Source organism: Alexandromys fortis, unplaced genomic scaffold (assembly GCF_014885135.2).
Source record: "Alexandromys fortis isolate MF-2015 unplaced genomic scaffold, M_Fortis_MF-2015_v1.1 scaffold_102, whole genome shotgun sequence".
NCBI lineage: Eukaryota > Metazoa > Chordata > Mammalia > Rodentia > Cricetidae > Alexandromys > Alexandromys fortis.
This window is the reverse complement of record NW_026067984.1, coordinates 402,710-546,888: the sequence shown is the minus strand read 5'-3', so window position 1 is coordinate 546,888 and position 144,179 is coordinate 402,710.

Sequence of the window (144,179 nt, the reverse complement as noted above, 5' to 3'; positions counted from 1 at the left end):
ATCTATTTCAGGTGATGGAGAAATCGTGCAGCCCATCCTAATTCACCACACATGTGCCTCAGCCTCCCTTCTGTCCTTGTCTCAATACCCCTAGTCTTACTCAGCTTTCTATAGCTGTGATAAAACACCACGACCAAAAGCAACTTAGGGAAGAAACGGTTTATTTTAGTCCACAAGTCCTGATCATTATGAAGGGTCGTTGGGGCAGAAACACAAGGCAGGACCTGAAGCAAAGCACAGTGCTGTGGGTCAGTGGTCTTCTACCCTGTAAAGATCTGTTGCTTGTATTGCTTTAATAAAATGCTGATTGGCCAGTAGCCAAGCAGAAGTATAGGTGGGGCGGCCAGAACAAGAGAATTCTGGGAAGAGAAAAGGTTCATTCTGCAGTTATCACCCAGAGACACAGAGAAAGCAAGATGAGAATGCCTCACTGATAAAAGGTACCAAGTCACATGGCTAACACAAATAAGAATTATGGGTTAAAAGACTGCTGTATGGCTATTTCTCAGAAAATGAGGAAACAACCTACCTCAAGACCCAGCAATACTCCTTTTGGGTATGTACCTAAAGGATGGTCAATCGTACCACAAGGACATGTGCTCAACTATGTTCATAGCAACATTGTTTGTTATAGCCAGAACCTGGAAACAACCCAAATACCCCTCTGCCAAAGAATGGATAAGGAAAATGTGGCACATTTACACAGTGGAGTATTACACAGCAAAAAAAGATAATGACATATTGAAATTGCGGGCAAATAGGTAGATCTAGAAAACATCATATTGAGTGAGGTAACCCAGACTCAGAAAGACAAATATCATATGTACTCACTCATAAGTGGCTTTTAGACATAAAGCAAAGAAAAATCAGCCTACAATTCAAAATCCCAGAGAACCTAGACAACAAAGACGACCCTAAGAGACGTACATGGATCTAATACACATGGGAAGTAGAAAAAGACAAGATTGGGAGCACGGGGACTATGGTAAGGGCAGAAGGGGAGGGGAGAGGAAGTGAGGGGAGCAGAGAAAAATATATAGCTCAGTAAAAATAATTTTCTTTAAAAAAGCCACTCTCCTCTGTGAAGCCCGGCTCTGGAGGCAGAGGTGTCAATACAGGTGATCAGCAGGCTGCTGCAGCATCCACAACAATCCACGATGAGAGCAGTGCAAGAGTAGAAACAGACTGTGACTGAGAAAGCATGGGATGAAACCGGACTCTCTGAACATGGCAGACAATGAAGGCTAATGAGAAGCCAAGGACAATGGCACTGGGTTTCGATCCTACTTCATGTTCTGGCTTTGTGGGAGCCTAGCCTGTTTGGATGCTCACCTTCCTGGACCTGGGTGGAGGGGGAAGGACCTTGGACTTCCCACAGGGCAGGGAATCCTGACTGCTCTTCAGACTCGAGAGGGAGGGGGAATGGAGTGGTGGGAGGGGAAGAGGAGTGGTAGGCAGGGAGGAGGCGGAAATTTTTTCAACCAAGAAAAAAAAATGAGTAGAAACAGGCCAGAGTCTGGAAACAGAGAACATGCTTTTCCCCAGAATTGCTAATGGGATTTGCTGATAAATTGACTAGATTAGCTATGGAGCACAAAATATGACTGGTAGGAGTAGTTTATATAATTTTTCCCTCATTTCTAATTCATATTTCTTCTAATGCTGTGTCATAGTTTCTAATTTTAGGGAAGAAAAATTTCTTTACAGGTAATTCAATTACACAGAGGAATGCTAAACCTATTGACATTTCCACGGGTGACTGATAGCTCCCAGTGTCAGATTAATCATGCCAGCATAGTTCAATCAGGTCTGCAGAAAAGTCTAGACTTAGCTCTGGCTTTGATTAGATATTGGATTTGTGACAATGAGTGTATGGACTAAGGAACAGTTTTCTTTTCTCTTTCTTTCTTCCACCCCTTTCCCACTAAGTGATTTCCCCAGGATCTAAGCACAACATAGAATCAGAAATAAGGAAAAAAAACTGAACTAGGATCAGTCACTGAAAAGGACAAAGGACTGTGGAATCATCCTTTGAAATGCACCTTACGCAGCAGCGTCATAGGTCAATGCAAGAACTTATCAGAGAGCTTTGTGTCACAACTCCCAACACTTACAGAGGCAAGGCCAGGACAATCTTGCATTCAAGATGGTCCTTGGCTGCTTAGCGAAACCATGTCTCAAAAGTAAATCAGAAGGAGAACTAGTGATTGAAGAGAAAGTGGGAAGTACTCTACAACACGTGGGCACAGGAGACCACTTCCTACGTATAACCCCAGCAGCACAGACAGTAAGGGCCTCATTGAATAAATGGGACCTACTGAGACTGAGAAGCTTCTGTAAAGCAAAGGACACTGTTGCTAAGACAGAAAGGCAACCCACTGACTGAGAGAAAATCTTCACCAACCCCGCAACTGACAAAGGTCTGATCTCCAAAATATATAAAGAACTCAAGAAACTAGACCGTAAAAGGCTAATCAACCCAATTATAAAATGGGGCACTGAGCTGAACAGAGATCTCTCAACAGAAGAAGTTCAAATGGCCAAAAGACACCTAAGGTCATGCTCAACTTCCTTAGCGATCAGGGAAATGCAAATCAAGACAACTTTAAGATACCATCTTACACCTGTCAGAATGGCTAAAATCAAAAACACCAATGATAGCCTTTGCTGGAGAGGTTGTGGAGAAAGGGGTACACTCATCCATTGCTGGTGGGAATGCAAACTTGTGCAACCACTCTGGAAAGCAGTGTGGAGGTTTCTCAGGAAATTTGGGATCAACCTACCCATGGACCCAGCAATACCACTCTTGGGAATATACCCAAGAGAGGCCTTATCACACAACAAAAGTATATGCTCTACTATGTTTATAGCAGCATTGTTTGTAATAGCCAGAACCTGGAAACAACCTAGATGCCCTTCAATTGAAGAATGGATGAAGAAAGTATGGAATATATACATATTAGAGTACTACTCAGCAGTAAAAAACAAGGACTTCTTGAAGTTTGCAGGCAAATGGATGGAAATAGAAAACACCATCCTGAGTGAGGTAAGCCAGACCCAAAAAGAGGAACATGGGATGTACTCACTCATATTTGGTTTCTAGCCATAAATAAAGGACATTGAGCCTATAATTCGGGTTCTTAGAGAAGCTAAATAAGAAGGAGAACCCAAAGAAAATCATATAGGCATCCTCCTGAATATTAACCTTCATCAGGCGATGAAAGGAGACAGAGACAGAGACCCACATTGGAGCACCGGACTGAAATCTCAAGGTCCAAATCAGGAGCAGAAGGAGAGAGAGCACAAGCAAGGAACTCAGGACCGCGAGGGGTGCACCCATACACTGAGACAATGGGGATGTTCTATCAGGAACTCACCAAGGCCAGCTGGCCTGGGTCTGAAAAAGCCTGGGTCAAAACTGGTCTCGCTGAACATAGCGGACAAGGAGGACTACTGAGACCTCAAGAACAATGGCAACGGGTTTTTGATTCTACTGGACCTATTGGTTTCGTGGGAGCCTAGGCAGTTTCGTGGATGCTCACCTTACTAGACCTGGATGGAGGTGGGTGGTCCTTGGACTTCCCACAGGGCAGAGAACCCTGAGTGCTCTTTGGGCTGACGAGGGAGGGGGACTTGGGTGGGGGAGGGGGAGGGAAATGGGAGGCGGCGGTGGGGAAGAGACAGAAATCTTTAATAAATAAATAAATAAATAAAAAGAAGGAGAACTAGCTGGAGTGCAAAGCAAGAAACAGAGGGACCTGATGCAAATGAGAGAGCAACGGATATGAGCGAGCACATATTCTGAAGATAAGCATTAGTGAAAGCCACACTAATTTTATAGATGTTATTTCCGAGGGCTTTGTGAGCAATGTAATAACTCTCAATCCATGAGAGGTAGAGAATGGACATCCACATACATAAACTTCCTCATGCAATTAAGGAGTCCATAGCTGCCCTGCAGCTATAGCGGTCATATTGAAAACTATGCAGTATTTTCCCAATATTTTGGCCTCGCCATCAAGCAACAGTCATACTTTATCTTTTTTCTCCTAACACATTTAAACTAACTCTGCCAGACCTTGCAAAATTAGAACATCAGAGACCTAAGTGAAAGTCACAAAATGATTGACACCACGATTTGACAATGATTCGTAGACCTCCAAATTCTCATTTTCTATGCGGCAAGGCGAGGAAAGGATGCTTTAACGATGCTAAACACTTGATTGGATTCTACCAAGAGACTGGGCGAGCATGGAAGGGATGTTGAATGCATCATTTTCCATGCATAGGTGCATCCGCTCAGTGAAATATGCTTACTTCAGAGTGGCAATGAACAAGAACATTTGAGGCAAGCTCAGGAAAGATCCATCAACTAACAATTTTAAGGAATAGGCTAAGGAATGAGATTCAGCTTTTCTGCACCACAGAATTCTGCAAGTAATCACTGGAGGCTTCGGGCTGTGGACCGTGAGTGCTGTAAGTCAGGGCTGTTTCTTCTCTGGTAAATTACATATTACCTATGAGCTATTTATTTATTTAGCTATTTCAGGCTGATTAAGATGCGCACTTTGTTGAGCTCTCTGGGCATAGGTACAAAATAATAATGGTTTGGTAAGCAGCATGCTCTGGAAACCTTGTGAGCAAGCAGATTCGGGTGAAACTGACACAGCTGAACTGGTAGCTGTCAGTGAAGTGTGGATTGACCTCCAAGGGTGTAAGTGTCACCTTCGCAAGAGCACTTTGTGAGCAGAGTGAGATCAGCAGCAATTATTTCTTTTGGAATTGCAGCCTGGGAGACAGCCACTTTCTCTGTCTGATTTCTAGACTGAAAACTACAATGCATGCTTCTTGGGAAGCCTTGAATCTCTAGAGCATTGGACTGGCGTGCTGTTCTCTGTGCTGTTGTGTATGTAGCAACCAGGGTAATAGGTCTGAGCTAACGCCAAGTGGTGAACTTCGTTGGCGTAAGACCTTAACATCAACAGAAGGTAACAAGGTAGTTAGTGACACATTATTTGCATTAAACTATGTATATGGTGGTTTAAAACATATAGTCTGGGCAATCACGAAGATCTATATATCTGTTCTGGGCTCTGCTGTGCCCAAATTTATGTTGGCTTGAGTATTGATTTCCTCATCTCAAAAATGGAGGACATAATAATATTCTGTTTCTAAGGGTGTTTAGAGGGTAAAACATGTTTCACAGCAAAGGAATTTGTAGATTCTGTCATGGTCAGGATGATCTCAGAATGGGACTCACGTTGACCCTCTTGCCTTGGGCCCATCTCATCAGGATACTCTACAGCCCAAGACAACCTCAAACTTATAATCCTCCTGCCCCAGCTACCCAAGTGCACAATCTACTTTTATAATTCAACCAAAATATTGTAGACATATTTCTCTGCTAGTATTTAAAGACTACTGCAGAGGGGGAAAGCTAAACATTATTCTATTATATGAAAGTATTATTTATTTACTCAATCTTTATTGCATGACATTCTGTCCATTTTCAATATTCTCCATTACACAATGCTCAGTGAGCATTTATATAGAACATTTGTTTACTTATCATTTGATTTTCTTGGGATTAAAAGATGAAAAATATTTTTCAGGAATAAATAGCCTGTACAACTTTATTGGAACTATAAAAAGTTCCTTAGCAATATTAAGTATGAAAACCTTCTCTTTTAAAATGCATGAACCACTCCATTTCCTATCCTTTTTCTCCCCAGAGCTATGCTAGTATTTTTTGCCATTAATTTTTAATTTACTTTGCTTGTGTGAAATGTATATGCATGTACACATATTTGTGCTAGTGTGTGTGTACGTGTGTGTATGTATTTAGGCTAGCAGTCTGTACTGGGTATCTTTCTCTGTTGTTCTTGAACCTTATTTTCTTCTGAGACTAAGTCTGTCTGATTGGCTATACTAGCTGGTCAATAATCCGGAGAAATCTCCCCAGCCCTGTTTTTAACTTTTTATTTTTTAAACTGAATTCATTGAGTGTCTAAAAATGTCCTCTATCATCACTGGAGTAGTGTCAAGAGTCAGGGGCATGCCTTTGCAGAATAATGCAACTGCTAAGTACTGCACAGTGTTTATTCTATGTGCAGCAGCAAAAAAAACAAACATTCTCCAGTTTTTAGACCATGGACAGAAATTGCGGTCTTTAAAATTTTTGTGACATGATACCTGGATTCAGCAAATGTTTGTTCTCTAAATCCATCATGTGCAAAATGTCTCGTGCCAGACAACTCATGACCTTGGCATTCATGAAAATATAATGTCTTATTCCAACATTTTCAAAGTGAAACCATCTCAGTAGGCTTACTTTCAAGGACTTTACTGAGGAGTGGAGGAAAACTTGAAGACTTGGTTATTCCTTCTAGACATGCTATGTAAAATGCATTTAGTTTGTCTGCCGCTCTACTTATCTAGAGACCTCATTATCTGGGAATACGCCGTGGCTCTCTCGCTTGAAGTCCTGAGGGAAATATTTTCACCCACCATAATATTAGCCTCTCAGTTTTGAAAGTGGAGAGCGAATCACAGATTTATCCTCTAGTCTTCAATTTGTAAAAAAGATAGTGCATAGATTAAATAGAAAAAAAAAGTAAGTGGGTAAAAAGCTCTTGTCCTTCTCCCCAGTGTGCTGAGGGCCACGTGAGGCGAAAGCTACTGTTGGGAGAGGTTGACATGCTCAAACTAGAGAAAAGTCTGTTCATTAAAAACACTCATATTCCAATAATTCTGGCTGTCAGAGGAGTACAGAGAATATAGGAAAATGGTCTAAAAGTGTCTGTGACAGTGATCGCTTGATGACATACAAGTGTCAGCACTCAATTAAGAAGCTATCTCAGTCATTACAGAATACGGCCATTTGTGGCACATGGCAGATCCCTGGGGATGTGATGGCAAGACGTGTTTATCCTCCTTCCTCCACTTCCTTTTCTTTCTTCCTTTGAATAAATCCGCAGTAGTCAGTTCATATCTTAAGCTTTATTTTTCTCTTTCCAAGTTTTGGGAGAACGATGAAAAAAAGTCCTCTTTTGTTTGAAGGAGAGGACTGGAATTTGGGGACTCTTTAATGAAACATTCAAGATTTAAAAAAAGCTAAAGAGGCATCTCCTTTGGCAATACGGCCACATCAGAACACAGATACTGTGTTCACCAAACGGCTCTTGTCACCTTGTGCTTCCCCACTGGGCTGTCTCATTTGGGTTCGAGCACTCCTGCTCCTCTATCTCCCAAGAGCACCTTGCATTCACCAGAACAGCAATAAATTAAGAAAGGGGGTTTTAAATAGTTAAAGACTTAAGGTTTTAAAGCAACATAGCCACTGGGAGGCTGTCAGGTTAGGAAGAAGGAACTTGTTAATGAGAAGAACGCATGCAGAGGAAAAGTAACTTGGTAGGTACAAGCAAAGCGCACAGGGGGAATAAAATTATCCATTTAAAGGGAAGGGGAGAGAACGAAGAGAAGGTGGAGTGGAAGAGGCACACTTGTTGGTTCTTGGAAATTAGGTTCTAGCGAGAGTAAGATCATTGCAATGTTAATGTGGTCCCAGGAGACACATTTCCTCTCTAATAAGATGGTGGAGATGCTTGCTCTTTCATTATCCCCTTATCTTCAGGGACATCCCAGTGCCCACCGCTCTTTATTGGTGTGTAAACTAGGATTTTGCAGGGAGACAGAACAAGAGCATACAGGCAGGAGACGCAACAGGGCTTATTAGGGAAACTGTTTCAAGCGTGTGGAGGCTAATTTCATAGCAAACTGTTCACTGGTGACCTTGGGATGTGGGTAATGTAGCTTGGCTAAAGTCGGAACCAGGGAAGCTCATGGTGTGACTTTCAGTCTGAGACCAGAGGTTTGAGGACCAAGGGGATTTCTGTATTAAGTTTCAGAGTTCAAGGCTTGAAAAGCCTGAATTTTTGACCTTCAAGGGAAACAGGGAAAGATTGCCTCTCAGTTGGGCATGGAGAAAGAGAGAGAGAGAATCATGTCAGAGGGAGGTATGGAGGTAGAGGGAGAAGGAGAGAGGCAGATGGGGGGGGGAGAGAGAGAGAGAGAGAGAGAGAGAGAGAGAGAGAGAGAGAGAGAGAAAGAGAGAGAGAGAGAGTTCCCAGTAGCTTTGTTCTCTTGTTCTCTTCTTCATGCTGCCAGCAAACCAGGTGTGTGATGCTCACAGCAACAGAATAGACCTTCTTCACTCTCAGCCTCACTGAAAGCAGAACTTCTCTTGTTCCTCCAGCTCATAGGTCTGTCTCCTCTGAGAAGTACCTCACAGACACAGACATGAGGCTATGTGAGTTCTCTCTGTGTTTCTCAGTAAAAACAAATGGACACCTGATAGTAATAAAAATACTGACGTGGGGTTTGCGGTCTTGTGGGAAATAATGAGAAATATACTGTAAAGTTATTTGTGTACAAATGCTTAGCAATTTGACATAGTTCCCGAGATAAACATTCATTGGTTGTTTCAGTTTGATAGTATTGCCATAATAAAATATAGGCTAAATAAGTCATAAGCAATATGCATTTGTTCGTTGCCATTCAGGAGGACAGCAAATTCAAGGCCATAGCTAGGAAGTTCAAGACTTGGCCTTGAGGAATTTGGTGTTGGTGAGCGTCTACTTCCTGGTTCTCAGACAGTATCTTTTTATCACCTCACATAATAGAAAGGGGAAGAAGGTTTTCTGGGGCCTGTTTCATAAGGCTTCATTCATGGGTGCTCTGCCTTCATGACTTAGTCATGGCTCAAAGGCGCCAAATGTCAAGCTGGGCAGTGGTGGCACACACTTTTAATCCAGTGTTTAGGGAGGTAGAGGCAGGCGGATCTCTGAGTTGAGGCCAGCCTGCTCTAGAACGTGAGTTCCAGTGAAGTCAGAGATACACAGAGAAACCCCATCTCAAAAACAAAAAACAAAAACAAAACAACAAAAAAAACCCCAAACCCAAACCAAACAAAACAAGGCACCAAATCTCATTGCATTAGGTTTGGCACGCACACATGCACACACAAACACCCTTAGAGGATGCAAACACTCTTGAAGGCGTAAGTCGCGAACAAGGCCACACCAGTTTGGAGTTATGATTAATAGGGTGTTATTTATTTAAAGGGGAAAACTTACAGATCACCGTCTCAGACAACAGCCATCTGCACAACCAGGAAGGGAGTATAGTCTCCAGCGGAGCAGGAAGAGAAGAGAGCGAGCAGAGGAAATAGCCGCTTTTTTAAAGGGAGAGAGGCCACGCCCCAATGGGCTGGTATCACAGCAGCTATTGGTTGGAGGGGCGGAAGGACCTCCCGCAACACACTTTCCCTACAGTACTCACGGAACTGTATAGCTCGTGTCTCACTCAGGAGAGCTGTAGACTCTGCAGTAAGTACTAAGCAGTTTATTTAGGAGTTGTCTGACCCACACCACCCAAATGCTCTACTCTCTTCGGAAGGGATGACTAATTCAATTCTGTCTGACAGAGCGCTGGAAGAGGTGTAACTCTGTGAACAGCCGTGGAACACAGCAAAGACACTGAGGTTTTAAAATCATTCTAGGAGATTAAGGAGGGATTTCAAGGCTTCGTAAGCAGCTCCTGTGTGGATGCCTTTCAGGTCTTCCTTTTTCCCCTACGACGGTTCAGCTGTGGGTACAGGTTCTCAATGAAGACCTGAAAATGTGTTTCTTAGTTTCACAACTACAACCTGCACCTGTGTCTTTTCCTTTTCCTCCACATTCTGATTTGGAGACATCTTGCTTGAAGGAGTATTCTATCATCCCTTGTTTTTGGACTCCCAGAGCTTGGGGTGTTTGTGGAGGGATGTGCCTTGGTGCCAATGGGTGATGAAGGTGTCTGTATGGACAAATGGAAGTCTTTTTCCTCATACTATAGGATTGTAATACACACACACACACACACACAGAGAGAGAGAGAGAGAGAGAGAGAGAGAGAGAGAGAGAGAGAGAGAGAGAGAGAGAGAGAGTTTAACGCTGTCAGCATGGTTGGCAGTTCTTTCTGATCCACACCGATGTTTCAGAGGCTGAGACAGCCAAGTACAGATGAGACACACTTGGACCCATCCCAGAACTGCTCCTTTGGAGTTGTTCCTTGTTTATTCCCACTTTGTGTATCCTACTGTAAGGTTTATGTCCTCCCTTCTCCTGGCATTCTGACTTCTAAGGGAAGTCCCTATCTAACTGGTTAAGAAACTACCTGCTAATCTTTCTTCAGATGTCCTGAGCCCAGGGCCTCTGAAAACCTTTACAATGCTCCTCTTTTTGTCTTTTGTTTGCAAACTGCTATGAGATTGAACTTGCCATGCATTTTAAGGAAACATAGTAACCAGCCCCAGGAAGCAGAGTCCCACTGGGTTCCAGATCTTCCATCACCCGCTTGGATCCTGTGTGCTCTTTGGATCTTCAAGTAGGAACTGCCCTAGACTTATTATGTTAACAGTTTCACTTCTGAATGAAGTTTTCATTCAAAACTCTGCAAGTGACTTACTCAAGTCTATGTGTAGATATTTTAATTTCCATGAAGGCTGATTTGCAAGGAGCACAGTTATTTGGATATCCTTGACCAAAGGAATGGCCCTGCTGTGGTGGGGAAGGTTGTCCACCTTGATGGATTGAGTGGCTTTCAGAAAGGCCTTCATGGAGCAGTAAGGGAAGAAGGGAACAGCTACCTAGCCAGTCAGCCAGGCAAACCAAGCCCAGGGCTCCATGGGGTGACAGATGTTGGTCAGACACCTTCAAACTCATCTCATTAATGTGATAGTTTGTCTGTTTCTGCTCTCGAGAAAAGACTCGCCTTTCAGAGGCTCTAGTGGTGATGATGATGATAACAGCAAATTTATAATAACACCAAGCTTCTCTCATGTTTCAAGACCCCTTCCTAGTACATCCTCATCTAGAAGTATGGGAGCTAACATATGCTTTTAATTATCTTACAGAGTCGACTACAAAGCTGCCAAGGTTCAACTTGCGTAAAGTCACAGATCTGCCACAATTCATTTGGGTCCAGTTTGCTTTAACATTTGTTTTTCATCAATGTAAGCTAGTACTGTGTGGCTCAGGCTTGTCTAAAACTTGCTGTGTAGTCCAGGCTGGCCCAGCGGTTGAGGGCCTCCTGTTTAAGCCTTCCAAGTGCTGGAGTTATAGGTGTGCGGTACCACACGGGGCCTTTGTTTGAGCTTTCTTTGAGGATCATTTTCTCCATGATGTATTTCTTTCCATATAAAGCTGATTGTTTACTGTAACAACTCACAATCATAAACTTTCATCAGAATATATCATTTCAAGTTTCCCGGAGAAACTCTGAATTCTATCCTCATGAGCTCCAGTCTTCGACAAAAACAATAGAGTAAAAACGTATTAAGATATAGCTAAGCATCTGAGCTTTTGTTTGAAAATAAGTCAGTGAATATATATGCGCATGTGGACTGTGAATATCTTTAGGCACTGCCTTTTCTCACTCTGGCAATTTGTTACCCCAAGGAGTGATTTATTGTTATTATTTTTCATGCATAGTCAAGCAGTTTCATTAAGTTTCCATATTTATTTCCTAGCCACATGGCTCTCCTCATAATCTCTTGATCATACTGTGAGCATTCCCGACTGCTGCCTGTGTGAAGGCCATTCCTCACAGTTATATTCTCCGCTCCTCTTTACTTCCTCAGAGTCTCTGAACATCCCAGCTCCTCTCAGCTTTCAGATCCCGCACTGGCTCCTCTTTTCCCCCTCCACACACCTCTGCTACTTAAAGGAACCCCTTTGCTACCTGTTTGCTATTTAGAGTATATGACCTTGTGCAGTTTATCTTTCCTTAAGCTTGGAAAGGAGTTTAAACATTTGTAAGAATAAGAATAAGAAAGGAGTTTAAACATTTGTAAGAATAAGAACATCTTTTTCTTAGAACTTTAGCATTTTTGTCTGCTTGTCTCTTCATAATCATGAGTATTTTCTGAAGCATTTGTGATTAAGTGGAAGACAAAGCCTCTAGGTGTGTTAGCAACTATTTTCTAAAAAAAATCCAATATTCATCTTGTCACCTTTTAAAAAATAAACTTGAAAATGCTAATTATTACCTTCTGCTATGGTTTTTGGTTTCTAGCACTTCCTTCTTATTCTTTTTAGCATCCTCTCTCTGCTTACTTTGCACAATCGTCCTTGCATGTTGTCCGTCTTTCCTGCTGGCTGCTCAGTGTGGTTTGAATGTGAAGTGTTTCCCACATACTCAGCATTTGAACATCCCCAGCTGGTGGTATGATTTGGGAAGGCTGAGATACCTTTAGGAGTTTGGAGCTTTACTGCAGGGAGTGGGCCATTTGGGAGTAGGCAATTGGGAGTAGGTCTTGATGGCTTATAGCACCTTCTACTTCCTGTTTGTTCTCTGCTTCCTGATTGTAGATACAATGTGACCAGCAGACTCCATCCCCTGTCACCATGTTTTCTCTGCCAGGATGAGCTGTGAGCAAAAATAAACCCTTGAGCTGTTTTCCTCAAGTAGTTGTGATAGCAAAAAGAAACATAATGAACGAGGTGCCTTAGCTTAGCATTAGAGTTATTTTTCAATTCTACATCTTATTTTTTTAATTTTAAGATTGTAACTTAATTACATTTCTCCCTTCCCTTTCCTCTCTCAAAACCCTCCCATATAGCCCTCCTTACACTTCTTCAAATTCATGACATCTTTTTTATTGTCAATTGCTATTTTATGTATATCTGTATTTGCATATATATATTTATCATATATATCCAAATATGACCTGTTGAAATGATTCAATGTTACTTGTATGCATGTTTTCAGGACTGACCATTTGGCACTGCACAATCAATTGGTTTGCTCTGCCCTGGGGAGGGCCACCCCTTTTGTTCCCAGTTTTCTTTAGTTGCCTGTAGATTCAGCTTTGGCCTTCTACTTCTGGGTTTCTGTGATTTTATGTAGTTACCTGTTTATTCAGCTTTCAGAATAACAACTCATCTTGCAACCTGAACTCTCTGATGCATCTACAAAGAGCAGTTTATTCAGTACTTCCTTGCCTGAAGATGGAAGACATAACTTCTCCATTCTGATGTGTGAGAGATGGCTACTGTCTAACACAAGCCCACTTTCACCTGTAGTCACAATTATGTCTTTTGTAGAATTTTAAAATAGACCCAGGACCCATTACAAAGTAGATCTGTGCTTTGTAATTTGTAGCCTTTAGCCTAGAACAATCCTTCAACATTCCTTATTCTTTGTTATTTTCTTTACAATGATGTTTAAAAAGCTTACGATACTTCTTTGGACAATATTTGTTAATTGGAGTTAGAACTTGCCCATTATTAACCCACCCTTCTTCTTTCCTTTGTGAGACATGGTCTTGATATCTAGCCCAGGCTGGACCCAACCTTGTAAGTCCTTTTAAAAGTATTATTATTTCTGTTGGAATTATTATTATGTATATATGTATATATGTGTGCCCACATGCCACAGCGTGCCTGTGGAAACAAGAAGACAATGTTTCAGAGTCAGTTCTTCCCTGCCACCATTTCATGGGGTCCAGGGATTAAACTCAGATTGCTCGACTTGTGCACGAAGCACCTTATCCGCTATGCCATCTTACCAGCTTCAACCTTGCAAGTCCTCCTGTCTCCACTCTTGATAGCTGCCATTATCAGCGTGTGTTATTGTAAAGTCCATTGTTTCCTATCATGTGTTAACGATGACATTCAGAATACTGGCTTGTTCTTTGAGAGTTAATATGGCTTATGTGATTTTTCTTGCTCCCCTCTGCTTATCATGCCTGGGAGGGTTTGCTATCCATTGCCCCACAGCTGGTGGTGAGCAATGATTAGTTTAGGTGGTATCTAGTAGTAGTGAGAGCTAGTTAGTTAAGGTAGGATCAATCAGGCATCTCCATTACACTGGTTCCTATTTTCTGTGTAGAAATGTTTTGCAGTTATGAAAATACTTTGTTCTTCATTGAATATGGCTCCAATAGGTTTTCCATATCCATTTCCGATATCAGTTGTAGTGGTAGCTGGCGGTGGATTTCTAGATTGTTCCTTCACTCTATGTCTGTCTATGCCAAGGAAGAGCATTTTTGCTCCCCTCAATCATATTGATTATATAAAGTCAGACGGTCTTAGAATTCGTTGCCATTACTTTTATTTTTAATTTTAATGTCCACATTTTCCTGGGTCTGACAGGTGGGAGCTACTGCTACCTGACTTCTATGGCTACATTAAGTAGCCATGATTTGGGGGCATATTTTCTTTCTGGCTCACCATAATGACCCAGGCTCCCGTTGAGTTTCCTGACTTTAGCTGTGGAATCAGTCACATCAGAGGAACTCTTATTGCTTCTGGTCAGTGGCAACATTTGAACCAAGATCAGGACTTACTTCTGTATTGTTCTGGTTTCAGACTTGTGTTTTAAGTTCTCTATTGATGGTTGTCAGTGTCTTTTTATAGTACTAATCATGGCAGCTGTCTTTCCTTAAACCCACTGGTTAAGAATAAGACCACTACCATGATTTTTGAGCCAAATTTGAAGCAAGCTTTAATTAAATATTGGTCAGGATGGTGGACTCTGGCTAGATCCATGGATTCACACAGAATGGTGCACATTTTGCAGAGGCTTATAAAGGCAAGCCCATAAGGATGCCATATTTCCCATTAGGTCCAATCAGGGACAAACATATCCTGATGTACTTCCTACCTATATACCTCCCGCCTACACGTGATCAAGTACATTCAACATACTTGGGTCAAACAAACTTGTTTAGGGTGAAACAAACAAGTTACATGTTACTTCACAAGGACCACAGCCCCCTCTGTCCTTGGGCAAGTGGCGCTCACAGGTCAACTTTAGTTCTTACACTCTCACACACTATTTGGGGGTTCTAGACCCAGAAGTGACCTGAGCTATTCCCTGCCCATAGTTACATGTCACCCATGAACAGAAGTGAGCTAAGATCAGTAACTGCTGGGAACTCCTTACAGAGGCAGATTTGGTTTAGAAGGAACGTGCTTTGGCTCCTCATTCACTCACCCATCACAGAGCACTTGCATCCTCTAAGGGATGCGTGCTAGTTGGTGAAGACAGCATCCCCACATTTAGGGGGAAAGGAAGCTTCTGCAGCTCAGCCGGTCATTTCACCGAGAGGTGGTTTCTTTCTGCAAAACCACCTCTGTTTCCCCTTGAAGATTCAAGAGTGTATTTAGGGGCTAAACGCACACACACACACACACACACACACACACACACACACTCACACACATATGCATGCATTTACACACAGGCACAAATGCAAGCACATGCAGAAGCACACACTTGACTCTCTCTGGCTAAGCCTGTTCTCCTTGGAGAAAAGAACAAAGACAAAGGCTGGAGGAGGTTAGCATTTCTTAACATTTCAAATTGTTATCTCCTTACACAAAAGTGAAAGGGAAAGGGTAAAGTCCTCACTGAAACCAAAGACAGCAACCATAAAGTCCTTATGCTATGAAAGCTAGGAAACTATTGGCCTTAGCACTTCACTGGTACTTTGTGACTAAGTAAGAGGGTGTCCAGGAGGATGCCAACAATCTGAGTAGTCTTCTAATCCTGCTCCTCTGTTTTCTTTGGGAGAAGAGCTTTCTCTAAATTATTTATGTATCGTTAAAAAAAAAGACTCAGGTAAGCCAGGTGTAAACCTTCTGAGTCGGAGAGAGCGGAATTGTGGAATTGAGGCTAGCCCACTGAGATTGACTGCGTCTTGAGACTAACCCAAACAAAAATACGTACTACAGTATGTTATTTCCCACAAAATATCGACCTTCCCGAGAACATAGTGAGTCCTCCTCCTAAATAGTGTAGTCTCAGGGATTGAAGTATGTATATGTGAATGAGTATAATCTTATTCACTTGATTATATTATTTTTTTTTTTAGGGCAGAATCCTTCTATTTTTCTATGCTCCTAATTTTTTGATGATAACATTGTTGAGGATTGAAGCTCAAGCCTTGACCATGGTAAGCAAAGCTCCACCAAGGGACTGCACCTGCAATGTGCATCCTAAATTCGTCCCTAAATCCACGGCTTTGAGTTCAGTGCCTGAAGCAAAAAATGTTCACAAATGTTTCATGAACGACTCCGCAGTCTTTGGTGTCTGTTCTCACATAATTTTGTAGGCCAGGCTCACACATGTAAAATGTCCACATTCCTATGTTTTTAAGAGAACTCGCCTGCCTCCCTCAAGAGGGAAAGTCTCAGTAGAGTGCACCCAGCTTCACACTCCGAACTTCCTGTAGTTAGAAGATACATAGGTCTGTGAGTTCCTTCAGAAGAAGAGAAATCTCTTCTCCTCCCAATTATTCCCAGTCAGATTGGAGCAGGGTTGCTTTTATGAATAAAAAGAAAGTTCTTTTTTGCGAATCTTTTAATGATCTTAACAAGTTCACCACATATTTTAGTGCCTTGTCTTGCATTTTTAAAGCTTCTTTTAATAGTGCACTTACAAACCCATTTTTGATTCAAGGTTTTCAAAAGACAGTTTGATTCACAGTTACAGTCTTTCTTCTTCTCGGGTCCCTGTGTCCGCACGCATGCAGTTTTATCAGGCTTCTAAAGGAAACCACGTATCTACCCATATCGCTTTTGCAGAGGCATCGCTGAACAGCTCCACTTATATTCGCTATGGTTGCTCAGAGTGACACACGGCTGCACTTCTTTGAAGTGCGGAATTACACTGAGCTGTCTTCATGCAGCCCGATCCAGAGTAATTACCGTCAACGTCTAGCTTCTACCTTCTAAGACTTGGAGGGTAACAGAGGATTCATGTGGGCAATAAATTGAGTGTGCAACCTTGTTCAAAGCCCCTCTTTCTTTCTTCGTTCCAAACTGGAAGTATGAAAACTTCAGCAGACGCTTATTATTTATATAAAAGAAGGCCACAGCATCTTACCAGAACCCTGCTTTCAAGAAATATGCTGAGATTGAAAAGCGTTTGAAGGCATCTAGACTGTTCTCAGTGACACAGAATTATTTGACATAATCTCTGCCTCTTACATACTTATTTGAGATGCGTTTGCCTACATGATTTAATATAGAAAAATCCTAAAATATGTGCGCATGAACTATAATAATCTCTTTTCCTTACGGTGAGTGTGAAGGGTAGATGATTTGGTGCTGAAGAGTCTTCCATTGCTTGCTCATTTCTCAGTATGTTTTTCGCATGGAGAAAATCTAGCTTGGTTATGTCTACTAATACTTACAGCTTGTGATGTCTTAAATTTTTTTGAAAAGGAACCAAAAAGATGACTTGGTGGTTAGAAGTACTTGCCACTCTTGCAGAGGACCTAGCTTTGGTTCCTAGGACCCACATAAGGTGACTCCCAACAGTCTGCGACCCCAGTTCCTTGGGATCCAGTGTCCTCTTCTGGCCTTCGAGGGCTCCTGCGTGCTTGTGGTGCACCCAAACACTTACTACGCACAGAGAAATAAATCTTTAAAGTTTTTGAGGAAAATCCAATGAGTTTTGAGGGCTTGAAAATACACATGAAATTTTCTTATTGAAAATATTAATTTCTCGACTTAAATTTCTCAATTATTTCTAAATGGGACCTTGCAGAACACTTTCTTTCAGCAAAAATTTGTTTCAGACAAGATCCTGAAAAGGATTAAATTGCTTCTCTAAAGAAGAATTTTAGGAATACTTATTAATGTTCAAAATATTAAATTGTTTACATTTTTAAAGATAAAAAGGCAGATGATGTATAAAAAAGACCACCAGGAATGATACTGTTATTATTCTGTGAGAGCTGTCAAGGGAGGAAAGTAATCAGTTGCATCCTACCCAGATGTAACCACTTGCAATAAAGTATGCCGCGGTGAAATCTTCACATGGGTTTTTCGGGTGGGGTGGGGGAGATACCATCTCTTCAAGATGACTTCTGAAATACTAGCATATGAGCAATAAGTTTGCATATAAGTACGGAGACTACATTCTGAAACACAAACTGCAGCCACTTTCATCGTGAGGGGAGTTAGAGGAACAAAGGTAGACAGGGAAGTGAGACAGGGCTCTCTAAGGTGGTGCTTGTATAAGCAGAGGCAGGGTATGCATCTACACAGGACCAACAGGGCTAAGGGAACCCAGGGGCCCTAGAAAACATCAACCCCAAGGCATAGTTAGTAGACTTCCGAACCCATTCCCATACTTGACTCGGGTTAACAAAGCTATTGCTTTTATTTTCTCTGCATTTATCACTCCTGTGTTTCCTGGACTTTCAGTTCTTTGAAAGGACATTTGGTGGTCTCCTAGGAAACCATCAGCACCCACGTTACAATTTTCAATATGTCTTACAAGCGAAAACAGTGTTAACTTTGAACTTACAAAAGAAAAGCATCATCTTGAAAAATACGTTAACTTTCAAAGTTTTTGGATTAAAATATATTTTATTTTAAACAATCTGTTTTTAGAAAGATGAAGGATGTCTATGTGTTCATTGACATGTATCTGGAACACATGGATGCTATATTTGGAATATGCAATGTCCTAGAAAGACCCGGACCCTGCTGTGCTATTTGGGCGTCCCTTCTCACAGGGGAACATGGTTGTAGGATAGGTTGCTGGGAAGGTACCCTGCAAGGGATGTTGTAGCTATAGCTCGTGCCTCACTCCCATTCACTGTTTAGCTGCCATGAGGTGGGCAGCCTCTACCACTCACCCCTGCCATCACCACCCATGCTGCCACAGGTAAGATAAAGAGATTCCTATTAAAGCACTTAGTGGTCAAAGGGTGCTAATACTTTAAAGCTGTTATTACATATTCAAAAACCTTCAAGCCAGAGATGGTGGTGTGTGCTCTGTAACCTGAAGCAGCAGGATAACAAGTTCAAGGTTATCTTGGGGTACATTGTGAGATGCTTGCCTAAAAATACTGTCCAGTAAATCCACGCAATATTATTATTTAATAATAATCAACTGCATTAATATGATGTTTACCCCATTGGCCTTTCAACTGATGTGCAGGGGACGGCCAGTTCCACACACTGCTTCAACACAGAATGGTATTGCTGTTGTAAAGAACTGTCAATCTGCTCCTTGTTTCTTTGTTTGTTTTACAAGGCAGGGTCTCACTGAGCTCACATGGGCCTCAAACTTGCTATGTACCCAAGGCTGGCCTTGAACTCTTGACGATACCCCCATCTCTGCCTCCCAGGTGCTGCCTCCATGCTCATTGGAAATCATTATTAATGTGGTGGCAATGGCAGCTTGCCTTTGTCATTGCTTCTTGTTTCCCTTCTTGTAGTTCTAGGATTCAAGTAGACGAGCCTCACCCAGGCTAGGCATATGCTTGGGCATTAAAGTCTATCTTTAGTGCAGCTTGCTTATATTTACCTCTTTTTGTTATGAAATGGAATACTTCTTATGTTTTCGGTATTTTGTGTGTGTGTGAATGTTCATGTATGTGTATGCATATGGAGGTCATAGGCTAACCTTGGATGTAATTACCTGAATGCTCTTCCTTGTTTTCTGAGAGGCTTGTGGATTGCGGACTCAGCTAGGTTGATTGGTCATTAAGTCCCTGGTGTCTGCCTGCCTTCAACTCCCTAGTTCTGGGATTATAAGCTTATGCACCTGGCTCTGTTTGTGATGTAGGTGCTGGGGCCAAACTCAGGTCCTCATGCTTGCAAGACAAGCACTTTATTGGCTGAGCTATTTCTCCTGCCCAGATCAACAACCTCCCTCTGAACATCTACTATAGTGACCATTAGAGGATGTGTGAACCGTGCATATGTTGTAGTTGAAAGAAACAGCTTTTACCTCAAAAGAAGGAATGACACGGTTCAATCTGGAGTCAGGAACATGAATGAGCATGGCTTGGGAAGATATATTAGGTCTCCCAAAGCACAGTGTTCCAGTGTGGATACAGTTTCATGACATTTTTATAGCAAACCAACAAGTATTTGTAGCTGGGTAGTGGTGGCATATGTCTTTAATCCTTGCACTCCGGAGGGAGTTTGAAGGCAGCTTGGTCTATGGAGTGGGTTCCAGGACAGCTAGGACTACACAGAGAAACCACGTCTCGAAAAAACAAAACAAAACAAAACAAGCAAATAAAAAATGGTAGGAAGATGTTTTCTCAGTTTCCCATTTGCTCCCCAATGGCTCTCTCCCTCCTCCTTCTGTATGCTATGAGGAAGTCAGGGCAAAAGATTTCCGTTTGAAAGGAAGGAAGGAAGGAAGAAAGAAAGGAAGAAAGAATAAAAGAAAGTTTTCTTTTTATTTTTCCAGGAAATATTTTTGGGGCTCTTATGCATATCCTCAGAAGTGTGGAGTAGTCAGCATTGGGCACTTTACTCACTCTCCTGGGGCAGGACAGAGCACTGTGGTGTCCTTATGTTTCAGAACACCTGCAAGCACCTTGACATGAAGTGAGGAAGGGAGCCTGGGAAGGATAGGTAGCCTTGAATTGCTTCCCTGGCTCTGTTTCTGTTTTCACAAGGTCTTCACTTGTTAGAGAAGGACAGTCACTTTTAATTCCTGTGAGTGTGCAGCTGTTGCCTGGGAGCTCTCAGGGCTACGGTCCCTGGGCTATGTCATCTTCGGCTCTTTTTCCACTCCAGATGAAAGCAGAAAGGGTAAGGGTGCCGCAGCTTTAGAGCTCCGTGTCTCTGGAGTGTCCTGTGAGCTCCACCACAATGACTTCAGGACATCCTCTTTCTCTTTGAACACGCAGTGCCCCCTTACTGAGACTACAGAAAATGGCCTCACTCTGAATATCACTCTACAATTTGACCAATTTCTGACGATATGAAAAATGTTTTCTAATATCAGATTTCAGTCAGGGCAAGCAGTAAATAATCTAATATCCTTGGCCATATCAGAAGCCTTCTCTTCCTCCTCTCCCATTCTCCCTTCAACCAGAGGAGTTTTTCAAGGGACTCCACACAAAATGGTAAGCTTTTGATCCCTGCCAAGCTATCTGAACAGAGTGAAAACAGATGCAGCCCACCCGAGATCTACAACTAGTCCCGGGAATAGGAAAAGAAAGGCAGCCTGCTCCCAACAGCAGGCAGCTGTGGGCACATTCATGGGAGCAACCGTAGATGCGTCTGACCTGATTTTGGGTCCTCACTTTTCGGCTGTGAGCCCACACTTGGGCTATAAATGGTAAAGGAGACAGGGAAGCAGCCTCCACTGTCACAGGACACTCAGCAATGAAAATGTTTCCAGGAACTTGCATGCCACGAGGGCAGTAGTCTATGCACCGCACGGCAATCTATTGAGGAGCGTCTGCCAGGGCAGCATGAAGTTCACAGCTTTCCGGACTCAGCTGTGAATGTGGCAACTCTACAGGCTGAGGAGAGGCCGAGCTTTCTCTGCGCAGTTACCACTGAATCATAAACAAACTCAGGTCCTTTCCACCAATTCCTGCCTGTTCGGCAAAGCAGCAAGCCGTAGAGTTCAGATGCTGGTTACCATGGGGTCACTGATATAACCACATTTTTAATTCTGTCATACACACAACCATGCTCCCCCCTCAAGTCAGATTTTTTTTTTTTGGTTAACCGTTTGCATTATGATCTCCCGTTTTAGTGTTGGGAACCAAAGCCAGAGCCTTGGACTTGACAGGCAAGCACTTCATCACTGAGATAAATTCCCCACATAGCAGTACAAGTTTTTAAAATTTATTTTCTGACTGAAGCCTAAAAATTGCACATATTTATGGAGCACCATGAAGTGTTTTGATAAGTGGATACATTGTGTAAAGTTTAAATCGGACTAGACACATCTCTCTCTCTCTTCAAATATTTATTTATCTTTTACTTACTGTGAAATAGTAGAAATGCGTTCTCTTAGCTTTTTGAAATACACTGTCCCTTATTGATATCTATGGCCACCCTTTGGGGAAGTCTTTTGTGTGCAACAGTGCACATTCTGGTTCCTGCGTGGAGCTTGGTCTGCCACGGCCAATCATTCTCCACCTCCCTAGCGGAACGAATTTGAAAAATGTTATATGCTGGACATCTGAATTTGGCAAAAAAAAAAAAGACTTGTACCTTTTTTGCAAGTCAAGTCCCCACAGCAAGGGATCCAAGACAAGGATGTGTGTCCTCTTTTCCACTGCCTTTAGCCAGAGCCTAGGACCTCCTGAAAGAAGCTTCTAAAATGAGAGATGTATCTGAGGCCATTGGTTGAAGAGGTCCCTAGCTGGGCACCAGGAGCTTTAGTGGGAATTTAGTCTTTTTCTAGACAACTTTAGGGTCTTGCATGGGTCTGAAAGTTAATCTGAGCATCAGCAAGAGCAAGGCAAGTGAGTATGAGTTTGTCGTAAGCCTGGTGTACAGCTCTGTTGTTAAGCATTGAAGCCCCATGGGTGAGGCCCCCGGTTCAAATTCTAGCACTGCATTATAAAGACCTCACAAATATGTTTAATCAGATGTGTGTGCTTATAAAATAATATTCTAGCTTATTATTGTACGAATACATTGTGTGTGTGTTTGTGCATGTGTGTGCGTGTGTGCGTGTGTGTATGTGTAGGTCATAGGACAATTTTGTGTAGTCAGTTCCCTTCTTCCATGGGGTCCTTGAGCTTGAACGCAGGTTGCCAGCTTATGTGGCAAGTGGCTTTCCCCACCGAGACATCTCACTGGCCTGGATGCTCGAGTTGATGTACGTGTATAAGTGTAGGTTTGATGGAGAGTGCGTAGTTTGGAGGGAACGTGATTGCATGAGACTATGAACTAGTGTCTGTAAGTGGGAATTTGGCTCTTGACTGCTCTCCTGCGTCCTGCTGCTGGCTCTTTTCTCCAGGCACGGCATGGTGCCATCAGAAAAACAATCTCACTGCCTTCTTGGAGAGAAGGAAAATCTGTCCTAGATGTTTCATCTTGCTTCAGGGGAGGAGACAGGCAGGGGCTTGGCATATGTCTTCCTAAGTTTGCTGACTTCTCTATTGCCACATGGAGATGCAGGGCCTGAAACACTGAATCAAAAGCTATAGCCATGAAAGCAGAGACATAAACAGAAAACATAATATGAGGACATTAGCAGTGAGTCAGCACGAGAGGTGAAGTGCTAACAATGTGCAGAGCCACGTTGGCCTTGTCTTTCCTCATTTAAAAATGGAAGCAGAGGTTATAGCTCAGGGGCAGAGTGTTTGCTTGACGTGCTCCTGTCTCTGAGTTCCTTCACGAGTCTAGCAAAAAGGAAAAGAAAAAAAAAAAGGGGGGGGTGGGGGGGATGTGAGGGAGGTAAAAAAAATCACAAACAATAGCAAGGTGGTGGCAACGCACACCTTTAATCCCAGGACTTGGGAGACAGGAGCAAATGGATTCCTCAGTTTGAGGCTAACCTAGTCTACAGAGTGAGTTTTAGACCAGCTAGGGCTACACAGAGAAACCCTGTCTTGAAAAATCGACAACCAACCAACAAAAACCACAGTGTTAACTAGGCCAAGAAAACTCTCCCAAAGGGATTTGAATCGCAGGTTAATTATTCAGAGAAATCAGTAACACTGAGGTCAGAATAAGTCTGCTGCCTCTTCCTAGGCTTGGCAGCTGTTCTTTGAGAGGAAAAGTCGAGAGGACTTTGCTTGATCTTTGGTCCTGAAGTTCTGAAGGCAAGAACACAAATGGTTGCTATGAACATGGCCTTGGGGAGGAAGGAAGAAAGAAACGGCTGCTGAATTTCCAGTATTGCTCTCTCCTCCCTGGTACTCTGGAAAGGAAGGGAGACAGGGAGGGGGCTCTTGAAATCCACATTTCTCTCCCCACAGAATGCCTTTCTGTTGTTTTCAGTTGGCCCCAAGGCGTCGGAGGGATCAATACAGATACTTTCCAGGGAAGGGAATAAGACAGGAACATGCGCCCTGGTGGAGCTGCTTAGAATATCGAGTAGTTTTTGACATAGCTTGATGCAGAGGCAAGGTAAAAATTCTCCAAGGAGAGAATTGCTACTGCAGTTTGCTGCTGCGGGGGGGGGGGGGGGGGGNGGGGGGGGGGGGGGGGGGGGGGGGGGGGGGGGGGGGGGGGGGGAAGTAAATGAAAGCTGGGAGGAGAAGGAACTGAACCTTGTACTCCTCCCACCTCCGAAGCTCACAAATAGGATGGCGAGTGGAGCATGCCGGAGCCCGGGACAGTACTCTGCCATGATGAAAACTATTTCCTACCCCATCATCACCGCGGCAGAGGGCAGCGAAAATGCCTCTGCCTCTATTCGAAATCAAAATTCATTCTTCGGGGCCGCACTTGCTCGCTCGCCTGTTTCATTTGACGGTTGCACCGCTGACACGGCTTCGCGACGGTTACTAAAATATTCACTGCAAAGAGCCGGTGTGAAACAGCTCCACACACCAACTCCTCTTACTCATCTGGATTAACCTTTCCCGGGAAATCACAGCATTGTAAACACCCCTCAGCGTTAAATAAAACACAGCAGTGTGCAGCTTCAAATGATTGCTTCAGCTTTTTTTTTTTTTTTCCTGGCCCACCGCGTGACTTGTTTTATATAGCAGTTTCTGCGTTCCCCACTGTTTAGCAATCAGGCACCGTTGAACGCTTTGCTTCTACGTTCCTTCCCTGGCTTAATGAGGTACGAGATAAAATACTCAGGCCTCCCATCTTTTTTTTCCCTCCTCCCTTGGCGCATCAAGTCTTGAATAAGAATCAAATTTGGAAGGTCAGTGTTCAAAGGTCACTGCCAAGTCTACTTAGTGTCAAGAAAATACAGGCCATTGCACAGAGAGGCAGAAAGCAAGTCAAGATTGGTTAAAAAACTTGTAGATATTAATGCAACATTGTGGGTGAAAATTCACATTCATAAAAGTCAGGAGAGCCAAAATTATGATCCTCCCAGCTCTCGTTACTCCTTCCGAGCACACATGATAGTATTTTATGTACTGTATTTGCTGTTATATTTATGCCCTTATATAGAATATGCCAACTTACAGTTGCTGGGGGAAGCATAACTTTCCATTTCAAACTTTCCTGCATCCTAATTTTTCAGTACAATTAGCATGAGGACTTCAGGCTTCACTTTCCTAATCTCCTAAGGAAAATTAAATGAGGTGACCCTTTATCCCTTGTTTTATCTGTTCACTGATATTTGGGGCTTATTATGTATTTATGGTTCAGGCTGTGGTACAGAAAAATTTCTTTGTTTGGGAGAGGAGCTATGCGGTTTGCTGATCCATGGCACCCATCCAGAGAGCCTTTGTGGGGAAAGCATATAGGCATGTCCTGGATCTCTCCAGGGGTCCTGACGCTCTACTCCACTGCCGTTCACAGCTGGGAATACATTGTTTTACAGTCATAAGATTTGAGAGTAAGAATAGTAACTACAACAAAATACAATAGTGATATGGGCCTGCATAACTTCACAGGTGTGGAAAAGAGTCTGAACAGAAAAGACGTGTTCATTGGACTGAAATTGCTCCAACTCCATAAGAGGAAATACTTCAGATTCCTTGGTGCAGAGTATCTATGCTGTCTGCTCAGGGACTGGGGGCTACGACGCATTTAGAGTCAAGGGTTTGCTCACAGTCGTTTCCAGACTCTATTTATTTCTAATGATTTCAGCTGGTAGTAATTTATGATGGAAAGGGTCTGGAAGTCAGAGGGGTCTGCATTTATATCTTGATGCTGACATGAATGGATTGCCTGGAGGATTTAGCTTCTGCATCCTGGTCTTTTAATACTCCGGCGTAGTAGGAGACTGCTCGTTTGTTTCCTGGCCACTCAAACCCAAATAATCACATGGAAACTATATTAATTACAACACTATTTGGCCAATGACTCCAGCATATTTCTAGCTAGCTCTTGCATCTTAAATTAATCCATTTCTATCAATCTGTGTATCGCCACAAGGCTGTGACCAACAGTAAGGTTCCTAAGGTTCTAGCATGCCTTTCTCCTTTGGCAACTACATGGGGTCTTCCTGATTCTACCCACTCTCTCTCTCTCTCTCTATCTCTCTTTGGATTACCCACCTGGCTTCACTCTGCTAAGCCATTGGCCAAAACAGCTTTATTCATCAACCAGTAAAGCAATTATCTTGGGCTATTGATACAAATATAAGGTCAATTTCGTTATATGTATTTTTATTCTTTTTAAAGGTATTATGTTTAGACAGCTCATTTGAAAATGTAATATATAATTAAAATTACAGATTAATAGTCATTTATAATAGTCAAACTTATAGTCATGCCATGCTAGTTAGATTTTCCTAGATGTACAGAGATTTATTTCAAATAGGTATTCTTCAAACTTTTCAAAGACTTACAGAATATGGCATTTAAAATGGTTTAAGAACTTAGACTTTTCTCAACAGTGAGACCTGTCTGCTTCTGGCAGCACCAATTACTTCAGATAAGTTGATGGACACTGAAGAAATTCGGTATGGAATTTGCCTTCAATGTGACAGGGATAGCCATTAGGGCAAGAAGCTGCTCTTGTCTAGATTGCTTAATGGTATGCTGTATGAACTGGACATGTAGGACCCATAGAAAAATGACTGTTGAACTTACCCTAAAAAAGGTGAGACAGTCCTTCAAAGTTCCTGCTTCATGAGTCTGCCTGACATTCTGCAGGATATAGAAGAAAGTGGCCGACAAACTGCCAATATAGGCTAAACAGTCGTTCAAATTTCCTGTTTCATGGAAAAATCTGTCAGATACTATGGGCCTGTACACTGAAGATGGATGCCCCAATGTTACAGAAGAACTTTGGGTGACTGTCCAGGTAGCGAGGTGTCTCTGTCAATTCTAGAGGTTTGGAAGTTGCTTACAATGCACTTCCTGTTTACTTAGGTAATATTATATTCTTCTGGAATCTTTAAAGAGTTAAAAGACAGATAGATATACTCTTTCATAGTTATGATAAAAGATAAATAAGTTATAAAACTTTAGACTCTCAAAGATAGATGATAGTATATTTTCTTTAATTTTGCCAGACACAAATAAACTAAATATTGTAACTGTAATTCTTGCTTGAACCTGTTTTATTATATGTAATTTTACTATGTTAAAGTTAAAACCTTTCTTTTTATTTAGACAGAAAAGGGGAGATTATGTGGGATTCCCCTCTGTATTCTATGAATATGTTTTATTACCATTGGTTAATAAAGAAGCTGTTTCGGCCAACGGCTTAGCAGAGTAAATTCAGGAGGGAAATCAGAACAGAAATAGAGAGAAAGTAGAGTCAAAAAGGAGCCATGTTGCTACCCAAGGAGACAGATGCCAGAGCTTTACCCGGTAAACTGCAGCCTTGTGGTGATACACAGAATAATAGAAATGGGTTAATTTAAGATGTAAGAGTTAGTTAATAAGAAGCCTGAGCTACTAGGCCAAGCAGTATTGTAGTTAAAATAGTTTTTCTGTGATTATTTGGGTCTGAGCAGATGAGAACAAGCAAGTAGTCTCTGCTTACAACTATGTAAATATTGAGTAATTTATGTTACTCTATTCTACATGCATCTTTATGTTGTTACATTGTTTAGAAACAATATATACATATGCATATAGGTACACATATGCTTTTGTTATATATGTAATTTAATATATCCAATAATATACAGTTATAAATATTATTGCATATATCATACCTTATAAATATCTTATTTTTCTGTGCTTTTGGTTATGGTGTCAACTAATATTTCACTTGGTATCAATATAGTTTCTGTACTTTACAAATTGATCTCTTTCAGTGCTGGCATTTCACTAAGCCTCAAACTGCAATTTAACTATTTATATAAGTCATGCTTAGAAAACACTTTTATTGTAATTTTGTTTTCTTTTTTAAATTTAAATAAAATTTTTTCATTTATTTTTACATACAAACCAGTTTCCCCTCCCTCCTCTCCTCCCATCCCCTCCCATTTAGAAAACATTTTTATTTGGCTGGAGAACATTTCTTGGTAGCTTGTGAATTGTGAATTCACTTTCATTTGTTATTTTGTTCACTACTTAGTAAATATGCATTGAGCCCTTATCCCAGGAGCCTCGGGTGTTTAGGGCACGTGTGGGGCTTGAGGATACAGAAGTGAAGAAGGCAGAGTGAATCCTTCCTACGAGATTCAAACATTGACTGTTACCCCGAGGGCTCTCCAGCAGAGCAACAATGAAACCAGACATGTAGTTGACAATCTTCTGATAGCCATATTATAAAAAGAAGAAAAGATGAAGTTAATGTTGACGGTACATTTTACCCCAGGAGGCATAAAAACTTTATCATCTCACATATTATTCAATGTATCAGTGAGATAATTTGCATTCTCCTTTTGTATACTGACATTAAACTCTGTATATAGTTTGCAGTGATCGCACATCTAAATTCTGAGTAGCCACATCCATGTTGTCGATAGTCAGCTTGGCTGTTGCCCACTGCCCTGAACAGGATTGCTCCTTTAAGGCAAGCAGCTCCAGCCACACACTGCAGCAAACGGACATTTAGTAGCATTTAAAGAAGGAAGGGATCACATTTCTTTCAGTCCTTTGTTAAATGGCTCTGGATATTTTCAATACATTCTAGTATCCCAAAGGTATCCATTAGTATTAAGAGAAAATTGTTTAAATCAGTGATTTTTGATGGGGATGTTCGAATTGTTTAGGGGAGGGCGGAAGACATTGTGGTTGAGATAGTCTTGGGGACTGATGTGTTCCTACTTCTGCCGACTTACTTTTGCTCTAGACTTTTAAAGAAAGTCTGAATTTTAGGTTTTAGAGTGCAACTGAATCATAAATTCTCAGAGTCTAAACTGGGATGACTTTTTTTTTTAAAAATAAGATATTAACATAGAAAAGCACAATGATAAAATACACGCAAGCAAGAGACTCTGGAGTGAGGGATGCTTTGCCTTCCAGGAACCTTCATTCCTACTGGCTGGGGAGCTCTGAGATGCACCTATAACTGCCTGATAGCCACAGCCTGAACACCGACGCACTGCAGCACGCTGGAAGGGTGTCTGCACGCAGGGCTGGATATTATCTTATATTTCAAGGTGAATCTAGTTCCTGTGGTAATATGCAAGTGTGTTGCAAGTTCAGCACATCCTGAAATGAAGTCCAAGGATATAGGAAGTCCAAATAGAAAAAATTGACCTCACAGAGGCCAAAAGAACACGCACAGAAACAGCACAGGGTTCAAGACAAAGTGCAAAGTCTTCATTTGTAGTTTCTCTGCTGGGAGGAGTTACCCAGGGTTGGGGCTGCTCCATCTGCCACGCATAGGGTATGGATGGATTAATTCACACACCAGGAATTTAGAGGAATTTAAGTTGCTTTACTTTTCTCCTTCTTAGTAAAGTGTTCCTATTCCCATCACAAGAAGAGCGAACATTCTCTCCTTCCCTGCTTTGACTCAGACCATGAACATCTAGCTTGCTTCCAGTCAAAACAGCAGTTGACTTGTGCGGGCAGCCCTAAACTTGTAGAAAGTCTCTAGGTTTCCATCTTAGGACATCGACTGCCACATTTTCTCCCCCGATTTCACAGCAGCTCCACACGTTGAAACGTGGGAAGGGCTTGTCCCTGAAGACTGTGAGAGGGTGTGCGTGCAGCTTTATGAGAGCATCTTCTCTTTTATTACTGAGTGGTGGGGGATGTACTAAAACTGGCCAGAGTAAAGTGTGTGTTATAAATCCGTGATGGAGAGGGTAGGGGTCTGGAGGAAAAATGCACCGCTGCCATCATTTCAACTACGGCCATTGCCCAGAAGAAATGTGAAATCAAAAGAAGGAGCAGGCGAGCTAAAATTAACTCGAAGTCCCAGAAGCTGACAAGCAGCTACCGTGATTTAGAGCCGAGCGACATCAAGTCCAGTGTTGAAATGAGAAACGTGGAGGACAGGCGTTTTTATGTTGGCTGTCATTGGACAAGGGAAGACAATGATTTGTGGAAGGGTGATGCTAATGACAGCAAGCCAATGTCAGAAGCCCTGTGCGGGAAGGAGAAAGCCCAGAGACCGAGCATATTGTGCCCAGCTTGAGCTTAGGAGGGAGAAGATCCGGTGCCAGAGGGAGAAAAATGTAAATGTGGAGACCTACGTCTCTGGCTGGGTTCCTCTTCTGATTGGGTGGTCTCTCCACGCAGGCTAACTGTGGGCTTTCGCGGAACGCATCACCCCCTCAGCCCGCACGGCTGTTCCAGGTGGTATTTTAAAACTTCCCGTTTTCAATTATAGCAGCACACAGCTCCAAGTCCTGCTGGATGGGAGATAACTTTATGCTTGAAAAAGAACCAATTTGTTTTAGTGATCAATTTTTCGTTAGCGTTTGGTCACATTGTGTTCCCCATCCTTCCAGATGGCCTCCGGTCCTGGACCTGCACCGTTAGCACACTGTTTCCCCCCGCATTCACGTCTGCCTAGGCTGCCAACGCCGCCATTTCTCACCGTTTGTTTTCTCTGCTACCTAACCTTGGGGATCAGTGTGAAACTATTTTTTTTTTCCTTTTTGGATTGACTCTTTTGTCAAAATAATAACCAAATAACTTTTATTTATTTATTTGAGTGATTGTGAGAACATGAAAGTGTGTGGGTACAGAGGTGGGGAGGATCTGGGAGGGAAGAATATGTTTGAAATAATTGTGTGAAATTCTCAAATAACTAAAGCACAAAATTCCTTAAAAAGTAGAGAATAAAAAACTCTGATATATATACACACATATGTATAAATGTATACAAAATATACATACACATATATACATACATAAACACACACATGTATATATTCAAGATAGGGTTTTTCTGTGTAAGAGCCCTAACTGTCCTGGAAGTCACTCTGTAGACCCGGCTGGCCTTGAACTCACAGAGCTCTGTCTGCCTCTGCCTCCTCAATGCCAGGATTAAAGGCATGCACTACCACTGCCTGGCCCAGATGTTATATATACATATATTTTATATTGAATATGTTCCCCTACAAAGATTCATGTGTTGAAAGCTGGTTCCTGAGAGATACAGTTGACAGGTGGTAGAACTTTTTGTTTCTTTGAGACGGGGTTTCTCTGTAGCTTTGAACCCTGTCCTGGAACTAGCTCTTGTAGACCAGGCTGGACCTCTGCCTCCTGAGTGCCGGGATTAAAGGTGTGTGCTACTACCGCTCAGCCAAGGTGGTAGAAATTTTAAGAGATGGACGAGTTAGGAGGTCCTCAAATCATGGAGTCCATACGCATTAATAAATAGGGTTGGGGACACCCTGCCTCTTTGTTTTCCTTTCTCGCTTCCTAGACAAGATGTGAGTGCATATTCCTGCCATGATATGCTGCCCCAGGCCCAAGGCAGCAGGCCTAAAAGGAGTAGATCTGCTCAGCCAGGGACTGGAATCACCAGAGCTGTGGATAAAGGGAATGGTTGCTGTGTAGAATTTGGTTACCTTATACATTTTTTTTTAAAATATTTAACTATTTATTTTACATTTTAGTTATGGTATTATTGTGTGACTATACACACATAGGTGCAGAAGCCTGTGGAGGCAAGAGGCATTGGATCTTCCTGGAACTGGAGTTCCTGGTGTCTGTGGAGTGCCTGACTGAGAAACTAGAGCTCAAACTCCAATCCTCTGCAAATTCAGTAAGCGATCTTCATCAGGACAGCTTCCCTCCAGCCCTTACATGCTTGTTATGGTGATTCAAAGCCAACGTCCGGCACTAGATTTAGAAAATGTTTATTTTGTGAGAATTTCATATATATACATATATATAATTATATATTTAAGTCTTTGTTATAGAAGTTATAATTATATATGTAATATGTATAATCACATCTCTCCTTTCCCTATTCCCTCCCTGAACTCTTCCTATAATCCTCCTCACATTTCACTTCCCGACTTTATGTTCTCCTCTTCTTCTTTTCTTTTCTCAGTAACCCACTGAGTTTGATGATTCCCATACCCACATGGTTGTAAGCATCTCCTGGAGCAAGAGCAACCTGCCCGGGGCCTCACCCACAAAGACAACTGACTCTCCCTCCCCCAGCAACTGCTAATTGTTACTGACTCCTCAGCTAGGGTGGAGCATCACGAGCCACCGCCTTCCATGCTGGAATGTTGACTGGACTGATCTTGTATAGACTTTTCCAGGCAACTGCACATCTTGCGAGTTTGTTGGGCTATGGGCCTGTCGTGTCCAGAAGACACTGTTTCCCAGCTGTCCTCCCTAACCTCTGCATCTTACAGTCTTTTGGCTTCTCCTATGTGATGTTTCCTGAGCCATGGGGTGGGGAAGATGTGAAACAGATATTTTACTTAGAGTTGCGTGTTCCACAGCCACTTACTCTCTGCAGCTGTGGGTCTCTGCATTAACCCCTGACCTCTGCAAGAACAAGCTTCTTGAGGGTTGAGAGCTGCACCCATCTACAGTGTAAGGATAAGTATTTAGAAGGCAGTTGGATACTATGTTCATTTAGCAAAATAGCAGTAGTAGATTCTCTTCTAAGACCTATGGCCTCCCCAACCTGGCACCTTTTCTGGCCAAGTTTACAGTATCAGGCTTGAGACCCCTCTTGAAGAGTAAGCCTTCGATCCAATTAGAAGGCTGTTAATTACCCCTATATGGGTTTATAAGACGAGACGATTGATGGTCTTTCTGCCTTAGCAGCCTGTATAGCGCATGGCAGAATTAGGGAAGCAGCCAGGCATCAGGAATATGCATTCAGGTCACCACCAACTTAATTTCTTTGCTATGTGGCCAATGGGTTGGCGTCTTCCTCAATAGGGTTTTTTTTCCATTGAGTTTTGGTAGACAACCAAGAGCAGTGGCAGGAGCCTGTATTGTTTAAACAATGTCTTCATGGTCCGGCTTTCTAAGAAGCCCCCTCTAATATGTTCTGCCCCGGTGTCAGAGCATATTTTAAAAGAGTGTTTCCATGAGAATTGTATTCTGGGAGATTTATAGTTGGGTACTGAGCAGGCCTGAACTAATTCCATATAGAAAGTAGTCAGGGCTTACAAGTCCCTAATGGTTATCTGCTGGAGAGTTATCCAGCAGCTCTTCATTCTGAGGGAGAAAAAGAAAGGCACGGTGTAAGAGAAGAGTCTAGAAGAGATCTAAACTTCTTCGGAAAGGAGACTCTCCAGGAGCGGATGAGAGCAGGTGTTAGTACGTACAGAGATTATTAGTTACTTTTCCTCTGTTGAAATTGAGTGCTTGATAGAGGCCACTGAAGGGAGGAGAGGTTGTTTTCTTCCTAAGTTGCATTTGGTTATCATGTTTCTCCCAGGAGAAACCCAACTAGAACGCCCCCAAGGTCCTCATACTCAAATGCCATAACAGTGGAAATTAGATCAGAGCATGCGAATCTTAGACAGCAGAGTGGAAGGTGGGGGAGGGGGGCACAAACATCCAGACCGTTTCTTTGAACATATTTGCAATCAAATCATCTTTCTTTGTACACATAGTTGCATGCCATTACTATGCATAATGGTTTTAGTCTGACAGTAGACACTGAAGATGTAAAGAGCTTTTTAAAAATGGCTACGTAGTATTCTTATATATGTCTCCTATATGTCTTGATAATAGCCAATAAATTCACATCTGTGAGCATTTTGGTTGTTTGAGCCTCTGTTCACTTTAAAAAATGTTACAATGCATTTTTTTCTAAAATGACCAAATGTCTAGACTCCTAAAAGTGAGATTTCTCCACTTGATGTGCATTTATAAATGTCCTGCACACGAGGTCTGGTCCTGAAGTGTCCCTACAGTATATATTAGCAGGTCTCAGAGATGTGCTGCTCCGCTAACAAATTTTTCTGCCTTGCTACTGTAACCCTTCTATCATGAGTGAATTTTGAATTTTGAACATCTTTTCAGTCAGCTAGCATCTATCTTTCTACGTAGACAATGTGCTCATATTCTTTGCTATTTCCTGAGTGTGTTATTAGACTTTCAAAACTGATTTGTAGATGCTCTTTATATAGTGTGAGAACTGTCAATTTATGCTACGTGGCGGCGGTAAAGGAAGGCTTGTTGCGAAAATGGCACTGATCCCAACTAAGAACTGACAGGGATCAAGGCTGAAGGGGAGAAAACCAGCTGGGACGTGCAAACTCCCTTCTTCTTGCTCTCCGGTCAACCTATTGCTGCTCGTTTGACCTGTGCACATCACTCCTCATCTTCAACTCCGTCTGACATCATCGTACGCTAGGGATAACCCAGAATGCTTCTAAGCCTTCAGCCTTGACCTTGGCAGCATCTTTGGTCCCACCTGTTGTTAGACGCACATCTTTCTGGACTGTTTTGCTCGGCTCTCTAGTCTGCACTGTGGGATTGTACAGCCGCCAATTGTGTCAGCTATCTACCAATTCCTGTTTATAGCTGTATACCTGTTCCGCTGGTTTTCTTCCTCTGGCAAGTCCTGGCTGACACATACATTAAGTGGGCGCTTGGCTCTTCATGGCATGGCTGCACCTCTCCAGATTTCTTGTATTTTACCTTTGCTTGGTGAATTTGACCAGACAGAAATGAAGGCTGTGTGTATAGCTGAATTTATCCATTTATTTTCTGTTTAATTTTGTTTTGAGAAAGAGTCTCATTATGTAATGTGAGCTCCCTTGAATTTGCTGTGTAGTCCACACTGACTTCCTGCTTGTGATCTGCTATGGCATCGTAGGTGTGCATTACCATGCATGGCAAACATTTATTCACGATCTGTGTTTAACTTCTGAGTGACTTTTATTTTTGATACTTGAGATGGAACCCTGGACCTTCCTTGCCCATACAGAATACATGTTCTAGCCGGGCGGTGGTGGCGCATGCCTTTAATCCCAGCACTCGGGAGGCGGAGGCAGGCGGATCTCTGTGAGTTCGAGACCAGCCTGGTCTATAAGAGCTAGTTCCAGGACAGGCTCCAAAACCACAGAGAAACCCTGTCTCGAAAAACAAAACAAAACAAAAAAACAAAAAAAAACCCCAAAAAACAGAATACATGTTCTACACTGAGCTGCACCCAGCTCAGCATTATTATTATTATTTTTTAAATAAGAGGAAGGCTTTTCTCTTTTGGAATGATGACAAATTCTAAAGATTCTTCCTGGCATCTTAATGGTTTATTTCTCCCTCTAAAAATCAGACAAACCAACCTTTAATTATTCCAAAGGTGGCCAAGGTATAAACATCAAAGCACTTGGATCTGTTTGGACTGGATATGATTAGGAGAGATGGTCATGCTTTATTCCATAAAGGTTTCTCCTTGAGTCTATCTTCAGAGGTCAGCTGTGGTGAGCTGGGTCCTGCCCTCTCCAACTTCCTCATCCATTGCGCTTGGAGCAGAAAGCATCTGAAGTCGACGAAGATGTTATATAGGTATAATTGGGGATAATGTCTCCCTCCTGCCTACGAACATTGCTAAAATGAGAACTTAATATTAGTTTGCGCAGCGCTGTAGAAAGCAATTGGAGGCACATATACTGGAATAGATCTGATATCATTAACTTTAAGGTTAAATGCCTGCTCAGTGAGCTACCTGCACAAGTAAATTAAATCAAACGTTTAATGTTAGCTATGCAGGTTACTTCATTTATGAAGGTTAAATAGCTGAATTTCAATTTAATTTTTTTTTTAGCTCTGTCGTGGAGGAAGAATTCCTGTTGTAAATACCCTTCTAAATTGCTAAAGGAAAACATCTATGAATATTAATGATTTGTTTTCTCACCTTTTCAATGTGGTAATGAAATGATGACAGGAGGCAAGTACTATAAATTAACAACATGAGTGTTAAAATATAGAAGACAAAAATAATAATATGAGACTAGCATAATTGACATGAAGCATCCTAAATGGATTTCCTATTGGCAATCACTGGGATTCACACTGGTGGGATATATATCACTGTTTCAAAACGTGGACAAAACTAGATTGCAAAAGGGAAATGTCTGTTTGGGCTCGGGGTTTCAGTTCGTGTTTGTTGTTTACTGTTTTGTCTGTGCTGACGCTGAATGCCATGATGGGGAGAGAGTGGCAGAATACAGGTCTTAGCTCATGGTTACTCATGGTTACTCCAGGGCGCAGGGGATGGGTGGTGCTAGGTTTCCGGTAGCCTCTTGCTCCTTGGTGACCTGATTCTCTCTCCTGTAGGCCCCAGCCTTCTGAAGATTCCTTTGTCTCCCACATCCAACGGGTAGAAATCAAATCTTCAACACATGAACTTTAAAATTTAAAATCAAAACCATAACACCTAAGATACATGAAAAAGAGGGACCAGAGAGATGGCTCTCTGCTAAAGGCTCTCTTTGCCAAGCCTGATGACCCGAGCTTGCTTCAACCCACATGGTGGAAGGAAAAATAAAAACAACAAAAGCAAAAATGGACCTAGATAAGTTGTTCTTTCACCTGTACAAGTATAAATACTACTTGAGCACACACACTCTCTCTCTCTCTCTCACACACACACACATACACGAATTATTTTTTCAAACATTGAAGATTTTCAGAGATAAGCATACTTAAATTTTAATTGGTGTTAGATGTTTACATCAGTTACCACTTGAGATTATTTAGTCATTATTAAGACAGCCATGCTTGTGTAATAATAACTCCCAGGTTGCATTCTTCTTTTTAAGAATTTTTTTGGGGGGCTGGAGAGATGGCTCAGCTGTTAAGCACACATGCTGAGGGCCGGGTTGATGCTGCAGTGGCTGAGAACCCTGGCTGCTCTTCAAGAGCATCTCAGTTCAGTTCCCAGCACCCACCCACATGGTGCTTCATAACAATCTGTCTTCCAGTCCCAGGAAACCTGTTGCCCTTTCCTGTTATGAAAGGCACTGGACACACGTGGTTCACAGATACACATGCAGGCAAAACCGCCCATATGCACAAAATAATAATTATGTTTTAGATTAAGAAAAGAACACTGTTGCTTTGCAGAGTACATGGGTTTGGTCCTAGAACCCACATGGTGCTACACAACCATTAGTAACTCTTGGTCTGAGGAATCTGATGTCCTCTTCTGACCTTCATAGGCACCAGGCATATATTAATCCTCAGTTCACACTCCACTGAGTGCCTGCCTCTTTCCTTTTATATTCCATCCAGCCATATCACTCCTGTCTCCACCTCCCTTGTGCTGGGATTAAAGGCATGTGATCCCAAGTGCTGAGGTCACCTTTGTATGAGCTCTGTTTCTGTTTTAGGCAGATTCAGTTGGTGTTAGCCCAGTGTGGCCTTGAACTCACAGAGATCCTTTTGCCTCTTCTCCCGAGTCCTGGGATTAAAGCTGTGTGGTACCACTCCCTGACCAGTATGGTTGACTAGTATGGCCACTTTGCCCTCTGATCTTCAGTCAAGCTTTATTTATTAAGACACAAATAGTATGCATTATAGCTCAGCATAAAATATAATGCATCATCACAGTCCACTAGATCAGTCCAAGTGTATGGCCTTCCCCTGTGAAATGTTGGTAGATTAATGAGAATGCCTGCCTGGTGTGGGTAACTCAGGGGTACATATATGAAGACAAAACTCTCTTTCTTAAAGAGCCCCAATTGGACAATAACAAATTAAAAAGAAGAGAAATACATATTGTTCTGAGCTATTGGTGTTTAAAAGGCATATGAACAAAAATAAGCATGAAATAACACCCACAGCTCTATAGACTGGACTGTTTTCTAGACAAATTAAAAATTCTACAAACCCACTGCAGCTTCCAGATGAGAAGAGAAACAAGGAGAGAAGGGGATCTGAGTTGGGGCCTCTGTTGTAGTTCTAGTGGAGATTAGATTGAAGTAAAGCCATGGAGAGAGAGAAGCTGAAAGTCGAGCTAAGAAGGACACTAGAAAAAAAAATTCCCACACTAGCTCAGAACTGAGTATAATAAAAGGTTATTTATTTAGGGGTAGACTCACAGATCACAGTCCTCTGCTGGAACGGGGAACAACAACTGAATCCTGCAGCCGGAAAAGAGACCCGATGCTCACTTTACATCGGCATATATAGTATAAGAGGCCATGGCCAAGGGGGCAAGTAACTTAAAGGCTACCGGTGGTAGGAATTCCTACAGCAGTTGAGACAAGTCTACTAAGCATGAATGTATGTTTATGCTCAGGTTTCTCATTGAATGTAGAAGGAAGTAGAAAGTAGTCTTTATGGGTTATTGAAGAAATTAGCATCATCTCTGTCTAGCCACTTGGTAAATAGTTGGCTTATAAGCTTCCTATGAGCATCGGGTACAGTACAGGAAAATTAAGTACAGCATTTTTAATTCATGAGTCATAGAAATTACCTTTGTGGTGTAAAGTCTGTGTGGTGTGATTTTTGCCTGTAATTGTGGGCTCTGCATTTTGGATCCACTTAGTATTGTAGCCGAGGATTGGAGAGGCAGAGAAGGCAGATGGGAGTAGTTGGGCCATGGTGCTGTGCTGGCTACTCTTTGTCAGCTTGACACAAACTACTGTCACCTGGGAAGAGGGACTCTGAAACTGTCTCCATCAGATTGGCCTGTGGAGTGTGCGGAGGGTGATGGTGTTTTCTTCAGTAATAACTGATATGGTAGGGCCTAGAACATTAGGGCGCCAAACCTGGGCAGAAAAGAATTGTGAGCTGAGAATGCTACAGCAAACAAGTCTATAAACAGCAGTCTTCCGTACTCTGTGCTCCAGTTTCTGCCTTGCAGGTTCTTGCTTTGAGTTCCTGTCCCGACTTTCCTTCACCATGGTCTGTGACCTGGAAGCTAAAGTAAGCCTTCCTTCCCCACATTGCTTTTGGCTCCTGTCTTATCGTAGGGACAGAAAGCAAACAAGAACAGGTGGAAACGACACAGAATGGTATACTCATCTGTTTTAGTAGCGTAGAGATTGGACCGTGCTCCTTACAAATGAACGTTAACTCGTGGGAAGAACTCACACTCATCCGTCACACAGGTGTAGTCCCCCGTGCACAGCTGCTAGCCACAGATTTTGAATTTCTTGTTAGTTGGTCTTTCTGTATAGCCTAACTTCCTATAAGTGAGTAAAACATTTAGTTCCTTTTCTTTGCCTTCTTCAGGGAAAAGTCTCCCGAAGAACAAGTCCTTACAAGGTTCAACTCAACTGTCTCTAAAAATAATAGGCCTGAGTGCGGACTTACCATTGGGAAGAAGAGGTGGAGTGGAATGAAGTTTCTGCCCTCGGTGCATTGAAATAGGCTCCAATTTTCCCCGCCATCTTAAATTCAATGGTTAATCCACTATTAACATTTCGTAGTCATTTTAAATTACACATATATTTTACTGCCATATGCAAAATAAGCATATAAATAACTTCTAATGTGTGCAAAAACCTTTTATTAAATTATCTGACGACAGGAACAAGTTTTCTTGAAAGGGCAAAGGAGTCGGAGGAGTTTTATGTGACTTAATCAGCCAGATTCTAGATGTGATTTTGCAGATGCATTTTATTAGCCAGCTGAATCTGGTTCTGCGTTCCCCTCTTGATCTGAGAGATGAACAGAGGTATTCCTTCCTACCCCAGTGTGGGGAGTGGAAAAGCTTCGTTCCTTATAATTTTATTCTTCAGGATACTTAAGCCTCATCAATGGAAAAAAAATCAGCACTAGATTTGAATTTCTTTTTAGTAGTCCAGGGAGAAAATCTTTGAGAGTGGAATAAAGGGGGTCAGTTGGACTCTGTATGGTCATGGATGGACTCTGAATGGTCATGGATGGACTCTGTATGGTCATGGATAGACTCTGTATGGTTACTGATGGACTCTGTATGGTCACTGATGGACTCTGTATGGTCATGGTTGGACTCTGTATGGTCACTGATGGACGACTCTGTATGGTCACTGATGGACTCTGTATGGTTACTGATGGACTCTGTATGGTCACTGATGGACTCTGTATGGTCATGGATGGACTCTGCATGGTCACTGATGGACTCTGTATGGTCACTGATGGACTCTGTATGGTCATTGACTTAGGCACACTCAAGCTCTCAGTATTTCTGATGAAACTTCTATGACTGAGTACAAGGTTTGCTCAGACTTACTCTTTAGCAGTGTAATATGCATGTGCCATTGGATGTTTGTTCTTGATGTGTGATGGTTTAAATTAGAAAAAAGAAATCACAATTTTCGGAGAGTTAATCTCTGCTTCCAGGCCATGGGTTTGGGCTGAAGAAGCCATTTTAATATTTATGGGGTTGCTTTTCTTTGCAAAAGGGACGCAGGTCAGTGGGGCACAGCAAAGCTAAGTGGTTCAGTCACATTGACTTTTAGAGGAAACATTCCGTGTAGAGAGGAAATGTGGAGGGCAAGATGCTGGAGAGATGGCTTCTCGGGTAAGAATACTTGCACAATCATGAGGGGTAGAGTTGGGATCCCAGCATCCATGGAACAAGCCAGATGTCCTGTGAACACCTGTAATCCCAGCTCCAAGTAGTTCAGATGCCCTTTGCTGTCCTCCGTGCTCACACAGGACCTTGCGGCTCACTCTCCCAAGGCTGCTCTTTACATGGACACCCACACATATAAATAAGTAAGTAAAATGTAAAATACTGAAAGGGAATACTTTGCCTTCTGACTGCACCTGAGAGGCCTTTGATCTAGTTTTTTTTTTTTAAATAAGGATTGATTATACTAATATTTTTGGGTAATATTCCTCCTTTGTGACTGAGCTAATTTGATGACTTTCTGATCCTTACAACCTAAAGAATCAGAGTCACATAAATCAAGGATGGCAATGTGTAAAAGCAGCCTTCTCAGGGTCCTCCCTTTCCTACTTATCCAGGCCCAGCATCCAAGGCAAGAGAACTGAATGGATTGCTGGGTCATATCAAGAAGACTTCTGACAGTTTTGAGTATAATCATGCCATATTAGTGCTCCTTTGATGAAAGCCTGATAGGAAAGTGGTGTCCCAGCAGATTCAAAGAAGGATTGGTTGTCCCGGATGGGTCTTAGGACATGTTACCCAGCAAACTTCATCTTGGAATTTAGGAAAAAGCATGAGAAACAGAAAGAATTTCTGTGTCTGCTCCTCCTCACCCATCCCCTGAAGCAGATCATAAAAATGTATGCCTAAAATACTAAATTAGCACAGCCAAGAAAGACCTGAATCAGGGACGAACACAGAAGATCTTTGCAAATCACCCCTACCCCATACCCAGAATGAAGAAAGCAATGGGTTTATCCTGGAAGCCTATCCATGTCCAGGTTGGACAAGGTACCTTTCTGAGCATGCTCAGTATGTGACCTTCTTTTATACAAAAGGAAGGCGCATTTTAAGCATCCTTGGTTCTAAGAGGATGGGAATCCCTCTGGGAGAGCTCAACTTATGTCATCAAATTTTAGCTGAAAATAAAGGAAAGAACACTAGTTTGCTCCTAAAGGTGCCTGCCTTGCCTGGCTAGCAATGTGTCCTCCAAAGTCGATTATAATCTTTCATTCTAGGGAGAGCATCTCTGGTCATGCAGCAAAGGAGTGTTTTTATCTTCAAAGACACAGAGGCACCAAGAAGAATCTGAACTAATAGGGCTTGCAAACTCCTCCTCCTTGTTCAGAGGTTTCTGTGATATCCATGAAGGGCTCCTTGCACTGTGTGCACAGCAGAGAGTATTGCAGTACTAGGGTTTCTTTTTTGTGATTTATTTATGTATTTTTATGGGCTTCGATGGTTTGCCTTCACGTATGTCTGTGTGAAGGTGTCAGAAACCCTGAAACTGGAGTTAACGACAGTTGTGAGCTGCCACATAAGTGCTGGGAACTGAACTGGCGTCCTCTGGAAGACCAGCCAGTGCTCTTATCCACTGAGCCATCTCTCCAGGGTCGTCGCTGGGATTTTGTAAAAGCAAGTTGTGTTTGATTGAAAGTGACCAACAGTGTTATGAAAGTCTTTCTCAGTTCGCCTCCCATATTGATGTGTTGGGAGGAAGTCACAGGGAGAGGATGAGTGGCAAAGAGGTGGAGTTTTGGGTTGTTTTATGCGCAAGTGTGGGTGGATCTTTATGCATCTCAATAGTTTCTTTTGGGTTGGATTATGATGTTCTGCGGCTCTTTGTGGGAGATATTTGAGCTTGTGACATTGGAGTGTCATTTACAGGTGTTGGAGCAGGCTTCTGAATGTCTAGTCTTGCAAAGCCACGGTCAAGCCATCTTCTGTTGGATTCAGGAACCATTTTCTGAAAGTACTTAAGCAGGCTGCTGCTTAAAGAATTTGTGTCTCTGTGTGCTCCAGCCTTAACATTTTTCTCTGATTCTTTGGATTCTTATTTTCTTAAGAAGACTCCCAAGTCAGATAAAACACATCAAATAATATTCTTCTGTCTGTTTAATCTGTCTTTTGACATATAGTCTCAGATATAAACCTAGCTATGTATGAGAAAAGAAATAAAGAAACATTTATATGGTTAGTCCTTTTGCCTTTTAGATTTTTACTCATTAAATTTGTTTTTAGACATATGTACCAACCACTCTCACCCATGAGCTTCCTACCATTTTTGTCAGCTCCCTCTCCTTCCCACCAATCTCTCCCTCATTTTCATAACTATTTGTTTTATTTTATGAGCCACTGAGGTTAACCATGGCTGTGTATGTGGCTTTAGAGCCCAGCAGGCTCAGCAATGGGTATAAAAGAACAGTGCTTCTGTCTTTCCAAGACCCTACCAATAGTCCATATTTCAGAGGTGCAGTATAGAACCCTGTAAGCGACTTTGTTTTCTTCAACATATTGTAGCAATAGTAAGTCTTGTGTGGGCCCAAAGTACTGTCTTAGTCTGATATTGTCTTCCTAGCTAAATCCCTAATCCTTGGTAATCCTGTATATCTTTGGGAATAGGATGCCCAAAGACAAGATGTCTCTTTTAAATTGGTTAGCTTCCAGAGTGACCAAAAGGTAGCTTCCAATTTGATTATAATCTCATCTCTGCAGTCAATGACATGACAGTTGACAATTGTCAATAAACAATTAGAATCATAAAAGAAGGGGACATAAGGCCAGTGAAATGACTCAGTGGACAAAAGAGCCTGCTAAGTCCAATTTCTGGAGTCCATATGGAGAAAAGAGAGAACTGAAGCCTGCTAGTTGTTCATTGGACCCTCAGCACACTGTTCGGCATATGTCCCCTGTTCCCCCACCACACACACACATAAATGCATACACACATGCATGCACATGCACACACACATACATGATATTAAAATCATGGCATATGAGCTACCTTAAAATATCTGCCAGTTCCCAGAAAAGGCAATCTACCTCCACTAGTCTCCTATCCTTCCTGCAAAGTTGAAAAGGGTGTTAGCTGGTTAATCTGCTTTTTCTCTTGGCCAAGAATCAAGTCTCCTTCCCTGTTCATTGGCTACTGGGTTGTATTATTGGCCACAATTCCAAGATAGAAAAGGGCTCAGTTTAAAAGTGGTTTCATGTTTATTTTGGGTTGCATAAGAAATAACGAGAAATCTACTATCAAAGAATAAGCCACAAAACAAGGTAGAAATGATAGGCATTGGTTATAGACATTTGGAACCTATTTCACAGAACCTGATAGAAAATGTTCTAGTCCTCTCCAAGTTAATTTTTGAAGATTTACTTTTTATTTATTGGTGTGGTGGTCCAAAAGAAAATGGCTCCCATAGGCTCATAAATTTGAGTGATTGGCCCTTAGTTGGTAGAACTGTGGTGGGTTAAGTAAAATGCTACAGGATCCCCAGTAGCTGTAGTGGCAGAAACGCTGCAGGTCCACAAGCAGTAGCAGTGGGCATCCGGTCCCAAGAGCAGCCAGTTCTAGGCAGGACTGGCACAGGTCTCCTGCTAAAGGGATAGGACAGATCATTACAAGAAATGTTTGGGGATGATCAGGAGGTGTGGCCTCATTGGAGAAGTTGTGTCACTTGAGGTTTCAACATCTTATGCCATTCCCCATCTCTCTCTTTCTCTTTCTCTCTCTGTCTCCTACCTGAGGATCAAGATGTATGCTTTTAGCTACTGCTTCAGTGTTATGCTTGCCTGCCCCTCTATTGGCATGTTCTCCAATAGAGTGAGCACGTATGACAATATGGTGATGATCATAACACTCTGGAGTCATGGGCCCCGAATTAAAAATACTTTATTAGATAAGTTGCTGTGGTCATGGTGTCTTATTACAGTAATATAAAAGTAGCTAAATTAGTATATGTGTATCTATGTGTGTGTGTGTGTTTCTATGTGCGTGTGTGTGTGCAAGTGCATGTGGGTACTCGTGGAGGCTAGAAGAGAGCTCTGGGTCCTCTGGATCTGGAGTGGCTGGAAGCTCCTAGTGTGGTGCTGGGAACCAAACCCTAGCGAAGTGAAGAAAAGCAAGTGCTTGCAATCTTTGAGCCATCTCCCCAGTCCCCAGACTGATTTTTTTGCATGAATGTACAACATGCTAAAATGACAAGTGAGATGAATTGCACGACTAAATCTTCTCAGGGTCTTTATTATTTATTGTATGTTTCCCAAACCTGTATCTTGTTAGGCTGCTTCAGGTGAGAAAAGTCTGAGATGCAGCCTTCTTCCTTATTAGGCTGTGTCAGTAGGATCTAAACCATACTTAGGGATACACACACACACACACACACACACACACACACACATATATATATATACATATATATGTACATATACTATTATCTCCCCTAAATGAGGCTAAAGCAAATTTATTAGTTTTAATCTAAAAACGCCTTAATTAATTCAGGATGTGAAAGGTTAGTTTGAAAATAAGGTGTGCTGCAGAGGGAATGGCAGGCACCCTGGTGTGCCGCAGATTGCCTCTGATCTTTTGCAATCCAAGTGAGGGGTTGTTGTTCTGTTATGGATGAGCAGGCTCATTATTTCAAAGATAATTGCTCAGATGCCATACCAGTGAGGTCACACCGAACAGAGCTGTGCTTTCCGAATCAAAGCCTTGAGCTAATTATCAGTTAAAGGTATAAGGAAGCATTTTTAAAAGTCGTATAGAGAGCAACCTACAAACACTCCTTTGAGCCCAAGGATTTAATTCACTTATTTGAGGTAGCATGGTGTTAGCAAAATGGTAGAAAGGAGGAAGAAACGATGACTATTTTTTCCTTTCTTCTATATAGCTACATGTTTTCTATATTTCTCAGATTTTGTTTGGTATCTCCTCTGATATTAGACTCAAGGGGACTTCCATCCCAGTGATGAAAGAAATAAAAGCAGTGTACAGCATGGGCTTATAGGCTAACCTCTTCAGTTGAAATGGAAAAAGGATTGGGCAGCACTTCTGATGGCTAGGGAAAAGAATTCACCTTTTGGTGTCTACCTGGAGTGGTCTGACGTCTGGTGAGTTTTTCCAAGGCAAGGAAAATGCATTTTACAAATCTCTTCCTCATGGGTGGTTCACATATAAGACGCTGATTAGTGTGTTCATTCGTTCTTAGGAAACCCTGTGACTCAATTTTGCACCTGGTGGTTTTTGTTGTCGTTTCTTTGTTTGGATATTTTTTTTCCCCCACTTGATATGATAAGGGATGAGGGACAGGCACATTTCTTCACACACAAGGCAGGAGAGAGACGCTTGGGAAACAGATTATGGATGGGGCCTTGAGGACCTTTGCCTCCAGCTGCTAGGAGGGGCCCTATGCCTCCTCCAGATGTGCACAGCATCCTGCTGACATTTAAAGGAGGCTGTGCAGCAAGATGACAACGAATACTGCTTTAATACCTTTATTCAACCTCCATCTTTAGGTTTCAAGGCTTGGATGTGTGCCAAGGTAGGAAGAGGGAAGCCCAGTGTGACCTGGCCTCTTCGTTCTGTTTCCCACTCCTCCAAGTGAACGCTATGCTTGCTTGGGTTTCTGAATTGCAGTATGTCATAATGGCTTTGCAGGTGCTGCTATTGAACCTGAAGCTGAACTTTGCAGTAAGCCCCCACGGTCTTTTGCTAGTAGGAAAAGTATTACCACTTCACATCAACACTAGGGATGGCTGACATGCTTTGTGAAGAGACCAAGGCTGACCGTTGCGGTGTTTCTTTTTTTTTTTCTTTTTCTTTTTTTTCTTTGCAGTTGTTTGCGGTGTGGAGCATAGAGTGAGGAAAGAAGATTTGGACATTTGCAGATGGGTTTAAGGAGGGCAGATTGTAATCCACTTAGTGTGGCGCGTGTGACACACCTGAACACCGAGCGAAGGGGATTGATTCAGAACCAGCACAGCGACAGGACAGGCTCCTTCTGGTATGGCGCTGTCTTCAGGCTGCCGCTGACTTGAGTTGTTTGAATTTCCTCTTTGTAAACTAAGGGAGAGAATCACTGCTGGGATGGTGGGGGACTTTGGTAGTGACGTATAACCGAACTGGAACTGGTTCATTTAGCTCTCAGTCACATGCACATGTTCCTGAAGAGTTTGGTGATGACAGACTCTGCCTACGGGACACAGGATTAGTGAGGTACTCCATTCTCGTGAGCAGTGGCTGACTGAGAGGTGCACCAGGCTGGCTTTATTTCAGGTGGAGGAGTAGGGAACCTTTCGCTTTCTTCCTTCTGGAGCTGAAAGCCTTTGCCTGCAAAGCTACCTACAGCAATGCTCGGCTTCACAGGAGGGAAGCCCGAGAGAGAGCAATGCTAAGGCTCAGGGGTCAGGTAAACCAAAGGCTCTTTTAAGTTTCTGGCTTAGTGGCTGGGCTCCTCAGGGCAGTCTTGGTGCCGGAAGCGTGCGCTTCAGTTCCTCATTCAGCACAGGCGCTCTATGCGCACTCGCCTACTTCTTAGCAGGCTTCTCTTGGGCAATGTACTGAGGCCCACACCAGTGTGTAATTTCAGTGAGAAAACAGAGCCTATTTGAAGGGAAGCCCTCAACTTTCACTTGTGTGTATGTGCAGCCATGTGCAGAGGATTCTCTTGAGGGAGGAGAAGAAATGTTGTCTCAGATGGAGCCAATCTTGTATTTCTCGTGTGTGCAGGGTACCTTCTTCCCTCAACTCATCTCTCTTTCATTTTCAGCTACCCAGAGAAGCCTGACCATCGACTTTATGTGCTTCCTCCTATCTTATCCTCACTACTCTGAGTTTGATCTTTCATAACACTCAATTCCATACGAAGATGCCTCTGTTATAAGCTAACATTTGCCTGTGCTCCCCATTGCAGTATAAATTCCACAGTGATGGAAGTCACACATATCAGTTATTCTACCCTTTTCCTGTATCCTAGTCTTTTTGTCTTTGTTTTCCCATGTTTCTTGTTCTGCTCTATTCTTTACTGAGACGGGCATCTCAATACGTTGCCCAGTGTGTTCCTGAAATTCTGGGCTCAAGCAATCCTTTCCTTCAGCCTCCAGGGTACTTTGAAGCATATATGCATTTCTCTGCTTCTGCTCTTCCCTTCTCGCCAGTCCGACCTTCTACCTAGTAATTATGGTCACTAACAAATTCGTTAAAATTGGAGAATGAAAGGAAAAAAGGAAACCTACTCGTGGGACTGATGCACGTGGTCACTCTCTGAAATTCCCTTTCTCCTATCTTCCTTATTGGACAGCTGTTTGCACAGGGACCAGGTAGGAAGTATTTTGCTGATGAGCTGTTATTCTGATGAACATGGTGGCCCGGCAGCTACATCCTCTTTGCTAAGGTTTTATTGAGAAGGTTTGGGTGGAAACGGCTGGGTTTTCTTCTTTTTCAGATAAAAGGGGTCAGGGAATGAAGCTCCTCTCTTGTGGTCTTCAGAGGTTATCGATGGAGGGTGTGATTATAAAGTTTCCTGGGGTCTTTGAGGCAGACAGCGGCGAGACTGAGGGGAGCAGAACAGAAGCGTCAGCAGAGTCACACAAGGGCCCAGCTGCGGAAACATTCTTCTTCCAGCTTCTGGTCTCATGGGCTGAATCGGGTCTTCTACCTCTTGCTGTCCAACCCATGCAAAAGAACTCGAAAAGGGCTGTGATTGTGAGTACATACAATTCATGTAGTCCTAGGAATGTAAAGTTATGCTCCATAGAAAAAGACAACTGGAAATAAACTCATGATCAATGACTGGATCTTAATGAGATGTTTACTTGCTTTTGACTGAACTGAGAAAAATGGTCCTCCATGATAATGGGATAAGGAGTTCTGATCGCCGCGATAGGCGAGATGTATCAGGAAGGATTTCAATTTAAGATAACATTTTTCTCACCTGTTTCATTTAGTGATACAAAATGAATGTCTGCTCCAAGAACACTGGAGAATTGCAATGAGTGCTGTAATAGCTCTAGAGCTGAGATATCTTCAAAAACAAAACTCCTTTAAACAATTACATCTAATTATGCTTAAGAAATATAAAAAGGTTCTTAGTATTTATGAATCAATAAGTTTTCTTTCTGTTTTCCATCTGTGTCTTCCCTCTCAGAGGTCTGTTAAACAGAAGAAGAAAACTACTTATTATTGAATTGTAAGTCTTTTTATTTTTAATTAAAAAGGTTTCTCAATATGAACAAAATCCTTATAAACGATAGTCAGCTCAGAACAATGGGAACCCCTTCACACAACTCAGAGCACAGCCTTAGCCCGCACTTGCTCCAGTTCATGTTTATGATTCCACCTCAGGTCTTCTATGAATAGCTTAGGTGCAGGAATGGACAGAGTACATCATCACCCGAGTAAAGAGTTCCAAAGCTTGTCTTAGTGCTAAGAATATTTTCATTTAAAAGGCTAGGAATGGATCTGTTCTCAATGAGTTTCTGGGACAGTGGAGATGGAAGAACAGTCCTTAAACAAGTGTTTCCCTGAGGGAGAGAAATGTCAGGGTAGGGAAAATGCTGGGTATATAAGCAGAGGATCTTTTGACTTTTCTTTGAGGACTGTAAGCCCTCCCCTAGGGACACTGTGCATACAAAGATCCAGGGAAAGTAGGAGATGACATTAACAATAAATTCTTTAATTTCGTTTAGGCTACCAGAGGGTAGAATATCATACGCTGTGTAAGCACTTCTTTTGCTTTAGTGCTTGCCTTTTTAAGATGTATTTGAACACACCAGTCATATAAAATGTGTATAATTGAAGCCTTCAGAAGTAGTTTTAATTTGAGATTAAAAGTAAAGTCTAGAGATGAAAAGAAAATCTCAGGAAACAAAACATGAAGACAGAAGAGAAGGCTACATCGACTCTAACTACAATGTGGGAGATTGAGGGTAAGCATTATTGAGAACCTCTGGGAAGTTCTTAAATGATGTCACACATTCAAACACTGATGACAGAGATCTTTTGCTTGACTGAATGTTTATTGGGTTTCTGAATTATGTTTTATAGTTGTCTGTGAACCTTTTGGTAAAAGTCAATTTTAGCAAGAGTCCCTGGTCAATCGCTTTACTATAATAAATATCTGGCTCCCCTTCTGATAGAACTCTTGAGGGTGATGGCCCTGTCTTCAGCAAGCGTTCCACTATGTGGGTTTCTCTAGTTCCCACTTCTTCCTTTTGTGTCCTTTTAGAGTCCTCCTTGATCTGCTCTTGGCTATGGATTCCCACTTGTCTGTCATTAGACTCTGTATTCAGAGTTAAATCTACTTTCTCCTGTGGTTCCCACACTGGGTCCTAGTTCTATCATGATGCCTGAGTCATGTTGGCTTTGCTGTTTGGACAAGTATCGTTGGCTAGTTTTTCCTTTAACCTAATTCTGCTGTTGGGGGGAGAATTAAAGTTAAGTTGCTGGTTCTTCCATATTGCTTGTTCTATGTTAAGTGCTATGTTATTAAACTCTTTTCCCTTGAAGCATATGGGTTGGGAGTTTTAGAGAACAGAGTCTTGTCTCTTTGTCATGAAATCCAAGGACAGCACAGAAGTGCTGACTGTTTGGCTGGAGAGGAAGATATTTATGGGGGTAGAGAAGTACTCCGTTTGGGTGGTGAGATGTATGGGTTGTAAATTTGAGGGTATAACTCAGGCAAGGAACATCTGTTTATAGACAGGGAATGTCTTAGCTCCACTCTGCTATCTTCGCTCTTCTTGCTCGCACGGCTACAATAAATTCTAACTACCTTTCCTCTGTCTAATTTGTCCTCTTCAATTGTGTATTCCTCCCTGATTCTCAGACAGAATTATTTTAATAAAGATTTAAAGACAACATATTCTCTGGTAATGGGTAAATCTGACCATTGCACATGGGTGCCTAAAGCCCTTTGGTGACTTCTCATCATCCCAAGGATTACAGTGAGCTACATCCCCACGTAAAGCCCCAGCTTGGCCGAGTGGCTCTCTGCTCTTTCCAAAGTTTCCACCTTACTTCTGCTTCATGTTTAACTTATTACTCTGCCAGATGGATTAGCAGCAGTTCCATGATAAATACAGGTGTCTCTTAGCTGGCCTATCTTCTCCTTGCCAAAGTGACCTCTTTGTAATCTACCGTTACCTTAGGTCATAGCGCTGCTGGCTTCCCAGGCTGCATTGTTCTGGTTTGACTAAGTTCCCTATAATACCTTGCTTCTAAGCCCTGTAGATCACTAGCCTCATTGTTGAATCTCTGTTTCTTCTTAATCTACCATGAACTCCGAGGTCGTTAATGTGCCTTCTTTGATTTTATATGCAGAGAGTTTAGTATTATTTCTGGGAAATGGGTGTGGGGCATATCATGGGCAGAGGTTATCAAGAGGGTTTATTTTGTTGTTGTTTTAACCTTGTTCATGTAGTATATTAGTCAGCATCCCGTTACCATAATAAGTACTTGAGGTAATCAACTTATATTTTGACTCCTGGTTTTGGAAATTTTAGGATGTGTTTGGTTGTCCTAATAGCTTTAGGATCTGGTGAGGGAGCCATCCTGGAGAAAAAGTGATTACCTCAAAGTCAGGAAGTGAGAGGTGGCCTGGAACCTCATGTTTCCCTTCAGAGCATACCCCATGTGTTTCATAGATCTCCCATGGCACCCTAGCTCTTACAGTTTCCACCACCTGCCTCTGTTATCACCCTGGGAAGCAAGACTAACTATGGCAACTGGAGGGCCCTTCCTGCCTATTATACTATCTGGTCTGTATACTGGGAAATAACCTGTTCCTAATATTTATTTGTTTTTACTTCATTGGGGGCCCACCACCCAGCTCCCAGATAAATCACACATGGAGGTTTATTGTTACTTATAAATGCCTGGTATTAGTTTGGCTTATTTCTAGGCATCTTTTCTTAAATTATCCCATCTACCTTTTGCCTCTGGGCTTTTTCCTTTTCTTATTTCTGTACATCTTATCTTCACTTTTTGTGGCTGACTATGTGGTTGGGTAGCTGGCCCTTTCTTTCCTCACTCCTTGATTTCTCTTGTTTCTTCCTGCTCCCAGATTTTTCCTTTTATTTATTCTCTCTGCCTGCCAGCCCCCTCCCCCCTCCTTTCTCCTGCCTAGTTACTGGCCATTCAGCTCTATTAGATCAATCAGGTGTTTTAGGCAGGCAAAGTAACACAGCTTCACAGAGTTAAACAAATGAAACATAAAAGAATGCAATCCATCTTTGAATCACTAAAACATGTTCCACAACACAAACAAATATAACACATCTTAAAATATAAATTCCAAAACAGAGTTTGACTTTTGGATCTCTAATTCACTACTGTGTGATTTTTGAACTGATGACTTAAAGTCTTTGAAAATTGAATTTCCCACACAGGGCTGTAGGAGGATTAAGCTTGTTGAACATTTAGGGAACCTTGGAGAGAGCTGACATTTGCTAAATTCTAGGCATTGTCATTTCAAGAATTTCTGTATTTTCTGTCTCAGCACTTGCTGGCATTCTGTTGAACCTAGGGGAAGTACAGGGCTTGTCAATCAGCACAAAGAATGTGAAGAGCCGTACCTGTGGCATCCCTTCTGACCATCAAACTCAGTCGAAACAATGGACTCACTGTCTCTCAGAAAGAGATTTCACACAATTCTGACAACTTTGTCAGACCACCATGCCAGAGACAGGAGCTGAGAAAAAGATGATGGTCGGGACCACGCTGAAGCTAAGGGCTGTGTTGATGTCTGTGGTCTGAACTGCTCCCACTACTGGGGTTGTGATTTGAAACTATGTGGAAGTCCACGGTCTGTTGTGAAGAACAAGGAAGTGTCTTTTGCAGTGGCATTGATGACTGCAGACAGTAGAGAATGAGAGACATAGAAGGTTTCTTTGTCTACTCCTCCCCGCCATCCAAAGAAACAGTCTAGACAGGAAGCCATTGAAGAGAACTCTTAAAATTTGTGACTGGGATCCTGAAGTGTGGTTCTTCTGCCCTGGTTTCTTAAAAAGAAAGAGATTGGTTTGTCCGTAGTACTGGTCTCTAAATGCAGAAAATAAGGCCTCCCTGTATCGTCAAATTGTCTCTATGCCTCATCATTCTAGATTAAAGGTTTCTTGCAGTAGACTGGGACTCAAGTGGCTTATGCCTTTTCAGAACCGGAGACTTGGGTTCCAGGTTTGTCCTGCTCTGGCCTTAGTGGCCTTTTTTTGCTGGCCTCATCCCCTGTAGGGTACAGGTCACTACCTGGGATTCAGCTTGGGGTTCAGGTCTGTGATGGTTTATTACCGTCCACACTGTGATGGTTTATTACCGTCCACACTGCTAGTGGACTACACTTGTGTGGTGGCTTCCCTCATCTTCCCAGCGGAAGGTACAGACTGCCTTTCCCCACCAGCTCAGGAAAGGCATTTCCCTTGTCTAGTGTCCAGGCCACCTGGGGCTGCGATGTCAAGGCAGTGGTCTAGCCGACTAAACTCAGATCCAGACTCTCTTGATTATTCCAGTTTCTCTCAAGGGATAGACAGCATTTTCTCTCTTACAGCCCGTCTTTTCCTTGAGGACTCCCCAGTTCTGCACACCCAAACTCCGCATTTAACTCTTACGTCTGCCCTCTACCTCTTGACCTGTCTGAATGAGGGTCACTTCACACCCTGACATAGTCATTCCTCCAAATGATGTGATGTTTAAATGTGGTCTGCACAATTGTACAATGGAGCTCTAGGGACTAATTTTTTTTTTTCTAAATTTAGAGGCTGCCTGGTCTCTGGTGTTGTCAAGATAACCTGCTACATAAATGTAAATATGTTTATTTAAGGATTAAATTCACATGCTGTTAATCTCAGTGGCTCAAAAATACATAGGCAATCCTTTCAAGCAATTAGATTACTACTGTGCACAGAATAAAGGTTGGTCTTCCACTCCCACTTAAAGTCATATACCTAAGTGCTAGTGGCTAACATGATGGTATTTGGAAGTAGAACTTTTTGGAAGCTCATAAAGCTTAGGTGAGGTCATAAGGGCTTCCTGGACTTTGGTTCACTTTTTTTTTTTAAAGGGATGGTGTCCTAGTTTTGTTTCTATTCCTGTGATAAAACATAATGACTAAATGCAGTTCATAGAGGAAAGGGCTTATTCCAGCTTATAGTTTATGATCCATTATAAAGAGATGTTGGGACATGAACTTAAGCCAGAAAGTTGGATGGAGCAATTGAATTAAAGACCACAGAGGAGTACTGCTTACTGACTTACTATCTATAGCTTGTTCAGGCTGCATTTTTATATAATGTGAACCATCTACCCAGGGAAGGCACCACCTACATCAATCATCAATGAAGACAATGCCCCATACATTGGTCCAAGAGCTAATCTGGAGGCTTTTCATAATTTAAGTTTCTCTTCCTGGATGGGTCTAGCTTGTATCAAGCTGGCAAACCAAACCAAACCAAACTAAACCGAACAAAACAAAACAACAGGATCCCCAAACTAGCCACCACAAAAGGAGATTAGTTTTCAATGTTTTACTGGTTGTGTGTATGTGTGGGGGGCAATTTCTGAAAGCCTAGAAGAACTACCTCACTAGGAAAAGAATTTTCTGCAACTTGATTTAGAACTCTATGAACTTCAGACTAGCAGGGACTAAGTTCTCACTTAAGCCTGTGTTCAATCCTATGAACTTCGTTAGGGAAGCCCATGCTGACTGATGCATGTTGGGTAAACAGATCTCTAGTTATGGGATCCATGCTGCTTGATGCATACTGGGTAAACACAGCTCTAGTTTTAGCAATCCATGTTGACTGTTGCCTGCTGGATAAACAGATCTCTAAGCATTCCTCTTCACTGTGGTTTCTGTCCTGCCCAGTTCCCACAGCCATTAAGTCCCAAAGAAATCACAGTGAGGCCTATATTAATCATAAAGTGATTGGCCCAGTAGCTCAGGCTTCTTACTAATTCTTATAACTTATATAAGCCCATAATTCTTGTCTGGTGTTAGCCACATGGCTTGGTACCTTATTGGGCGAGGCAGTCACATCTTGCTTTCTCTCTGTTGGGTCACAACTGTTGAATGCACTTTCCTCTTCCCAGCATTCTAGTTGCCACGCCTCTACTTCCTGCCTGGCTACTGGCCAATCTGCATTTTATTAAAAATAATACAAGGGACAGGATAAAAGACTATTTTCCCACAGCACATTCCTTTTATTCTTCAGAAATTTCTGATCATGGAGGTATAGAGGTTTACCCAAATAAGTCACAGAGTTTTAGAACTGAAAAAGTAGAGCATAGTAATTAATGTGATGCAGGCGGTGAAGAAAAAGTCTAGCAATTATGCACCTGAAACTTTTGGCGCAGGGCCACATCCAAAATGAGCTCTCAGTAATCGTGGATGATAATGATCCCAGGGATGCCTAGGTGGTCTTATTCATTGCTTCCCCCAACACAACTAGACTTCAAATAGGCTCCTTTCTCGGTTTGGTTCCCCTGACTTCTTTTTTTATTCTTCACAAAGTAAATGATTTTTTTTTTGCCCATTTGCAATGTCAATATTTACAAGAGCCTTCTGCCAGGTTCACAACTCACTCATGTTTTCTCCAGCACTCTTTGAAATGTGATCAGAAGTCATGCCTTGTCTCCCATTCTCTGCGGGAAGACAGTTCCTGGTCCAGCCCTTATAACTGCCTCCTGCCATAAATATATGGGCTTGCTTCTTCTTTTGATAATTTAGATCACAAACAAAGATCACCTATCATTTTACCCATCATCCTACAGCACTTTTCTGATTGTTTCCACCAATGTGTAAACCGTTGCTCAACCTTTGTTTCGGATGACTTGAGTTTACATTGAATTGTGGTTCTTTTTTTCTAGTGTTATAACCTTTAATCTTGCTTTCCTGTTTAATTTTGTCCAATAAAGTTTTGCTTTGAAGAGAATATTTTTCCACAGTATGGTGGCTTGAATAAAATGGCCCCTATAGGCCTCTAAGGAATGGCACTACTTGGAAGTATGGCCTTGTTGGAGTAGGTGTGTCACTGCGGGTAGGCTTTGAGGTCTCACAGCTCAAGCTAGGCTTAGTGACAGTCTTTTCATTCTGCCTGCAAATTCAGATGTATAACTTTCAGCTGCCTTTCCAGCAGCCTGTCTGCCTGCATTCTACCATGTCCTGCCATGATGATAATGGACTAAATCTCTGAACTGTAAGCCAGCCCCTATTAAATGTTTTCCTTTATAAGCATTTCCATGGCCACCATGTCTTGTCACATCAATACAAACCCTAATTAAGACATCTAGGTTTGAAGACTTGGAGACGAGAGGTCAAAGGTAAATGAGGACAATGAAGGGATATTCTTATAACAGCGGGTAACAGTGGAACCTATTGAGATAGTGATTGACATTCAAGCAAAGAAGTGGCTCTGGGACTTTGATAGGAAGGGGACCTAAACATCTACCAGCACCATGCAATGTTTAAAGCTCTGGAGTCAGTATTATTAGCTGACAGAGATGACCAGAAATATGGGATGGAAGTTATGTATGGAGAAAGGAGAACTGCCAAAAGGGAAGGGAGAGGACCACCAGTAAGTACGGAACCAGAATGAGGAAGAGAACCTATGTTTTAGCTGAAACCCAATTGGTAAACTCTTAAAAAAGAGAATTATAGTGATAGAGAAATCTAAAATGGAGAATTAAATGTTACTAATAAGTTTAGAAAGTGAATGCAACTCATTTGCGACTTTGGAGAGGAAGAGGAGGAAGAGAAGAGGAAGAGGAGTGGAGAAGGAGGAAGAGAGTTCACCTGCACCAAAGAATTAGACTAAATAGACATCTTACAGAATATTCTAACAGCTAAGGAATTCACATTCTTTTCAACAGCTCATAATACAGTTTTTTTCTAAAATAGATAGTATTTTAGGCTAGAAAATACATCTTTAACAAGTTCAAAGAGTCAACATAATTTCTTGTAGCTTATGAAATCAAAGTGTAATGAAATTAGAAATGAATAGCAACAGCAGCTACAGAAGCTATAACATACATGGGAACTAAACAATATACTGTTGTGTAATTGGATTTTTGAAGAAATCTTGGACTGAACTTAAAAATCTCTTTAATCAAAAGAAATTGAAAGTACAACTGTTCAGAGCCACAGGGATATAGCAAAAGCTGCGTGAAGCAGAACTTTTTCAGCTATGAGTGAATACATTAAAATTTTAGATCTTGAATAAGTAACTTAATGAAACAACCAAGGTCTTAGCTAAAGAACAAGGCAGACTCAAAAGAAGTAGATGGAAAGAACTAATAACGTATGAATAGTTTTTTTAAAAAAATATCATAATGAAAGTTTGTGTTCTTCAGGCTATAAGTATCTACAGATAGGAGTCTAAATGAGCTTATTGTTGTATTATCTCATTATGTTAATACAACAGCTTTGTTAAGGTGATTTATAATTCTGATTTTCTGTGTAATAAGCAGATGAGCAACTATAGAAAACACTGCCATTTAAATCTTTTTATTGATTATTTGGAAATTTTACATCATGAATCCCAATCACATTTACTTCCAAGTCTTTCCAGGCCCACCCCACCCTTGTGACTTCCTCCCACAAAGGACAAAGAAGAAGCAGAAATAAAAGTAGAAAAAGAAAGAGTAGAAGGAAAAAAGGAGGGGACAAAGAAAGAGAAGGAGGAGAAGGAGAAGAAGAAACCAAGTTCAATTTGTGTTACCAGTATACTCACTGGAGTGTGCACAAACACCCCATGGCCACTCTCTTAAAGAAAAGGAATTCCTTCCCCTTCCACACATCTGCCAGAACTCATTGATTGTGGAGAGTTTGAGCCCAGCCTGGTCTACTTAGCAAGTTTCAAAATAGGCACTATGTAGCTGTTAGCTGCATTTTCTACAGTGCAGATTTCAATACTGTTTACAAACAAAGGCAATGGTAATATACCTAACATGCTAACCTTTTTTATAAACTTAAAGATTCACATAAACCTTAGTAAATTGCTACCTGAGTCCACCTGTTGCGAGTCAAGTAGAATGCAGATAATTACTCCTGACATGTCAACTACCAACCTAAGCTTCCTTGCCCATTGCCTGTTTCTAAAGGGGAAGCTCCATGCATAAGATTTTTCCATTGCTTTGACTTGACTGTTGTTTATAAGGGGGTGGGGAAGGAGAGAAAGAGAAGGTAATAGAGGAGTGAATAATGGCAAATGATAATGAATTATGAAAACTCAAACTTAATACTTGGCAGTATTAAACTGTCCAGGAGGCTGGGACCTTCGGGGAGCAAAGCAGGGCATCTTGCATCTGAGGAAAACACATAAGACTTGCGTTAACTATTTTTCTTGAGATCTAAAATGTCACATTTAACAAACGCTTTCCCGTGGCAATCAGCTTAAATGTGAACAGTCTGACTTGCTGTAACTGCTATTTAATTTTTCCTAGCAGGGCTCCTCAGGCGTGATCATTGACTGCTGCTGACCTTATGTCAAGATTTGACTGAGACAAACTGTTATCCTAGATCAGTGTTAGCGTCAATCTGCTTCTATCACTGGAGTGTCCTAGTTCTGAAAATAATTCCTATGATCGTTGGGTCAGTAGCTAAACATGTCTGTCATTCTTGGTTCTTATTAAAACCAACAGAGCTTCCTGGATCCTACTTTGAAACTAAGAAACAAGAAGTGCCATGCCCAGGAGGACATTTTTTTCTTTCTAATATGAACTTTCTTTCTCCACATCATATATTTTTATTAATTATTTTGGAATTTCATATAATGCATATTAATCACACTCACTTCCCATTCCTCCCAAATCTACCCTCCCACCCTTGCACCCCCTAAAAATAATAAAAACCAAGAAAACATGAACCTTAATTTGTATTGCCTATATATTTATTGGAGCATGGACCAACTCTCAGTGGCCAGCCCCCTAAAGAAAACTGAATCCTTTCCCGCTTCTCCTACCAGAAATGATCAGCTGTGAAGAGCTTTCATCACCCCATCACAGTTTTTAAAGACTCTATTCAATAACTTTCTCTCTGGACTCTCCTTTCTTTCCTTTATTCCTTCTTCCCTTCTTCCCATTCTCCCTCCCTCCCTCCCTTCCTTCTTCTTCTTTTTTTTTTTTTAAATTGGCTTAGGGTTGACACAGAAACTTTCAATGTCTTTCATTTTCATTTCCTCTTTAAAGGTCTCCATCATCTTCAGAAAGTTATATTTAAAATCATTTTATTATGCTTCTTCTAGGTTAGGATGATTAAGTCTTCCTGTTGTGTGACCACTGGGGTCTCATGTTACCATGTTGCTTTTTAGGTTGTTGGATGAATTCTTGCATTGGCACCAACCCATCTCTTCCTTCAGTTGATGCCGGCAGTGTCTTTGTGTCTTCGGCCAATCGTTGCAGTGGCTGTCTGTGTCTTTCGGAACTGTTCTTGGTCTACTCTGTACCGTCAATGTCTGTGTCTCAGGGAGCCACTGAGGTCTCTCTTAGCCTGCTCTCCTGGTTCGCTCTCTTGGTCCACTCTATGCAGTCACAGCTTGTGCTTTAGAGTTCTTCCCTTGGTCCTCTCTTCTGGTCCTCTCTGTGTAGTTGCAGCTTGTGTTTCAGTGTTCCTTTGAGGTTGGGGAGGGGGTGGAGGGATTGAGGGTTTAGGGGCGAAGTGGGACTTGTAGCTTTCAGGGTTCGATGGATGGAATAGAGATGTTGAGTAGCCTATATGCAGGAAACGCATCTGCTATCTGGCTATAGAAGCTGAGGCGGGTGGGGGAAGGACCAGGGGTTTAGCCCCACTATGGCGGGCCTAGAAAGTGGGGTGTCTTGCTGGTCACTTACCCCTTAATTTCTCTGTGTGGCAGCAGGCTGTGTTCAGAGTTCCAACTGAGGTTGCAGGAGGATAGGCACGTTTGGGGGCAGGGCGGTGCGGCGAGGGGGCAGGGCGGTGCGGCGAACTCCCTGACCAGCAGGAAAGAACAGCCACCAGACGAGGATTTTATCACGCTTTATTGGAGCCTCTTGGTTATAGGGAGAGCAGAAAGCAAGGGGCCCTGAGCTCTGAGCTGTAGCTGCTTATATAGGGAGTCTGCCTAGCAACCTTTGATACTTTGATACTTTAACTGCTTTTCTGGAGACCCACCGGCAGGAAAGAAAGCAGGGGAACATCCCTGTCAATTACAGACCACAAGGAAGTTCCCCTGCTGGTCAGGGGAAGTGTGGGCAGCTAGATCACAACAACTCACCCTGTTTTCTGATGGAAGAACTGCAACCTTAATATGGAGTTATTTATCAAGCGAGGCCAGGGCCAAATGCCATCTTGTAATGGCAGCCATTCAAATCGGCTCCCAGCAGGGCGGGACTTGCAGGGTCCAATGGATGGGCAGGAATTGGGGCAGCCTAGCTGCAGGAAACTCTCCTGCTGGCTGGGTAGAGAAGTAAGGCAGGTGGGGGAGAGTCCCTGGGGTTTTGCCCCCATATGGAGGGCCTAGAGAGTGAGGTGTTCCATTGGGCGGCTGGTTACTCACCTCTTGGTCCTCTCTGTATTGTAGCAGGCTGTGTTTCAGTGGTCCACCAACGTTGCAGGAGGGTAGGCGAGTTTGGGGGCAGAGTGGGACTTGTAGCTTGCAGAGACCAGTGGATGAGAGGGGCTATTGTGGCAGCCTACCTCTTGGTCCTCTCTGTATTGTAGCAGACTATGTTTCAGAGTCCCCATCTTTCATTTTCAATTATGAGTCTGCCTCCATCGATGCCACTGCTGAGGAAGCCTCATTGCCCATAGCAGCTGGTGGCAGCATAAATCATGGACTTCTACATGGTTTCTGGTAGCAACACTGATTGTGGGCATCAATAGGGTTTTCAGCAGCAGCGTCAATCATGAACATCAAGGTGGTCCCCAGGGATCACTGATATCAACACGATCTCTGGTGGCAGCACAGACTTTTGAAGAGCCCACTGTGTTAGTATCCATTAAGAATATGTGATACTAAAGGATGAAACTAATGTCCCTCTGTGACAGAGTCCTCTGCTATGGCACCACAAACGTATCAGCTTGTGTTTAAAGGCTATGCCCCCACATGCTGCTTGCTCATCTTCTCTAACAGACTCCTCTTTTACTTTCATGGACCCAGGGCTCCAATTTTTCTTCCTTTCTTTGGTTGGTTTGTCATGACGGAACTTTTTAAAAATTGCATTTTTGTTTACTGTTTTGCATTCATGTGTATACAATGCGTGTGAGGTCACACTACACCGAACAGGTGGCCGCTAAAGGACAGCTTGTCTCTCCTTCTACCGTGGGAATGTAGGGCATCAGAAATGGCAGCACATGTGTTTACCCGCTGACCCATCTCATTAACCCACAACGGAGCTTTAACCACTTCAGAAACAAGTGCTCTGTGCATATTTAAATGATTAAAAAGTAACTTCTAGATCATTGTATAAAGTACTTATCAAAAGTAGAAATCATCCAAACGATCACACAGAATTCTCCTTTATGATGTCCCATACAATTATGTGTCAAAAATCCTACACTTGTCACCAGAAAGCTATGTGCAGGAGAGAGAAAATCCTGCTTCTCTATTACACGTCTCAGTCAGGCATTTTTCCAGACTCCAATCAGCCACAAATGGGCTCTTCTGACACAGCCTTCAATCTCAAGGATGTGGGTAAAGCATGCACGTATCCAAGTCGACGTTCAATAAATCTGTGCCACGCTCAGCAACTATGAACATGCTGTTTGTGGTTTTGAAATGAGCAATAAATTTCATCCTCGAAGCGTTTTATCTTGGGATTTCAATGGGAGTTTTGTTCTGGATGATTCAAAAGTAATACTCACATGGGCATGGTCCCATCAGGACGTCTCAGTATGACTGTCATTCTAGATTGTTCTAATAATGAATGGCCACTGTGATCAGCGCTCTGAGAGATGGAACAGGGTCACCTGTGTCACTCCTAGACCAACATGGAAGCAGCGTGACCACAGGCATTTCCACATTCTCAGACGCTGTGCCCTGGCAAGTCACAACCAGTCAGTCTTGAACATCTGAAAACAATTACAGATAAACAAGGTAGTCAACAAACAGAAAACAACTCCCCCAAACCAACCAACCAACTGACCAATCAAGCAACAACAAGCGAAAACAATGTCTTCCAAATCCAAAGTTGCCTGTGACTGTGACCTTTCTCTAGACTACATACCTAAACTTCTATGTCATGTATGATATCACTTAAAATATTGTGTACTTTCCAAATATGCAGAAGAATGAGTTTGCATTACACACGAGGTGATAACCACTAATGTATGCACCATTAATGGAAGGTTTATTCGCCTCACATTTTACATAGTAAGGAAAGAAACAGGCCAGTGGTGAGAGATTAATAATACCAAGTAACTAATAACTTTATTTGTTCAGAAAAGCCTAGTGAACAATTCCAAATTTCAAATCTATATAAAGTAGTGAGAGCCCCAAATCTGGTTTGAAAATAAAAAATAAAGGTATGCATGTGTGATTTTTAAAACTGTTACCAAATTAGAATAATAATTTCATCTTTTATGTTAATCACAGCATACTTTCTTTCTAAAAATTTAATTGAATAATAATGTGTTATTTGGGGTCCTCTTATGTTGCCCACACTGACATCAAACTCTCCCGCCTTTGCTTTCTGACTGCTAGGATGACAGGCACATGTCATCACACCGGGCATGGCTAACTTTAATTTCCTTTTGATTTAATATAATTTCTTTTCTTTCTTTCTCTGTAGCTTTGGAGTCTGTCCTAGAAAGCGGTCTTGTAGACCAGGCTGGCCTCGAACTCACAGAGATCTACCTGCCTCTGCCTTCCAAGTACTGGGATTAAAGGCATGTGCCAACACCACCGGGAGATTGAATATAAATTTCTTGATGTGATAAACAGACCAGATGAACCTAGAAACAGGGTCATGGTTGCTCAGGGTCAGCTTTATTTGCTACAGTCTTTCGAAGTCAGGTCAAGTCCCATTTTTGCAAGTGCTTCTTGCTCCTTTCATTCCTGAGGAGCAGTAAGGAAATGGCTAAACCTTGCCTGTTTGAAAAGAGAGTTCCTGCCAGGGTTGAATCGTTTTGCTGAAATCACCGTTTGCAGATATGTATAGCTCCTTAGCCAGCTGGAACTGCGCTGGTGATGGAGCGCAGGTGTGACGCAGTTGGAAGGCGAGGGTTGCCATGGGCACGGCAGCAGCCTTCCACGAGCTCAGATGCTCTGCGCGTGGTGACCTGACTCTTCAGCACTCCGAGGAGAACATTCTCTAGGGAAACTGAGTGTGTGTGAGGGTGAGGGACATTTACCATGCCTGGACTAAGGCTCGATGTGACAAAACAATTCAGGAACATTCCTTCATACCTTTGTGTTTTGGTGTCAAAACAACCGGCAGAACGAAGAGGGCTCACTGTGTCTGGGGCTTTTTGATCCATTAGTTGCTCTCACTGGTTGCTAGTTATTAGACTTGAATTGTGGCAGGGTTTCAACACAGGCAGTCGTATTGTTTGGCTTGTCGAATTCCGAGGAGGCACTTTTATTTCTGTGAGCTTTGTTTTCACCCCTGTAAGGGGAGGTAGCTAACTGATGATAATGGAGCCTCCTCTGTAGAAGGGTTTTCTGAGGCTTAGATGGGGGAATTCGTGGAAGGCATTTGGAAATGCGCCAGTTGGCACATGGCGATACCTGGGAAAGGCTAGTATTTTACGAAATGAGCAACAAATTGAGCTATTTTCATTAAATGGAGTAGTTCATTTGAAATAATGTGTAATTGCTAAGTGATAAAGGTCTTAGAGTATGTAAGCCCAGTGTGTATATGTGTGTGTGGGGGCTGTGTGTGACTGTGTGTATGTGTGAACATGTGTGTATGTGTGTGTGAATGTGTGTTTGTGTGTGTGACTGTGTGTATGTGTGAACATGTGTGTATGTGTGTGTGAATGTGTATGTGAATGTGTGTGTGTGAGACTGTGTGTATGTGTGAACATGTGTGTATGTGTGTGTGAATGTGTGTGTGAGTGTGTGTATGTTTGAACATGTGTGTATGTGTGTGTGTGAATGTGTGTGTGTGTGAGAAGAATGCAGTGCAGGGGTGAGCAATGTAAACCCAGGCCTTCTTGGTGGCTTCCTTTGTGACACTCACCTTTGGTGACTTCTAATTCTAGACTTGGAGTTAAACCACTTTCCACTGCAGCGGAAGGAGGGGAGGGTACCCTTTAGGAGACATTACTTGGGTCGAATTTATATCCTGATAGGATAGTCTAAGGATGTCTTTGTTTATCTGACCTGCGGACTCAGAATGCTGCAGAGACCTCAACAAAGGATGAGTGGGCCTGATGTGGCTTAATGAGGTACTCCCGAAAGTCAAATGTTTTGGATTACAGGTATTGTTATTCAATAGCATCCCCTTTCCCTGTCCCAGGAGAGGTCTGAGCTCTCTTGCTTTGGTTACTTGAAAGTGAATGACTTCCACAGGCTTATCTGGTTGAATACTTGGCTCCCAGTTGGTAGAACTGTTTGGGAAAGATTAGAAAGTGTGTTCTTGGAGGAGGTGTGTCACTGGGGCCCACGTCATCCCTAGGTTGTGTCTGTCTTGTACTCGTGACTCAAGATGAGAGCTCTCAGCTCCGGCTCCAGCATCATGCCTGTCTACCTGCCATCATGTTCCTCCACAGGATGGGTCATGGACTTTAGCCCCTCGGGACTGGAAACTCTCAATAAACCCTTCCTTTTATATGTCACCTTCTTCATGGTGTCCTATCATAGCCATAGGGAAGAAACTGATACACTTGCCCAAGACCAGCTTCTTCCTTTCCAAAGCTTCTTTGAGAGAAAATGGGAGGGCACATAAGAGATGCCAGAGTGAGGAAAGGGGAAGGAAAAAGGGATGCAATTACATTTTAATTTCAAAAAGTGAAAATATAAATAAAAATATATTTCCAACAGCAACCTTAAAGCTTAAGGCTAAAAATACGTGAAGCTTACATCCCAAAGAGAGGTTTCCTAAGTGCTCATGTTGAAATGAAGCTAAATGAGGCAGCTACAAGAGACGATGTTTTAAATATTCCCTGCCTTTTGTAGAGTAAGCACACTAAGTTTGAGGAATGGTAACAGGTTACAGGGGTTGTACGTATTCCACTTCATGGAATTTGAGACTAAGTGAGTTACGTGTGCTGACTTTCTCTGTCAAGCTAACGCCTTCCGAAATAGCCCTGCATGTGACACTTTCAGAATGTCTATGCAATGTGGAAAATTAGACTTGAAGTTTATCCAAGTGTGTGTCTACAGTATATACATACATATGTATGTATATACTGTAGAAATATGTATATATATATAGTGTAATCCATACCCTCACCATTTTACTGAACACAACAATAACCTAACTGATTCCATAAGATCATTTTTAATTTGTATGAAATCTTTTTTAAAATGCTTGAAATGTCGTCTATAGTCATCTCCTTAGATCCTTTCCATTTTCAAAGCACCTCAGAACATAAACCAATTAATATCACATTACAAAAATATGTTGAAGCTAGCCTCTATGACAGTATGGAGACTTTCCCTTGGACATGATAACTAAAATAAGCTTCAGTTTTTAGACCAAATGAAGTACATGTTCATATGAAAAACAACTTGAAATAGTCACATCTTTGGGACATTTGTCGGCTACTTACAAAAGTCTTATGGTGTTTTCTAAGCTCTGTCTACAGCAGGCTTAGTATTGGCTTAGTATTTCTCCCTTCTTAAGGGGTCCAGCAACACACATCTCATGAGCAGAGCATCTTGGAAGCTATGCACTTGTTTTTCTGACATTATCTTACAAAAAGACTACAGCTTTGTTCTATGTGGACAAAAAACAATCTCTCTCAGACAATTCAGTCTGGAGTGTTCAGCGAGCACGCTGTGAAGACACCTGGGGACCTGTAGAGAGATCCACGTGGTAAGAAACTGAGGTTCTCAGCAAATATTTGGCAAAGAAAGAAAGCGTGTCGGCAGCCAAGTAAGTGAGCGTGGACCTGGAGCTGCCTTACCTTCCGTGTCAGCAAGGAGTAGAGCCCCACTGTGGATAAAACAGCAGGCCTCCCTTCTCTGCAAAGTGAATGCACCAAACCCCTGTGGATGCAGAAAACCCAGGGCAGTACTAAAGCGTCTGGTTCTGTGCTTCTGCTGGAAGAGATTTTCATCAGTCAGATTGTCAGTTATTGTCTTCTGCTTACAAACTCAATGACTTTCTGCCTTTGCTAAGCAATGTCTGTAGGTGCTAAGAAACAGACCGATTCAGGAAAGCATGAGGGTCATTCAGTAACTCAGGGACTCTATTTGGTTTAGGCTGTGCATGCGAACCTCTTTCGGTAAAGCGCTTGGCAGCCTGAAAACCTTGCACATACCTCCCTCTCTAACCAATGAACCTAGAATCTGCTAGCATCATAGGACCTCAGCATGGAGCTCTGTGCACAGCCCTATCCAAACAACGAAATCAGTTTTTCTTTTTTCATGACCTTAACGACCATCAACTTGGACAGTTTCTATTCAAAATATTCTAAATACATCCTATTCTGAGGATTGAGGGTTGATCCAGCCTGAACTAGTTCTGAATTCATGAAAGATAAGGCAAAACTGTGTCCCCATATGAATCCATGAGATGACTATGCATATTTGGGTCTATATATGATTATAATCTGATACATTATGGGAAGGAACATGCACAGTGAAAAAAGATATATGTAACCTACGGCTGTCAATCAAAATAGAGAATCACTAAATTAGGTCCCTAGTAACAAACTTCTCCTAAACCCCATAAAAGAATCCCAGACAACAGAGCCTGGAGTATTTCCCTCGGGTCCCACTGTCATCTGGACACCGCATTCCTTTCTAATAAGTATTATTGTTTCAATTTAATTAAAGTATCCTCTCTACTCTGCAATCTGTACAAAGTTTTATTTCATTCTTAAAAAAAAAAAAAACCAGCATTTGGCAGATTGAATACCACTCTGGGTTTCTGAAACCACACTAATAAAAATCCTGGATAGGGGTAAACTATTCTGATTGACTAAAACTCAGGAAAGACTCAGGTAGAGCCATCCAACTAAGGTGCTTTAAAATACATAACTCACAGAAATTATGAAGTGATAAATATTTGTTATTTTAAACTGCCAAGATTTATAGCACTTTTTCATAAAAACAAAAGATAGCTAATATAATTTCCAAACAATATCTTCAGTTAATATTGTGATGGATGAAATTGTCGATTTGACGGAATCTAGAATCACTGGGATCTGAATGAGCCTCTGGGCAGCCTGTGAAAGTTTAGAGAGTAGGCTGAGCTAAGGTGGGAAAACCCCACCTACTGCAGGCAGCAGCGTTCCACAGGGTGAGGTCCTGAACTCAATAAGATAGAGAAAATGAGCTGAGCACTCATCACTCTCTGCTTCCTGAGTGTGGATGTTTATAAGATCAGCTTATGGGAAAATACATGAAATTGCCTTGACTCACCATTGCATGATCATATATAGAAAAACAATAAATCTGAAAATAGCTAGAAATAATTATAGAGTTTAGCAAGGTTTAAAAAGCCAATATGTAAAAATTAATGCTTCTAGAAAAATTAATCAATGTATTTTATTTTAATGAAATTTCTATGAACCTGCCATAAGTAACCACAAATTAAAAAATTTAATGCTATGCTATATACAATAGCATCAGAACTTTTGAAATAGTTGTGGATAAATTTGATAAAGTGTCTTTAAGACCCATCCACTGAAACATTGCTAAGAGAAATCTTGAATGTATAAAGCGAAGAGGCATATCATCTTTATAAGTCAAATCAATTATCAGAACTATACTGCTCTTTCTAAATTGATGTGTAAGCTCATACCAATCTCAATTATTATTCCTTCAGGTTCTTGATAGAAATTGACCATCTGACTATAAAATTTATATGTAAATTCATAAGACCTAGAAAAGCCAAAACCATTCTTTATAAAAGAACAAAGTTGAAGGACTTATACTATTTGATGTCATAGTATATCATAAAACTACATCAATCAAGAAAGTGTGATATTGGCATAAGGATAGGCATATAATTTACTGCAACTCAATAAAGCCTAGAAATAATTCCGTATGTATATAGTCAATTGATTTCAACAAAAGCGCCAAGGCAATCAATGGAAAAGTGATCATCTTTTCAACAAATGGGACCATGGCAGCGAATAACTTTATTTTTTTAAAAAAGAAAAATAAGCTTGTGCCTCACTTGGTGTACAAAATACTCAAGGCCAGACCCCCATGCCCAACAGTAGACAGCTAAGATAAAAGAAAGTCAATAGTATTTTCAGAGATTTTTGCTTCTTATTGCTTTATTTGGGCACCATTTGCTTTGCTGGTCTTTTGCTTGTATATTAAGGTTTTAGATTTTTTTTATTTCTATTGGTTTTGGATTTGGGTGTGTGTGCGTGTGTGTATGTGTTATTCTCATGATTTTTCTTCATTTTATAAATCCTGGTTTATTTGTGTTTTTTGACTGTTTTCTAAAGAGAAGGAAGGTGTGGAGTTGGGTAGGTGGAAAAGTGGGGAGGATGTGGGAGGAGAACGGGGGCACTACAATCAGACTAAATTGTATGAAAAATTGTTATCAATGAAAAATTAAAACAAACATAAAAGAAGAAAATTGAAAGTGAACCAAGCTAAAATATAGAGGCTGACATTATTGGAATTTTAGAAGAAATCATAGAATAAAAGTCTTAGTAACTTTTTGCATTTAGAAATCATATTTTAGCTAGGCATTGGTGGCACATCCCTTTAATCCCAACACTTGAGAGGTTATCCACTGGGGTATAGCAATCTAGCAATGAGAAAAGTCTCCCTCCCTCCCTGAACAGCCATCAACTGTTCTCAGTTCCTCAACCAGGTGGCGCAGCAGGAATTCCCATCTTTTCCACGTGGCAATTTTTAACTCTTGATCTTGTAGAGGTGATGTCTGAGCACTTACAGAAGAGGATTAGCTGATGATATTTTGACTTTATTGTTATTGATTGTGAGAACACTGAGTCACATAAATGCACAGCAAAAATGGCTGAAATATATTTCAGAAACCATTGGAAATTCTGTTCTAATCCAAAGCTGAAATTTACTGAGTGATTTTTTTTAATAAATTGAAACTCACGTCAGCAACTCAGAGAGCAATTTAAAAAAAAATGAAAGGCTTAAATATAGTACAATACAGAGGCATACTGCTTTGATACTTACTGTAGAGAAATGACAGAAAAAAAGGTACAAGTCTGTTTTCCATAGTTAAATAATTATTTCTCCATGAGAACACTGTAAGTACAGTAAAAATGCTGCAGTTCACTGCACGTGTTAGTCAAAAGTCTGAGCTATCTGGTGAAAGTACCCGTGCCGTGTGCTCAGAACAGACTACAGTGAAATTCTGCAATGTAATGTGGGAAAATGTTGCCAGAAACTCCTGAGATAAGCATTTTATTTATTTATTTTTTTAAAAAGAGGTTTTATTTCTTTCCCATACAATATATTTTGATCATGTTCTTTCCCAAAACCCATGGATCAAGAGTAAAGCAAACTAATAATAATAATAATAATAATAATAATAATAATAATAATAAAGAAAACTAGTAAGACAAAAACCCCCAAAGCGATATAAAAACCTCCAAGAATGTAGAGTGTGTTTCCATTGACCGGTTCCTCCAGGGCGTGTGTCCTGCCCTAGAGTGTGGTTAATATGCACAGATACTCCACTGTAGGAAACTGCCTTTTCCTTTCCCAGAAAACATCGATTGCATATGGGTTCTTGGTTAGGAGTGGACTTTTGTGTCCACTTCCCATCCCCAATGCTGCCATTTTGCTTGGTTTGAACTTGTGCAGGCCTTGTGAGCGCTGTCCCAGAGTCTTTGAGTTCACAGGGTCACCAGCCCTGTTGTGTGTGGAAGACAGGTTTCTAGAGCCACCCTCATTTTGTCTTCTCTTCTGCATATATCCACTTAGGGCTGAGTGCTCCAAAGTCTCTCAGTCTCTGTACATTGTCCAGCTGTGGCTTTCTGTGTGAACTGTCATCTACCACAAGAAGAAGCTTTTCTGGTACAGGTTGAGTGAATGGATTTGACATTTTAATAAATATTTTTGTTTATTTTTTTGGGGTATGTATGTGTGTGTGCTTGTGCATGCGTGCACACAACCACAGCTTAGTCCACGCTTCCAGGGCCAAGGACACCTTCAGGGAGTTGATTTTTCTCTTTCCACCCTGTTGAGATAGGGTCTCTTGTTTCTGGTTCTGCCTGCGTAGTTCATGTTAGTGGAAACATTTTCCACCAACTTTTCCTGCGTGTGCATAGGAATGCAGGGATCACATCATAGGAGTGCAGGGATCACATCATAGGAGTGCAGGGATCACATCATAGGAGTGCAGGGATTACAAATGTGTGCCACCACATGCAACTTTTCATGTGAGTTCAGGATAACGAACCCCTCAGGCAACTTGGTCTCCAGTCTCACTTGGTCCCAGTCTCACTTGGTCCCCAGGCTCACTTGGTCCCCAGGCTCACTAGGTCCCTAGACTCACTAGGTCCCCAGGCTCATGAGGTCCCCAGGCTCACTAAGTCCCCAGGATCACTTGGTCCCCAGGCTCACCTGGTCCCCAGGCTCACTTGGTTCCTAGGCTAACTAGGTCCCCAGGCTCACTAGGCCCCCATGCTCACTTGGTTCCCAGGCTCACTAGGTCCCCAGGCTCACTTGGTAAAGGCTATTATCTGCCAACCAGCTCTCCAGGGTTTGTGTACTTGATTTCTCATTACATTCTGGTCACACATTCAGAAACACATTTTCTTCTGTTGTTGTTACCAAAATTTCCACAAGTTCCTCAGTAGGTCTCATGACCTCACAGGGGGTCACAACCCAGAGTTTAAGACCTTGTGACATAGAGCGTCATTTAGGTGTGTTTTCAGGAAAGGTCTGCTTGCAAGAGATCAACTCAGCTTTTCCCATGAACAGATTTTGATTTCTCCTTCATTACTGACAACATTTTTGCTGGGTATATGACTCTTCCTTCAGATCTCGAAAAGGTTTGTGCTGCTTCCTCCTGACCCCTAGCTACTCATGAAAATTCAGAGGTTCATTTGAATTAATTTTCTATATAATTGAGTCCTACTTTTCCTTCACTTTGAGCTTTCTAAAGCTTAATTATTGGTAGGTACATCCTTGCGATTTTAGCACCTGGAGGTGGAGGCAGGAGGATCACATACTTGGAGTGATCTTGGGACAGATAGTCCAGGTAGGGACAGAGGGTCTGTACAGGGAGATGATGTCTTGAACAAATAAGCAAACCAAAAGTAATCAGGAAATACATTGTGGTCTCTTTTGGCTTTTTTTTTTTCAGTGGGGACTTAAACGATATGAGACTTCTTAGTTCAATAACTATGTGTTTTTTCCCTCCCAGCTTGCATTATTTTTCTCTCCGTATTTCTTTGAGTGTACATATAGTTCTTCATGCTTCTCCTGTTCTCAGACTCTTATGGCATGCGTGTTTTGTCTCTTGTTATATTCATGTGTATATGTATACATGTGCATGTGTGTGTGAGAGAGAAAGACAGACAGACAGAGAGACAGGGAGAGAGAGAGAGAGAGAGACAGAGAGAGAAAGAGAGAGTTTGCTTTTAGTTTATTTTTCCCTGTTGTTGAGCCATTATTATTGCTTTTATTTTCGATTCATTACATATGGTTAAGGTATGTGTCCGGTGGGTGGATGGGTCTGTCTGTGCTTATGTGCAATGCAGAGGAGGGCACTGGGGGTTTTCTCTGGTTTTTAATGCTTTATCCTTTTCACCTGCAGAGTTTTTGGATAGGGTGATAACTAGCCAGTTCCATTGTTGCCATCACCTACCTCTACCCTCTACCCAGTGTCGGGATTATGGCACATGCATCTGTGCATGCTTTAATGTGGGTCTGGGGATCTGAACCCAGGTTCTTAATCTTGCCCGACAGGCACTCTCACCTACTGAGTTGTCTCCTGATCTCTCCCTCCACTTAAATTTTCCTCTTTTTCTTTCATTCTTCTGTTGACTCCATCTATTGAATATTTATTTAGGCAATATTTTTCTAATTGTAAGAATTTCCATTTGTACTTTTTCCCATGCTAATTCTATTCTTTTTTTTTTTTTTTTTTTTTTTTTTTTTTTTTTCTCTGTTTTGCAATTGGTGTTATTTTTTTTTTTTTTTTATGACTTGCTTTTTTTCTCTTTTCTTTGTTTTTTGAAGCATTTTAATGATGGCTACTTTTAAACATTTGTCAGATCACTTTAACAACTCTATCAACCTTATGTTAGCATTTATTGATTATGTTTTCACTCAGCTTCAAATCTCGACTTTTGGTATGACAGGTGAATTTTATCTGATACTTTAAAATTCTGTGCCTTGTGAGAGATTATCTTCTATTAAAACCTGCATTTTTTGGATTTATGTGACTCTACTCTATCAGTAAAAGCTTCCTATAGCTGCCACATAGGAGGAAAAACAAAAGTACCTCATCATCCTGTACTCTGAAGCCAGCCTCATTGCTTCTTGGGGTAGTTAGCTGGGTTGCTTATGGTCCCTACGAACCTTGCATGGAAGACTTTTCATTGCAGGAATTGAAATGGTATGGGTCCCACTTCTCCACCTCTTAAAGCAACTGGCAATAGGAACTTGGGATCCCAAGCTAGATTCTATTCAAGAATGCTATTCAAGGGTTTTGTGGTGTGACATTTCCTAGGAAGACATGAACAAATCTCCAGTTATCCAAGACAACATTGACAACAAACCAAAGACACATCTCCATTCAATAGGAAGTTTGTTAGCCAATGAGCTTTTTTTTTTAAAGCTAATTTACAAGGGTTTCTGTGAGTCAGTCTGGATGCATACTTGAAGTGCCTATGCCAGCATAGGTCACGAATAACTGCACCCCCGAGCTCCATTCATAACGTGTTAGCATCTCCAGTAGATAGAGCCTCCCCTGCTCATGTAACCTTGGGGAAGGTTCTTGTGAGTCTTGCAATGTTCTGAGCTTCGTGAGCCTTGTAATATCTGTGACCTTCTTAATTTTTAGGACTCTGCCAGACAGAATTGTGAATTTGTAGGAAATAGCTAAGATGTAGCTTCTCACCCACTTTGCTAGCACCGTGGAGGCGGGTCAGAATGTCTATCATCCTGTAAGTGACATAGTACTTTCTAAAAGTTGTCAGCCTTGCTAGTCTGCCCTTCCCCTCATCCTTTCGTTGGAGAGGCGTCTGCTGAGGCTTAATTTTGTGTGGCATTGACAACTTGCCAGCTTCATCAACTCCACATTTGGAATATTTGAGACAAGAGGAAAACCTAAGGGACTCACACTGTATCCTTTCTTGGTGCCTATAATCCTTAGAGGTTCACAACTTCCAGACTCTTGTATTGGGTCATCCACACACAAAAACAAAACTTTAGTTGCTGCTGTACAGAATATAAGGAAAACCATGTATACTTTGTATGCAAGTAAAAACCTTCTCTTTTAAATTTTTTTTCACTGAAATTTTTGTGTTGACTTTTCATTTTGAAAATTGGTATAATATTTTTTACTAAAGAGTTACTTTCAAGCATGAAACATATCCCACTAAGACCAGACTATGTGAAAGAAATTGAGAAGTCTGGGCTCAAGGACAGATATTAACTATCTGAATACTATCAGAAGATCAAATGTGTATTTAAAAAATAAAAGATGGTTAATAAAATTTTTGATTATTTTCAAATTCCTCAGACATATTGAAAATGTGATTTAATAGTCATTTTTAGAGTAGAAATTTTATTAAAAATCCGTTTCTTACATTCTTCTGGGAACTATTTCACTTTTATCCCTAACACCATTATCTTACATCAGATTCTGGGAGTATAACTAAAATTTAACAGTAGTGAAGTCATTAGAAGGGAGCTGAAAAGTTTCTGCACCCTGATAAACCTCTCCGCTGAGGCAGCGATCCAAATCAGACCAAATCAAACCAAATTAGGAAAAGCCCAGGTTTAATGGGTAAAACTCTCCCGGATGACCTTCTGTACCCCCAGAGAGGAGATGGGAAAGAGAGACCGAAAAACCATATGTTTTTCCTGTGGGAGTGGCCATTAGCTTCTCTGGGAGAGGGGTCATCATTTGGCAGGCTTTCTGAGATGCTGCAGGCTAGAGAGCGATGGGGGAGGGGGTTTGGGAATGGGGCTTCCACCAGAGCAGTGAAAGCCATAGGGGTTAAAGTATGATAGGAGTGTGCTTAACAAACTTGCTCAGAGAAAAAGATGTTAGGATTTTTCATGAGTTCAGTTAATTGCCTTCAAGTGGTGCCAGTTTGTGAGTGCAATGGGACATTTCCTGCAGTGGACCAGGTGAGCTTTGTCCAAAGACCGAGGGTGTTGGGTATTCAAAGCCACCAAAGATGGACTTGAGACAAAGGCTGCTGAGTTTGGGCATTCATGCCAGTGAAGGCAAAGACACAGTTATGTTTGAGAGCAAGCAAAGCAGAAGCATGGAGTACTAAGAGGATTCTGGAAAAGTGAGAGACTGAGAAAAAAGGGGAGAATGAGAGGAAAGAAAAATAAACTTCTAAGAAGTTCACAAGAGAGAAAAAGCCATCGGACGTCTCTGTCTAGATGTTTTAATTAGACCATGGCAGAAACTGACAAAGACTAAGGTAACTGTTATTATGTTGCTTAGTTCCCTGGAATATCATTGGCTGAATAAGTGCAAGAGATTCTGAAACTTGTCTCATCTATTTTTGTTCTTAGAAGATACTCAGAAGTACCAGTGGTTGTTCTTTGTTAATTCCTTCTGTATGAGATGGGCTGGGGTATCTGTACTGAAATAGGTGGGGGATTTCAAATTTCATTAGAATCAAGGATGCAATAGACAGAAATGTCTTCCATATGCTACCCAAAGGTTGCAGAGAAGCCAGCAGCTTGACCGTTTCTAGTCTGGAGCTCTGTCTTCCATCTTGTCAGTGTGGCTTGATAAGCTCATCTTCAGCTACAAGCTTCTTTATTTCTCATCCTCAGTGTTCCTAAATTGGCTACTTTAACCCCCATCTTCCTGGACTCTATTGATAATGGAATATAGATCTGAGCACCTTGCAGGTTTCTCCATGGGCTTGATTCCCTTCCTACTGACAGAGAGCTAGCTAGCTCTTCCCTTCAAAGTTAGTGTTGACTGGTGAATACTCTTCAATTAAGAAAAAAAAACTGAACTAGAATTTATAGAAATCAGAACTTAGGTTAATGATTTTTACGCTTTATATAGCATATATTATTAAACTATTAAAAATCTTAAACCACAGAACAAAATGTCACGTAGATATTTACATTTTAATCGCAAAAAGTGTTTTAAAGCTGCTGACTTCAAGGGGCTAATCCTCAGTCCAGGGCTGGCATCACTTCCACCTAAGGCCTAGGTCTACTCAAGGACACCTATTAGATTCAACTCTCTAGACCAAAGGAGGAGGGGAATATGGTGAGTTTGAAAATAGCCTGCGTTACATAATGCAACACCTCCTCGACAAAGCACACCAAACCACACAACAAGCAAACAGAACTAGTTATCTACTGTTTCAAGAACTGCCTCCTGTATCCTGTTCTCAAATCAGGCTGACAATCAACCATGTTCTTTAGAGTATATTTTAAACAGGTTTTGTTAGCAGGTCAATCTTAAAATGTTATATTTACAGTGAACTGTAAGTGACATCGTTGAAAGTCCCAAACCACCTATTATCAAGAGTAACAGTTGTCAGTTAAAAATCGGTAAGGAAAACTGAATTCAAAAACATATTAAGAAGATCATACATCATTAACAAATTGTTTTCTCTTCAGGGACACAAGGGTAGCTCAACATATGCAAATTAGTAAGTGTGATATAGTGTGAAAACAGACTTAAGGAGAAAAAGCATATCTTCCCAAGAGATACAGAAGAGATCTTTAATAATGTTCAGCATCACTTTATGATAAAAGAATGAAATGAGGACTGGAAGGAAGCATTTAACACCAAACACTCTGTATAGAGCAAATGTATAGCCCACACTGCATCAAGCGAGAAAAGACTCAAAGTGTCTTTTTGTTAAATTCAGAATAATATCAGGGTATCATTTTATGTCTTTCCCCCTGTTATTCAACACAATTCTTGAATACTTAAAGTAATAAAAAAGAGAGGAAAGGAAACTCACAAAGAGGAATGGAAGATATCAAATTATTCCTGTGAAGACAGCTTCAAAGAAATTTCCAGTGAAGTTATTCACAGAGATAGGAAGAGAGAAACAGGTTGGATAATTTCAAATCTTCTCATCTCCCTTCTGTCCTACCTGCTTCTCTCTACAACATAATCTAAACAAATGATGACGAGCAAATTGAAGTTACTCACATTTCCTTCAAAGGTGTAAGATAAGGTCAACTTTAAACACTTTAATATGCGTATCGAAAAGTATATATTGAGCAAACACAATTGCCTAAGGATCAGTATTTTGAAATAACCAATCAACCAGTTGCTTAGTATGAGGATCATTGATCACAATAGGTTCTCAACCAAGGTATTGCCTATATTCCATCCAGTTTTTCTGTACTAAACAAGTTACTGATTCACAATAAGGATTAGTACCTTGAGGGCAAAATAGGAAGGTGTAGGCGTAAAAGAGAACCACTTTGCCACAATACTGTTGTGGGAGTAAATTTTGTTGGTAAAATACATTCTTACCAAGGTTGATCATAATTACTATAATGTACCTGCTGATTCTGTATTGCATATTCCACCTGCTCTAGTACCTGCTCTAGTAGCAGCATCTGGAGGAACTGGGATTACTACTCCTCTTAGGAATTTCACTGAGGGGCTTGAGGTCTCCCACAGGGAATTTTAAATAGGATTATAGCCACTGAATATCTCCTAAAAACTTCTTAAAGTCATTCAGAGTTTATTAGCTATCTTTCCTAATTTCCAATTTCTGAGGTTTAATTTATTTTTGGACACAGCATATGTCCTAAATACTGGAAAGGTGACTGCCTTTGCACTTTCTCTGGGGCTATTTCTATCCCTGCATAGGCTAGGCTCTGATGAAGCTGGCCATATGTTGCAAGCAAATGCCTTCATTTTTATGGGCAAACAGAATATCATCCTTTTAATGGATAATATAAACTTGTGGAGATTGATCTCTAACATTTTGTATAGCCCAAGCCACAAATTTCTGGCACAACAGAGCACTGTTTGCCATACCCAGGGCGAGGCATTCTAATGATATCTTCTCATTGACTCTTTGAAATTGACTTATGGAATACTAAATGCAAATATTTTATAATCTTGTGGTGCCAAAGGGATGGCATCAAAACAGTCCTTTAAATCTAAAATAACCTTAAAGTTATCATTTAGTATGGCTGTAGGAAAAGTCAACCCAAGGCTGTAAAGCTCCCATTAGTTACATGATCCCATTAACCTCTCTTAAATCTTGTATTAATCTCCATTTTCCTGATTTCTTTTTAATCACAAAAACAGGAGAATTCCAAGCAGAATTGGAGGGTGTAATGAAGATGCCTATTATTCAGCTGTTCCTGAACTAACCGCTGGGCAGCTTGTAATATTTCTTCAGTTAGAGGCTGCTGATTTACCCACATAGGCTCGTCAATTTTCCAAATAATTGAGTCTGCATGGAGTGAAGGCTTTTCAATGACCTCTCTGAAAAATACCCTAATCCTGCCTTGGGAGGCCTTTTGCTAGGTATGATAGGATCAATCCTTCCCTCACTCTCCTTGCTCAGCTCTTAATTGGGCAATAATTTTGTTGGAACATTTGATTAGCAATAACTATATTGGGGGCATATAAATATACCCCCATTCGGGTCATAATGTCTTGTCCCCCAAATTTGCAGCTAAGTGAGGAACCATGTATAGCTGAACAGTTCATTCCTGACCCTTTCCACCTCACCAGAAATGCTCATTGCTACTTTGTTCAGGATTTTGAGTTTGACCAAAACTTGTTACTGTGTGGTCTCCATTTCAGGCCACCTTGAAGGCCATTGTGATAAAATCTGTCTTGCAGATATGAGTTTAGACAATGAAAATTGAGAGGGTGAAAAAAAGAAAATTATTTTTTTTCTTTTTCAGTCCATCCAGTCTTTAGCGAGATGAGGGACTTTTAAAAGCCTTTCCCAGCATGACATTTAATTTTTATAATCAGTATACCAGGCCAAAGTTCCTGAAATTGTAACTATCCTAGAAGGGGTGAAGATGTTCTAAAGAGAGATACTTATATTGCTCTCCTTGCTATTAGACTTTGGAGACAATGGACTGGAAAGAATTGGATGTCGAGATCTGCGATTAGGAGAAGACTGAAGGCCGATGGCAGCTAAGGGAAGCAGTTGCTTCCCAGGGAGGGATTTTCCTGCAGTTCTCGTAACTTTCCAGACCCGTTCACAGGACTAAGGAGAGCTGAGATAATGATGGGTAAACGAAGGGGGAGGGAGGATCCACACCTTGATAAGAACTGCCTAGTTATTCACCCGTCTTGCTCTCTATGTGAAGTTAAACCTCATGTCATCCTGTTCTCTATTTAAAATTAAACCTCATGTCGGTGTCCTGACAATAAAATCTGGGGATCAACTGGACCACATTCTTATTTCTTTAATGTCTGTCTTTTTCTATTTTGTTCTTACTTTTAATCTATCTCCTATGAGTGCTAGAATAATTTGAATTATCTTCTTTACCAATACTAGCTATGAGAGTCTTGTTAGAGCTTGTAAGCTTTAGAATTTTATTGGCTATCTCACCAAAGCAAAACTACAGGGGACTTGCCTTGATGAACATAAATTCTCAATAAAATACATGCAAATAAGGTTCAACAGCACATTAAAATGATCACTCTGTGATTTTAGTTTCAGAACACAGGAGAATTCAATATATGGAAACCAATAAATGTAATAGGACACATGAATAGATTCAGAAACAGAAATTACATGATAGTCTCAAAATGTTCAGACAAAGCCTGTGGCAAGTTTCAATAAAACTTCATGAAGAAAGTCACTGAAAATAAAAATGGAAATAAAAGAAATATGTTACCATAATAAAGGTATATACAGTAAATCTAGTTAACATTATATTAAATGGAGAAAAACTAAAGGCATTTCCAATAAAATCAGCAATATGATTAGGGTGTCCATCATTTCTTCTCCTATTGGATATGAAGTGTGAAGTTTCAGCAAGAGCAATAAGACAAGAGAAAGAAATAAAATGCACAAAAATATGAGAAGAGAGAAGAAAAGCACTGCTTTCTGAAGATGATACTGCTCTCTAACTAGAGGGCCCCAAGGACTCTTCCAGGAAGCTATTAGATCTGGTAAACACGCATACACAAAAGCAGCAGGACACAAGCCCACCTACAAATACCAGCAGCTTTTCTTACACTAAGAGTGATGAGAAATAAATCAAGAAAGTAATCTTATTCCCAATAATATAAAACAAATATTAGGAGTACACATCCAAAGACATGAAAAAATTTTTTTTAAAAATCAACAAAATGAAGACTCTACAAGATGGAAAGACTTCCCATTGCCTTATAGTAGAACTAGTACTGTGCAAATGGCTGTATTACCAAAAGTGATCTACAGAGTCAATGTAATCCCCATATAAATTCCAATGATATTCTCTACAGATACATAAGAAATAGCACTGAAGTCCATGTAGAAATGTAAAAGGCCCCATATAGCCAAAAAAAAAATTGTAGCAAAATAGCACCACAATCACATAGGAACAAATGTGTAGACCTAGAGCCAAGAATAGAAGATCCAGGAACAAACCCAGGCAACTACTCTCATCTCGTCTGTGGGAAAAGATACACATTGGAGAAAAGATAGCCCCTTCAATGGTGGTGCTGGGAAAACTAAATATATAGCCGCTATGGAATTAATATGCAGGTTCTTCAAAAGCAAAACAAAACAACCCCCCAAAAGAAACTCAAGAAACAAAACAAAACGAAGCAAAACCCAGCGATCCCCTTCCTGGGGTATATAGGTGAAGAAAAGTAAGGACATTTGTATATCTACGGTTATTACGGCGTCTTTCATAACAGGCTATCACAGGGGGAATCAAGGTAGATGTCCACCAGCCAATGAATGCATGCGTGAAATGCGCTACACACCCACAGTGGGGTTTTGTTACCTACAAAGAAGAATGAGATGGAGTCTAAAATGAGAGAGCTTTACATTAAGCAAAAAAAAAAAAAAAAAAAAAAAAAGGAAAAAAAAAAGAAAAAAAGAAAAAAAAAAGAAAAAAAGAAAAAAAAAAGCAAGACATAGAAAGCCAGATATAACAAGCTGTCTATCAAATGTAGAAGCCAGACAGGAAAGGATGAAAAAGACTACTTGGCACAGAGAAATGGACTGAAGAGTTGGGGGAGGGGACAAGAGAGAGCAATGGGAAGGGGAAGAAAGGTGTTCCAGGTTTTCCTTCATTCATAGAATCTAGATCTAAATATATACGTGCATTTAATGTATCTTTGCAAGGTAGGTTCATTCAAAGCCCTGGCTACGACGAAGAGTGAAGCAATGAACCTGGATGAAGGGTTATCTATGTGGTTGTTGACTTCGAGTCCTTTGGACACACATCCAAGAGTGTTAAAGGTGAGGTACATAGTAGATCAGTTTTTAATCCCTTTGAAGCACCTCCACACTGGTTTCCACAGTGCCTGCCTCCGTTTACATCCACACCTGCAATGGAAAAGTTTTTTTCGCATCCCCACCAGCCCTTTTTTTTTTTCTTGCTGTCAGCTCTTTTGATTGGGTGAGATACAATCTCCAAACAGTTTACCTTGCTTTTACATGTTAAATTTACATAAATATGCTCACACTTTCCAAAGAATTTATTGGATATTTGTATTTTGCACCAGCAGTATTGTTCATTTCTATTCTTAGAATATTAGAATAGTGTTGTATTTTATTTACATACCTGACTGTGATATTTGTGCTTCTTGTATGCAATGATTACTCAATTGGGCCTTTTAGAAAAACTGTGGATTATTGCTAACAACTTTGCCTTTTATGGTATCTGCATACTATGTCCCTTTGTAATTGATGTATTCCTCATAATCAGGTCTTCTTCAGATTCTGGAACTAATAATTTCTTCTTAAATATCAATAATTTCTTCTGAAATAAGTTGTGTATTTAAAAATGATTCTATAATCATTATCTATAATCATCTCTGAAAGTTAAAGTAGTTAAGGTGAGGAAAGATGGTGAAATTTTGATTAATCAGGTATCCATTTTTTTGAGTGTTTATTGCTAAAACACGCTACTAAAAACAAGAATACATTTAGCAGTAAATGAAACAATCTTTTAGCAACTTTGATAAGGTTTCACTTGAAAGTTTGACTATTACCAGTCTTTATTAGCTGTTACCAAACTTAATTACCTTGTATAATGTCTCTGGAGATTTAACATCTGCAGTTGATAATACTAGAGAAATATCAGACATATTATTATCTACCTCTTCCCCCAACTCTAGCCAAATGACAAATTCCGGAAAAATCAGGAGTGAAAATGTGTTTTCCTTCTTTTCTATTACATCTTTTCCCTGGGTTTTCTATTAAGGCCCTGGGTCAACACGATGCTCTCTTTATCAAGTAAATGCCTGAAAGCCATCTAGTTACAAATTCAATGTTAAGTCCGCTACGCTGCGGGATATGATGATTGTGGACACGAGGTCAAATTTCTCTTGTTCAGGAAAAGAGTAATAATAGCTCTTGGCTGTTTAAGCTGGGAGGATATGTTTCCGTGACATTTAATCTAATAATGAAAGGCTGTGGTAGCTCTTGTGGGAGGCAGGTAAATGAAACACACTTGGAACTGCTCTGTCCTAGTCACCGTGGCTTTAGGTCGAGTGACACAGTAATGGAGAAGGGGCTAGTTTTTATTCATAGTCACCTGAAAGAATAATGGGCTGAAAACAGAATGTGTTATAACCAGTGGTTTTACACTCGCATTTATAATACACGTTGAAAACAGGTTGGGATTTGTCCTCGTTAGGGTTGCTATTGCTGTGATGAAACACCGTGACCAGAAACAGCTTGGGGAGGAAAGGGTTTATTTGGCTTACACTTTCATGTCTCCATTCATCGCTGAAGGAAGTCAGGGCAGGAACTCAAACAAGGCAGGGACCTAGAGCGAGAGTTGCTGCAGAAACCATAGAGGAGTATGCTTGCTGTTGCTCAGCCTGCTTTCTTATGAAACCCAGACCAACCAGCCTAGGGATGCACCATCCGTAATGGCCTGGGCTCTCCCACATCAATCACTAATTAGGAAAATGGCTTACAGTCTTGCCTACAGCCTGATCTTATGGAAGGCATTTTCCCAATTGAGGTTCCTTCCTCTCAGATGACTTTAGCTTATATCAAGTTGACATAAAACTAACCAGCACAATATTATATCATATTGTGTTTTGGAGAAAGCTTGAACAAGTTGGTTTCATTTTTCATCCCAACTACCATGCTGCTTTATCCAATTTCAAGAAAGATTATTGACCCAGATTTGTTGGGGAAAATTATTTTCCACACTGTGAAAACTTTGCAGACTATCATTCAAATGAACTCCAACATGGCTAATTCTTTTCCAAATAATTGAACTGTGGAGTAAAGAACGGCTTATTTTTATGCTCTCTCTATGTGAAAATATATCCACGTAGTTATTGGTTTAAGGATAATTTTATCGTCTTTACTAATGGCCATATTTGAATTTAACTTAGTTTTTAAAATCAGATTTACACAAGAAATTAAAAAGCATTATATATTATATGTATATATAATATATATAATTGTTAGAATGGAAAACCAGCACAATTTTTTTTGCTGTCCTCTTTCCCTTTTTAATAATTCTGTTGGAGTCACTACTCATAACTGCAGACAAGCTGCCTCAGTAATTCTTGCTGTCACTTGCTCTCATATTTAAAGCAAGAAAACGCTGTATATAACATGTATGCTAGACCTGGATCATCGTGAGTTTGAATAGGTTACAGTCTTTACTAGTTGTGTGACCTAAAGGTTTTTTTCCTCTATATTTATTCAGGAAGCTAGTAATTCTGTCACAGTGATGGCTTTATTTGGAGGATGAAATGTCTTGCATGAGGATCTAGGACAGTACCATAGGTTGGGGTTCGGTATCATATGTTCCTCCAGAATACACATGTATGCAAGTACATGCACAGAGACATACATGCACATACACATGCATGCCCACAGGCACGCACAACACAATTCATTATTTTTAGAATTGTACTCTTCTTCCTCTTCATTTTGGCTATATATTTGCATGTAAAGAAAAAACTAAACCAAACTAAAACAAAACCCCAGAATATCCAGGAGTCCATTCAGTATTGTGAAGAAGAAAACTTGCAAAACATGAACTCCTTACTTATACATTACTTACAGATCATAGAAAACTTACTGAAAGGCCACAGTTATAGAGAGAAGGGGTTACTGGCAAGGAACAGACAAATCAGTGGAGCAGCATAAATTTACAGAAATACAATCATCAGATCATCAGCAAGACAGCCTCTACAGTAAACAGTGCTGAGAAAACTATCTCCACGTGTTTAAGATTGAAATGACACTCTGATTTCTCAATTTGAAAAAAAAAATTACTGTAAATGGACCAAGGACCTTAATGGAAGATCTGAAGCCCTGATATTCTTAGAGGGGAAAGCCAGGCAAACACTTCAAGACATAATTATAAGCTCCTGAATGAGACTCCAATTGCTAAGGCAATGACTCCAACCTTTGACAGTTAGAGCATGGGAGCTGTTGCCTCCCTGCTCTGGCCATATGCCCAGCAGCCTCTCCACACTGCACCTGTTGCAAAGAGCTGATAGGATGCCCAGGTTTTCTCCTTCACTCCCTCTGTCAGAAGCATTTGAGGATGGACACCTTGTTTTGTCCGGTGTGGCTGAAGCATCTCTTGCTTTGGAAGCCTACCTATTAAATTGTGTTTACTGTTGTCTTTGTGGCACTAAAACCTCTTTTAATAAAGTTCTCATTTGAAGGATAATTAAACTGACCCCATCATCTCTTCTCAAAATACCCAACCTTGATGAGATTTAAAAGCTTATCTAAAGCAAAGAAACTCTTGACTAACTAAGTGAAGAGCAAGCCTGCAGGATGGAGGAACATTTTCGTTACTGCATCTGAAAATAAATATATTTAGAATATTCAAAGAACTAAAGAAATAAAAAAAGAGCCCCCAAACAAACAACCAAGAAAGTCAAACAACCCAATCAGCAAACACATTAATTTGAGATAAACAAATATATCTCAGAAGAGGAAATTCAAGTGGTCAATAAACATATGAAAATGTTCAGGTAAATTTGAATCAATACTATATTGAGATTCCTTCTTGCTCCAATCAGAATGTCATATGTTGATGGCTATTCTAGATGGTTGATTTGACTACATGTGGAAGGTATAAAACCAAAATGGTTGGGCATACCATGAAGGATTTTTTCTTAACCAAATTGTTTGATGTGGGAAGACCCTCTTCAAATACAGATCTTTAAAGTGGGGAGATACACCTTTAATCCAGATCTCTTGAGGTGAGGGTTTTTTTTTTTTTTTTTTTGAGAAGGGTTTTACTGTGTAGCCCTGCTTATCCCAGAACTCACTCTGTAGACCAGGCTGGCCTTGAACTCACAGAGGTCCACTTGCCTTTGCCTTCCAAGTGTTGGGATTAAAGGTGCATGCCACCACAGCCTGACTAAGAAGATACAATTTTAATCCAGACCTTTTGAGGTGGGAAGACTCCCTTTAGTCTGAGCTACACCTTCTGCTAGCAGTTATATGAAGGACGTGGGAGAAGGAAGTTTGCTCTTTGCCTGCTTGTTCTTGCTCTCACTAGCAAGTCCATTCCTTCCCGGGTATTAGAGCTTACTTCTTTGGGATATACTTCTGGAATATATGGAGACCAACTGAAGCATCCAGTCTTGTAGACTGAAGAGCTACTAGACTATTGAATCTTCTGTTGGTAGACAGTCAGTGTTGAACTAGACTGTTAGCCATTCTAATAAATTCTTTCTCTCTCTCTATATATATATATGGAAATTCATTGTATCAATTCTGTTGCTCTAGAGAAGCCTGATTAATATACCAGTTATTAAGAAAACAACAACAAAAACAGGAAGAATGTAGACAAATGAGAGCCTGTGTGTATTCTTAATGAGAACCTAATCTACTCTAGCCACTATGAAAATAAAAATGGGGGATTTCCTGAAAAACTAAAAATAGATCTTCCAGATGACCCAGATATACCACTCCTGGAGTTACCCAAAGGATTCCAAATTGACACACTATGGAGACAGTTGCATATCGGTGTTTACTGAAGCACAATTGACAATAGCTAAATTATGAAATCAACCTAGGTGTTTATCAGTGGAGGATATAGAATGAAGTTGTAAATTTTTTAGGGAAATGGATGCCACAGGCAATAATCCTAACAAGTCAATTGAGCCACATATTTTTGTCTTAAAATTTCAACCCCCAAAACAATCAGATTAAAAAGAAATGGACAAAGGGTCCAAAGAGAAAACTCCCCACTGAAGACGTCTAGAGAACTGGTGGATAGGTTGTAAAATTCTCCACTACATATACCAAATGAGCAGCCACTTTGGAAGACGGTCTGACAATATTTCAAACATCAATTTCGTCTTATCATTTTGCCCAGGGTTGTTCTCAGTACTTGCACAGAGAGTTGATGGTGTCTGTCTTCTCATACAGCTGCACTCAAACGTCCATAGAAACTCTGTGCAGAATGCCACGTAGCGGTTTTCTCGGAGAACGATTCATTCTATCCTGCAGCGAAGGGCTTTAACCCAGAAAGCAAGCAACTCCAAATGACTTCAGGAACTCCTTGAAACTGACCAGATTCAGTAGGCCTCTTTTCCAGGGTAAGTATTAAAGGCTGCTGAGATGCATGCTTAGACAAGTCAGGCTGCCAATAAGACTCTGAGACTTGGTCAGCGGCTTAGAAGAAGTAGAAATCAGTCAAGCTGCCTGGGAGAGGTTTAGACCAACTGTGTCACTACAGGGAGCCTCTTCAACCTGTTGAATTGCCTGCAGGCTGTTCAGTGTGCTCCTGGTTCCTAGCTTTGTGAGCAGTCACCCATGATGGGGTGGGCTTTCTGCTCCTGTAAGTCGCACCTCACCCCTACTCTTCTAAGTAACCCTAATAAAACTCACGGTTCACCTGGTGAACTTTGGTGGGATCTATACTTTGATCTATCATGGGCTCCCTACCGAGAGTTAGTAGACCTGTGTTGTGTCTCCCCAGGCAAAGTCCTGTCACACAACACAAAACCGCAGCAACTCTAAGTAACTAAAATACCTTTCAGCAGTTGAATGAGTGGGCAAACTGGTACATTTGTAAAAGAAACTAATGTTCAATGATGAAAATAAATGTACTATCAAGTCACAGTAGGACTTGGAGGAATCTTAATAACTCTTAAATGAGGGAATATAGCCTGAAATGATGACATTTAACGTCATTCCAAATGTACACTAGCATAGAAAAGACAAGAATATAAAAAGGTCAGTGGCACACAAAGTTCGGAGAGATGGTGTGGATGAATGTGCAGAGCATGTGGCAATTTCAGTGCAATGAAAGCATCCTCTGTGACGGTCTGATGCCGGAGACATGGCATTACCTGTTGTAACAGAACTAGACAGCACAGCGAGCCCACTGTAAAATAGGAAGTGGGGTGGTAACGAGGCATCCGCATTGTTTCCTCAGCTGTAATAAACGTACCACTGGATGCAGGATGCCTCAGGAAGGGATTGTGTGGGTGGGACAGGCAAGAAGGATGTATCTTCTGCTTATTTTTATCTTGTAAACATAATAGTGATCCATGACACAAACCCTATTTATTGAAAGTGCACCCGAAATTTTATAAATGAGTAATAAAACAGGTAGGACAACAAAGAAATGAATAGTTAAAAGCAATCTCCCTCCCTTCCTCCCTCCCCCTCCCTCCCCCCTCTCTCTGTTTCTCTCTCTCTGTCTCTCTCACATGCACACACACACACACACACCTAAATAAAATGTAAAGAAGTAGAAAACACCATTTTGAACATTTAATTACTTAATGTTTTCCGTGTTTCCTGAAGTCTGTAACTTCAGTTTGAATGTTTTCATGTGTGCTGAGTTCTCTGCAATATACGCTTCCGTTATTTGCAGCTAACAGTCTCAAAATCTCAGTTTCGGTGTGTCCTGAAACCAGTGAGCTCACGTGTGCTGGGGACAGCTACATTTTCCGCCTGTGTTCTCACCTAGGATATCGGTGCTGCGTGTTTTCATTTCCTGGGTTCTCTGATAAGATTATATTGAATTTATTGGTTTCATCACTCATATATTCCCTAACACCACGGATGGTGTACTTTTGTGTAAGATTTATGCCCCCAATTAGATTATAAACTCTTTTATGGCACAGCTTATATTCTATGACTCTTTGCATTTCCATTCCTTGCTCAGCTCCTTGCAATAAATATGGGTTTAAAAGGGTCTGTTGACACTGATTCTGAATCGGATTCTTGAATTTATTGGATGGATGCCGTTCTGGAGCTTGCATTATCTCAACTGTGTATTTGCTGAACGGGTAGTGGCAGGAAACTCTGTATGCTCTTTAAGCACATTCTAAATAAATATTTACATTGCAGACGACTGGTTGGCTTTGGGAAGCCATAGCAGCTGCACATAGCCTGGAGTTTCATTAGACAATCTTCTATCAGCTCTGTTCTAGCCACACAATTACTTGAGACTAAAGAGTAGGCCTTCCTTTGGAAACCATCTTTCAATTATGAAATAATTAAGTTGTGCCCGGCATGCATGGAAATGCTGCTGCAAGCCCACTGTATACTTCCGTCGGTCATTACTGTGTCTTGGAGATTTTGAAACTCAAATTTAAAAATGAGACACACTGACACAGCTCTAATGAATAAAGCGACACAAATGAATTGTGACTTGTCATGTTTCAGTAAAATATGTATGCCCATTGGAAATCTCAATTACAATGCTACTTCCTTCTCCCTTGGAGTATTTCAGAAAATGAATACAAAGGGAAGAAAAGGAAAACTGAATATTCTGGCTGGAAGATTTTATGGTTCACGAGAAAACAAAGTGTGTAGGAAGGCATTGGGGAGCTAGTTGTGGCAGGTCTTTCTTTTCCCAGGGAGATAGTCTTGTACCGTCAGGTATACTAGGCAAATGGAAGAGTTTTAGAAAGGATGGCCCAGTTCCAGCGTGGTCAACAGAGAGTTTATTTTTAAAAAATTAAGGAAGAAGAGGAGGGATGCTAAGCTGTCATGCATCGTTGGGACTCAACAAAGGCCATTGTTCTTTTGAGGGTTGTAGAAGTGGTCCAGATGCCAGGAGTGTTCTGAGACTCGTCTCAGTCCTCTTCCCTGCAGACTGGCAAAGCACTTGCTTACTTTCATGTTCTCTTTCTGTTCTGTCCCGGAAGCCTATGAAATTGGAACTGTTAAGCTTTTCAGTTTAGTTAATGCTTCCATTTGACTCTGGGGAAGTAACCGGGAAGTGACTTCCTTACAGAGTTAAAGAGAGGGGCCAGGATCCTTAGCAGATGGCAGTGTGACTTATGGAAACGCCAGTTTCTTCCTTTCACTTCCCGCAGGCTTTGAGAGGAGCTGACTGAGCTCACCCTGTGGAGGAAACACAACTGAGTGTGGAGAAAGTGGAGGAACGTCCTAGCCAAGTCAGATCAAAGAATGTCTGAGGATGATTTAGCATTTGGAACACTTCAAAAAGCGTGACGTGAGCTGTTCCTTTCACCCGCAGCCTCAAATGCAAGTCCGATAGTCTTGGGTAAGCTTTCATATGCAAAGCAACAAAGGGAAGTGACTTTCCCCTAAAACGCATTGTTATTCCTTGCCTTTCCTGGAGCCGGGGCCTGAAAGCACAGAAGGGAGAGGCATAGAATGTCAAAGATTTGCCTTTCTTTTTATATTTTTTAAAAAAATCTTTTGGAGAACCAAAGGTCTTGTTAACCCCTGCCACTCAGACGTAGGCTGCGACTGTTTAGAACTACGGCTTCAAAGCTTGGATCTCTCTGCTGAGACCATTTGCTGATTATTTGACTGTGGTTTGCAATTTTTTAAAAGAATGAGTGAGCACAGTAAACACCGAATGCAGGTACTCACATAAGGCACCCTTCCCAGAGTGCTGGGAGTGTGAGCTTGCAATGGTTTGCTGGACAGGCATGTAGGCAGACGTTTCTGCTAGCTGTCCTTTGAAGTTCACTGGTATGCTTCCGTCATACTGAAGGCATCTGACAGCTGAGGTGTGACATGCAATTATTTCCCTTCTTCCTTTTCTTAAAAAAAAAAAATCCGGTGGGGATATATCAGTCTGCTCTGTGTCTTGACCCTGTAGAGAATACATTGAACGCATAGACCTTGAGCAGAAGGTGGAACTCCAAATAAACCAAGTAAAACTAGGAAAATATTTTTTGTTTTGTGACTAAGTTGATTTACACTATGGTGGTGCCAAGGATCAAATGGGCAGCCCATCCCCATGTTCATGGATTGAAAACTTAATTCTCAGGGGAGCATCTCTGGAATAAGAAGCCTTTCAGAGGCAATCAGGTCACAAAACTCTTCTCTCATAAATTGATCAGTAGTGTTGTCTGTCATGAGTCTGCCATTATTGCAGGTCGGGCAATAAGAACAAATTTGTCTCTTTTTGCTTTTTCTCTCACAAGACCTTTCCTTCCCTGTTACCTTATGCACTGAGATGAACAGTAACAAGACCCTTGCTAGTTTGAGGCTCCTTAACTTTGGACTGCCCAGGGTTTAAAGTTGTAAGAAATACTCATCTGGTCTTTATTAATTATCTACTCTTATGTATCCTGTGATAGATTTGGAAAATGGACTAAGACAAATAAGAGACCTCTGTATACATGCATACAAATCCATCTGTCTTAAATAGCAGCTAATTGAATACAATAACAGCTATAATATCATAGTCTACTTCCTTTTTCCGAGTATTGATTGAGGCTAAGAGAAATTCTGAATCATTTGCATTAGGTTTAGAGATTTATGTTTTACTTTGCACTGTCGACAAACTCATTCATAACACATTTCACTGAACAGCAGGCCACTCAACGTTTTTGATGATTTCACCCATACATTTGACGCTAAAGGTGAACAGGTGAAGCCAGTCATTAGACCTCATGTATCTTGTTCTCCTTGAAGTGCCAACACTGGAGTCTATGTCCTGTGCCGTGAAGTAGCCCACTGAGATGCTCTACAGTGTTGATTAAGGTGAGGGCTTTTAAGAGTGTGAACATGTAGTGTTAAATTTATTCCTATTTATCTTTAGAGGGAAACTTAGTTTTTGAACTGGAGGCAACTCCTGATTAAACTTTATACCTAGGAAAATCCAACTAGAAAATTTAATCAAAAGCTTTCCTAGGTCACAATTAGGATGCCTATGTTGAAAAGGATCCCCTTAGTTTTAGTGTTTTATAAAAAAAATATTTAAAGGGAAGAATCACTGAAATCTGTGATGACTAAAGATGAACTGAAAAAGGACAGCAATAGGCATGCCAAACTGGGTGGGAGGAAAGACTAAGGGGTTTCAACCCTACACAAAGAATTATAGGCAACTAAGGAATACTGAGAAATAGTCTTCCCCACAGAAGAGCAGACCGACTGGTTATCCAGTACTAAATGATCAGCCCTGATAACACATCTACAAGTAACATTATACAGACTGAGCGGGTTATGGTTAGCCTATGCACATATGTATGTAGCAACAATTAATGAAAAAGAAAAAGCCATGACTTTGAAATAGATCAAGGAGCGTTCTATCAGAGGGTTAGCAGAGAGGAAAAAGAATGGGGAAATGACGTAATTATAATATAATCTCTAAAATAAGAGGAATAAAAGTAGAGAGAAAATAATTATTAAAGATCTTTGACAATTAAAAAAACTAGATAGTTATTAGTCTTTCTTAGAGGGTTTGTCTTAACTCATGATAAAAGTCTTTTGGACTGTGAACTGTACCATTTGCTTGCTTTTTAGGAAGAAGAATATTGTGTTTTGTATTAAAAGAACACCAAAAATTAAACTTGATCTCTGAGAGGAAAGGTGTTTAGTAGTGATTTGAGTGGCCAAGCTGACTTCTGTTTATACATAGCAAAGTAATTGGTCCTTCTTCCTTTGTGTGAAATGCAGTGTTGATGGCTTTCTCTTAGGGAAAAGGTTAGGAGCTTCAAATACCTGGATTGAGGATGAGATTTACCTCTCTACATCTCTTCATTTTCACCTTTAGAAAGCAAGAATAGTAATGTAAAAACCTAGGAAGAGTCTGGGTGTCGGTAACATGCTGTTCTAGTTCATTTTCTCACTGTCGTGATAAAATGACTGGCATAGAAACTTACATTAAAGAGGATTTATTTAGGCTCACAGTTTCAGAGGAATAAGTCCATGGTAATGTGGACCCAGGCCCTTGGGCAGAAGAGTCTCCAACTTCTATAGTTCTATTCAAATTATGACCTCTATCAATGAGACAAGTGATCTTGTCTCATTAGATTAGATGAAGCCCTTTTTCAAAACTCTCCTGCGTTATTTATCTTCCAGGAGTTTATTAGTACAGTCAAGTTGACACCAAAGTTAAGCATCATGCATACAGAGCACCAAGAACCTATCTCCAACCCAGGATGAGGCTAGTTTGAACCTGTAGGGTCTACTCAACCACGTTGACTTTTAGAAGACTACACGGTGAAGTGCAGGTAGCTTTGCTCAGTTACAGGGCAGTTCTTGATCCTCATGTCAGCCTTGGAGCTAGCACGAATTTCTGGAGAAGCTAAATTAACTCCAAGTCAGTTCAGGCAGGGCCAGCCCATGCCTTGTTTTCCAGAAATTGTTCCAAACATGTTTGCATGGAAAAGTGGAATACCACAGGCTTGTTAAGGGAGGAGCAGCTCACCGCAACTGAGTGTCTCAGTCGCTAGGTATATTGTTTGGAGAGGGGTGTGTATACAGCCCAAGCCAAGCGGGGTCCCAGGTTGCTTAGCTACTCCTATGCTCACCTGCCCCAGTTTCCCTACCTCTGTCTTTTTGACCATGTCCTCTTGTTCTCTCTTGGTTGTCTGAGAAACCTGCTCCTAGCCACATCGTAGTCCTTAAATATGATGTTTTAAAACATTCTGGTTTTAGTAGTCAGTATTCCTATTTATGCTTGTTAAAAACAAGTTGTTTTTCTCCCAGTAATCTATGACGGTGACCCTAGTTAAGACCTTCAGCAATGGGAGATGCGGAGCCTGAACCAGCAGCTATCTCCTCTACTCAGGCAAGACTTCCAGTGGACAGATTGGGACCCCAATTCAGCCACATAATCATTCATCTACAGTTGGTCCTGCCTACAAGATATGCTGGGACAAAGGTGGTGCAGAAATTATGGGGTGACCAACCAATGAGTACTCCATCTTGAGACCCATTCTGTGAGACGAAGCCCACCCCTGACAATACCTGGAGGGCCAGGACCCAGAAGCTGGCCAACTCAGAAACCTAGTTTAGAATCAAACTATTTGGAAAAAAAAAAAAAAAAAAAAAAAAAAAAAAGGCATTGAAGTGATTACTAATGATATTCTGTTATACTTATAGATCCTTGCCAGGGCCAATTGTCATAAGAGGCTTCACCCAGAAACTGATAGAAATAGATGCAGATACCCACAGCCAAATGTTAGGTGGGCCTCTGGAAGTCCTGGGAGAGGGAGAGGGGTGATTAGAGGAACCAGAAAGACAAAGACATTATGGGAAAACCCATAGCCAACTGACCTGGCTTCGTGGGTGCTCATGGAGACTGAGCTACTGACCAGAGAACTTGCGTGGGGCTGACTTGGTCCCTCTGCACATGTGCTGCAGTTGTGTGGATTCGTCTTCTTGTGGGACTGCTGGCAGAGAGAGCAGGGGCTGCCTCTGGCTCTTGCCTGCTCTTTCTTGGTAGTCCTTGCCCCACTTTGGTTACCTTGTCCAGTCTTAATAAGAGAGGAGGTGCCTAGTCTTGCTGCAACTCGATATCCCATGGCTGTCTCATATATAAGGAAAGCCTGCACTTCTCTGAAGGAAAGGGAGAAAGTGGAGGGAATAAGAGAAGAGGAAGGAGGGAGGGGAAACTGATCCAGCTGGGAAAAATTAATCAATTGATTAAGTAATAAAAATGTGGTTTTTAGTGTTCTGATTTTTATATTTACAGTATTTAATTTCAGTCCTCTGCAGCTTGTTACTGGAGGTTTTTTTGGGGGGGGGGGTGAGTTTCATATACTACTATTGATCTAAAAAAAATACAGCTATTATCTTAAAGGGACTAAGAAATAGTTTATTCTGGAAGCATCTCGAGTGACCAATACCTGATAACATAGATTTAGGGTTACCCCAAAGTTCCAGTGTGGAAGCAGGTTGCCAGGGCTGAAACTCATAAATCAAGGCAACATTAAAATGCATTGGTGGGTACACCAGAGAGGTGGGGTGCCACATTATGGGGGGACGGCTTATTTTTTAGGTTGATGATATTCTTAGCTCTTGGAACGGTGGGAGTTGATGTTTCATTAAGTTAGTTATAAATTAATAGCTTTTATGAGGTTTTTCTTTGTTATGAAGTGTTAGTTCAGCTAGAGAGCGGGGTAAGGAATGCCTGTTCCAGAAGACCAAAACTAGCCCAGCATAAAGTAATTAGCCTCTGAACCTACGAAATTGAAATCTTTCCATGGTACTGAAATTTCAGTTGGTTTATTATTCTCTGCTGATGCAGACGCCTTCCAGGATTCTGTTTTTTTTTTCGTGTGTGTGTGTGTGTGTGTGTGTGTGTGTCTGTGTGTGTGTGCTCAGACCCAGCTTTTTTTCGCGAAGCTTTATTTCTACTCCTCCCCACTTCAATTTTTTTTATATCAATTTTATGACCTTTTGTTGGTCCCTGCACAGTGTAGAAATCATAGCCACCAGGTTCATCTTGCACAGGTGTGTGTGATTGCTATTGACAGGCCTTCACTATTTATTATGTCCAGCTCATAGCAAACATGATATGCAGACCTTGGCTGTAGGACTCTGTCACGGCACTGGGTCACTGTCTGAGCTCAGAGGTCAAAAGATGTCCCTGGCTGTACTCTGAAGTCTGATTAGACTTTGGCTGGGGGAATCGCGCTGGGCTTTGTGATTGCCTCAGACAAGGCAAGGTTAGGCTGTACCTCCCGACTAGGCAATAGCGGTGTTTGGTACACACAAGTGGGGGAAGGGTTTGTGTTGGTCTCTGAGGCTAAGTGCTTTGTATGTATTCTATGACACCTTGAGGCAAGGAGAACTGGAGCTTATACTCTAGAGATACATGTCCTTTGGGGTTTGCCTCTGACTGACAGCTCCTCAGGCAGAACCATTCCTGCATTTGGTTGGGTTGCCAGCGGGCTTAGCAGCTGTCTTCATGTTTGCTGACCTGCCTTGGCCTCCTGCCGTCAACATGACTCAGGAGAGCATTGCTAGCTGATTCACAGCCCAGGCTTTGGGCAAGGCTAGAACATCCCTCTTCTTATCCCTGCTTATTTGCACTTCTTTCTTCTGCCTTTGGAAGGAATAAGATTGGTAATTTAGGTGTGGAATGGCACGGAATAGGGCCTTGAGCCACATAGGCCATTTATATCATACTTAACCTTCTCATATTAAAACATAATATCTGCCAATCTTCACAGCAATCTTTAGGGAGACCCTTCCTCATTTCCCATTTTTCAGTGAGTTAACTCGACTCTAACTAAAGTTCAGGCTTGAAGAGGTGGGTGATATGAGCTTTGTACATCTCAGAAACTAGACCAGCACCAAGTAGCTTGCATGTTTCAGAATCTACAGCTACAGCAAATAAATGAATGAGTCATTAGGTTTAAAAGATAAAGAACAGATGAGCTAAAATGTTAGCCTAGATTGATACTGGAGTCGGTGCGTTCCAGTAATATAAAGCCAATTTTCTATCCAAATCTAAACAATCAGAAAGACAGTTTCACTCAGGTACCTTGGGCAGTTTAGGAAGCACATTCTTAGCATGGTTCATAGATAAAGCATTCAGAAGCCCATTTCACAGTGAATAGACATGGACGACACACAGGTCCCTCCCTGTCATGTATGTGGGGCTGTGACTCCTGCTTTCATGGTTTCTCTTGATAACTATTTATTGGTCTGTCATTGTTGAGCTTCAGTGAACTGTGAACAATCTGTTCAAGCTTATATACATTTGGATCAGAAAACATTTGTAGATGTAGCCATCCTGAGTAAATTACCATGAGCTTGATATTAATTTGTCATTTGATATATTGTGGACTGTCAAGGCTGGTTCAAAGGAAAATGAGACTTGGTTAAGGTGTAATGATTTCCCCAGTCTCCAAATAGTAGCCTACACTAACGATGCTGTTTGCATTAATTAGTCTATTGGTTCTGTTTAATGTGACTGAAGGAACAAAAACACATTTCCATCTCCAGACTTTGTGCTGGACTCTCAGCTTCAGGAGTAACCTGTAGAAATCACAATCAAAACCCCCAAAGTTTTGAGAAGTCTCGTGTGAACCTCTATAAAATAAAACCAAATATTTCTATTAGAAACTTTATAGTATAGGATTAAAGTTTATGTATACAAATTAATTATTGACACTCAAACATAACTAATATAAAATTGTCTTAAGGAAAATTTGTGACCCATTTGAGCTATGTGAGTCTTTACATTTGTAAAGAATGAATTATATTGGTTATTATACATACAGAAAATTAACTGCTTTTAAAACTTGAATAACTTAGCAAATTTTATTACTACCAATTTACACTTTTATACTGACTTGTTAATTTGTCAAAGTTAACTTGGTACAATTTTTATGCTAATAATTTAAAGACTTGAGGCTTGAACATTATGTGTTATGATATAGTGAAATTAAATATATCTGTATGTGCTAATAAAATCCATTTTTTGGAAAGGCCATTACAACTTGTGGAAGTGATAAATTTGGTATTAGTATTTGTTAAAATATTTAACACTTACTGTACCCTTGGAATGTTTTATATTACATGGTGTGGCTCATTTCTTCTTCAAGAAGTGAATATCTCTAAATAATAATGTTTAACATAGAGTAGAAAGTTTCAGCTTAACTTACTTGGAGTTTGATTATCTTTTGGACACTGCTAGGTTAAACTCACACTTTCCTTGTCAAAGTGTAGCCCCTTGGCAGGCCAACAGGAGCACTCTAGTGATACCACTGCCTGCTACATAAATGTTTTCAGTGCTTGGCAGGGAGACACGTGTTTGCATTGTCTCCCAGACAAAGTCCGGTTCTTCCTCGGTGACAAGCACGGGAGAACAGACTTCTTGGTGAAGGTGAAGCATGAGTGCATTGTGCGCAGGACAGAGTCCCTCTTCCTTCTTTCCTGCCATCACAGTTTTGCCATAATAATGGATATTGAACATCCTAAAGTGTATGGGCAGGAGCCTGAGATAAGCTTTAATTGAACATCTGGTACATGCAGATCGTATTTGTTGATGTCGGTTTTATTATTAATAACATATCAAATGCCAGCCAGAGTGTCACTTAGGCCAGCACCAGTGCATCGATGTTTCACTAATACAACCCATAACCCCTTATTTAGATACACGTTAAATTCATGTAAATTGGCTTTGTGATGGTTCATCTAAATATAAGGCACAGGGTTTTCTGATATCGTATGGATATCCCTCAGCATATGGTAAGCTTTATTTGGTGGTGGGACCTCTAGTTAGATCTAGGGATGTGTTCTAATGCAAAGAATCAGTATAAACAGGGAGATATGTTTAAAATCTGCTTTGGCAATGAGTTTCTCTTTATTTATATTATAAATGAAAAGCAGTAAGAAGACATCCATTCCAGGTGGAGGGGCGCTTAGGGGAACAGGCATTTGTGTTCCCTACATTCTTTACTGAGAGGCCCCACTGATCCAATTTGAAAATGGTTAAGGGACATTGGCTAACCACTAGAAGACTTATAACTTGAAGTCTAAATTATTAACATACTTTTATTCTTGAAAATTATTTCATGGAGAAACTTCTTAGGTTTTAGGAAAAAGGTTAATGGAGAGGGGAGATCTGTTGTAAATTTCCAAAATTAGTATCAAGCTCCTTTGATTAATATTGTAATTTTTTTTTTTTCTGAGACAGGGTTTCTCTGTAGCTTTAGAGGCTGTCCTGGAACTAGCTCTTATAGACCAGGCTGAATATTGTAATATTTTGAAAAATGATATTGTTGTTTTAATATAACAGGCTTTTAGACATAAGGCAAGGAAAACCTGCAATTCACAACCCCAGAGAACCTAGACAACAATGAGGACCCTAAAAGAGACATACATGGATCTAATCTACAGAGTAAGTAGAAAAAGACAAGATCTCCTCAGTAAATTGGAGGCATAGGGACCATGAGAAAGAGTTGAAGGGGAGGGGAGAAGAAACAAGGGGAGAGGAAAGGAGGGGAGCAGAGAAAATGTATAGCTCAATAAAATCAATTGAAAAAAAAAAAGAAAGCAGGCTGAGCAAGCCAGTAAGCAGCAACCCTCCATGGTCTCTGCACCAGCTCCTGCCTCCAGGTCCCTGTATGCTGAAGTTCCTGCCCTGCCCTATTTAAGTTCCTGTCCTGTCTTCCTTTGATGGTGAACTGTGATATGGAAGTGTAAGTTGAATAAATCCTTTCCTATCCCCCAATATATATGTTACTTTTGTATATATATATATATGTATATACACATATATATGTATATAACAAAAGTAATTGTTCCTTGTAAACTTTCTCTGTATTTTGCTGTTACTTTTTGAACAAAGTTCCATTAACTCTTCACTTTTTTTCTAATTATCAAAGCAGTATTTTCACGATAGCATACCTGGGGAAAATTGTGTTTCCCACATGGTTAGTTTGGCTCCAGAGAACAACACTTGATTTTACAAGTTGTTATATTTTGTAAACTTTTTTTCCAGCATGGTTGAAGTCACACTATAGATAGGTGTTTATAACATCGTGAATTTTCCTTAGAGACTGCATCGAGACATTTCTCACAGAATTTTTATAACATCAAACACTATATACGTATATCTTATATACGTATAAACACTTATACATTTATCTTGTGTGTGTTCTAAGGTATAGATAGTCTTTTCTTTATAACACTCGTTTGCTTCATAAATTTTAGTATTTGTTTTAGTTTTCTTAATGCGGTCATCAGAATGTTATTGTTTTGTGTGATTTCCTTTGAAAGTTCTTTTCAATAAAGAAAAGTTTAACCCAAAATTTAGAAGTGAACTATCATCTTTCTTGAGGTTCCATTTTTGAAAAAAACTTCTAATCTTAATTGAGGATATGTTATATACCTCGCTATACTCCCTTTAACAGTCATATTAAACACAGGGTGTTAGTGATATTTGTAGACAGAAGTTTTTACCTGGTCCCACAGTCATTCAGTCCCGAAGAAGCACACAGACATTCGTCTTAATTGTAAACTGTTTGGCTTTATCAGCCCAAGCTTATTATTAACTGGCTCTTACAATTTAAATTAACCCATAATTCTTGTCTATGTTAACCACGTGGTTTGGTATCTTTTATCAGAGAAGCATTCGCATCTTGTTTCCTCTGCTTCTGGCGGTGACTGACTATGCCTTTCCTCTTCCCAGAATTCTCTTAGTCTGGCTGCCCCACCTACACTTCCTGCCTAGCTACTGACCAATTGGCATTTTATTAAATTAAGAAAAGTGACAGAGCTTTACAGTGCACAAGAGCATTTTCCCACAGCAGAGATTCCCTGACCAAACCTTTCTTATGTGGAGCTGGACCTGAAGCCACTTGATCCATTTTTCTCTCTGTTCTTGGGTGGTCATCTGCAGAATATACCATAAGATGCTCTGGCTGGCTATGATATATATTATTCAACTAGTGCAGAGAAATCTGGAAACTTGGCAATTCTAAAGATGTTTGGATATCAAAACAAATACATATGAAATACATGTCACTAGTTATTGACCAACAATTTGGTAGGTACTCAAGCCAATGAGGCGGTCAAAAAGTTGTTGTCTCTCTTTAGTCAGAAAAATGATTTCTGCTGCAGAGTTACTAACTTCTGATGTGTAATTCCCGACACTGTGACTTATGGAGTTGCTGTGGAACGTGGACACTGCTCAGACCAAAGGCAAGACCCTGCCTAGAGGTTGACATATTGGCACGCTGCTGCCGGACAAGAGCAGTGCAGACTTTGCTCACAGCAGCTGAAAGCACTGACCGTTTCTAGTTCAGCAGCATAGTCCAAATTGTCTGGCTTCATATTGCTTGTGTCAGCATGGGAACTGTCCTTATGGACCCACTGAAGATCTGACGGATGCATTTTCCCTAGTGACTAGGATTCCTTCAGCTGCTTTCCTAGATAGAATTTGAAGTGGGGAACACAAACAAGTTAAACAAGTCAGCTTTAGTTTCTTTGCCTGCAGCTGTGATAAAATATGCTGGAAAAAAAAATGAACTTAGGGGAGAAAGGGTGTAGTTAGCTTCTACTTCCAGGGTACAGTCTATCATTGCAGGGAAGTTTCAGGCAGGAGCTTGAAGCCTTGTTGCCAGACAACGAGAGAGCAATGGATGAAAACACACACACTAGGGTGCAGCTTGTTCTCCACAGTTCAGGATGCTCTGACCAGGGAATGACTTTGCCCACAGTTAAGACGGGTTTTCCTATATCAACTCACATAATCAAGGTGATCCCTCAGAGACATTCTCAGAGGCGAACTTTAATCTAGACAAATCCTCACAAGTGCGCAAAGAGGCTTGCCTTTTAGGTGTCAAGTTGACTGTTCATACTCACTGATGCCAGTGAGGCTTGGTTTGTTATTTTTCTCTGTTGGTTAATGAACTAAAAGACAGGGAGAAAAGCCTAGGGCAGAACATAACCAATGTTTATTTGCAAGTATTAACGAGTACACAAAGAGTAATACTTGGGGCAGGAGTCATTATCTCTAAAGGTGTTTGGTATTAGCCTGTTTTTAGGGTGCTATACCTGATTATTTCTCTCCCTTTCCTCCTGTTTACTAGTATACATGCACTTATGCACCCCACCTATAGTGAAGATTGAGTCTCTGCTTCTGTCCGTGAGCAAAAAAAAAAAAAAATTAAATAAATAAATAAGAAATAAAAAAAAATCGCAACCAACTCTCTTGCTTTGGTACTTGAGCTTGGGAGTAGTTATAATACGGTCCCTTGCTTTAATGCCTGTTGATTAGTTGGGATAAAAGTAGGTACCCCAATCTCTTCTGTAATAGGTGCAGAGAGAGACATACTGCATATGAGGCATGGAGTAGTTTGCACAAGACCTGGATGCTGATAGAGTTTTGCTATGAGGATGCTTTCTTTTCTTCTTCCTTTTCATTTTTGTATGAATGCATGTGTGTGAATGTTGATGTGGATTATGGTGGCTGTGTACTTTAGAGGGTTCTAGTTACAGAATGGACATTTGTTATGATAAGCTAGCTGCCAAATTATGAATTGGATGTACCCAAAATAACAAAACCCACAAAGACATGACCAAGCACCATCTTTTATTGATGAAATAGAGAAGAGGCATGTTCATAATTTTCAGTTAGGCGGGCAGTTGGGTGTGGGTTTCTGGAGGGCAGCCTTGCTTCAGGGAGTGCTATGCTTGTGTTTAGTTGTGGTGTGCAGGAAAAGGGAGCTTCTGGAGAGCCATCTTCCTTAGAATTGGTGAATGATCAGATCCCACACACCTAGTAATGTTGAGTCTCCATTGTGGCTTCTAAGAAAAGTTTTGTCTTTTGTGCTTGAATGCCGGGTCTCAATAAGAGTGCAAGGGTAACAGCATGGATGTCATGGAGTGTTCATATTATATCTATCCAGCATCACCGAAGGCAGGGAAACGTGACCACATTCCAGATAGGCAAGGTTGGTGCATCCCGAGCAGTTTTCCTATTTAGTTCATGTTCTATTAAATACCATATGCTCATCTTACTTGAACCCTGGGGAAAATTTATCAAGAGCTTAAAAACTCCATACTTCATGACAGCTTAAATAGACACCATCTCTTAGAGAGTATCTAAATGTGCTAACTTCATGCAAACAGCCCATAAGGGACTTGAATTTCTGACCTATGATAAACCATTTATGCAAAGTACTATTGTTCAAAGGAAATGCAAACACTTGACTCCAGTTTTGTAGCCTCGTGGGAATACCATTTTCTGTGAACTGATAAATAATATAACACGCTAATCAGATTTACTTCTATTTATTTCTTTCCAATATAATCATAATGTGCTTCAGGAGAGGCACAGGCTGGGTCCCCTAGGAACTAATCATCTTAGAGATGGAGATTAATTTTTAGGGAATACATTAGGGACTGTTCTTGGCCTTTAAATGATGGGAGGATGAAGCAGGGTTGCGGAGAAAGGTTTGATGTGTGATGTACTCGTACTGGAAGCCTCAACCTCTTAATGAGACAAAGATTTGCCACATGCAAAAGCCAGGGGTAACCTTTGGAATATCGCATTGATCTGCTTGTAGATATGAACTGCTTTGAGAAACGGACATGACATTTGGGGAAGAACACCTTTTAGGCAGGTTGGTTCTGTAAAGGTCTGACCGCTACAGGTTGTGTCTTGCTAACACTTTCACCACCAGGAGATTACTCCTTTTACTCTTGCTGGGGCCACGTGTTTCAGTGGATAGGTTAAATAGGGTTTCTCCCCCAAGTGATATGTTGAAGTCTTAACCTTCAGTTCTTTATAATTTAGTCATAAGCAGGAGTCAGGTCTTTTCTTTTTAAATTTGACCTCTTTATTGATTCTCTGGAAGTCTCACATCATACACCCCAATTCTGCTCACTTCTTGTTCTCCCCATATCTTCCCCTTGCCCCTGAGGCATCCTCCCACAAAGGAAAAGAAAACAAAGCAAAGCAACTGAGCAAACAAGCATGCAAGCAAGAAAACTAACAAAAATAAGAAAAAACCAAACCAAAAGCAAGCAAACAAGCAAAACTCTCTTTGCTTCTCCTTCTTTCCTGCCTCCCCTATACCTCTTCATTCATCCTGGTGTCATCCTGGGTCTTGGTGTGTCTTATAGCATACCCTTTTTGTCCTCTCTGTTTAACTAGAAAATGTTCATTGCAATGAGTCGCTGGTCTGGCTCAAGGCCTCTGGTTTCTGGTATATCAGCATCACTGGATCCTCACCGGAACTTTTCTGGGGACATCCCATGGCTGCCCAGAGTCAAGGAGATCCTGCATGTATTGTTCCACAGGACCAGTCCCTTCATGAGCCCCAGCAGGTCCTAGATGGTTTAGATGTTAGAGTGGGCCATCTCAAAGCCTGACTACGGGCCTGGGTCATAGCTGAATGGTCAGTCCAGGCCACTGGGGCCACCTACCTCAGGCGAGGGCCCAGAGTCAACTCCCCTATGCTCATGCCCCCAGGGTCAGTTCACCTTTTCCTGTGGTGAGGGGTGGGACCATCTCACCTGACAGGGTATTGGGCAGCTCTCCTTTTGCAGTGTCTAGTAAGCAGCAAGGTCAGCTTTCCCTGGGCCAGCGGAGGGTAGGACGGCTCAGCACGTCTCTGTCATTTCATCTCACTGAGGTGACATAGCTCACAGATACCAACACAGACCCCAGTCGGTTAGACCATGGACCCAGCCATGGTTCTCAGCAGTAGCCGGGTCTGATGTCACATGGCTGCAGGTGGCAGTGCAAGCCACTCAGATGGGCATGGGCTTCAGCAGCAGTGTAGCCCTTAGACATCAGTATGGCCACAGATTTTAGGTGTCTGCATGGCCTTTTATGGTAACAGGAGCCTAGGACACCAGCGTAGACCATAGCTGCAGTAGGGCCATGGACCCAGACGTAGCCTTGAGCTGCAACTGTGGCTCAAACATCACCATGGTGCTGGGTATCACAGCACAGGACACACAGATATGCAGTCTTTTTTACCTCCCAATGTCTGGAACTACAGGCGTGAGCCAAAATGCCCAACTACATTCCATTTTTGTTTTGTAGGTACTGTCTTCTTTAATAATTTCTCCTATCTCTCTGGTTTTAAGATAACTCCCTGAAATCCATACCATCAACAATCAGCTGCTTTATAGCCCGTGTGTAAGCTAGGAAACGTACTACCAGGTCTGTTCTCTCTTGGAGATACCAGCTTCAAGTTCAACGACAGCAGTAGCATCGGTCAAGACATAGGCCACCCTGAGATGTACCTTCTCTTTTTTTTTTTTGTTTGTTTGTTTTCTAATGTCTCTGTGTGCTATGGCAAGGATGATGATCAAGTAACACATGTTCATGCCTTCTTAGGGCGTGACATACCATATACACATGCAGTTTTCAATTATCCAGGACTCAGATACATATATGAAGACATCCTTTTTGTCTCAAGCAGCCCTCTTCTCAAAATCTTTCTATGGCTCTTTTGTGGATTCCGCAGTATCTACAGATTGGATGGCCAGTGGTGGTGCGCTTGCCTGAATCTGTGCGTCCACAGATTGGCTTCCAGAAGCATGTTCATTGAAGTGAGTTATCGTTGATTGAGCGAGCAAATTTAATTCCAGTCTGGTTGTTACTTTTTACCACTGCTATAAAACGATCAATCTTCTTTTTTTTCTAGGACTGTGGACATCATGACTGGCAAATAATAAGTGTCAATAAATATTTGCTGAGCTAATTGAAAAATGAGAGCTGCCAAATGGGCTATGAAATATGAGCTCGGATTTCCAGAAAGAGTCTCCAGAGAACTGGTGTGCTAACCCTTTCTCTGGACAAGATAATCTTGGGTATGTGAAAGGAAGTAAGAGCAGGCTGGGATCTGATCCTTGGGGGTTCACAGAAAGCTTCTTTGTGGCAACGTGACTCACAGTCTCAAGTAATCTTAGAAAATTCAGAAATGTAATTGAGGTATAAGAAGGTTTATTCATGACTTTTTCTTTGTATGTTTGAGTTCTTCAGGAATAGCTTCTATCCTAGATTGCTGAGCACAAAGACATGAGGAAAGTGACACCCACATCAGACGAAATTGGATAAACAAGATCAAACAGTTGAGCCACATCTTCCTCACCCTAACCTGGTGGATCAGGAGAATGTTGGTTGGATGGCGGTCTCCCTTCCAGAGAGGAGAGGCTATGGAAAAGTGTGAATGTGTACATCCCTTCAGTCGCTGGAGATCGAGTTTTAGCTTTCCTTATTCAAGTCCAGGCAAGAAAGTCATCTCTTGTCTGCATAGGCATCCTCCTTGCTGTTAACAATACTGTAGCACAGTGTAGGTGTAAGCCAGTATCTAATAAATAGAGTTCATGTCAGCCATGAACCAGGTTCTTTGAGCCTCCAGTGTGAACTATGTAAGGTATGCCTGCCATGGTACTAGAGCATTCTAGAAAGCTCTGCCATCTGATAGTGCTCTAGAGACTCAGGAGCGGGCGACTATTCCAGGTGCCATGGCAGTAAAATTGTTAACAGTCACAGCCACCAGAAGAGTGATGACGAAGAAGACACATATGATTCCATCAGCAAGGAGCAGGATGACAGAGAGAATTCTGTACTTCTGGTCCTGCTAACAAAGGAACAAGCAAGCAGTTTCATCATAGTGTAGAGCTAGGGAAGAGGAGGAAGGAGGAAGCTCAAGGTGTAGAAGATGAAGTGCTTCTCAGCCCCTGGAATGGGAGCAAAGACAAGAGAAAAGGATCTTGACAGACGTGACATGGCCTCAAGTGAAGAATGTTGTGGGACAGGGCTTAAAATTATTAGGCTCTGCTTTTCTTGGCATCAGAACAGCCTCGATGGAGTAAGAGTACGAACAGTAATTACTTGTTGATAACCAGTTAACTTATCCAGATGCAGCAGGGTTCATCTGAGAATTAGAAGCAATGTTCATTTTCTTTATTTTAAACATAAACTTTTGAGACATATTTTAGAAATAAACCGGACAAGCACAGTGATTTACAAGGCCAAGCATTCTGTTAGAAGAAGAAGGGTTTATTAGTACGAAAGCCCTGAATTTGGGCCCTGGTGTTGCAGTGAGTGGAGCAGGAGTCAAGGAGAAGGGCACTTAGGCTGGGAGTTGTCTCGGTGGCATGAGAGCTCCAGGAAGAGTTCCCTGGGGTCTACCACAGCGTTTTTGAACTTAGGGAAGTGGGAAATCTCCCACTTAGGGAAATCTTCATGAGAAATCCTAGAGAAATTGATGCATGTTTTAAGACACAAGTACCAGGGAGGCAAAAACATGGCTTTTCATTTCTAGTGTCTTGTCTACACTGGGAAATAAAGAATAAGAGCCATGGTCCCTTGGCCATTGTTAGTTTTGAGAAGGAAGCCTGCTTGTCAGTTCCCATCACCACTGTCAAGAGATTGCTTGTCTCTGGAATCCCTAATCACCTCTGTCTCAAATACATTCTGTTTCCCTTCCTCCCCATCCTCTTCTAAGTCCCCAGGCTCATACTAATTTAAACGAAAAAGGGAGTATGTCGGCTCCTGTGCTCCAGGAAGGGGATAGGTAGAGAGAGATGGGCCTTTGGCAGGTTGCGGTCTACAATCTCGGCACTGCTGTGTTTCAATAGGAACCTTTTGCTGATGTTTTTCTTTGTAAATTGTAGCCACTCTTTCATGCCAGCTTTGTGAAGACGAAATCAAAATCACCAGAAGAAATTTTGCTCACATTGTTCTAGCTTCACAATTAAAGAAAACTGACATTCCTGCTTAGTAAAATGACACGGGGGTCTTTGATTCCATGGGTAGGGAGGACACGGACTCCCTGGGTGGGGAAACTCTGACTCCATGGGTTTGGGTTGTCCCACTGTGTTGTAGTGGGGGGTTTTAGTAGCAATGCTTAAGATCTAGCTTATGTCCCAGAAAATAATTTGTGGAACCGTTGTTCCTTAGGATGTCAGTGATAGGAGGTGGGGCAGAGTAGGAGGTCACTTCAGGTCCTTCCCAGCCCTCCAGCTCCCAATCTTTTCGTGGTCTTTCCTTTCAGAGTATATTCCTAGCATAGTAAAGGCATCGTCTAGGATGTGACAGAGCCCAAGGGTAAATGGTTATATTTGATCTTGGGTTTTTAGTCTTGGAGCTGTCAACTAAATAAATAAGCAATATTCTGATCTAATGTCTCATTATAAGTCAGAGGAAACAGACACATACGTGTGCTGTTGGCCCCACTTATAGGAAGAGAAACAGTGCTTAAAGAATTATTTCTGCTGAGGAGATGGGGCTATCGTGCAAATCAAGCTCAAAGTCATTAAAAACGGGGAACAAACCTGGTGACTAAAAATCTATGCCTTATTTCATGTGACATTCTTATCACACTTGTGCATCAGGATATGTTTCATTATGAATATGAAGTGGGCATATCAAATGAAGAATAGCATGAGCTATTCAAACTTCTGCAACCTAGTGCTGTGTCGTTATCAAGACTCAGAACTGAACACGATATAATAACCTGTAATTTATATTTAAGGAGTTAATAGATAGTATACATAAAAATTCAAACGATGTTTACATTGTGTAGTGACTAAAAAGAGTCACTTGATTTCATCACAGATTGAACCGCAAAATGTGCCTACGGTGCAATTGCCTTTGCTCATTCTGGTGTGCTTCAAAAGGATATTTGAAAATTTATAAAGCACAATGAGCAAAATTTACTGACTCAGATTTCCAGAAGTCTGGGAAGGTCAAAACTGTTGAGTCTGTGACACCTAGCAAAGACTGTCGTATTGCATTAGCCTCTAACGAAAGGGCAAAGGACAATGAGAAGGATGAGAGGAGGGAAAGGGGGAGGGAGGAAAGGGAGCCAGACAAGCATTCTTTTTCAAAGAACCCAGTCTCATAACGTGAGCCCTCTCCCCAGAAGTGCTATAATCTGCCGTTGAGGTGGCACCTCCACTATGTGACCCTTATTTAAAAGTTCACAGAGGTGATACTTTGTTAGAGCTTTAACAAATAAAGCTTGCCTGGAGATCAGAGTGCAGAGCTAGTCCCACTAATCAGACTTAGAGGACGGACAGGCCGTGGTGGTGTACACCCTTAATCCCAGCACCCAGGAGGTAGAGGCAGACGGGTTTCAGTGAGGTCAAGGCCACCCTGGGATACACGAGGTTTAATCCATCTAAAAGAGAAGCAGAGTCAGATGGCTTTAATCCAAGCACTAGGGAGTTGGAGTCAGGAAGTGATATGGCTGGGCCAAGAGAATATAAGGTGGGAGGAGACAGCAGGTCAGGATTTGGTCTGAGGCTTCATGGAGACAATCTGTAGTTTGAGCATTCAGTCTGAGGATTCGTGGAGACAGAATGCCCCCTTAGGTCTGAGGATTTTGTGGAGGTAAGAACTAGTGGCTGGCTGCTCTATTTCTCTGATCTTTTAGTTTTCACCTCCTAATGTCTGACTCTGGGTTTTTATTATTAAGGCCAATTAGAATTTGCGCTACGGTTCATCTTTTAGTATTGACTTGGGGATTATGTTTTCAACATGTGAGCCTTGTAGGGCTTAATTCAAAACATAGGAGAAGTCAATATAGTTAGTACCATTAGAGTGTTACTGATACTATTAAAAGTTTAAATATTTACTCACTGTAGAAGTTTTCCAGGAGAGGCTTTAGAGCCTTTTAAGTATAAAATTATGTCAGAGCAAATAAGGATTCATTGACTTCATTCTTTCTGGTTTGTATCTCCTTGGCATTCTTCACTTGCCTCATTTCTCTGGCTAAGACTTCAAGTACTTTATTGGGTATAGGTACGGGGAAAGTGGGGATTCTTATCTTGTTCCTGACTTTCATGGAAATATTTTGAGTTTCTCTCTATTTAGGATGATGTTGGCTGTGGGCTTCCTGTAAATTGCTTTTTATTATGTTGAGGTATATCCCTTGTATATCTAGTTTCTGTAGGGACAATCATCATGAACGGATGTTTGATTTTGTTAAAGGTCTTTTCTGTATCTGAGGTAATTTCTGTCTTTCACTTTGTTTATGTGGTGGATTATGTTTATTGGTTTATGTATATTGAACCATCCCTGTAACTCTGGGATGAAGCCAACTTGTTCATGGTGGATAATCTTTTTGATTTTTTTTTTCGAGACAGGGTTTCTCTGTGGCTTTGGAGCCTGTCCTGGAACTAGCTCTGTAGACCAGGCTGGTCTCGAACTCACAGAGATCCGCCTGCCTCTGCCTCCTGAGTGCTGGGATTAAAGGCGTGCAGCACCATCGCCTGGCTGTTTTTTTTTTAATTGAGAAGTTTTGTATCTATGTTAATAAATGGTATTGGTCTATAACTTTTTTTTTCTTGGATCTTCGCATAGTTTTGGTATAGGGTAACACTGGCTTTGTAGAAAGAATTTTGAAATCTTCATTCAGTTTCTGTTTTGCAGAATAATTTGAGGAATATTGGAGTCAGTTATTCTTTGAATGTCTGGTAGAATTATATGCTAAATTGGTATGGTCTTAAGCTTTTTCAGAAGGCAGATTTTTAATTACTGTTTTATTTAACTAGGAATTACAAGTCTGTTTAAATTACTTATTTTTATGTTGATTTAACTTTGGTAGGTTGTATATATCAAGAAATTATTCCATTTCCTTCAGGATTTAGTTTGTTAGAATGCAGATTTTAAAACTATGTTTTATTTTCAATAATTTTCTGAGTTTTCTGATGTTTGTTGTATTGTCTCCTTTTTAACTTTTAATTTCATTAATTTGGTTCACTTCTCTCTTTTATTTTTTTTTAAAGTTTATGAATTGTGTTTTCTCAAAGAGCCAACTCTTCATTTAATCAATTTTCATTATATTCTATTTCATTAATTTTAGTCTGGGTTGATTATTTCTTCTTGTCTGCTCTTTTGAGGTATTGGTTCTCAGTATTTCCGCAGCTTTCAATTCTGTTTTTAAATCATTACGATGAGATCTCTCCACTTTTTAAAATATGTCACTTAATGCTGTGAGCACAGAACTGTGTTCATTCTGGTCCTTATAATTTGGTATGCTGTGTTTTCATTTTCACTCAATTCTAAAACGTTTTAATTCCCTTCTTGATATCTGCCTTGATCCAGTTTTTGTTCAGTAATGAGACATTTAGTTTCTATGAGTTTGTGTATGTTCTGCCAGTTCTGTTATTGTTGGGATTCAGCTTCAGCATGGCGGTCAGATTATACTCATTCCCCCCAAGGCTCGGGGATCTGTGTGGAAGGAAGCAGGGTCAATAAGATTGTAACAGCCAACTTCGAGAGGAAGATGGGCATCGAAGAGGATCCTTATGGAGTTGGATAGTCATTTGGGCAAGAAACTGCTCTTGCCTGGACTGTTGCATAATCTGAACACAGAGAACCCTCAGAGAAAGGACTGCTGAACTTGCCTAAAGGTGAGATGGTCTTTCGGGGTTCCTGATTCATGAAAGAGTCTGCAAGACATTCTGCAGGATACAAAAGAAAGTGACTGAACTGTCTTTGAAATTTCCTGCTTCATGGAAATGTCTGCTGGATACTATGGGCCTGTAGGCCAAAGATGGATGCCCCAACCGTACAGAGGAACTTTGGGTGACTGTCCAGGCAGCGAGATGTCTCTGTCATTTCTAGAGTTTTGGACTTCTTGTTTACTTAGGTATTATTATATCCTTCTGGAGTCTTTGATGGATTTGAAGAATGAATAGTTATAGTTTTCTTTAGTTATAATAAGAGATAAAATAGATATAAATATTGTAACTAATTCTTGCTTGATAACTGTTTTGTTATATGTAATTTTACTATGCTAAAGTTAAAGCCTTTCTTTTTTGTTTAAACAGAAAAAGGGGAAATGATGTGGGAGTGATTTCTTATTAATAAAGAAACTGCCTAGGCCCATTTGATAGGCCAACCCTTAGGTAGGCGGAGAAAACAGAACAGAATGCTGGAAGAAAGAAGCTGAGTCAGAGAGTCGCCATGATTCTCCCACTCCAGACAGACGCAGGTTAAGATCTTCTCTGGTAAGCCAGCTCGTGGGCTACACAGATTATTAGAAATGGGTTAGATTAATATGTAAGAGCTAGCCAATAAGAGGCTACAGATAACGGGCCAGGCAGTGTTTAAAAGAAAAAAAAGATTGTAACAGCCAGAGAAGGTAGACAATTTTATATTTTATTTAAATAATGTTTTTTTATTTATATTACATATGGACCACAGTTCCCCACCCCTTCCACCTGCCCATCCCTTCCACTTTTCCTCCATCTCCATTCAGAAAGGGCTAGCCCCCCCAAGGGTTTGAACAAAGCATGGGGAAGGTAGACAATTTTAAGGGTACAGAATCTTACAGACACCTTGAAACAGATGCACTTAGAGATGATGACGGCATGCACAAATCCTACACAAGCTCAAGTCAGTCAAAATCCCAGCATGGAGGAGAAAAAGTCGGCCCAAAGTCCGACCCCTAACTAAGAATTTATTTGCAACTGGTAGCTGCTGAGAGGGGGAATATTCATTTTATCCGATGGAGTGACACTAGGTATTAACCGCGCCCCATGGCAGGCCTGTGCTAAAGAGTAGCTGGCCAGCACCAATGGAACTCTATGTTTTTAAATGACCTTTTCTCTATTTTTTTTTAATGGAAGAAAGAACATGTAATTGGTTGGTTAAGAAAGAGAGAGAATCTGGGAGGGGTTGGGGGAGGGGAAAGAATATGATTAAAATATACTGTATGAATTTCTCCAAGAATGAATAAACAAAACAGAAAAAAAGTCAAATAATAGGTTTCTATTGAAGACATAGCATGTTTTTTTTTTTTTCAAATCTTCCTTTCAATCAGTTGGAATGTCCATGCAGATTTCAATGACTTGAAGTGAGTTTGATGAGATTTTCAAATATGGTTACAAGCATCAAAAATCCATTGAAGCTAATGTAGAAGTTTGAGTTCTAAGACTGTGCTTTCCTTAAACTTTTCAAATGCTGTCTGATACTTCTACAGAAAAAATGAGTCAGATGTTTAAATCATACATAAAATTGGTCTTGTGACTTTTAATGGCCTTTTGTGTTGTTCTGTTTTTCTTGCTGCCATGTCTGTGAGGAATTGATAACGAGTCTTGTGATAGATGCTGTGCTGGAGTATGAACTTCTTTATAAGAATACAAATATCAGTCATCATAGAGAAAATGTTTTATTGGTTCAGGACAATTGCTCTGATGGCTGAATTTAATTTTACATTGTTCATTAAGTGACCAATGACTCATTAGTAGAGTTCCAACTTGTAATGTGATTTTGAGAGAAAAATGACACATGTTTTCTAAGTCTGCATCCTAAACCTGGAGGTTATAATACTGTGTGTATGTGTTGGGTAAATAATAATCATTTCAAGATGGCGTAAGGAGGTTCTTTGTGACAGCTAAAGAAATTAATAGGAACATTATATTATATATTATTTTTTACTACTTATGCCATAATTTATGGCACCTAATCATTGTACAATATTCATCAAACAAAAGAATAGTCCTATCATAAATATATAAAAAGGAGCCAGGAATTCTTCCCACCAGTGGTTTTTGTCCCCTATAACTCATACATTTCCTTCTTGTGACAGCTGTGCTCTCAAATCAAGAAAAAAATAACAAAGCTTAATGAGATTTGTAAATTATTATAATAAAAGTCCTCCAAGCAGCCAAACTCATTTCTGCGGTCATTTAAAACTCTATTGCAAAAGGCACTTGATTTAGAATAAGTAACATTTTTCATGCCTTTAAACAGATTTTTTTCTCTATGTCAAAAATCTCCTGCTGAGTATGATAGCCTGTTATTGTCTTTAAGAATGTTTTCATCTTCACTTCTGGAGTCTGCGGGGTGTGCTCAGAGGGCATAGGGTGTTGCAAGTGTGCTTGAGGGAAAGAACTTGAGGCGTGGATACTTTTCTGGATTTTCCCAGTGGTACCATGTGGACAAATGGTTATTAAGGTGGATGCAGGAACATTAGAGCCAGTCATAAGACAGGTGACAGAGGACGTAGGAGTTGGGATTAAGTGATGAAAAGGCCAAAGTCAAGGGATTCAGGTGTGCTCAGAATCTGGGGGAGTCAAGAACACCAAGTATCTATGACAACTCTCAGAAGACACTGTGATTTTATTGCTGTAAGACTTGGTGTGGATTTCCATCCTCTGGAACTATACCAGGGTGATTTTTGTTGCTTTCAAGCCACTAAGTTTGTCATAACTTGCTAAAATAGTAGTCAGAACTTATACACTGAATCAATGCTGTGGCATTCGCATGAAGATTTTTGGATCCTTTGTGGGTTTTTTTTTTTTTTGTCCCAGAATGTAAAACTGAGACCAGGATCAATGACCATTTAACTAATTGCTTGGTAGTGTTATTAATCATATTAAGAGTAGGGGTAACAAGTGCCCACATTGAGCAGCTCATAACCTGGAACTATAGTTCCAGAAAATCTGAAGTCTTCTTGTGGCCTTTTTTTGACATTGTACTCAGTGTATGCACTCAGCCTACACATATACACACACGCACACACACACATGCATGCACATGCACAATACATGTATCATTTTTTTTAAAAGTAAAATACATTTTAAAAATAAAATAAAAAAGAGTAGGGTTTCCTTTCTAAAGAGTGGCATAAATGATAATTTGATTATTTATTCAACAAATTTATATACTGAGGTAGGATGTTTTGAATGACTATTATGTACTTGGTTAAAGATAAAACTATGTGGCCTCTACTTTCTTTTTAATAATATGGAATAACTATGCATATATCTTGGGGTAGAGTGTGATTGTTAACTACATGTACCCAGGACACAATGCTACATAAAGAATGTGGGGGATGAGGCAGGTAAGGTGACTAGTATTGCCACAAGTCTTTACACTATCAAAGTCTGCTTTTAGTGACACATTTCTTCCAACAGGGCTATACTTCCTAAACCACCCGAACCTAAAACAGTGCTACCAACTGTAGACAAAGTGTTTAAATACATGAACCCACTGGGGTACATGCTTATTCTAACCACCTTATAAACTAAAGTTAGATTCCAACGAACACTACCCTTTTTCCAAGGAACCAAAGAATGTATTGGGCTTACTTACTGAGGATGGGTGAAAGGTTATAGGCAGGAAAGTTGGTGACCCTACATCAGTTACCATGGCAGGCTGTGCCGTTGAATCCTCCTCCCCCAGCCTGTCTCAGCCTGTAGAAATACCCTCTTCCTGAGATGCAAAGGGCACTTACTGCAGTTTAGATAGATTTAGATATAATGGCTGAAATACTAGATAAGGGTCAATTAACTATCCCCACCCTCTCAACAGCCAATGAGCCCAGTGATGATGATCTTTTGCAAGTAGACCCAGCTGAGTTCATGAAGATGATAGTTGTTCTGCTCAGGGAATGGTGATGTATGTAGTATGCACTAGCTACTGCCTCACTGCTATGACAAAACATTGACTTAAGGAAAGGTGAGTATTTTGGCTCACTGTTTTAGAGGACACAGTCCGTCATGGTGAGCAAGCTATGGTGGAAGGAGTGGTTCAGGGCTAGGGAACTGTAAGGATGGGGCCTCTGATGGCATTACATTGGCTGTTGGAAAGCTAAGGAAAGCCTTCTGCTTAGAACTGGGACTGGGCTACAATTCATAAGGCCTGCTCAACTTTCCATCTCTCCCAGTGAGACTTCACTTCCTGAAGATTCCACAACCTCCCCAAACAGCAGCTCTATCTGGGGACCAAGTACAAGTACTGGACCATGAACTTATGGGGGACTGTAACAACTTACTTTTTATTCATTTAGTATTTTAATATGGAGTTTAAAAGAAACTTCATTAAAAAAATTTAATATGTCCACAAGTATATCAATTAAAATCACATTTATTATTAAATTATACCATAGATTTTTATTGGAAATATATGAAGCACCTAATTTTTTTATATCCGTACTAACAAGGGATATTAGAAAATATCAACAAAGTTTCTATTTCATGCATGAAAAAGCATCTTCATTTTATTTCTGTATCCTATAACTAGCTATAATAATTTAAACATTTATTGCTTAGATTTTATCTGTAATAATTTTAAATACTTTATTTAGGTTTTTGTTATTTGGATACAGGGTCCCATGTAGCCTAGGCTGGCCTCCTGCCTATGCCTTCTGAGTGCTAGGGTTACAAGCATGTACCGCTATGTCTGGGTCATTTATTATTCTTTAATTAACTTATAGTACAATGGGTTTCATTATTACACTTTAATAATCTATATCATTGTACTTTGCTCATATTCACCCACTACATATTTTATCCATTTTTAAATGGTATGTTTCATTTTTTGCTGTTTTTAAAAAGGTCTTTCGTAAAGGTGCCAGTGTTTGTCTACCAAGCACTATGTCCGTACCACAATTTATCATTTAATTATCAAAATTTGTATTTACTTTATCATTTTTTAATGAGGAAGAATTTTACAGAGGAATGAAGAGCTAGCAAGTCTTCTGATTACGTCGACTTTTCTCACAGGTAGGAAAGGATTCAGTAGTGTTTGCCTTTACAACATGCTATTCATTTTTTTTTTTTGTTGTCCCAATAACTGCCACAAACTTAAACCACATATTCTCTCACAGCAATGGAAGTAAGAAGTCTGGGTAGTGTGTGGCCCACCAGGGTCCTCTATGTGGGTCTCTAAGACTGAAGTCAGTGTGAGTCATGCACACGGAGCTTTCTGGGACTTTAGGGATAAACTTGTTTCCATTCTTGTGGATACTGCTGTCTGAATTTAACTCTGGTGTCTGTGGTTTGGTGGTGTTTTTTTCAGACCAGCAGTAGTACCTGTTTCTGTTTCTGAAGAGTGTGCAAAGTATGCAGGCTGGTATGGGCACAGGGTTTGCTTTACAGGGTATACAAAACTACGCAGGCAGGCAAGTGCATGTGGTTCTACTGGGGTGTTCACCAATGACACAGGCCGTGGGTGGTGCCTTGTTCTGCCTCCACAGGGTGTTCACCATCTTCCAGGCTGGCGTGTGCACCCAGTTTTGCTGCATGTATACAATCTTGTAGACTGACCGATGTGCCTGATTTTGCAGGGCACATAGTCCTCCATTGCTTTGTATTTGGCATCCTGTAGCACAGCACACAGTTCCTCTTATTTTTTACATCCATTTAAGTTGTCTTTCTGTGTGATGTCTCCATCCAAAAGACTACTCAGCCTCTCAGGGTTTCTATGATTAGGCTGAGTGTACCTGGATTATCTAGGCTAATCTTCCATGCTAAGGTCCTTAGCCTTAATTGCCTCGGCAAGGTCCCTTTTACCATGCCAAGTAGCATATTCACAAGAGCCAGAAATTAGTGTATGAGCATCTCTAGGGGGCCATTCTGCCTTCAATAAACAATCTACTTGTAAGTATTTCCTTTGTTCCCAAACAGTATTGTTTGCGTCTGGCAATGAGACCTAATGTTTCCTCTTGTTTAACCATTTGCTTCGCTACTTCTATCTGAAATATAACTGTTACTGCAGGATTCAAATGCAACATACATAAACCTGTTAGTTTGAACAGTTTCTCTCCCTTTGTCTCTTTCTCATTCCTATCTACTACAGTTTCTATGTAACATGCTTTCTAAGGCCCATGTGAACCAATGCCCAATGGCTTGGTGCCTAGGTGGGTGTTACTGGGAGGCAATGGGAACTTAAAAATACATAGCCTCACGGGAGGCCATTGGGGTCTTCTCTGTGAGGGGTGTCAGTTTGTTCTGCCATACTTGTTCATGAAGATATGTTGCCTCCCAATGGCCATACAATAGTGAGGCCAACTGGCTATAGACTGCCATACCCTAAACAACCCTTTTTCTGCTTTGTAAGTTATGCAAGTTATTGTTATTGTTATGGAATGGAAATGGAAGTTTTTCATTAAAGCAATGAAAAACTAGCACACTATTACTAATAATCCATAAACATATTCTCCTAAAATATATTAACCATTATAGATCACATTAATTTGCTTTGAATGCCTTCCAACTGTTATTCTGTTCCTTGTCCATAAAAATTGCTGTGAGAATATAAAAAAATTATGCAAAAACTCCCATATAATTCAGTCAATAAGCTGTATGAACAGGCAAGCCTCAAAAGAAAAATATAAGTGGCCAATAAACACATGAAAAAATGTTCAACATCTTTTGTGAACTGGGAAACATAAGTTGGAACTAGATTGAGCATCCACCTCACCCTATTCAGAATACCCCTCAACAAAAAGACAAACAATCATGAATGCTGGGAAGATTGTGGGAAGAAAGCGAACTCTTACATGCTATTGGTAGGTATGAAAATTACCACAGCCACTATGGAAATCAATACAGCAATACCCCCCTCCCAAAGGCCCTAAAAAATAACAAGACTGTATGATGCAGCTACAGCAGCCTTTGGTATCCACCCAAGGAATACAGTCCAGCATGCTGTCCAGATAATCTGCTCATTCGTGTGTAGTATGACATTGTTCACAGATTTGGAATGAACCTAGTGCCCAATGGCATAGAGACATAAGTATAAACAATGAAGCTTTACGAAGCTGTGAAGACAAGTGGAATTATGTCATTTAGAGGAAGGTGAGTGGAACTGAAAACTGTGAGATCACAATGCATTTCTCTCAGATGCATAATTGATTAACAATACACATAGAAAGGGGACTAGATGGGGAGAGGAGCAGAGGGAGCCGGAAATGGTGATGGAGGAGACGGAATATGACGAAGGACATCATATTTGTGCATGAGAATACCATAAGGAAACAGTTTCTTCAACTAACACACGCTAAAACCAAAATGCTGAGCAAATTAAACTGCTATGAAATATCCCAAGCCTTTCCATGATTTCAGGTATATATGTTGAAATGTATTTAGGAAGGGCTGTGCATTAGTCTTTTTAGTTCTGAGCTTATACAAAAATGGTATCATGTTCATATTTGCATACTTGGCCTTTGGACAGGACAGTGACTTCTGGTTTAACTCACTGCCAGTTTGTAAATTGGAAATGCTTTATTTTATTTACCATTCTTACTTATACTAAAATTTTTTGGATATAAAATCATTATACATTTTTGTTGAGCTGATGTGCCAGGTTGCATGTATCATATAGAACTCAGAAGTAAATTTCTGTCTTTGAGACACATTCCATTTCAATAGTGCTCCATACGCTAACGTGGTTACTGCAGGAGGTTTACTGCTAGGAGCTGGGTAGAGTACTAAGTTGGCGTTTGTAGATGAAAGTTTTTTTCCAGTGTCAATCTAGGCATGGTAATTTATGTTGTTAATATCTCAGTTACTAGTAGTCTCACATGTCCGTTGTCTATTTGCATTTTATTTTACACACATTATCTATTCATTTCTTACTTAAAATACTAGTTTTGGCCAGGCAGTGGTGGTGCACACCTTTAATCCCAGTGCTTGGGAGGCAGAAGAAGACAGATCTCTGAGTTCAAGGCCAGCCTGGTCTACAGAGTGAGATCCAGGACAACGAGGAGTGTTATATATGCAAAGAAACCCTGTCTTTAAAAAGTAAAAATAAACACTAGTTTTAATAATAGATAGCATTTAATTCAGGGCAAGTCTTTCATGGATGACTGTCTTATCTTCTCTATCATTTTCTTTTAATTCTGTTTGTAAATGTTTGCATAGAATTTAAAAGTGTTAGTGCAGTGGGTGCCTGGGTAAAATGTGATGATTGCTAGTGATACCTCTGGATTATAAATATATTCTTTATTTTTTTCAAATAATGTTCATTTGTTAGTGTTCGATCTTAAATAAAATGAAATTCATTTTGAGAGTGGTATGAATTAGGATTAGTTCTTCCGTGATCATCTGTACTTGTGTTGGTCTCCTCCCTCTTCCTGGACAGGAGTGATTCCAGAGAGGAAGGTTTATTTTGACTCCCATTCCCGAGGTCACAGTCCCGCATATGGGGTGGTGGCGGGATGCATTGCAGAGGGGATGGTGGATAACTATGTGTTGGAGACCTGAAGGTGAGCAGTCACTTCTCAGAAAACTTGGACTGGAAAAGTGTAGATATAGCCTGCAAGGTTCCCTTGCAGAACCCATTTCTTCTCTGTGGATCACAGGTCAAAAGTTCTCCAACCTCCCATCAGCTCCACCAGCCAGGCATGGAGTGTTCTGTGAGCCTGGAGGCGAGAGACATTTCAGGCCCAAACCATAACTCATCTCATTTTTAAGTTATATATTTACTCAGGTTTCAACTCTGTCTTGAGGCAATTTGGGGATTTCATTTGTTCCCAAATTGAACGTTTATTCTCAAACTCAAATTTAGTATGAAATATGTAAAACTATTCATTTCCTTCTTAGTAATTTTGAATATTTATCATCACTGATTGGCATGCTTAACGCTTAATAGCTATGTAATGTGGCATCTTAATTGTTACATCCTATTAGTGTCAAAGCGTTGTTGTATCACATCACTGGCAGTTGGCAGGCAACATGGAGTCCAGACTAGCGGGATTATGTTCTCAGTATCACTTACAATGTGGCTTCTTCCTCCGCGCCCTGGTATTTGGTGTCTGGTTGTCTTCAGATTCATCCCATTAAGTTTTTCTGTAAGCTTGGGGATGAACGTGAAGGCATTGAGCCTGTGGGCACCTATGCTGCCAGTCCTAAAGATTCTATTCTTTTAATCAAATATGGGCATTTTCTTGTTTCTAGCCAACAAAACAGATGGGACAAAAGTCTTCCCTAACTGTGAAATATAAATCCCCTCTTGCAGATTGGAACACTTGTGGACACATGGCCACTCCTGGACTCGAATCATGCACCGGGAGCCAGGACCAGTCTTTGGTGTGCCCTGAGCAATCAGAATTCATCCTGAATTGGGAATGGAGTCAAATGAGCAATAGGTTTAGACAATATAAAAGGAAAAAAGATGCTGGCTAGGATCTCACCTTGGTGTTTTTATTCAGTTTATTTCTTCCATATAATTTTATAAAGATTTAAATTTTTTATTAGCTGATATGAATTGCTTTAATATTAAGAATATGTATTGAGCTATCATATATACTTATTTTCCTTACTGTATTTTATTTCAATTATTTTTATGATTTTTTCACTAGGAAAGTTAAGAATTATATATAAATCAGGTTTATTAATTAAAGTTTCTATTTTACTAGTTTGTAAGAGTCATTTTTCATTTAAATAGTCTCTCTTTCTCTTTTGGTTTTTCAAGTCAGGGTTTCTCTGTATAGCTCTGGCTGTACTGGAAGTGACTCTGTAGACAAGACTGGCCTTGAACTCAGAGAGATTCGCCTGCCTCTGCCTCCCGAGTGCTGGGATTAAAAGTGTGAGCCACAACACCCAGCACTTCATTTAAATATCATTTATGAGTGGTTCCCATAAAATTATTAAGATTTCTGGTGTTTAATGAAACTCCCATCTATTTTATTTTACAAAGTGATAGTCAGTTAACTAGTTTCATATATTAAGTAAAATTTCTTTTACCGGATAATTTTTAAAGTGGCAGTCGGGATATTTAAACCAATTTCTCTTCAATGAGAATGACACAGTATTTTATGATCTCTGGTAACAACTCTGAATACTGGAGCCCAAAATTAACTTTTCAGGACTTTAAATAATTTTTAGGATAATGTGTTAGTTACTTTCTTATGTAAATGTCAAATGTCTGACAGCAAGCGATTTAGGATTTTCTCAGGCTCACAGTTTGAGAGGATACAGTCATACTAGCAGAGAAGCCAGAGTGGCAGCAGCCTGGGTTTATGTGGCCAGAGTGTGAGGCTGGTTGTGCACAGAGAGAGAGACGAAAATTGAGCTGGAGGAGGGCTGGATATAATCCTTTAAAATTTGCCTCCCAGCGACTCATTTCCTTCTGCCTGAAAAACAGTGGCACCTAAGAGGGGTGGGGACATTTCACATTTACTTCAAAATAGGTCGCCAAAGGGAAGAAAATGAAACTAGAGTACCTCTTGTAGACTATGTAGTTTATGTGTATTATTGAGATTTTCATGGACGATGTATAGGCTAATAACCTACTATCACCTCCTAGACGAGGTAACAGGATGAACTAATGAGTCAAGACTCTGGACTCTGTAGTTGAAGAAGTGGGACTTACTCAACAACCTGTTTCTTTTCTTCATATGCTTTGTAAGATGTAAGCAAAAGATACCAGGGTTGCCTGCTGATGACGCTAATGGGAGAACTGAGATACCAGTAGTGAGAGTCATATAAGAGGGGGCAAAATTGGGGGCATGGGGGTGGGAGGAGAAGGGAGGACAGAAGGGGAGGAGGAGGGGAGAAGGGGAAGGGAGAGGAGAACTTGAGTGAACAGGATAGTCAAGATGGAGGAAGGGCAGAGATGGAGAGCAAGAAAAGAGATATTTTGATTGAGGGAGCCATTATGGGGCTAGCAAGAAGGCTGACATTAGAGAAATTCTCAGGAATCCACAAGGATGACCCCAGCTAAGACCCTAAGCAATAGAGGAGAGGGTACCCCAACTGGTCTTTCCCTGTAGTTCGATTGATGACTATTATAAATGTCACTATAGAACCTTCATCCAGCAACTGATGGAAACAGAGGCAGAGGCCCGCAGCGGAGCACTAGGCTGAGCTCCCAAAGTCCAGTCAAACAGTAGGAAAAGGGAGAATATGAGCAAAAAAGTCAAAACCATGATGGGGACACCCATTGAAACAGTCTACGCGAGCTAGTGGGAGTTCACCAACTCTGGTTGGACAAGGAAGGAAACAGCATAGGTCCATGCTAATCCTTCTGAATGTGAGTGATAGTTGTATAACTGGGGCAGACTGTGGGGCCACTGGTGGTGGCACCAGGATTTATCCCTACTGCTTGTACTGGCTTTTTGGAACCCATTCTCTTTGGATGGATATGTTGCTTAGCCTAGATATAGTAGGGAGGGCCTTGGTCCTTCCTCAAAGCAATGTGCCTTACCATATCTGAGGAGTGGATGGGTTGGAGGGAAAGGGAGGAGGGGAGGGACTGGGAACCTCAATTGGTATGTAAAATGAAAAAAGATAGTTTAGTTTTCTTTTTTTTTAAATAATAAAATAAAAAGAATTGTGAGTATTTTAGTTTACCGTTATCTCAGAAATTCTTGTGGAATTTATCTTTTACCAATTTGCATCTCATTGGTGATGGCTGAAATGATCTCACTGAGGGAGTCATTGTTTCAGAGTCACCTCCCTCACCCTAATCATTTTATAAGGTGAGACAGCCTGGGTGAGACACACAGCTTGATACTTTTCTGACATATTGGCACAAACTGAGAGTTCAAAAATCCATTACTTTCAGGATGATTCTATCTTGTTGAAGTGAGAGGGCTCATAGATTGTGATTTTGGAAGAAAAGAATGGCTGAAGGGAGCCTCAGGTATCCTTCCAGCCCTGCTAATAAGTGTTAGTATAGGTGGCACAGTTCTTTTCCCTAGGGTGGGTAAGCGCAAGAGTGTGCCATGTGTTCTTTTAAGATAAGAAACCCTAGCTGATAGGTTATCAGTCTCCTCAGTGCGGATCCTTGACAGAGATACAAAATGCAAGCCTTATTAATTTATCTATCTATCTATCATCTATCTATCTATCTATCTATCTATCTATCTATCTATCTATCTATCTATCTATCTATCATCTATCTATCCACTTATTTTACAAGCCTCTACCATGTAACCCAGGCTAGCATCAAATTCAATATCCTTATTCAGCCTCAGGAGACTGTAAGCATGCATCACGGGCTCCAAGAATCTCAAGTCTTCTCCTAAGTCGGTAGCCTATTGCTCCCTTCCTGAGCACCACACCCGCAATGCTAGTTCTGGAGTGGCAGGGATTATTTGAATCAGTTTCGGAAGCTAACAGAGAGAGAGGGGGTTTCTCCCCAGCATGCTTTGTTGTTTGCAATAGCGTTTCGTCTTTGCTTTCATGGGATAGAGTTTAAATCATGGCTAGGACATAGTTACTAAGCTGGGCCTTTATGCTAGTCTGTGCTCACACTTAATAGCTTGGAGTTTCACATGTATACTCTTGATCATCTTTTCTTATATGCAAGCAGAAGTCAGAAGAAAAAGCTGTAAGGTAAAAGGAAAAATATAGTCTCTATTTAAATGGTGGGCTTTCTTAGACTACCAGAGGCCAGTGTGCCTTGTTCATTTGTTTGCTTTAAATAGAACGAAAGGCTCTTAGGATGTATGCCATGCAATGGCATCCGCTAGTGAATGCTTCAGCATGATTTGGAAGCAGCACAGCCTTCAGCTTTCCAAGTGGAAAGACTTCATCTGCTCAGAATGCAATTTGTAATAGAGTTTTAAAAATTATTAGACTTCGGACTGGAGAGGGAGGGGTAGGGGAGTGGGACGTGGGGAGTGGGGGGAGGGGGAAGGAAAAGGGAGGCGGGGAGGAGGCGGAAATTTTTAATAAAAAATGAAATAAAAAAAGAGCAGAAATATACATATAACAAAAAAATATTAGATTTTATTTGTGTGTGTGTTTTTCATGTTATGGCACACATGAAAGAGGTCAGGGACAACTTGTGACAGCTACTTTGCTTCTTTCACCATGCGTATCGTGGGCACCAAACTTAAGTTGTCAGACTTGGTGGCAAGTGCCTTCTGATGGGGTACTTCACCAGACTCAGTAAGAGTGTTTTCAAAACTTTACTTTTACCTGACCTCATTCTTATCAAACAAAATACCTCCCCAGCAAGAAAAAGGTTCAAACAAAAACAACATTTTAAGGCAAACTACAATAACACAATCTGATGTGGGATTCCTCTCTGTATGCTGTGAATACCATTGGTTAATAAAGAAACTGTCTTGGGCCTGTGAAGGGAATAGAGGTAGGTAGGGAAAACTAAGCTGAATGCTGGGAGAAAGGAGATGGAGTCAGAGAGAAGCCATGGAGCCACACCAGAACTGGACGGAACTTTACCTGGTAAGCCACAGCTACGTGATGTTACACAGATTAATAGAAACGGGTTAAATTAAGATGTAAGAGTTAGCAACTAAGAAGAGAGAGCCAAGCAGTGATTTAATTAATACAGTTTTTGTGTGATTATTACGGGCATCTAAGCAGCCAGTTACCAATAAGCAGCCTCCCTTACAACAATGGAGGACCTATACTATGCAGAGGCAGTCCTTCCTCCAGAGACCCTGCTCTAGCTGGCAGCACTGTAGGCTGTCCTTCTTTCAATCCTTCTGTCTCAGCACCCAGTATGTCCACGGCCTGGATTCCACCTTCATGCCTAACACCTGGCCACAGGCACTCCTCTCCCTCAAAATTCCCCAAACTTAAGTTTATCGAGCTGCCTCTTCTGCCAGACATAGGGTTCTTCCCTAGCAGAGCAGGAGAACCATCAGTGTGGGTGTTCAACTGGTGGCACAAACGTTCCTAAAACACTAGAGGTTATGTTTTTATTCCTCCTGTTCCCAATCTGATTTCATGGTCCTCAAGTGTGAGATTTGTAGGGGGGGCTCATCGTGTCGTAACATCAATGTTTGGAAATGCCTGAGAGATCACTAAGCATTTACCCTGCAAGTAACTTTAGCAATATGAGATTCACAGAATAGAAATTATTGGAATACATGTGGTCAGAAGGATTGGCGCACAAACACAAATGCTTTGTCTTTTGATGGACTGATGATAACAAATGGACATTTTAATGAATCTTCCTTCAGATTTAGATCTGTCCTCTTGGCTTTGAGATTGCTTCTTTCCCACGAACAAATAACAGCATTTGCCCATGCGTTGGGGAGCATCACAAAGACACTGTCTCTCTTGGGCTTTGAAAACATGCTATGAATTCTGACGCCTCTCTTTTTACGACCAGACTCGCAGTTGTTTTGTCTTTTCATGAGGCAGCAGGAGCCTCAGTGCTCAGGGGCTGGAGTTGGTACAGTCTCTCATCTACTTCTGTAAGGCAAGGGATCTATATTTGGAAAGGAGTCAGCAAACTTCAAATTGTAATTGTTTTCTCTGCCAAAAAAAAAAAAAAAAGAGGCAGGGTTCTGCTGAAACTCCGACAGCTGTGCCTTGTCATGGAGGACAATCTTCCATGAGAAAACAATGGGTGCATTTACCTCTATCATAGAGTACGCTCTGGCAGGGCGCGTGATCATCTCAATCAGCACCCAGAATTTTAAATAACTTTCCTCAGAAACAACAATAAGAAGCCTTTTTTTTCTCTTCTTTTTTAGCTTCTGAAAATCATGAAAATATTTTGCTCATGGAAAGAGATGATTATGGATGGAACAATTTCAAGTGTATTTGGGGCAAAGTCACAAATTCATTTTTTTTCTTTTATTCCTTTTTTTTCAGAGCTTATTTGATTTGATGACATAGCAGGAAATTTTTAGCATTTTCATCCTTTTGGTAGTCAGTTACAATGAAGAGTCTTCCATTACACTACTTCATTTTCAGACTGACGTCTAGAGTGCTTTGTGCAGCTGTCCATGACCCTTAGCTTCAGAAATTAAGTTTTACGTTTTGACAGGATGACTTCCTGAAAAGGTGAACCACAGATCAGACTCCCTCTCTCTTTCAGCACAGAGTATGAGGGAGCATAATGTGAGCATCCTGGAAAACTAGAGCAGGCTTGCGTTCTTCTCTGAAAGCAAACCTCTTCCGGTCATGTTGTGATTCACAAGTTTTCCAAGGTTAAATTCAATCTTGTCTTGAACAACAAGAACTATAGTTATTATGAAGTCCCCTTTATGCCTTCTAACATGTTGCTATTTTTTTTTTCTCAGAAACATGCAAAGATATCTAGGTCACAATTTCAGGGCTCGATGCCATGGAGTGGGTCCTAGTTGGTTAGTCGCCCTCTTGGGAGGGCTTTCTGTCTGAGTCAAGCATGGCAGATGACGTCACATGCTCACGGGGTAAGAGGGGCAATGGGGAGCATGGTGGCAGCAGTTCACACCTTTTCTACACTTAGAGGGCTCATCCCATGGCTGATCTGGCCTCCTCTGTAGTGTCTGGAGTGTGCTTGCTTCATGGAGGAGCTGCGACGGCCTTCCTCAACTCCTCCCATTTTTGTTTGTTTGCTTTTGTTTTTTTTTTTTTTTTTTAGAGACAGGGCTTCTCTGTTTAGCCCTGGTTGTCCTGGAACTCCTTCTGTAGACCAGACTGGCCTGCCTGCCTATGCCTCTAGAGTACTGAGAGTATAGGCCTGCACCACCACATCCCGGTTTTTAATACCATCCCTCTGATGGTATCTGGGGAGAAAAGCATAGCCCTTTCCATTTAACCTAAGATGTTCTTAGTGCCATCCATTTTCGTGTGTGTGTGTGTGTGTGTGTGTGTGTGTGATTGTATTTGTTGGTACTGTCTGTCTTTGCTATAGTTCCCTAACAGTAAAAATCTCAGCACTGAGAGTTGTGGGTGTACCACTCTGAGCACCCGGACATCTCAGCAGCCCTCATGGCAGTCTTTCAGAGAACCACACAGGGATGTATTTCCTTCTATGTGCTTGTGACCTGAGAACCCATAGTGCAAGTGATGCCGCAGCTTTGTCTTCTGGGAACTTGTAGTCCTCTGTCCTTTTCCCTATTGTAGGAAACATTTGTATTCTCAGCTGCTCCAGCCTTTTCTTCCTAACTACCCAGAAGTCCATCGTGTGATCTGTTTGGGGTCATGTTCTGAAAGAGCGAATAAGTTGGTCAACCTTACGCCCTGCCCTATGGCATTTCGCTTTTCTACAAGGCTGTGAGTCGGGATCTATTAAGCTTCCTTTGCTTTCCTAAGAGAAGAGGGAGGGGAAAGCGTTCAGTGATAACGGAGGAAAAGAAACCCAAGGCGGCGTGCTCAGACCTCAGTCTGGCCTCTGTGAGAAGGCCCAGCTCATGCTGACTGTGCTTTGCTCTCCTGTTCTGTTCGTGAAGAAGGCTAATGCCGGAAATATGCTCACACACACTGCTTGGTGAGGATGCAGCAGAGTCTGTACACGGGGAAGCATGGTCTCCTGGGCCACACTGTTAGAGCTTGAGCCAGAAATCAGAAAGGATAGATATATGAAGGACATCATTTATGGCAAGAACTGGTAGAAAGAGTTGATTTAGACCTCTGGGGTGGATATGATCAATTCTCTGCTATGACACTTGAGGCTATGACTTATTTGGGTGAATGTAACTCTTAGAGTGTTAGTTTTTTTTTTTTTTGTCTGTACAGGGGCAATGAAAAAGCAATACCCCCTTGAAAGTTGGGAGTGGGGTACAGTTCTGGGAGAGTGTCCTGTTGGTCAGAATGTTTTAATAAGCAATAGCCATTTTCAGAGTCGTGGCTGCCTAGTGACTTTAGGTCGTGTGGACACTTCCTAACTATGCCCTTTTGGAGTCTATCAATTCACTTCTGGGAAATTTTGCGATAATTATGAGTCTTTCTGCATTTTAAAACGAATTTCACACAACAAAAATCTACTTTTATAAAGGTACAAGATCCATGTTTGTATCTTTAAAAGTCTAAGTGGAAAAAAATATATGATCCACATAGGTCGCTGACTTCTGAAAACACTAATGACTGACGTGGGAGCAGAAGTAGAGAACTGCCATAGCCTCAGAGACACCACAGAAACCAAAGATCTAGGAATCCAAGTTTCCTAAAGGCTGAAGATGCTTGTAACACCAAGAGATCATGTGAAATTACAGTAACAACCAGTGCATCGAAATTACTTTGACTTTGACTACTGGGCTTCCTACTATCAAGTCCAGCAAGCATATAACCCAAATAAAAAATTACTATTTAGTATGTATACTATTTAAATATGTGTATATCTCTATCCTTAGCACTAGACTAATTAGTAGATTCTAAAAATATTTTGATGAAACAGCCTATTGTCTCTTTCTGTCCATATCAGTATATACATACTAATAATCTCAGAGCTCAGAAAACACATTTTTAATATTTTGCATAAATGAACAAAGAAAATGAATCAATTTCTTTTAGCTGTCTTCTGAATTGAGATTGTATTGGGGTCACATAGATAAAAATAATTTAATTTGTTCTCATTATTTGTGTTCTCTTTTTATATAATCATATTTCACTGTATATGTGAACAAAAATGTCAGGAATAGAGAAAAATTACATGCACACACACACAGAGGCCAGCAGCAGCAGCAGCAGCAGCAGCAGCAGCAGCAGCACCACTACCGCCACCACCTGGAGATTCAGTAGTAAGAGCAGCAAATCTAAGAAGGAGATAAGCTAGAGATATGGGTGGACTGACTTCTACAGATTATTTATTAAAGCTTAATAAAAGTTACTGGGTGATTTTAGAATTTGCACAGAGTAGAAAGTTTTATGTTTGTTACCAATAACAATTCAAAATAAAAGTTAAAAATACAAAGAATGACTTTTATCGTGTCTAGATGTTATGTATATATCTTTATAAAGCAATCAAGCCCTCCCCAGAAGGGCCGTGTTGCCAAATACCCTAGGAACACTGAAAATATAGAAAACTATAATGTCTGTAATGTCTCTGGTTACTGCAGTTGTTTTTCATATCCCATATGTTTACATCAAGTGTTTTCAACCAAGCATCTGAATCATTGAAACCATTTGGCTCATGTAGTAGGGAGATAAATTCAATTACCTTCTTAGTTACTGGAGTAGGCACTGGAGAGGAAGAAAGGACGGCATGAGGCCAGTTAAAGAAACGGAAACACTCATTGCTTGCAGGAGTCGCATGAAGTTGTCTGAGCTTCTTGAGCATGCTAGATCCAAATAAAGACATAGCCAAACATGACGAAGATTAGCATGCAGTATCAGCAGGGGGTATTGCACACACAAGAGAACATGCGGGGATTCATCTAGCAGCAGCTTATGTGATACTGTGTGTATGCATGTCTGTGTGTCAAGGAGTTTAACTACAACTTAGCACACTGGTAGATGAGCATAACTGTTGAAGGTGCTAGCATGGTGGTGTTCTTAATCAGAAGAGGATGAAAGATGAGGGTGGATCAAATTATTTTAATCTCTGTGGTGACATCACAGTCTTAACTCAGGAGACAGCTGAACAAATAGTTTCATTTTCTTGGATCATTTGCATATACCATTTAAATGTGTTTCCCGAGCCATGTAAATATCAATCACTGTGTACTGATATAGACAGCAACAGACATTAGAATGGCTCATCAAGAGGCATTTAGAGTCCACTAGCTAGTCTTGTACTTGTACACAAACACACCACTGCATTTTATATGATGCATGGTAGGTAAAGAAGATTTCATTTCTTTCACACATTTTCTAATCTTGATAATATGAGGCATGGAAGCCAATATTAAAAACATTTGAAATGTCCTAAACATTATTGTAGATTGTAAGAGTCTCCTGATATCCTAAAGGTTTTTTAATTGTAAAGAAAAATGAGTTTCTACATTTGACTCCCAAGAGCACATGCAGTTTTTTGATTTCCCATGGTGTCTTTACTTGCTGTAGCAAGAAAGAAATGTATGAGGTCAAGGTAGTTGGTTTTCTATTTTAAAAGCATATCCATCACTGTAAAATCCAACCTTTTGCATACCCTGCACAATGCTACATAATAGATATTCAGCTCATATTAGGGAACAACAAAGGTGTTTGAAACAATAAAACCAGGCAAGATTAAAGTATTGTAGCAACAATTGCTTGATAGCAGCTAGAAGGACTGAGCTGCTTTTTATCAATACGCATCTACTTCTGCTTCATGAGCCTCAGCCAGAGTTTCAAGATTGTTCACTAGAATATTTGATTAATGAACTCTTTGTAGCACAATGGTGTACAGCATTCTGAAAACTCAGTGGTTATGAAATTAGCCTTTCTTCTGCTCATGGGACCATATGCATGCTCGCTTCTGCATCTGGAGCGCCTCCCCTGACTGCGCAGGCTGACCCTATTTTCTCTATTGTTGCTCTTTCTTGGATCGCAGGTTGAGGGGTTATTCTTTCCTTGTGAGGAAGACAGAATTATCAGAAGGAAGCATGGTCCAGAGAAGTGTGTCCCTGCCCACTCAGATCATTTGTCTCGGCCTCTCAGTGATGTCAACAAGCCACATGGTCATAACCCATATCAAGGGCCAAGAATGGATTTTTAACCTACACTCAAGCAATGAAGCCAGGACAAGAGAATTGTGGCATTAAATCAATGTTCTAATACACAGGTTTTCTTCCGTTTTGCTGCTTGGAAATCAGAAAAAAAATAGTTTAGGAGGATATCGTCAGTGGTAGGAACTGGATGAGCATTGCTGCTTTGACCCTTTGGGAGGATACTTCCAGTTCTCTGCTAATTGGCAATGAGGGGATCACTCTGAATATTTCAATGGAGAAGGTGATAATAAAAAGCGCTTCTGATCCTATAATGTGAAATCATGCCCTCACTGTGTGAGAAGCATTTTGGTGTTGTTTGAAATCATGTTGTGCAATATGCTGCTACTGGTGACCTTTTCCAATGGCTATCGTTCTTTCCAGTGGGCTGACCCCTTTCACTGACATGTTTTCAGCTTTAACAGGGTGGTGACAAGCTGTTTGGTTTCCTAATTCCCCAGCCTGGGTGTATGCCTTTTTATTTCAAATACCAGCTGACTAGCAGTGGAAAACGACTTTCTAGTGTGGCTGCCTATTGTTATGGGCTGTGGTTTTAGTCAAGTGCCATGTGCTAAGGAATTGGCACCGGTGCAGAGGCTAAAATCTATACACAGTGGGCTCCTATATGAGGTCCTTAGGGCATTGAAGATGCCCAATATACAAGGGTTATATAGATGGGCAGGTATCTATATAGTAAGTGGATGAAGTTTTCTGGTATATACCCAGCAATGTTTTAGCTGGAGTATACGGCAGTTATATTGTTAAATGAATTACATTCTTGCCTCTAACACATACGGATTCTCTACCTCTTGTATCTTGCCAATGTTTGCTGCTTACTGTCCTTGGTGATAATGTGATAATGTGGACTCTCAGTGCAGTCTTTCTTAATATTTTTGTGGTGTTCAAGGATGTTGGACCCCTCATCATGTGTGTATTGGGCATTTCTAGTCTTCGTCTGAAAAATGTTTCTTCACTTATGTGCTGTTCATGGGTTGGATTATGTGTTCTTTAGGCAGCCAGGCTTGCAGGGCAAAGAGATTTACTTGCTGAGAAATCTCACCAGCCACATTGCCTTAAAAGCTTTTAAATTAAAATATGACCACATCATTTTCAACTTTTTCAAAAAGTCATATCCTTTATACTGCTGATTGTAATCATCATCATCAGTTTAAGATAGGAATTCTCAGTTTTCCTCTTCCTTTCACAACACCTCTACTCTTCCATCATGAACTCTGGGACCAGATGCTTAAATAAACCCTGTTATAAATTTCTGTGATTTGATGTTTTATCATAACAATAAGTAACTATATGGGATTTGCTCTTAATATGCTAGGATTAAAAAAATCTATGCAATTTTATTATCATTTGTTCTTTTCCTTTTGTTCTTCAGCACTTTCCTTTCAGATCTGTTTCCTTGTCTCTTTTGTGTGTCTTTTTCTCTAGTGTTTCTCATACCTTCAAGCAATTTTATGTTGTGATGTGTCTTTCCTTCCCTTCTTCATGAATGACCCCTCTAAGGACCTTTCTTGAGTCTAGTCTAGTGTTTAATGACCTCATTTTTGTATGCCTTGGAATTCATCTTTTTCTCTATTTCTAAAGAACAGTTTTGTTTGATATCTTTTCATTGTTTTTGCTTTAGATTTTTGTACAAATAATTCTACTCCCAGATTTCTGCTGTAAAATCTGATCTTAGTCTAATATGGCTGTCATTAAATATGATTTAAAAATCCTTTCCAAGTTCTAAAATTTTCTATTTATCTTGTACTTTAGAACCTTTGATGGCAGCATGCCATGCACGGTTCTGTACTGGTTATGTCTGTTTGGAATCCTGGGGACTCTTTTACCTAAATTTCAGTCTTTCCAAAGATTAACAATGTTGCATCAACACATTTTCCATTTCATCCACATTATTTTACCTATAGATAGCCCCAAAACACACAGAATGCATACACACACACACACACACACACACACACACACACACACACACACTCTTTGTCAGTGTCCCAAGAGTCTTAGAGGTTGTTTTGCTTCTTCTTTTCTTCATTTTTTTTGACTAGGATATTTCAAAAGAATTTTTTTTGCTCATTTATGCAAATTTCCTAAGAAATTGTTTCTTGAGATTTTTTTCTACTATCTTGTAAAGTTTTCAACAATACTTTTTGGTTTACTGAGTGTGGTAGTTATTTTTCTTAACTTGAGAAAGGAAGAATTTATTTGTCATGTGATTGTCGAGTCAGCCCATAGTTATGACATGGTTTCAGGTACTTGGATAGGACATTATGGCAGCAGGTGTGTGTGGTGGGGAAAAGTTTTTCATGCCATTGCCAACTAGTAGGTAGAGAGAAGAGCCCAGGAGTATATATCCCGAGAGACACACTATGTCCCTGCTAATCCCTACTTCTCTGGAACTAGGAATCAAATATTCAGTACATGAATGTATTTCTACAATGCTTCATACCCAGGATATTACACTGGGTTTTTCATCACTTCTGTTTCATTATTTCTATTTGCTGAATTTCTGTGACCATCATAAATTGCTTTTCTAATTTGATTGAACTGCCTGTCCATATTCTCTTGACTCTCATTCACTTTCCTTGTAATTATGATTTAGAACTTGTTAACTGGCATTTTATCAACATCCCTTTCTTTGATATCTGTTGCTGTAGAGCTATCATGAGCACTTGGAACCAGCATTATCCTATTTTTTTAAAATATCTCAATGGGCTTTATGTATTTGTAGGCCTCTCATCTGTGCTACTTTTATAATGCATCATTTGTCATAAGTGGCTCCTCCTAAAGATGTAACTCAGATTCTCTGGTAATCTTCTGCAGCTATGTTTTCAGTTGAGGGACATAACATTGGCTTCTGGTGTCTATTTTTGTTGTAAACAATGCCTTTCCTCATGGTTTCTGCAGCAGAAGGGTGGGACAACCCTTCCGTTTCTAGAGGCCACGTGAAGGAAACAGTCCTCTGGGATGCTGTGGTATATATCTGTTGGCCCAGGATGGTATGGTACAGAAAGAATTGGGGTTGGGTGTTAACTGTGTGGCCACTATGGTGATTGAAGAGGTAATACTAGTGATGTAAAACACAGTGGATTCTTACAATATAAAGTATAGTAAATGGTATATTCAGCAGTATTGGCATGCTCTTCAGTCTGCCGCTGGCTCAGATCAAATATGGGCCAATCAACATGGCAATGCCAGGGGCATGTAGTCACACTGGTTATTTGGCATTGACTGACTATGTTTGGAGACTTGGGAGAACTACAGGTTGATAATTGCATTGGAAGTTGGGGTTTATAAATGTAATTCACATAATATGTAGACCCTGCAGCATCTCAGAGTAGCTGTTTATGTAGTTTGGATGAACTATGAGGCAGCTTGGGCTCACTGTGGTCTGGATACAGTGGTGGCAATGGGAAGAATGTGACATGGAAAACATGCTAGGTGCACAAAGGCTCAACAACAGTTCCTATTGATGGTGGTTGGCATAGTGTCTGTGCACCCAGGATGCTGTGCATGCCCCACCACCTATGTTCTAGTGGCTATTAAGGTAAAAAGTAATTTTCTTTTCACAAACAAACTTCATGCTGAACACATGTGAAACACTTCACCAGGATTTAAGCATGTGTTGACTGTGCCTCTTTCCTTTCCCGAGGATCAGCAATATCTAAAGAGATGAGATTGGGCCGCCATGACTTTACTGTTCACCCTGACTTCCTCAGTAAAGGAGTCTGTTTCTCAGGAAACTAGTGTCGTGGCTGTCAGTAAGTCCTAGTTTACTCTTCACTGTCAGAAGCTTTTATGTCTTAGAGCACTTTTGTCTCTCCTGTTGGGTTCCAGTGCCTCTTACTGTAGAATGCAGTAAGCATTTGTTTCCTGCATACTTTGGGGAGGGCATAAGAAGAAGAGGAGGAGGAGAATGAGGATATAAGAACTAGGTATGCCTATTCAACCATATTATGATGAAATTTTCTTATCTCCCTGCTATTGGTTAGCAATTTCACCCTAACATGATAAAATAAATAATATCACACATAGTTTCAATCTTGTTAAATTGTAAATCTCGTTTTAATTAGCTCGTGAACTGTCTTAGAGGCTATTAGGTTTGACTAGTTGTTAAATGGGACATTTGAGTACATTAGGGCCATTTTGGTTCATGATGGACTCAAGTTTTTTGTTTTCTTATTAGTTTTTTTTGTCTGATCTATTCATTATTATAATGAGGTGTTGACAGTTCTTACTTTTATTATTTTGTGGTCCGTGACTTCCTTCAGTTCTGTTAAGGTTTGTGTTCAGTATTTCAGAGGTATGATGTTAGGTCTATTTGTATTTGTGAATCTTTACAAAGATGATACTTATATCAGATGACAATTTCACCGATGACATTCTGTCTTAAAGAGTATGTTACTTCATGGAAGCTCAATCTATGAGCTCATAGATATTCTAACAAACTCAAAGGCCCAAGTGATTTTCTCAATCCTAATTGCCTTCATAAATAAGGTTTTGGTAAATTATATGTTAACAAAAAATAAATAATTTGTTAAAAATATAAAATTCTATAGTTAAGCACAGTCACAGAATAAACCGAATTACAAACAAGTGTGGGAGTTTCTCAGGGGGTCGAAAGTTGTCAATGAGTTTTTCATGAGAACATAGACAAAGCAAGACAAGGGCTCATCAGGATATTGTTTTCAGATGTTAAAAAGCATGAAAGCAAATATATTTTAAATCAGCAAAGCCTTCACTGAATGTGTATAATTTCCCTGACTGGTAAAACTACCCTCTACCACTGCTTTAATTCTGTAAACATGCCTACAGAATATTCAGTAGAAACACTTGATAGAACCTATTAATCCCTGTGATAGAGAAATTGCATTTTGGGCTCATCAGATTTGCCTACGTGGTCAAAGCAGGAGATACAGTAATCCTTGAAGATAATGAAGATTTTATCACTTCAATCCATAGGGAGAGATAAAGAGATAGAGCTTGTTAAGAAGATAAGTTTAAATGTTGAAATGAAGTCATTATTTAAGCGTGATGACAATTGCCAGGGAGAGCAATGCCCTTTTCCCTTCTGCTCTTTGTGTAGAACACTGCAGGATCTGGTAGGCAAGTCAGGATGCCATCAAGTGTGCAGAGGACGTTGTTTTAATGTTGACTACACACCGCGCGTGGGTAGGCATATGAGTGTGTGCACTTTGTCTGCGCTGTTTTTGAGAGGACAGTTGCTAATATTCTAGTTCAGAGTTTAGCCTAACAAATGAGAAGCCAGAGAGCACATTTCTACTCCCTTCTGCAGCTCGGTGTGCTCTTCTGTATCAGTCCTGAGAGTGAGGCGTGAATATGTCCGGAACTGGAGACTGTTCCTTAGAGGGAGGTATCTATCTCCAAGGGCTAAATTGAGGAGCTAAACAAAAAACCACAAGGTCAAAGCTGACAGACAAGGTAAAACAACAACAACAACAGCAACAACAACAAACACACAAACACCCAAAAGGCATTTCTTATGTAGTTATGTAGGTCATGTAGTTATGAATGCTTCCAATCGTCAAACTCACCAATAAGACTTTACAGTGCTTACAATAGATGAGACGCATTAGAATAGGACAGCACAAAACCCGTAAACCGTATTCAGAACTTGCCTGGCTTTCTGGAAGCTACCAGAACTAGTGTTATACTGCAGACACATCTTACAAATTTTATTTTTACCACTTAAGTCCATATCCAATCTCAACTTAAATGTGGTCTTCAAGAAAATGAACTCGAGTAGAATAGACACATATCTATAGTTTCATGGGAATTTCTAGTGCCCAGAAAGCCTGCTGTGTGGAAGGCACAAGAAACTTCGCTGACTGACTTGAAGGGGAATATGAAAAGAAAGGATGGCTTTTCTTAAGAGTTGTGGTTCTTTGAGATTTTATTATCTGCAAAGCGACTTTCATTGGAATTGTATGAAAGATAAAGCTGAAACCATTCCCACAGTGTTTACTATTCTTTGTGATTAAAGACATCTTATTCACTTGCGATCCTCGAGATCAACCCTGAGGACTCTCACATGTAAGAAAAGTAAGCGGTTTTCCACTGAGCTATTTCACTAGCTCCTGGCTTTATTGAAATGGTCTTTCTAGTAGTGTTTGTATAAACAGCTTAGACACAGTATAGCACTCCTATCTGGGCAATCATGCTGACAACATTCCTGAAATTTTACTCTTCCAGGTCCAGACCAACTTCTCAAATAGATTTCCCAAGCAGAGCATGTGTCTCAGTCCATCTGTCTTACTATAGTAGAATACCACAAGCTAGGTAATTTATAAAGGAAGTAAACTGATTGACCTGTGCTTTTGTATACTGGTAGGTGCAAATTCTGCCCATTCCCTTGTTCTGCACTCTTGGTCTGCTCTATTCAGTTGCAGCCTGTGCTTCCAGAGTTCCTCCGAGGTCCTGGGGTGGGGGATAGGAGGGTTGGGAGGCAGAGTGGGACTTGTAGCTTACAAGGTGCAATTGATGGGGTTGGGTTGTGGGAGTAGCCTACTTGCAGGAAGCTTGCTTGCTGGCTGACTAGAGATGGAGCAGGTGCGGGAGGTGCCTGGAGTTTTGCCCTAGTACTGAAGGTCTAGATAGTGGAGTGTCCAGCTTGGTGAGTGATCACTTACCTCTTAGTCCTCTCGGTGCTGTCGAGTTCCTATGAGGTAGCGGGTGCTAAGAGGGTTTGGGGACAAAATGGGGCATACGACTGACAGGGTCTGATTGATAGGGCTTGGGTGCTGGAAGCCTATCTGCAGGAAGCTTGCCTACTGACTGGCTAAAGAGTCTAAGGCCGATGGGGGAGGGGCCTGGGGCTCTGTCAGGTACTGAGGGCCTAGAGAGTGGTGTGCTCCCCTGTGTGGGTGATCACTCACCTCTTGGTCTTCTCTGCACTTCAGAGTTTCTCCTGTGTAGTATCTCTGAGGCAAAATGTCTATTGCCTATTTTATATTTACATTTTTCTATTGCTGATTTTTGAATGTTATTTACATAGTCTATAAACTTATTCTTGGTCAGATCTTTTCTCCAGTCTATACTTTGTAATTTCATATTCTTATAGGCGATTTCACAAGGAAATGTTTTTTTATTTTAATATTTCTTAGATTGATATTTCATTTTTTTGGATCCTGCTTTTTGTGAACTCCTTTCTTAGACCTCTTTCCTAGTGATTTTAGCTTACTTTTTTACAAAGGAAGTTTTAGTGCTTTGGGTGTTAGATACTCAACCTTACTGCCTAGAGCTATGTGGTTCAATAGGAGACATCACCTCAGAATTAACTGTGAATGGTGTCACATTGGATGTGTTTTCCTACTGCATAATTGTCAGCTTCGTGTGCTGACGTCTGATGTACTTTGGGCTGGGATGCTGAACACTGCTGGGTAGGTGAGAAGTCATTGGTTGGGACAGAAATAAGCCTAAGTGTTTGTGAAGTGATTTTTCTCAAATTAAATTTTATCACATTTTTCTGCACAGACTTTGGTTTATTCGACCTGAATATTTTAAGGAGCGAGAAACACAGCAGAAAGACATTAGAGCAATGATCTGGTATTTCCTTATTGTTTTTCTAAAAGTTTGAAATTAAAAAATAATACTTTAAGTCATGGGAAATATTTCAAGGAGTGCTTAAAGAGATCTTAGGGAAAATACACCCTTTTCAGATTTGCACTGCGGATTTATCATGACTCTTGTTTGCCACAGGGGCATTTTCCAGGGTGCACTTCCCCATTCGCCTTTCTCTCAGGATCACATACATCTCCAAATCTATTCCACAAGAACATCTGATTCTGAATGTTCTTATTTTTGCCAATTTTTACTTGACTCAAAAAGTCAGACCTTGAGACATGACTCTTAGCACCCATGGATTTCTTTCCATGTACTAGAAGATCGTTGATTTCCAGACAGCACCCTTCAACTCTCCTTTTATAAAATGCAGATATGGTAAATTTTATAAAAGATTCTCTAAGCCTCCAGATCTGAACTCAGGAAACAGTTCCAACAAAAATATCTTGCCTACAGTGTCTTCACTGTCCTGCAGGTGATATGCCACTGTTATTTTTTTCTCTCTCAGCTTCTAATGGTCTGGGCTTTATAATTACTAGTAGGTGCAGGTGCCTTGTCCCAGGCTCAACATCACCTAATTTTCTAGTACTCTGCATTGATTTCGGCCTCTTCTGAAGCAGTCTTAGACTTGTGCTAGTTTATGTGACAGGGTCCTACTGCTCATAAATTATGCCAATTACTTTCAAAGACATACACTATCTCCACTGCAATAATTTTCAAATGTATACAAATATTTAAAAACCACTTGCTGGCATTTACATACCGAGTCTGCCTAAAAGTATTACTTATATAAATAAAGCTTTAGGATTTAGATGCAGCATACATTTATTTTATACCACTCTTCAACTGAATGATTTCATATAAGCAAAACATTAACTTTGTGCCTGTGACACATAGGTGAATTTGCTGCTACTGACTGTTTATATGAAACGATCATTAATTTGAATATTAAAAAGAGGGATGGAAGAGCAAAAGCAGTAGGAGAGGAAGGGAAGGCAGAATGGATGCAGTGAAAGTTAAAGTGAAAGCTCTTTCCACTCTTAGACCAGGAGTTTAATGTTTGCTTTTTCATCCTTTTTAAAGTTTCACTTCTCCTTCTCCATCTCCTTCTTCTTTTATTTTCCTTTTCTCCTTCTTCTTCTTCTTCTTCTTCTTCTTCTTCTTCTTCTTCTTCTTCTTCTTCTTCTTCTTCTTCTCCTTCTCCTTCTCCTTCTCCTTCTCCTTCTCCTTCTCCTTCCTCTTTCTTTTCTTTTCTTTTCTTTTCTTTCTTTCTTTCTTTCTTTCTTTCTTTCTTTCTTTCTTTCTTTCTTTCTTTCTTTCTTTCAGACAGGGTTTCTCTCTAGCTTTGAAGCCTGTCCTGGAACTCACTCTGTAGACCAGGATGGCCTGGAACTCATAGAGATCCACCTGCCTCTGCCTCATCAATGCTGGGATTAAAAGTGTGCTCTACCACCATTGGGCAAAGCATTGCTTCTTAATAACTTTTGAGGATATTAATTTTTACTGTATTCTAGGGTTTTAAAGTGAAAATATATTTTTATGCATCTGGCACTATGGCATTCTAAGTAAAATGTTCCCACACCAAACCTTCAAGTCCAGCTTATAGCTAATAAACACAGAAAAGTTGATATACATGAATATTGATAATCTTTTAGCTTCCCATAAGAAAACTTTGGAAATTTCACTTTCTTTAGATTTAGAATATTCAGCTCTTGTTGTATGTAACACCACAGATGAAGCACCAGAGAATTCTGTTGAGTTAGATAATAAAATATCACAAATTACATGTATTTACTTACTTATATTACATCTTTTATGTGAATGTGTGTATGTATGTGTACATATACTTATGTGAATGCACGCTTGAGGGTGTCAATGTTGGGCATCTTCTTAATTACTCTCTACCATTTATCGTAAGAGAGGGTTTCTCATTGAATCTGGAGCTCACTGATTCAGTTATACTTGATGGCAGTAAATTCTGGTGTTCCATCTGTCTCTGCCTCCCAGGACCTGGGATTGTACACATGCGCCGTCATACCTGGGTGTTTATGCGGGTGTTGGAGAGCCAAACTTAGGATCATGCAGCAGGTGTTTTACTGACTGAGCAACTTCTCAAAGATGATCCCAAACATTTTACTTTCTGAATAACAAAATCTGAGACAAGAGGTCTTTGCCATAGGAAGTTAGGGATGGCAATGGGGTGTGGATATGTAGATAATCTTCTCTTTAGAGGCGATATCGGGCCTGCTCTGTGTCATGATGTGGCAGTTGTTAGATAAGCATACACATGAAATGCCTTGAATATACAGATGGAAGTGCACTCACAGAGGCACAACCCAAAGGTGCATGCATAAACGCTGAGGTCTGGATAGACTCTGTGGGCTGCAACAGGCTCGCTTCTTTGTGGTTGTTGTATCTTACTGTAAAGATATGGTAAAGTGAGAAGCTCCAGGGTAAGGGAGCCTGGAACCTCCCAGGCTCTTCCTGTTCCAGCACCCTGTTAATATATAATTCTTTCAAATAAAACTATAAAAGAAACTTATGCATTTAGTTCTGTCAGAGAGTATGTTCTACTGAATTTCCCATTGTTAAGTAATTACTGTTTTGAAGTGTGGAATAAACACTCGTTTGATGTCAAAGAGACATAATGATTAGGTATAAGAGTGTTAAATGTTAAAATGTTCTGTTTATTTTTATAGTTATCTACTTATTTGAGACAAGATCTCACCATATTGTCTAGAATTCAGAATTCTTCTACCTTAACGAAGGCAGGGATGGCAGGTGTCTGTCACCACACCCTTCTAGAAAATGTTTAGTCTACATAAGTTTTATAGGATTTTGAATGTGTTACTGAGGCCCTGAAACTTTTTTACCTGTGGTTTCTCAGGACTTTCTTTGTCACGTGTGAAGAATGCTTACAGTTAATCCCCTTTCATTTTATCTAGAAGTTTAAATTCCCAAGGTACCAGAGATATATAAGTGAAAGACGAAGATGTGTGTGTAACAACCTACATATAGACTTAGGATTTCAGTGGAATTTTTCATGTATTCTTTTTGAAAACATTAACTTGGTAGTTTAGAGTAAAAATAAACCTTCATTATAATAGCATTGATATTACCTAGAAAATACCCAATTTTTAAAAATGGACTTAAATTACAGCATCATGGCCACAGCAAGACTGTGACCTCAAATGTCATCATTTATTTTGAGAAGGGATTATTCCTCAGTGCCTAGCTTATGTGGGTAAGGATGTACTTCAGTGTCCAATCTATCACTTGGAAAGAATTTAAAACTTTTGATCAATTTATAGAAATCTCAGGGTTTTCTCAGCTCTCAGTTTAGTCTTTATTTAAACATTTTTAAAAAATTAATGCAGGATATTAGATAATATTATGGCATTTTTGAATAAGGTATTTTTAGATTTATCATTTTGTCCACTTCCTGCTACCTCTCACTTCCCTTCTAACTTTTTGCCTAAACTCTTTTCTTACTCCCAGTTGAATATGACTGTTTCATATGCTTCATCCTTTCTTACCACCTACTTTTACTCTTATGTCTTCTTTCCAGTTTCTATTATCTATCTATCTATCTATCTATCTATCTATCTATCTATCTATCTATCTATCTATGTATCTATCTTCTATCTATCTATCTATCTATCATCTATTTATTTGTGTACTATCATCTATCTATCAAAGTACTATCTACTACCTATCATCTATCTATCTATCTATCTATCTATCTATCTATCATCTATCTATCATCTATCTATCTATCTATCTATCTATCTATCTATCTATCTATCTATCCATCTATCTATATTTCTATGTAAATCTAGAAAAAGCAAAAATGTATATCCAAAATTTGGCACTTTAAAATATATCAAATAAATGAAGGAATGAATAACAGGAAGAATGGTCAAAGCTAGAGAATTAATCTATTTTAATTTAATTGGCATTGGGTTAAAAGAGTTGGAGCAAGAACTGAATTACTGCATCTCCTAGATGAAATGAAATAATTCCAGAAAATGATGGCCAATACTTTATGGTTTTATTTTACTGAACTTGGCACATCTGTGAACACCCATCATGACCTTCTGCTCATAAACCATGAGTAACTCTCATTGCTCCCATTGCTTAGACAATAAAATCTCATTTTGTACCTGGCACTAAGCATCACATTCAGCTTCGTGTGTTATTATTGTTTGCCCTTGGATATTTCCCGTATGTGCCTGCTGCTCTCCTTGGCCACTTTTTTCTTTCTCTCTTGGGTCCAAGCTTTGTATCCATGATGAATGCACTTTAGTTCACATTCATGGAATGCAGACCTATCTGCTCATCAGCTCTGTTACTGAGGCTTTTGTCTTAGTGGAGCCTGACCATATATCCTCACAAAGAGGGTAATTTCTTCTTCCCAAGAATTCACCTTGTTTGCCTTGTAAAAACTTTGCCATTTTCCATCTAACATAAAAACATTTTGTTTCTAGATTTAGGTCTCATTTACCTCTGTATTTTTTCAGATAACTACTTTATAAATATACAAATGTTTGTTTAGTCAATTCACTAAATGTATATGCCTATACATGGTCCATGTTTGGAAGAAATGAATTTATGAATTGTTATGTACAATAAAGAAGATGCAAATATTCATGATTTTCACATACCCATCATCATTATGATTCATTGATTTTGCCAAAAGTACCTCTCGAATTCTTTGGGAAATGGAAATTTCTTTGGCAAATGGTGCTGCAACTATGGGTATCATGAAAGAAAATGCAAAGGTAAGAAACAAGGAAGAAGGGAGTTTAAATTCTGACCTGATTATTAACAAAAGCCAGAGCATAATTGTTCATATTTTTAAGTGTAAGCTTTAAAAGTATAAAACTTTCATAGAGGAAGACAGGCTATGACTTTTGTGTTCTCTAGTTATTGAAGGAGATCTCAGACTTCACATAAAAATTTTAAGTTGTAAGAGAAAAAGACGAGAAAGCAAACATGTTTAAATTAAAACTAAACTTTTACTCCTCAAATAGTAATAAGAATATAGAAATACTCACTTGGAGAAAATTTTTATGCATCATAATCTGATATAGGACTTCTATCCAGTATCTATGAAATAGCAAATGGGCACGAGATTTAAAAAGAGAGCTCAAATTTTAATCACAGGGAAAAGCTAATTAAAAGTACTAATAAACAACATTCTCTGTAGAATGAACACTTTGTAGGTTTGGCCATGCTTGTCTTTAATTCCAGTTCTGGGGAGGCAGAAGCTGGAGGATGAGAGGCAAAAGCTCATCTTTGTCTATATATCAGGTCTGAAGCCAGCTGGGACTGCACAAGACCCTGCTTCCAACAAAAACAACAGTAAAAAACCCAAGCAAGCCAAAAACAAAGGAAAAGAAAAAAGAAATACATCAGGCGTTGTCTAGGATATGAAAATGAATATAACACAGCCATTGGAAGAGGGTTCATCGTGTCTCGACAGCTAAATGTACACGTGCCATGTGACCTAGCAATTTTACTTGTAGGTGTCTGTGCAATGGAAGTGAAAGCAAGAGCCCATGCAGGGACTTCCATATGAATGCTGATGATAGCTTTGTTTATAATAGCTACTAGCGCAAACAATTCTCAACGCACAATTCAACTGATGAATTGGTAAGCAAAATGAAGCATACCTTCACGATGAAATATTATTTCTCAATTGAAAGGAGCAGAGGACTGCTGCTTGGAACAGCGTTTATGAATCTCAAAAGCACCTTCCATGATCGAATACTTAGGAAAGTGCTCAATTCACAGAATCATGGTGTAGGACTCGATGACAGAGAGAGATCACTTGCTGCTGGGAGTGGAAATTGTCTACAAATAACAAAGGAGCATGCTGGAACTTTGGGAGTAGCCATAGCAATGTTTTATTTTCTTTTTTATTTATTTATTTATTAAAGATTTCTGATTCTTCCCCGCCACTGCCTCCCATTTCCCTCCCCCTCCCCTAATCAAGTCCCCCCTCCCTCGTCAGCCCAAAGAACAATCAAGTTTCCCTGCCCTGTGGGAAGTCCAAGGACCACCCACCTCCAGCCAGGTCTAGTAAGGTGAGCATCCAAACTGCCTTGGCTCCCACAAAGCCAGTTCGTGCAGTAGTATTCTTAACTCTAGAAGGTGTAGGAAAGGAGGCTGAGCAAGCCAGGAAGCAGCATCCCTCTTTGAGCTGATTCAATTCCTGAATCCAAGTTCCTGCCTCAACTTCCTGCCCTGACTTCCCTTGATGATAGATTATGAACTAGGAATTGTAAAATGAAATAAGTCTGTTTATTCCCCAGTTTCTATTGATCCTGGAGTTTGTATAATAAAAGTAACCTTAAATTTGAATTAGTATACAAAAATTCATACCAATGTAAAATATTTGAGACTAGTAGCTGCTTTTTAATTTAAAAGTAGATTCATTAATCTTCCATTTTATCCTATCATTCCTATAACCACCTTTTTATATAAGAAAGAAAGAAGGATAGAGGAAAGGAAAAGGAAAAAAACTCTTTTTTAAAAATATTTATTTATTTAGTTATTATGTATACAATATTCTGTCTGTGTGTATGCCTGCAGGCCAGAGGAGGGCACCAGATCTCATTACAGATGGTTGTGAGCCACCATGTGGTTGCTGGGAATTGAACTCAGGACCTTTGGANGTTTCTCTTTTTGGGTCTGGCTTACCTCACTCAGGATAGTGTTTTCTATTTCCATCCATTTGTATGCAAAATTCAAGAAGTCCTTGTTTTTTACTGCTGAGTAGTACTCTAATATGTATATATTCCATACTTTCTTCATCCATTTTTCCATTGAAGGGCATCTAGGTTGTTTCCAGGTTCTGGCGATTACAAACAATGCATAGCAATCTTTTAAAACAAAGTTTGAGTGTTGTTTTAAGAACTACACCCCTTCATTAAAACTCATTGTCTAGTACACTGATAATTGAATTGTATAATATAAGACTGACACTTCCCGGAGCAAAGGAAAGAAAACACAAAGGTGGAGAGATTATTTATTTTCATTTAAGTTTGGGTCACATGAAAATTCTCTAAGGAAACAAAATTCAAGTCCGGACCTAAGGCATTAGTGAAATGAGAGTTTATATAGGTCAGATGACAAAGAAAATATAACAAGAACTAGGAACTGAGTTTTGAATAAACAGATGATGGAAGAATTCCAAACCTCCGAGAAATGAACTCACTACCTGGGAAAAGCATTATGATTCAAATTATTTCCTTGTTTAGAACTATTTGTTCTGTTGATTCTAAACCTGCTCTCTGATAAATTATATTCATTGTGTGTTTTTTTTTAATCTCCACTCAGTACAATCCTTTTATTTAGACCCTCTAATATGAACCTGAAGTATATTTGGCTATCCTATCCAAAACACCTTCCATAGTTAACTCTTTCTTACCTGACACATTTTACAAAAGGTTTGCCAGTCTGAATGGGGGTGACTTTTGGCTTGAGACAGGAACTTGCAGTGTATTCCAGGAGGCCCTCAAACTCGTGAATCTCTCGCATTAGCTCCCTGATGACGGTTATTTTGATTTGACTTTCTCTTTGTTGAATGTGAGTTGGTAACAGCGATCTTTGTGTGAACAGCTAGGCAATGACTGCAGTGATGTGCTGAGTCTACAGTCTCTGCAAACCGTTTTAGAGCCTAGTTCTTATCCAGGGCCTCTTCATCGATTCCCCCAAATCAAATGGAGTTGGAACATTCTGAGTAGAATGGGTGTATCGAATGTAGAGTGGAGACAGTGTTCATACACCAGAGAAAGCAACTTCAGTGTAAGTTAAACAGACTTCTAGAGGTGGGCAGGGTGGCTCACAGCATGACTTCACAAAACCTACAGGAAGAAGCATCAGGTGCCTTAGTGCCTGTATTTCCTTAGAAGCCCTGTCCCTAACTTGAAACTTGAGAGTTGAAGTTCATTTTCCTTAAGAGAGACAACCCAGAGAGTGCAAGCTTACCTTCCACAAGACCGAGCTCTGCCTCTTGGCATCATTCCTTGTCCACTTCTTTTTGCTATTCTTTTAACTTTCTGAAAGTTTCTTAGCTTCTTCTTCCTTCCAAGTCTTTCCATTTGTTCCCCACCGAGATTCTTTCTCTTGATACTTTCTTCGTTTGGACTGTCAAAGTCTATGTACCCCACTTGAATGACTTTACTTCTCTTTCATTTTGATGCTCCAATTGAGATTTGCTTCAACTAGGCTGTTTCTTTTATTACCCCCCCCCCCCCTTAAGGATGGCTCACACGAGATTAGAATTCTCACACTAAATCCTCCAAGGAAAACTTTCTGCACACTGCCCCATGGTTTTACCACCATTTTTTTTTAAAGCCAGTGACCACAAATTCTCCAACTTATCTCTAAGAAGATACAGCTTTGATTTCTATAGGGCCCTCCTGCAAGGGGTATAAAAGTCTGCC